Source organism: Heteronotia binoei, chromosome 1 (assembly GCF_032191835.1).
Source record: "Heteronotia binoei isolate CCM8104 ecotype False Entrance Well chromosome 1, APGP_CSIRO_Hbin_v1, whole genome shotgun sequence".
Classification (NCBI taxonomy): Eukaryota; Metazoa; Chordata; class Lepidosauria; order Squamata; family Gekkonidae; genus Heteronotia; species Heteronotia binoei.
In genome coordinates this window covers 32,438,700-32,544,360 of record NC_083223.1, presented here as the reverse complement: position 1 = coordinate 32,544,360, position 105,661 = coordinate 32,438,700, and the positions used below count along the sequence as shown (strand labels likewise).

The 105,661-nt window shown below is 42.8% G+C and overlaps 1 protein-coding gene across 1 annotated transcript; it reads left to right on the top strand.

Annotated features, from left to right (window-relative positions):
* The first annotated feature begins 12,018 nt into the window (after positions 1-12,018).
* On the top strand, positions 12,019-80,375 carry FOXO1 (forkhead box O1). The gene is made up of 3 exons (XM_060233262.1): positions 12,019-12,584; positions 74,563-75,918; positions 80,063-80,375. Exons 1-2 carry the CDS (start codon positions 12,033-12,035, stop codon positions 75,907-75,909), a joined length of 1,899 nt encoding a protein of 632 aa, XP_060089245.1. The 5' UTR covers positions 12,019-12,032; the 3' UTR covers positions 75,910-75,918; positions 80,063-80,375.
* The last annotated feature ends 25,286 nt before the right edge of the window (positions 80,376-105,661 follow it).

Sequence of the window (105,661 nt, the reverse complement as noted above, 5' to 3'; positions counted from 1 at the left end):
ATCGTCTTGTACGCTGCAATCTCCGTCTTCACTTTAAACCCACACCCAGGAGAGGAGGTATCCCTCGGAGGAAGTTTCAGGTTGGCAGTCTCCAGTCAGCCGAAGTTAAAGCTGCCTTCCAGGCAAAACTCCAGTCAAGAATTGAGGACCCCAGTTGCCCCACAGACCCTTCTCCAGAAGCACTCTGGGAACACCTAAAAACTACCGTCCTGCAGATCTCTGAAGAAGTCCTCGGGTTCTCCACAAGGAAGAACAAGGACTGGTTTGATGAGAACAATCAAGAGATCCAAGATTTACTGGCGAAAAAGAGATCTGCCTACCAAGCACATCTTGCTCAGCCCTCCTGTCCTGGGAAAAAAGCAACCTTTCGCGCTGTATGTAGCAACCTCCAGTGCAAGCTTCGAGACATTCAGAACGAGTGGTGGACCAAGCTTGCTGAGAGAACCCAACTGTGTGCAGACACTGGTGATTTAAGAGGGTTCTACGAAGCCCTGAAGGCAGTATATGGTCCATCATATCAGACTCAGAGTCCCTTGCATAGTGCAGACGGCCAAGTGCTCCTCACAGACAAGGCATCCATATTGAACCGGTGGTCGGAGTATTTTCAGGTTCTCTTCAGTGCCAACCGCGTAGTTCAAGATTCAGCAATTCACCTCACCCCACTTCAACCAGTGAAAACAGAGTTGGATGAGATCCCCACTCTAGAAGAGACTGTTAAAGCCATCAAGCAACTGAAAAGTGGCAAGGCAGCAGGAGTTGATGGAATTCCACCAGAGATCTGGAAGCATGGGGGCACAGTACTACATAGCTCACTTCACAAAGTACTTGTCACCTGCTGGGAACAAGGCAAATTACCACAGGACTTTCGCGATGCAATCATCATCACCCTATACAAGAACAAAGGGGAAAAGTCAGACTGCTCCAACTACCGGGGGATAACCCTGCTCTCCATCGCAGGCAAAAACCTTGCCAGAATACTCCTGAACAGACTGGTGCCCGCCATTGCAGAAGAACTCCTCCCAGAGAGCCAGTGCGGCTTCAGAGCTAACAGGAGCACCACCGACATGGTATTTGTTCTCAGGCAGCTCCAAGAGAAATGCAGGGAACAGAACAAGGCTCTGTATGTGACTTTTGTCGACCTTACCAAAGCTTTCGATACCGTTAGCAGGAAAGGCCTGTGGCAAATCTTGGAACGTTTAGGATGTCCCCCAAGGTTCCTCAGCATGATCATCCAGCTACACGAAGACCAGCGAGGCCAAGTCAGACACTGCAACGACCTCTCGGAGACCTTCCCAATAGGCACAGGTGTAAAGCAAGGCTGCATTCTCGCGCCAACTCTCTTTACGATCTTCTTTAGCATGATGCTTCAAAGAGCTGCAGTAGATCTAGATGATGACGATGGTGTCTACATCCGCTATCGCACCGATGGCAGCCTGTTCAACCTGAGGCGACTAAAGGCCCACTCCAAGACAATGGAAAAACTCATCCGAGAGCTACTGTTTGCTGATGATGCTGCACTCGTCTCCCACTCGGTATCAGCTCTGCAGCATATGATGTCCTGCTTTGCAGAGGCTGCCAAGCTATTCGGCCTAGAAGTTAGTCTGAAGAAGACAGAAGTTCTCCACCAGCCTGCACCCCAGGAAGATTATCACCCTCCCTGCATCACTGTGGGTGAATCAGTTCTGAAGACAGTCCAGCAGTTCAACTACCTGGGGTGCATCATCTCCTCAGATGCTATGATCGACAAGGAGATTGACAACAGGCTGGCAAAGGCAAACCGTGCATTTGGCCGACTGCATAAAAGAGTGTGGAGCAACAAGCATCTGAAAAAAGGCACAAAGATCAATGTTTACAAAGCGGTTGTGATGACAACCCTCATCTATGGCTCCGAATCGTGGGTTTTATACCGTCATCACCTGTGACTCCTTGAGCGCTTTCATCAGCGCTGCCTTCGCACCATCCTCAACATCCACTGGAGTGACTTTGTGACCAACACTGAAGCTCTCAAGCGGGCGGAGGTTACCAGCATCGAGGCACTGCTGTTGAAGACGCAGCTGCGCTGGGCAGGGCATATTTCTAGGATGGAAAACCACCGGCTTCCCAAGATTGCCCTGTATGGCGAACTCTCCACCGGCCATCGAAATAGAGGGGCACCAAAGAAGAGGTACAAGGACTCCTTGAAGAAATCCCTTGGCACCTGTCACATCAACCATCACCAGTGGTCTGACCTAGCCTCAGATCGCAAAGCATGGAGGCACACCATCCACCAGGCTGTCTCTTCCTTTGAGAACGCATGCATAGCTGGTCTTGAGGACAAAAGGAGATTGAGGAAGAATCGCACTGCTACAGCACCAACCCTAAATCAGACTTTTCCCTGCAGCCACTGTGGCCGGACATGCCTGTCCCGCATTGGTCTTGTCAGCCACCAGCGAGCCTGCAGCAGACGTGGACTATTGCACCCTTCCTAAATCTTCGTTCACGGAGCCAAGCCGAGAGAGAGAGAGTCTAGTTTGGAGACCATGGTGCATTGTATTTTGTTAGCTATTGCTAATATTCCAGCAGGGATTCTAGAGGGAAAGGATTAGATTAGAATTATCTCAGATTAGAATCTGAGATACCGATCCCAAGCCTTCAGAGAATCTTTTCTTTAATACCAAATAACCAGGTTAGAACAGAGCAAATCCAATGGATTTGGCATGCCAATCTGATTACAATTTGTTTTAAAAGATAGAAAGTATATGCAGACCAAATAGCTTTTCCCCATCAGCACAATTTAAATGAATACCAGGGCAATCCTTAGAACACTTTCCTGAGAGTAAGCATCATTGAACAGAGCTGAGTAGGATTATGAGTAGACCTGCTTAGGATGGCACTGTAAATGACAATGGATTATCTCCTCCTGCTGCTCAGATAAGTGTGGAGCCCTACTGCTGGCGGAAGTCTCCTTTCCCTCATAGGAACATTCCATGCTTAGAAGAGCAGAGCGGCTGTATCTAAAGTGAATTAATAAGGCAAGCAGGGCTTTTTTTGCAGAAAAAGCCCAGCAGGAACATATTTGCATATTAGGCCACACCCCAGATGCCAAGTCAACAGGAACTGCATTCCTGCTGAATAAAAGCCCCGGGAAGTATGTAATACAAGCTTCTCTCATTATAGTTCAGCGGACAGGATGGGACTTATACAAGTTTCAAGTTGCATTTTGGAAGTTCAAGTGTGCCATGAACTCACTGTGTGATTTTGGGGCAAGTCAGCATTTCTTGGCCTCCTCTCTCCTCCTATTAACTGATTTCAAGGGGTTTAGGCATGCCTAGCGGCATAGAATTGGCTGGCTGTAAAATTAGGTAATGTTATTTGAGTGCTGGATGTAATAGAGGCTATAAATCTCAATCAATATGAAGTTGCTGTGATTTAAGATTAGCCAACTGTGCCTCCATACCAATCTGATCCAGGTGACTGGGGGGGGGGGGGTGGGGAGAAGAAGTGTGGTTAACAGCAACTCTTTACCTCTTGTCCTCAGCCTGCTTCGGCGGGGAGGGTGGGATATAAATCAAATCAAATCAAATAAATCCCCATGGCCCAGGCCCCTTGCTGAGCTGCCAACACTGCAGCGCTGCTGGGCTCAGCTTGCTCCAGGGCTGTGAAGTGCAAACCCAAACACAGTTAGAAGGTAGGGTTGCCAGCTCTGGGTTGGTCAATACCTGGAGATTTGGGGGGTGGAGCCTGGACAGGGGAGGGGTTGGGGAGGGACCTCAGCAGGATATAATGCCTTAAAGTCCACCATTTTCTCCAGGGTAGTCTGGAGAAAATGGTGGTCTAGAGATCAGTTGTAATAGTGGGAGATCACCAAGTGCCACTTGGAGGTTCGTAGCCCTCTTTGGAGGGCATATATCCACTGAAGTAGCTTAGCTTAGAAGGTTGTAATTTGGTTTAGGGTTGCACTGCTGGAGAGCAATTCTAAGCAGGGGTGGTGGTGGTGGAAAGTACTACCAAGTTGCAATGCAAGGGATGTTCAGAGGTGGTTGGCCACTGCCTGGCTCTGCATCAGAAGCCTGGACTTTTTTGGTGGTCTCTCACTCAAATACTAGCAGAGCCACCCTACGTAGCTCCCAAGATCTGATGAAATTGGGCTAGCCTGATCATGTTTAAGTAGGTCTACTTAGAAAGAAGCTGTATTTTATTAAATGGGCTTTACTTCCAGGAAAGTGATCTTAGGAGTTCAGCCATAAATGTTCTAATCCACATCTGGGAAGTGCAGAGGTTTCTTGTAGTGACTCCATTTCTATAGAACAAAACTTCAACCACTGCACTAACTTTATTGCATGTATATCCCACTTTTCTCCCCAGCAGGGACCCAGTAATCTCCCTGTCTCCTTTCTATCATCACAACAGTCCTGGTCAGTTCGCTTTGACTGGCTGGCCCAGGGCTATACAACAAGCTTCTGTGGCAGGGTGGGGATTCAAACCCAGGTCTTCCAGATCCTAGTCTGACGCCTACTGCACAACACAGCATTGCCAAAGTATGAAGCCAGTCGTCTTCTGGAGGTAAAAGTTACGTTGTGGGTTTTGACAGCTGCAATTTAGCCACAGGAAGGCCATTATACTCACCACACACTTGTGTTTGTACATCTTGGCATATTTTAATGACATTGCTATTGTTTTTAGTCCTTTTGAAAATTAGTGGGATATATATGATGACTTTGTATTATTGGCTTTTTATCACAATTTGTTGAAAATGGGAAGAAAACATTAATGGAGAATTTTTAAAAAGGATCATATTGGATTACAGCTGCAACTCTCCTTTGTGAAATGTACACAAATAACTGCTGTTCTTCAAATAAATGGAAAAAATGACATATAATGTAACTTTCAAGGGCACTGTTCCTGCTTTGTTGTTTGAAGATGACTTTTCAAAATTTACAAAAGCTGGGCTCTTTCACCTTCCATCATGACCCCACAGAAAAACAAATGGTGGGCTGTGAAATGATGCCACAGTGGCTCACCTGAACAACAAAACAGCAACACGACACCTTGGAAAATGCATATGCTATTCATGTCGTGTTTATTCTCAGGCACAGTGGCCTTTGCAAAAGGGTGGACCACCTGATGCAACCAAGTATCTGAAACCCGATAAACTCTTTACCTCATGTGACTACATGAGGCACCTTTAAAGCAGATGAACCAGGTCTTCTAATTAAGTTTTATTTTATTCACAGATAAAATGTCATGCTGCTTTTTTATCAAAAGATAGCCCAAGCTTAAATCAAACACTTGTTGAAGAATTAATTGTTTAAAAAAACGTCCTCAAACAGTATTTTAGCAGCATTTTTAGACAGGTGTTTTTGGGTGTTTTGATACCGCGTCCAGATGGCAATGGCTTATATAGCATAGTTGACTCGATGGAGGGGAGGGGGGGGGAAATGCCCCTGTGACAAATAAAGATGTGCTATGAAACTCTGCAGTGAGGCTGTGAGCTGATGATTTTTATTAATTTAAATCTGTTAATGAATGAGGCAGCTGGTATTCAAACGTATTATTCAATGCAACGGATGTTGTGTGCTAGCTGTCATTGGGAGTCAAAGAAGTCATGTTACTAGCAATACTTTTCTCTGCTTTGGCAACTGCTTGAGCAGTTCTGCTGTGCCATGCTTGTATGTGCAAGTGCAAAAGCTACCTGAGGTACCAATGATGCCAACTTTAGAGACGAAGGCAGCAGTTGTTGCCAATCTCTGTACCGTATTTAAAACATCTTTTACCTTTTCCAGAATTCAAAGGGTAAAAAGGTGGAATTTAAAATGGGGGGGGGGTAGTAAAACTAACACAGGGTTGCCAACTTCCAGGATGAAATTTCCAGAGAGTTTTCAAAGAGAGCCTCATGAGGTCAAGAGTGTCACTTGCCAATTTTATTTCCAGGGTGTTACTTTCACTTCCCACTCAGCTAGCTCCTCTCTCTATGTAACAAACAAAGCATTCCTTCTGCCTGATCTCAGGGATTGCCAAGGCCATCTCTATCTGATTATGTATGCACCTGTGAGAGGCCTGTGAGTGGATTAATGGGGGGAGGGACAGCTTGCTTTGCACCTTGGGTTTGAATGTATAACGGTTAAGCACTGTGTATAAGGCCATTGGCCCACCAATGCCAGTTTTTGCAAGGACCATCTTGCTGCAGACCAGTGTTCCCTCTAAGCTGCAGAGTCTTGTGAGCAAAAATTCTACTTTGTGAGCTACTCATATTAAAGTTGTGAGCAACTGCACTCTGGGGCCAGTTTCTCTGAGCTACGACAAAAATGTGTGAGCTGGAGTCTAAAAATCTGTGAGCTAGCTCATGCTAACTCAGCTTAGAGGGAACACTGCTCCAGACCTGTCAGTATTTCAATAAAGTCTGTTCTCTGAATGGCCTGGTGTTGATCACTGAACTGTCGGGGACTTGACACATGCGAAGTAATTACAGTATTCTTATCGTGATCAGTGCATGGATCGCTGTGGCCCGATACTGACAGACTATGAAGCAGAGCCTGATTAGAAAAGGATGCTGTATAACTCAACAGACTGAAATTTTTATGTATGCTTAGACCTCCTGAAGCTTAACTGCATTTAGAAAGTAGCTTTTATTGAAAGAAAACAGCTATACCATTGCTCAAGTTTGCAAAAGATTCCTAATGTCATGCTCAGCAAGTGGGCACCAGCCTTCTCTTGTGAACGAGCTCTGAAGGCCTGTTGTGCACCCAGAGAGAGGCAAGGTGCAGGAACAAAGTACCATATTGCAATGTGGAAAATGACTGGCAGCACAATCCTAAATGGAGTCACACCCTTCTAAATCCACTGAAGTCACTATGCTCAAAAGGGTATAACTTACTGATAAAATCTCTGTTTGGATTTCACTTGACAAGCAGCCCTGGAGAAGGAACCGTTTTCCTCAGGCACATTTTCCTTATCTAAATTTCTCCTCCTGAAACTGCTATTAGTGCCGCAAGTGTGAGACCCATGTACACTTGTTCCCTGATCTATTGCACTCCAGTTCCTATTGCTCACCCTTTGTTTTCAGTCAATGTTGAAAAGATCCTCCTGTAAACATCAAAAAGATCCTCTTTGCATCATCAGCTCTACTTTCTGCCCTCAGTCTGGTGCAGTGGTTAAGTGTGCGGACTCTTATCTGGGAGAACCGGGTTTGATTCCCCACTCCTCCACTTGCACCTGCTGGCATGGCCTTGGGTCAGCCATAGTTCTGGCAGAGGTTGTCCTTGAAAGGGCAGCTGCTGTGAGAGCTCTCTCAGCCCCACCCACCTCACAGGGTGTCTGTTGTGGGGGAGGAAGGTAAAGGCGATTGTGAGCCGCTCTGAGTGGAGAGCGGAATATAAATCCAATGTCGTCTTCTTCATTGCCTTTCTTACATATTTCCATCTCCTCTTCAGTGTGGGGTGTCTCTGCCTCTAATGGGAGCCAACCATTCCCCTTGCTGTTCGTGGCATGAGTGGCTGTGGGCATGAAGAACAAGACTTAAACTGTGCTGACATGTCATCTATGGAATTGTGCACTGCCATTCATAGAGTATGTTCTTTGCTAAATTTTGGGCACCATGTCAACATGTTCTTATTCTTGTAGTTTTAGGCGATTAGTGTTTTGGGTTTTTCTAACATACCCATGGCTGGATAGCCTGATCTCATCAGATCTGAGAAGCAAAGCAAGGTAATCTTGGTTAGTATTTTGATGGGAGACTGCCAAGAAATACCAGCATTGTTATGCACAGGCAGGCAATGGCAAACCACCTCTGAACGTCTCTTGCCTTAAAAACCCTACAGGGTTGCCATAAGTCGGTTGCAACTTGGTGGGGGGAAAAGGCTGGCTAAACAAAAGCATCTGTTTTTTATCTGGATTGTTTTATGTGCTGTAAAATCAAACTTCTAAATCTTCTATCTGCTCTTTTTGTATGCTTGGAGTAGTTGTCTATTATTTTGGTTTTTTTAAAAAAATTACTGTTATGTTTGTGCATTGCCTTTACTTTCATGGCTTTGACGAGGTACATAACAGAACAATACTAAAAACACTTCCCTAAGAGTAAGCACTCTGAAAAGATCTGAGCAGAATTCTGAGTAGACCTATTTAGGATTATTTCCTTAAGAACTTAAATACATGGCCCCTCTGATTTCTTACATTCCATTCAAAGAATTCTCCAGATACCACACAAGGTACCAGTTGTGCCAACATCTCTGTAGTCCATTCTGAGAACTGATTTCATAGATCTTTGCCTAGATTCAGTATCATTATGCTTAATCACCAACAGCATCCTGACTTGATGGAGCTAAATTGCCTCCTTCTTTGTTCTCATGATCAAGCTGACTTGCCTATTTATCAAACATAACTTTGTAGGCCACAGCTCTAGCAAGGTTTTGAGAGAGAGAAAAAAATCTGAGTGCTAGGCTTTGAGAAGGCTGAGGCCTCAACCCCAGTCAATGAGTCAAGTTTCCTGTCTGGTACCAGCCATATGACTAGGAACAATTGCATCCAAGATGAATACTGCACAGGTGGCATAAAGGTCTGCTGAAGTAAATCACGGCATGCTCATCTACTTTGATTTTTCTCATAATGAAGAACTTTGGAAGAGATAAAGGATCTTGTTACAATGGATGCTATCCTTTCCCCATTTGTGATCTGGAGGAATTCCACTAGCATTTTAAATACCTGTTTATTTACAAGAAGCCCAAGAACCATTAGCATTCTTCTTACAAACAGGTGGCATGGAGTACTACACAAAGAATGCCATGATAATTTCAAAACTCTTTTAAATGTTAAAATGGGGGGGGGGTTAGTTTAGGAACAATTCTTGTGATTTTTTGTCTACATCTTGAATAGCTTGTAATAACAATCACTATAAAATAAGAGACTATCTAACCATTCGTTTTCTCAGAATACTTTTGCAGAAGACCAGTATTGTTCTACTAGCCACCCATAAGGTGCCCACCAGTTGTGTCGTGACCCCTGATGATTGTGGCTAGTCCAAAATAGTAATAAAGGTGACACAAGGAGATCAGTAAATATCACTACCTATAACAACTGTTTCAAATCCCACATGAAAAAATATTTCTTGTTTTTCTTTTGAGTCTAAGACTCGCACCTCTGGGGAAATTGATATCCTGATGCATCCCAAGAAGACAATGTCAGAAGCAAACTAATTTGCATTGTTGGCTTCTCAGCTATATGCATTCAATTCTAAAGCAAAAAGACTAACAAACAATTCAGCTCCCATCTTCCATATGCTTTCCCTTTAAAAGAAGAGATTAGAGCACGGGTGTCTAACTCATATGTTATGAGGGCTGGATCTGACATAAATGAGGCCTTGTTGGGCCAGACCGGGCTATGTCGGGCCAGGCCATGTGTGTACCTATTTAAGATTAGGTAGCAGAGATATAAACTTTTTGAAGAACACAGACAAACATGACTAAAGATTTTTTAACCACCCCCCCCCCCCCAAAAAAAAACATGCTTAAAACATTAGCACTTCTTGATTGTAAAGGTGCTTTCTATGTATTTCTCCCACGGATCCAGGGAACTGGGCAAAGGAAGCTCTGGCTCTTTCCCTCCCTCCCCAGGGGACCAGGAGGGGAGGAGCCTCAACCAATGGAAAAAATGGAGGTTTTGCTCTGTAGCTCCTCTGTGACTAAGCAAGCCTTGTAAAGCAAGCTGTGATGCAGAAGGAAGCAAGAGAGAGGGAGAAGAAAGCAGACAAGAGCCAGTTGCTCGGGGGCCTGATGGGAACCCTCCAGGGGCCTGATTCAGCCCCCAGGCCGCATGTATAACACCCCTGAATTAGAGCTTGCAAAGACCATGGGGGCTGATCTTCACTTTCCCCCAGTCTTCATCCTTGTGGACATTGGACTGGAAGTCAGCTTTCTGTTGACTGTTGTCTTCTCATAATGTGACCATATTCTGCACACAGATTGAAGAGATAGGGAGACACTTTGTCTGACAACTTTGCCAATTGGAAACCATTCTGTTTCTCCATATTCTGCCCTAACAGTGGCCTTTTGTCCAGAGTGCAGATTCCACATCAAAATAGTCAAATCCTGTGGAATACCAATTTCCTTTAAAGCCAACTGTAGCTTTTCATGATCCACACAATCAAAGTTTTGCTGTAATCTATGAAACACAAGCTGATTTTCTTCTGAAATTACCTTGTATGCTCCAACATAACCTCAACACAGGGCATTGCTCTGCTGATATCACACTTTTATCCCATTCTTTATCCAAGGATCTCAGGATGGCATCTATGGTTCTTGCCTTTTCCATTTTATGCTCACAACCACTTTAGAAAGAGAGGCTGGCCACCCAGGAAGCTTCACGGTAAGACTGGCGATCACAACCCAAGTGCTTGCCATTTAACACTCTATAAGAAGTCATGACCCTCAGTTTGTAAGACCCGAGAATGGCTGCTAACAATAGACGTTTTGGAGAAGACAAATTCACAGAGTCCCCATAAGTCAGAAGCAACTTGAGGGCACTTAACACAGACACAAGGACCAACCTGGCTCCCTGACTTCTGTTGTTGTTTGGATTAACTGTTATGGTTCCCATGATCCCATCCTATTCCAATGGTTTAAGTTTTCTGGCAGCACAACCTTCTGCATGTGTACCTCCCTCACCAAGTATGAATGCAGCAGCCTTACATTTCTAGGGCTGAATTCATTTAAAAAGCACGCATTTAGTTAATAAAAGGTTTAAAATATGTCCATCTAAGCTAGAAAAAACATACAACTAATAGAATAAAAAAAAGGTTCCTGCGGTCTGGCAAACCAGTGAGATTCAAGTAAGTGTCAAGCATGCGGTTTCAAAGAACGAGTCAAGTGGATACAAAACTACATTTATTGATAGACCGATATGCTCTCCTGGTACAGGTCCTTGAGAGTGATACTAGAAATACATTGACACAATTCTTTTAAGACATACTTCAGAGGATTCCCAAAGGAGGGATTGAGGGATGCTCTCTAACACACAAACTATCATAAATGTCTACATTCTTACAGTGTTATCAGTGTCTTGTCCTTGCTTTCCCCAGATGTCTCACACTCCCAGGCAGGAATGTATGGGAAGGTGTTGATTATTCTTTCTCTTACTAGTTTCGTTTCTCACTATTCTACTTCACAAGCAATAAAGCAAGAAGAGGGAGGGGGAAGGAATAACAGAGCCAAAATACTTGGGTCCTCCACCATGTTTCGCAGACCAGCTTTATGGAGGGCCCTAAAACAATTAATTACCATTGGAATTTTACCATGCTTGACAGTAAGCTCCTAACACCGATGCCTCTCAGAACACCCTCCACCAACAGCGCAGTCCTAAAGAGAGTTACACCCTTCTAAGTCAATTGAAGCCAATAGGCTTAAGAAGGGCGTGATTCTGCTTAGGACTGCACCATCAGCCTTTCTCGCCTCCCTGCCTGCCAGAACAACCACACCCTTCTCCGCGCCTCTTTTCACACATGCCCTTCAATACACGCAGGTCTTCTTTTCACACGAAGTTAGAAAAGTGGCACAAGCCAAGCCGGGAGGAAGCCCAGTGGCAGAAGCGCGTCCCGCCCTTTCCCGGGCAGAAAACAGCCTCTGCAGGGCCTGAACGACGCCCGAAGCCGCCTCGGCCCCTCCCGAGGGCACAGCCCGCTCTTTGCCGGGCTTCAGTACCGTGGCGGCTGCTTGTTCCTCCGGGCCAGGAAAGGGTCCGAAAGTGTGTTTTCCTCTCTCATTGCCGAGGGAGCGGGAGAGGCGGCCAGCGCAGTCACAAGCTCCGCCCGATCGGAGCGCCTCCAGGGGCGTTTCGGGGCGGCCATTGGGCCGCTTGCCTCGGCTCGTCCCTCAGCCTGGGGCGAAGGGGCGGCACCAGCAGCAGCAGCCCGCGCAGGAGACCTGTGGCACGAATGCCTGCCGGGCAGTGACTGAGGCAGGGAGGGAAGCCACGAGAGGAGGCCGGGCGGGCGGGCGGCGCTGCTTTCCCCGGGGCTCGCTCGCTCCACGGCACAGGAGGCCGCTGCTCCCCGCCCTCCGCCCGCCATGGCCGAAGCGCCCCAGCTCGTGGAGACCGACCCGGACTTCCAGCCGCTGCCCCGGCCCCGCTCTTGCACTTGGCCGCTGCCCCGGCCCGAGCTCGCCCCGTCCAGCCCGGGCCAGACGCCTGCTCCCACTCCGGCCAGGGCCGCCTCGCCGTCCCGTTGCGCGCGGGGGGCGGCCCTGTGCTCCTCTTCGCCCGGCGGGGACCTCCTGAGTCTGCTGGAAGGCGGCGGCGGCGAGGGCTTCGAGGCTGCTGGGGCCGGGGAGCTGGGCGCTCCGGGCGGCTGCCCCTGCGGCGACTTCCCCTGCCTCCAACACCCGCCGCACCAGCAGCAGCAGCCGGCGGCCGCGTTGGCTTCGGTGGCCGGGCCCCGCAAGAGCAGCTCGTCCCGCCGCAACGCCTGGGGGAACCTGTCCTACGCGGACCTCATCACCAAGGCCATCGAGAGCGCCCCGGAGAAGCGGCTCACCCTCTCCCAGATCTACGAGTGGATGGTCAAGAACGTGCCCTACTTCAAGGACAAGGGCGACAGCAACAGCTCCGCGGGATGGAAGGTCAGCAAGGGGTGGGGGGGGGGCGGAGGGAGAAAAAAGCTTTTCGTTCCCCACACTTGGCGAACATTGATTTAAAACTTCCAGAAAGCTGGGACTCAACTTGGTGCGTAGCAACAATCAATGCATTTAGGAGAAACACCCCCCCCCCCGTCAAAATAACCCGCAATACGCACTTAAACTTTAGGTAACAAAGTTTGCTTTAGCATGTCACAAAAAAAGGACCTGCCTTTGGAAAACTCGGACCCTAGGTGGGTAGCAACAACAAAACAAATGCATCGTATTAAAAAAACTAAGCAGCTGGCAATAGTACCTTTAAACAGAGTTAAAGTGGCAAAGTTTGCTTTGGCATATAGGGGTGGGGAGGAATGGAATGGCACAAATTCTGCCTTGTGCTCCATGATGTTTTGGCAAAGTAAGCACTGAAGGGAGGGGAAAATAAAAATGGAGGGATACTAGTAAATCAATGTATATAGGGTAAAAGGGGCAGGGAGTAATTGCTGCCTCTATCAGGCCACATTGCATTACTTTTCCACTTGCATGCTGACCCTCAGGCATGTGGGGCGTGTTTGGAGGGTTATGTGAGGCTTGTTCTCTTGTGTTTGCATTTCTGGCCTCTGGTGTTCAGAACTGAGATGCAGTGTCACAGGTGAAGGTTTAGAAGTTCAAGCAGGGGAATTAGTCAGTCCCCAGAGAGTTTTGGGTGTCTTCCTGTCTTTGTTGAAGTTGCTGAGGCTGGACGCGTAACTCAGTAGGCAGCTGGCTGCAAGTAGGAGTTGTGTCACTTCCTCTGGCAGGTCTGAGAGGCCTTTCAAAATGCAGGCGAATCGGCCCTGCTTAAGGCATTGAGATGGGAAGCCTCTTGCAGAGTTCAAGACCAGGTAGTCGCTTGCTTTGTGAGGTTTGTGGTGTTGATGGTGAACTGAGTCTGCCACAGGTTGTCTTTGATGCTGATGTGTGCTGTGTGGCTCTCATGCAACCTAGTTCCAAAATGGATTCCCTGCATGAGTAAGTCAGGAGAAAAATGCACAACATTTTCCAATTGCATTCTGTTGTAGGTTGCTGCCACTACACAAACTAGTTTAAGAGACAATCTGTTTATGTGCATTTAATTTTAAGAATGATGTTTCTCAAAGAATGTGTGCTTGCTGCTGGAATAGATATAATTGTTATGCACCTGTTTTCTGATAATGTAACTGCATCCAAATGCCCCTTCTATCCTGCAGGGTAGTTGTTGTGAGTATAAAACAGAGGACGAGAGAATGGGTTACTTTAACTTCATTTTTCCTTATGGTGGGTGTGAAATGTAGAAATGTGCATGATAGCTAATTTTAGGGCTTGATTGCTTTTGAGGGATTGTAAGCTACCTCTAGGCTTTATAGGAAGTATGGGATCCAGTATACAGTGGGGAAAATTCTTTTGACTGGGGACCCAATAAGTACCAATATTTCTGACATTTATTGACAAATGGGGAAGACTAAATTACTAACCTCACAAGGAAAACAGCTTCCCAGTGATATGGTCTGATTCTTTTTTATATACAATCGTTCTTCAGCTGTTAACCTATATGCTAAGACTTGATTAAATCCTGCCCTGTGTGTTTGTGCCCTGGGACCCTCTTGTTTTTCCTCTAGATGAGCAACAGGGGTATGGATGAGTTGCATCCTCAGCAGTAGGATTTGGCATCAAGCCATTTTTGGAAAGAGAAGATGAGGCTTTGGCCCAACTACCAGTGTTCTCTTTAAGCTGCGCTCATGAGCAGCCACTCATTAACACAGGAAGCTCTGCTCAGCAGCAGTCTGGAGCCACACAGGATCTTACACTGCCTATTGTCTGTTTTAAGATTACAGTAGTTATATTCTGCTCAGGATGCAAACTGCTCTGCTCAGGAGGGAGAAAAATTGGAGGGAACATTGCCTACCACCTACTCACCTCCTTATCAAAGCAATATTCCTGAAAAAACTAGTTGCTGACCAGGGTGCTGTTTATCTGGGTATCAGTGATGGAATTCTTGAGAGCCAAACTAAATGTGATCATGGAGTTCTGTGACTGGAACTCTGACTGTGTGTTTTAGCCCTGCTATGTGTCTTCTGCAGAGATGATATTGACTGAGTCTGCTCTGGTTTCTTACTCCCCCCCCCCCCCAATACTATGGCAATCCACAGGTCATCTTCATTTGAGAATATGGTACCAGAAGAAAAGTAAATCCCAAATCCCTCCCTTTCACATTGTTGCAATCCCAATTTATTTTAAAAATTGCTCTTAGGACCAAATAACATCATGAAAAATCTAGTGTTACCTGTGGTTTGGCCTTGATTGCATATTTAGCAATGTGTTAGCTAAGCAAACAAAGAAGGGAAGTTTTCAGATTCATACATTTTACATTTGTTTCTAATTCAGTATAAAAAACCCTAACCTGACTGCAGTTCATGTAGTCTGATTGGCCTGCAATTCCAGCATCTGAACTTAACAAACACCACGTCAAAGAATTTTCACTTTCATAGGGCTGTATCCTACCACTCCCTTTGCTGAATCTGTACAATTGTAAATTGAAACATGTAAATAAAACTGGACTAACTGTGCTCCTCATCAATATTCTGTGTACTGACGGAGAATTAAAATAGGAAGTGCTGATTGGTGCTCATTAGTGTTCACAAGGGCAAAAAAAAAACTGGTTTATCCTGAGTGATTTTCACTCTCAAATGTGAAATATGTTTTGGACAAATCATGGTAGCATGCTGACTTAGAAATAATAACCTATGAATTATAACTTTCTTCACCAAACATCTGTAGCTTTTGAGAAGAACTTCCTGACCGTTAGAGCAGTTCCTCAGTGGAACAGGCTTTCTCAAGAGGTGGTGGGCTCTCCTTCCTTGGAGGTTTTTAAACAGAGGCTAGATGGCCATCTGACAGCAATGAAGATCCTGTGAATTTAGGGGGAGGTGTCAATGACTAGATGATCCTAGAGGTCCATTCCAACTCTATGTTTCTATGAGAGCTTGATATAACTTAGTTTAACGAAAGTTGAAAGTTTTAGGAGACTGACAGCACAAACCTGTGCAGATACTCTAAACTGCACAGGATCATACTGAAACTTCTGGGGTGACAAACCAGTACTTTAAATATTGCTCATTCCTCTTAACTTCTTTGGTAGCCCACTGCAATGAAATACCAGGGGAGGAAAAAACCCAACTCAGCTGCACCCAAATGGTTTTTGATACTTGCAGCTAAACTCAGTATGAATTCTGCTCTGAGACAGGCAAAGAACTTCAATAGAGTACAAATTTCATTTTTTTAAAATTAGATTTCTATGCAGCCACAGAAACTTGAAACCATCACTGAGTTTGATTGCATGTGTTTAAAATCCTATAACATTCTCTTTTGGTTTTTTAACTGGTTGATGCCTTTCTAATGCAGGCATTTGACTAATGCAGAAGCTGCTCTAACCACTTCATCTGGAGCTAGAGCATATTCAGTTGTTTACCTGATTCTGCTCAGATACTTTTTGTAATAAGGCAAGTGCATTTATAATCCATCTTTACAGTATTTGCCCTACATCTTCACTATGTTAAATTGTTTTAAAAGTTCAAGTCTTAAGTTTGTGTGTGCTTGTAAATTGGTTACCCAGGATTCCTATACTTATTCTGGTCAACTTTTCAATGTGCTCATCAAACTGAGAGGGAGAAGGGAGCAAGAAGGCCCCTGAGTTAATGGGGAACATTTTTATGACACTGGTTCCTTCTGAGCATGGTTTCTTTTCAGTTCTGGTGGCTTTACCTTTAAGGTGGAGAAAAAATAAACATGTTTTTCTTCGGGGGGGGGATCCACGGAGTGGCTACAGATGAGTATCTGTGCAGACTCTCCCTCTGTTGTCACTATGAAGATGAGACAGAGCTAAGCTGTCCTTTCAAAATGGCATGTAGCGGTTCATCATCCCCATCCCAAGTCCTTTAAAAGTCCCCCCCCCTTCCCATGTCAAGCACCCCTATAGTGATATAGCACAGCTCAGTAAGGGCAGGGGGCAGGTCTGTCCTTTTGTGCATGTGTCACTGGAAAAAATGAGCAGGGTAGGTGGAAGCACATGAATATGTGTGTATGTGGACACCATTTCTCTGCTACTTTCTGTTGCTGTGGTATCTGCCACACTCCCATGTGGAAGCAGCCATGCATGTGTATCCAAGAAATGGCCAGTGAAAAAAACTAGTTGGAATTAGACTGTGGTTTAGAATAGACCCAAATTAGCTATGGTGAACAAGCTTTTATCAGACAGAATTCTTCATGAAGTGGCTCGGGCCCATGAAAACTTGTGCTGGAATAAATGTGTTGCTAAGTTGTAGCAAGTTTCCTTGTCTGCATTTAGATGTCTCAACAAGCTCTAGCAAACAGAGTTGTGCATGAACATGGCCTGCTGTTCATGGGGCTAAAGAAACCTCAGTATACTTGGGTGCCTGCATCCATATGTCCTGGGGAATCAGAGTTTGTTTCGAACTCAGAATCTTTAACCACATTCTAGGCAAGGAGGTGGGGGGAAGGAGGATTGAAGTGCAAGTATGTGATCATGCACAATCTCAGTTTAACTGAAACATGATGGCCAGGATGTCTTCATGTAACTTTCCCCCATTTTTTTGGTGCAATAGGCTGAGTTACTGCTCTGGAATTTGTCCCTAGAAGAACTGTTAGCTTCTATTTGTTCATAAAGCATCTGCATCAATCTTAGAATGATACAAAAAATAATTGGTGTGTTTAATGTGAGCAAACTGCATGTTTTTAAATTTTCATACCAATCTTGGGTCATCTTACTAAATGTAGTTCTAGAGGTAATCTGACATTTAGTGTACATTTTTTGGAAGAAATTAAAGAACTTTGTTTGGCCTTAGAGTGCCACAGTCAGTGTGTGTTGCTTTCTCTGAGATCCATAATGTTAGTTTCTCCAGCCAAACCTGTGATAGCAGTTACATTCATCAAGCACAGTTTTAGTAAGATGGGGAAAAGGTGGCTTGCCATAGTAGTGTTTGGTGATGAACCTCTAGAAATGGGATTTGGATCTGGATCAGTATTTTGGCTGCAGTGTGGCCACTTCAAGCACACAAAGTACACATTCTAAGACATATTTAAGTGGAACCTGGGTATAACGTTTTTCACAAATGCCTCTTGAATACTAGATGTATTTGTATAAATTCTGTTTAAGGAAATCCTCATCACCTAGCTTTACTTTATGGACTGAAAGAATGAGTCAGGATTTATAGCCAGTTGCCAAAACAGAGCAATGGCATATGAATGTGAGTTTGAGCTGATTTAAGATTTGGGGTGGGTTGAGGAGAAATTGTACAATAAAAGGATCAGGCCTCAGATTCAGTGGGAGCTCACAAGAACTCAGCTCCTGAACCTTTCTGAGAGTTCCACCTCCTTGTCCATTGAATAGTAGGTGCAGCTGCATTACAATCCCTGGATGAGCTCCACCACCTATTTTTCTACAAAATAACCCCTGAGAAGGATAATTGTTAATGTGCAGTTCTGTGGGACCCTGACATTTTGCCTTAAGGGAAATATCTTCTGCCCAGATATTGCTGTTATAACAACACTATAGCAGCGCTTTAAGCACTTTTTTTGTTGGGGTTTGTTAAAAAAATTTGACTCTTGTGTGGGGAAAATGTGATTTTTGTTACTATTATTTTTTAGTTTTTAAATATTGCTCTGCAGACATTTCCTGTGCCAGGTAGGATAAACTGTCTAATGTTGCTGTTTTCATATTGCAAGGGAGGAATGGAAGAGAGATTATGCTCATACAGCAGGTTAGGCATACCCATTGTTATTATATTGCAGGTAGGTTAGAACTGGGACTATAAAGAGAGTGATTTATAGCAACCCTGTAATGATCCTCAAATTGCAGCTTGAGATTGATACAATTCCAGAGGGGAGCTGGGGTTAATAATGGTGTATAACAGCTCTCTCCCCATGATGCCTTTGTTACCTGCTCAATCCTTATTAGTGAAAGACATCACAAATGTCAGCAGTCTCTGCAGTACCAGGCAATAGACATGTGTAATCAAGTTGCAGGTAGAAAGCAGAGACATTACAGAATAAAATATTTCATATTTTGCTGGGAATCCATGTGTTTACAGTGAAGTTCTAAGTGGAATTAACACCCCTCTGCATCCATTGAAGTCAATGGGCTTTGAAGGGTGTAACTCTGCTTATTAATCAGCTGAAGTGATATGAGTTCCTGGTGTGGGAGCAAGGCATAAGAACATAAGAGAAGCCATGTTGGATAAGGCCAGTGGCCCATCCAGTCCAACACTCTGTATCACACAGTGGCCAAAAATTTATTTATTTATATACATATACACACACACTGTGGCTAATAGCCACTGATGGACCTCTGCTCCATATTTTTATCTAACCCCCTCTTGAAGCTGGCTATGCTTGTAGCCGCCACCACCTCCTGTGGCAGTGGATTCCACATGTTAATCACCCTTTGGGTGAAGAAGTACCTCCTTTTATCTGTTCTAACCCAACTGCTCAGCAATTTCATTGAATGCCCACGAGTTCTTGTATTGTGAGAAAGGGAGAAAAGTACTTCTCCATCCCATGCATAATCTTGTAAACCTCTATCATGTCACCCCACAGTCGACGTTTCTCCAAGCTAAAGAGCCCCAAGCGTTTTAACCTTTCTTCATAGGGAAAGTGTTCCAAACCTGTAATCATTCTAGTTGCCCTTTTCTGCACTTTTTCCAATGCTATAATATCCTTTTTGAGGTGCGGTGACCAGAATTGCACACAGTATTCCAAATGAGACCGCAACATCGATTTATACAGTGGCATTATGATACTGGCTGATTTGTTTTCAGTTCCCTTCCTAATAATACCCAGCATGGCGTTGGCCTTTTTTATTGCAATCGCACACTGTCTTGACATTTTCAGTGAGTTATCTACCACGACCCCAAGATCTCTCTCTTGGTCAGTCTCTGCCAGTTCACCCCCCATCAACTTGTATTTGCAGCTGGGATTCTTGGCCCCAATGTTCATTACTTTGCACTTGGCCACATTGAACCTCATCTGCCACGTTGACGCCCAATCACCCAGCCTCAACAGATCCCTTTGGAGTTCCTCACAATCCTCTCTGGTTCTTACCACCCTGAACAATTTAGTATCATCCGCAAACTTGGCCACTTTACTGCTTACTCTCAACGCCAAATCATTTAAGAACATAAGAGAAGCCAGGTTGGATCAGGCCAATGGCCCATCCAGTCCAACACTCTGTGTCACACAGTGGCAAATTTTTTTATATATACACACACACTGTGGCTAATAGCCACTGATGGACCTCTGCTCCATATTTTTATCTAACCCCCTCTTGAAGGTGGCTATGCTTGTGGCTGCCACCACCTCCTGTGGCAGTGAATTCCACATGTTAATCACCCTTTGGGTGAAGAAGTACTTCCTTTTATCTGTTTTAAACTGCTCAGCAATTTCATCGAATGCCCACGAGTTCTTGTATTGTGAGAAAGGGAGAAAAGTACTTCTTTCTCTACTTTCTCCATCCCATGCATTATCTTGTAAACCTCTATCATGTCACCCCACAGTCTATGTTTCTCCAAGCTAAAGTCCCAAGCGTTTCAACCTTCCTTCATAGGGAAAGTGTTCCAGCCCTTTAATCATTCTAGTTGCCCTTTTCTGGACTTTCTCCAATGCTATAATATCCTTTTTGAGGTGCGGTGACCAGAACTGTACACAGTACTCCAAATGAGACTGCACCATCGATTTATACAGGGGCATTATGATACTGGCTGATTTGTTTTCAATTCCCTTCCTAATAATTCCCAGCATGGCATTGGCCTTTTTTTATTGCAAACGCACACTGTCTTGACATTTTCAGTGAGTTATCTACCACGACCCCAAGATCTCTCTCTTGGTCAGTCTCTGCCAGTTCACACCCCATCAACTTGTATTTGTAGCTGGGATTCTTGGCCCCAATGTGCATTACTTTGCACTTGGCCACATTGAACCGCATCTGCCACGTTGATGCCCACTCACCCAGCCTCAACAGATCCCTTTGGAGTTCCTCACAATCCTCTCTGGTTCTCACCACCCTGAACAATTTAGTGTCATCCGCAAACTTGGCCACTTCACTGCTTACTCCCAACTCTAAATCATTTATGAACAAGTTAAAGAGCATGGGACCCAGTACCGAGCCCTACAGCACCCCACTGCTTACCGTCCTCCACTGTGAAGACTGCCCATTTATACTCACTCTCTGCTTCCTATTACTCAGCCAGTTTTTGATCCACAAGAGGACCTGTCCTTTTACTCCATGACTCTCAAGTTTTCTAAGGAGCCTTTGATGAGGAACTTTATCAAAAGCTTTCTGGAAGTCAAGGTAAACAACATCTATCGGGTCTCCTTTGTCCACATGTTTGTTCACCCCCTCAAAGAAATGTAACAGGTTAGTGAGGCAAGATCTTCCCTTACAGAACCCATGCTGAGTCTTTCTCAATAACCCGTGTTCATCAATGTGCCTACTCATTCTGTCCTTGATAATGGTTTCTACCAACTTTCCCGGTATTGAAGTCAGACTGACTGGCCTGTAATTTCCCGGATCTCCTCTAGAACCCTTTTTAAAGATGGGGGTGACATTTGCTACCTTCCAGTCCTCAGGAATGGAGGCAAATTTCAATGAAAGATTACAGATTTTTGTTAGAAGATCCACAAGTTCAACTTGTATGCCATCCGGACCCGGTGACTTATTAGTATTTAAGTTGTCTATCCGTTGTAGGACCTCCTCTTTTGTCACCTCAATCTGACTCAGGTCTTTCAACACCCCTTCCAAAATTAGTGGTTCTGGGGCAGGCAAAAAGCTCTCATCTTCCACAGTGAAGACGGAGGCAAAAAATTCATTCAGCTTCTCAGCCATTTCCCTATCCTCCCTCAGTAATCCTTTGACCCCTTGGTCATCCAAGGGCCCCACTGCCTCCCTGGCTGGTTTCCTGCTTCTAATATATAAAGAAATTTTTATTGTTGGTCTTTATGTTTTTTGCAATATGCTCCTCATAGTCCCTTTTTGCCTGCCTGATCACAGTCTTGCATTTGATTTGGCATTGCCTGTGTTCCCTTTTATTAATCTCACTTGGACTAGCTTTCCACTGCTTAAAGGAGTCCTTCTTACCTTTTACAGCTTCCATTACTTTGTTTGTTTGTTGCATTGCTAAAGTATTCAAATAAATCTTAACAGGGAGTACAGCCAAAGAGATCATACACAAAATGAGCTTCTTGTGGCAACAAAGGTAATCGAGTTAAATTGCCACCTCTGTTAACCTTTTCTCCCCCCCTCAGCTCAATTTAATTGCATTTGTTTGTGGCTTTTATTTAAATCAAATTGAAAACACGTTTGTGGCTCTTATTCAAATCTAATTGAAAGCACATTACAGAGAGCTTGGTGAAGGATATGGGACTGGTTATTCTTATCCAGGTATGATTTTTGTGCTTCGAAGTCTAGCATGAGGATAGTGCTTCAGAGAAAATTCTGGTTTTGTTTTGGGTTTTTAGTGACCTAAAACCAAAATCTCAGTGAACTCAAGTGAATTGCTGAGCTCTGAATAAGCTTCTGTACAGAGGAAATTCTAGGGTGTGGTCTACTGATTGAAAGCCCACAGATGTGTGGTGTCAAACATACAGAGACTTCTGCAAGAAAAGTACTTGATACAGTCAGAGTCTCTTGTTCATGCTTGCAAGTAAACAAGTAGAGTCTTATTTCCCTTAAGCAGGTGGAATAGCTGCAGTTTTATCCAAAGGATTAGGGAGAATAAGTGATGTTTCAGTAGATATCCAGCTTCTTTCTACATATACAAAGGCAAAAGCATCTGAAAAATTAACTTGTAGAGCAGGGTTTCCCAAACTTTTCTTTCCTGTGGCCTGGTTATTTTTACAGTTCTCCTTTGTGGCCCACTAAAATTTGGAGGTGGAGCCAGGAGACTTTGGGGGTGGAGCTGGGAGACAGGAATTATGTCATTTCCTGTGGTGTCACTTCCAGGTCAAGGGCCAAGTGATGTCATTTCCAGGGCACACTGAACCAAAACTCCACCAAAACCAAAACTCCACCTTTTCCTGTGATATCACTTCCAGGGCACTCCCCCAAACCTGCATCTTCTGAAGTAACTTCGTTTTCAGAAAAATCTCTCTGAAACTCATGCTGAGCCAAAATGGGGGTGGAAAGTGGGTGGTCTGCAACTTTTTCATTCATTCCCAGTGTCCTCTTTTCACCCTCACACCTGCATGCACCAATCTGTTTGTGTGTTCTTCTCTAGCTTGCAAGCATTCCTAATGCCCATGTTCAATTGCCTGCACCATGTACACACCCCTTCCTCAACAGCACTGGCCAGTGTATGCAGTGGGAAGTGCTGTTGCCATTGCCATCAGGATTGCCAGTGCTGTGTACCACCCACACTGGGCCCTGGCAGCTGCTGTACCTCAAAATATGCTGATACATTTAGTAGGCCCATCCTTCAGCTGCTACTACTGGAACCCTTCCTCAAGCTACAACCAAGCTTGCTTGGTTTCAAGAAAATCTTTTGACAGCTATTTTTCATACTTTTCCTTGACTGAAACACTGGGAAATTGCTGTGAAAGGTAGCAGAGAATTGTACTGCAATTAATGAATTAATTTCAAGTTATATAAAGTTCATACAAGCTTTTCTGCAGTTATCCCAAAAAAGATATTTATGAGGAGCTTGCAGCTTTTTACTGGCTGTGTTTCCCATACCTTTAAAAGCAACCTATTGTCCAGATATTTAGCCAGTGAACTTCTTTCATCCCTTTTAATATCTACAGGAGGAGTTTAATTTTGGGGTCAGATAGCTGTTAAAAGCAGGACCAGTTCATAGTACCATCACTTCCAGTGCTGTTGAGATATATTGCAGTAAACTCCAATAATCTCTTTCTGCCCCACACCTCTCACTCTCACTCACTCATAAAGAAATCTCATAGAAAGGCCAGCTGGCTACAACTGGGGGTGCCATTTTTTCATTGGCAGAGCTCCTATGTCTGCAACAACAGTATGTTGAACAGAAAAGTTTCATCCAGTAAAAATGGAAGGAAAGAAAGAGAAAGGAAAAGAATTAAATGGAAGGAAAAGATATGGAAGGAAAGAACATAAGAGAAGCCATGTTGGATTAGGCCAGTGGACCATCCAGTCCAAAATTCTCTCATACAATGCCCAGAAAGCACCAGAATGTCCACCAGTGGGGCCAGGGCACTAGAAGCCCTCCCACTGTTGCTTCTCCCCACCGCCAGCACCAAGAATACAGACAGAGCATCACTTGCAGACGGAAAAAGAAAGAAGGGGGGATGAAGGGGAAAAAAAGCCTTGCTCACCATCAGATTACCCCAGCCAGCAACAATTCTGCCCAGGGGCCGTTTGGTAAAAAAAAAAAATAGCTACTGGAATGCCCACCCCTGCCCCTCCCAGCTGAACCCCCCCCCTTCTTTGCTGCCCAGGCCTCCCAGGAAATCTCCTCAAAAGAACATACTGCAAGGCACATGAAAGCTCATAGCTTGAAGAACACTTCATGGATCTAAAGTGCCAGTGGATGCCAGCTTTTCTCTCAAACACTGGGAGAGGGGGAGAAGGAAGGAGAGGCAGCCCAGCTCCTCTCTGCATAACACAGAGACGGGGGAAGGAAGGAAACCAAAAAGAGCTCAGGTTTTGCAGCCTGTGTCAGTCTTCAAGGCTAGCTTTTCTCTGCACAACAGAGAGATGGTGGAAGGAGGGAAACAGAGCAGAGGTCATGCTTTGCTGGGGGTGGGGCTAGCTTTGGCTTTTCTTGTGATCCGGTAGTGAGGCTTCCGTGGCCCGGTACCGGCTCCCGACCCTGCAAATAGAAAACAGTGTTGTAGAGAGTTTAATTGTGCACCAAACACGTAGAATATAGACTCTTTTGTGATGTTTATTTCTTATTTCATTCATATATTGTATTTCATTTTTTGATATAATATTGTGCGTTTAGTCCTGTTCGATTTCTTTATGACTATCTTACATGATTTTACATTTTTCCTGTCATTATGCATTTTCTTGCTTTGGTTTCTCCCCCCAACCCCCCGGATCCAGGAAGGAAGGGGGGAGGAGGCAGCGGTGGCAGTCTCTCTTTCAGCATCCTTCCTGCTGCTGCTGCCCCCTGAACCCTGCACTGATTGTGATCACGCAATTACTTCATCTGTCCCCCCTCTTCTCTCGGAAGGGAATGAAGACTAGTTTTCCAGTGTGCTCCCACCTTTTTTTACTTGTCACCTAACGGCGACACTGGAACACTCTGATGATGTTTCAGCTGACAAGAAGACGGAGGGTACATGCTGCACTGACAGCTGCAACAGTCTTTTCAGGTGGGGCCCCGACACTCCTGGCAGCGGTGCGGCAGCTGAGGATAATATCATGAAGAGGTGCTGCTTTAATGAAGATACTGCTGGTTCCTCAAGGCCTCTAGACACTGCTGGCAGCCATTTTGGAGGTGTGGAGCCTAGCTCCAATAGTCTCTTGCAGCCCAGAGAGTCCTTTGGAGGACTTGTAAGTGGCATGCAGAGCTGCAGTCACCACGGAACCCATCTTCAGAGTAGTAATGTATCCAATTATGGGGAATTCATTCACACTTCTGGGCTCATGGCAGAGCTAAAACAGGCTATGCGGGAGCAATTTTCTGCCCTTTATTCTAGTCTAGGCATTACTGCACAGGGCTGCAGTCATCCCTTGCTTATCTCCTCCCAGTCCTGTCCCTCATGGCCCACCAAGGCAGCTAAAAGAGCCTCCATCCACAGGAAAAGACCCAGGGAGTCAGGTGAGGACACAGCCTCTTCTGACAGAGCAGGATGGGCGTGAGGAAGGTGAATTCATTTCAGATGAGGAGACTGGTGAAGTCAAGGTATCAGAGCTGTCTAACAGATTTTTTAATTCTGGAGAGCCAGTTTGGTGTAGTGGTTAAGTGTGCGGACTCTTATCTGGGAGAACCGGGTTTGATTCCCCACTCCTCCACTTGCACCTGCTAGCATGGCCTTGGGTCAGCCATAGCTCTGGCAGAGGTTGTCCTTGAAAGGGCAGCTGCTGTGAGAGCCCTCTCCAGCCCCACCCACCTCACAGGGTGTCTGTTGTGGGGGAGGAAGGTAAAGGAGATTGTGAGCCGCTCTGAGACTCTTCGGAGTGGAGGGCGGGATATAAATCCAATATCTTCTTCTTCTTCTTCTTAATTCTGAAGACTACCATTTTTTGTTCTCTAAGACAGTAGCAGCTCTAGAGATTAATGACTCTCCATCTGATGAGGACAATGAGTCTAGAAAGGCTAGATGTAAGTTTAAATTTACAGGGAATTCAGAGTCCCCCCCCCCCCCACTGTGATGGTTGAGCATGTTTTTCACTTTCCTGAATATTTTGAAAGGTGGCTGTGCACTGAATGGGACATGCCAGTTGCAAATAAAGTTTCCAAATCTGGTTAAAAAGTTATATGCTTTACCTCATTATGTCAACGAGTTATTGCAGATACCTCCTGTAGATTGTCCAGTGACAGTACTCCAGTCTTCGGGCTTTCTTTCTGAAGATGGTCGTGGCAATATATGGGATGCTTTGGATAAGAAGATGGAAATAGTAATGAAGAGGCTCTATGAAGCTATTGCCAAGATGGTCAGAGCTGAAGCTACTGCTTCCATCTCATCATGGACACCCATCATTTGGATCTGCAAATTGATTCAGCTGTTACCTGAGAACAACTGTCATCTTTTAAATGGAGCCAGTTGCATCCTTAAGGCAGCATCTTTCTCTACTGATGCTACTTTGGACATTTTGACATCCAAAGCCATGGCTTCTCACACCATTGCTAGGCAGTTGCTCTGGTTTAGGGCTTGGTCTGTGGATATGCTATCTAAACCCCTTGTTTCTGCTTATCCTTTCCAGGGTGATCATTTGTTCGATAACTCCTTGTCTAAAATTTTAGTGGAAACTCATGGTAAGAAGAGGGCCATGCTCAGAAGCATCAAACAATCTGACAAGCAGGGTAACCAGTCCTTTTCACACACAGCCAAGGTTTCATTCCGATTCCAGGAAGTCAAACTGGAAGTCATCCAAGAACTTCAGGAAGGGTTTCTCCAGCCCCAGATTTAACAAGCAACACTTCGATAAGTCTGACCAGACCGACCGGGATACCAAGCCCAAGTAGGACTGATTATACTGTTCTTCCGGTGGGGGCTTGTCTATTTCACTTCCGTCCAGCCTGGGAGGTGTCTCAGGCGGATTCTTGGACTTTGGACATTGTATCCTAGGGTCACACAGTTGAATTTTTCAGTCTGCCACCAGAAAGATTCCTACAGTTTCCTCCAGCCAAAACCCCTTCCAAATATGTGATCATCAACCAAGCCATACAGTATCTCATTGGCATTCAAGCCATAGAGCCAATTCCTCCCTGTGAGTGGGGTCAGGGAGTCTATTCTGTTCTGTTCTACAGGGACTGGATGTCCATCTTGGATCTCAGATTCCTCAACAAATTCATTAAACTCTGTCATACTTGCATGGAGACATTGAGATCCATCACAGAGTCGCTTCAACCAGGTGACTTCATGACATCAATAGACTAGACAGAGGCCTGTTTGCATATCCCTATCCATCTGTCTCACTGGAGGTTCCTTCAGTTTGCAATGGACAACAGACACTTTCAATACAGAGCCTTTTGTTTGGTCTTTCCATGGCCCCCATGGTTTTTACAAAGATTCTGATAAATCCTGTTGTACATCTAAGGAACTAGGGCATTCATGTCCATCCATATCTGGATGATTTTGTCAGGTCAGTCAGCTGGTCCAAATCCATTTGGGACACCGAAGTCACCTTACACTGTCACCAGGAGCACAGCTTTTTTGGTGAACCTCTCCAAGAGTTCCCTCATCCCAATGCAGAGGACTGAACACTGGGAGCGATTATCGATTCAACCAGCAGTTCATTGTTTCTTCCTCTGTCCAAGGCCATGAGGGTTCAAGATGCAGCAGCTTCAGTGATCCAGAGAACTCACTCTTCCCTATCATCTCTGGCCAGGCTGATGGGCCTTTTGATTTCTTGTTTGGACACCATCCAGTGGGCACGTCTTCACTCCAGAGACCTACAGAAATTTCCTAGTCCATACCAGATGGCCATCATGGAGCACAGATAAAGAACAGTCTTAGCTGGTGGACGTTCTTGGACAACCATTGACATGGCAAGGTTTTTTATGCTCCTGCATTCAAGGAAATCTTCACAGATGCCAGCTTACAATGGTGAGGGGCAATCCTCAGTGAAGCCCCAGCTCAGGGTCGCTGGTCTCCACAAGAACATAATATTCCAATCAGTGTTCATAGCCATTCCATTCCAGCATCACTCTTATCATGTTCTGATTCGAGCAGACAATATATCAGCAAAAGCATACCTCAACATACAAGGGGGATCAAAATCCCAGCACCTTCATCAAGAGGCCATGCAGATTCTGTTATTGTCTCAGAGGAACATTCTTTCAATACGAGCAGAACACATCAAAGGGGAGATCAACGCTCAGGCAGACAGTCTCAACAGGGAGCGTGGATCAGCGAGGGGGAATGGTCTCTCAACCCAGACTTGTTTCAACTCACCTGCAGTCATCTTGGTCACCCCCTGGTGGATCTCTTTGCATCATCTCAGAATCACCAACTGCCTTGGTTTTTCTCAAGATACTGTCATCCTGCAGTGGAAGGAACCAATGCTCTGCCATCTCCATGGCCTCAGGGCCTCCTGTTTGCGTTTCCTCCCATTCTTCTCATTCCCAATACCATCCGTCGGGTACAGGAACAGAAAGCTGAGATCATTCTAGTGACCCCCCAGTAGGCATGGCAGCCCTGGTTTTTTACACTGAAGGAACTGGCAATCTTACCTCCCTTCCGTCTTCTAGTGTTGCCAGACGTGCTTCAGCAGGATCCTGTTTGGCACCCACATCTAGATTGGCTGTGTTTGACCACCTGGAAACTGAATGACAACATCTTTCCCAGCTAGGTTATTCTCCTGAGGTCTTAGACATCATGCTCTCTTCCAGATGACAATCTACCATCCACATTTATAATACTACATGGAAAGCAGTTGTCTGTTGGGGCAGATGCAAGAAGGTCAATCCACTGATCCATCCGTGGCTTCTGTACTTTCATTCTTACAGGATGGGTTGCATTCTGGTCTAAAGTCGCCAACCCTACACAGGCAAATAGCAGCACTTTCCACAGTCATTCCATCTAAAGGTGGATACAAGCTGTCTAAGCATCCACATGTCCTTAGAACCAATCCATCATTTTTGCCAAAAGCGTGTTCTCCCTTTCATCGGTCTCAGGAAGTCTATCTTCTGATCTTCTGCCTTCAACCAAGGCATCCCAAGGAAGTGGTGGTGTGGCATCCTCTAGATGTCCGATGATCACTGAAGATTTACATTTTGCGTATGGAGTCGATTCAAAAGATAGACCATATGTTTAGCAGCATCCCCCCACCCAAGGTGGGTGACAAAATGTCCACGGCTTCCATCTATTCAGCTATCAAATTGTGTATTGTGGAGGCTTATAAGACCTCTGGATTTGAGGTTCCAAGTGGCATCAGTGCACACTCTCTCTGCAGCGTGTCCACTAATGCAGCATTTCTCAACTGGGCTTCAGTGGAAGCAGTGTGTAGAGCAGCTACATGGTTGTCCATTTCCACCTTTATTCGTCGCTACAAACTGAACACACTGGCTTCATCTGATGCTGCTTTCAGAAGAAGAGATTTCCAGCATATTGTGACCACAATGATATCCCACCCATTTAGAGGACACTGCTCTGGGAGGTCCCAAGGAGATGTCTTCCACCTCAGAGGGAGAATGACCATTGGTACTTACCATGAGGGATCCTTCTCCTCTGAGGTCAGGAAGACATCTTGGCCCTCCCATCATCGTCAGTTACCTGATTCTGTTGCTGTCTCCTCTTCTTTCTGGCTTTTTTCAGGTTCTTATTGGAGATTCAAGTTTCTCTGTTCATGCTGTTCTCTGTTAGTATTTTTCAGTTTAGATAGTTAATAATTGTATTTTGCTGCTTTTGGAGTCCCAGAACTGAGGGGTGGGTCATTCCAAAGGCACCAACAGGAAGTGAGAGAAGTTTTTTTCCTGCCTCCCTAGTGGAACAATGGAATAACCCAAGGAGATGTTTTTCTGACCTCAGAGGAGAAGGACCCCTCACAGTACATACCAATGGTTCTGATTTTCCTTAGGATTAGAATATTGCATGCGAATATTAGTGGGGAGACAGAGGGGAATACTAAAAATCTTCATGTGCTTCTTGTTTCTGGCAGGTTGAATTTGTTGATGCTTAAGTTTTCAAGGAATTAGGAGGCTATTTATGATCTGAGTGAATTTTGTTCATGTGGGTATTGTGTGATTTCCTTTCTGAATTAGCTTTGGTGAATGGCATGACCTGTGCCATTTTCTTGAGGCTTCTCATTGGTTTGGGAATATGTCCAGAGCTTCTTTTTTAGAAAAAGCTCATCAGGAACTCATTTGCATATTAGGCCACACCCCCTGACATGACCATTGTTTCACACAGGGCTTTTTCTACAAAGCAGGAAACATTTACATATTAGGCCACACACCTTAATTCCAAACCAGCCAAAACTGCATTTCTGTGCATCCCTGCTCAAAAAAAGCCCTGCCTATGTCACTTTTCATAGGGTGGATGAGATAAGACAAATGCTTTGCATATTGGTCTGCCCTGTAAACTGAAAGCTTCTTTGTGCATGGGAGCTGAGTAGGGTTGTCAGCTCTGCATTGGGAAATACCTGGAGTTTTGGGGAGTGGAGCCTTAGGGGGCAGGGGTTGAAGAGGGGAGGGACCTCTGCAGCATATAATGCAATAGAATCCATCTTCCAGAGTGGTTGGTTTTCTCCAGGATAAATATCTCTGTTGCTTGTAGATCAGTTTAAATCCCAGGACATATCTAGCCACTACCTGGAGGCTGGCAACTCTAGCACAAAGTAGGGGAATTCCCCTCCACACACCCACATTTTGCTCATAGGTCCATAACTTATCTGCATGAATGTGGCATATTAATGTTGCTACATCTTGTCTCCACTGAACCCACGTCTAACCATTCACAGTATCTGAAAATCAACAATGTGCTGATAAAAACCTTTCAAATAATTTTTCAGAGACTGCTTGCCTGCCTCTGTTCTGTTGGTCAAATTCTCCCCCCTATCTCCAGCTTCTAAATTATGCTACTTTGTGTGCCTATTTCAGCTCTCTAATATATCTGTCAGGGTAATTTCACAGTGCTGTTTCTCATGTATGTGGCTGTAACACTGCACTGTATTTTTTGGCTAGAAAGAGCTAAGATAGGTGCCTGGGAAATTGCTAAGGTGTGGGAGGCAGAGGCAAGTGCAGCTGGGACCTTGGCTGCTTTCCTAGGGCAGTTACTGTGTGCTTCAGATGAGCAGCAACTTGCACAGCTGCTAAAATGAGTGCTCTTATTGAAGAAGGGCAAATTTTCTGCCTTCAGCTTGCACCACTAAGGAAATCCTGGCAGTCAGGGCCAAGCTAGTTGAGATGTGGGAGAAATGTTGCCATGGGACCAATTCATATTAAGGAAAGAGTTAGTCCTCTTTGTCCTTGCACCAAGCTTCTGATCCAAATTGGCCACCTGCAGCTCTTTTGAGAACTTCAAAGAGAGGAAAGATCTGATCCTGGATCTCCAACATCTCCTCTAGCTTGGCCTTGGGTAGCATGATTCTTTCTGCACAGAACCTGCTTTTCTTGCCCTTTGGCTTCTTTTCTTGCCCTTTGGCATCTTTTCTTCACTTCTGTGTTTATGTGGTTACCACATTCACTAGCTTGAACCTCAGTAGTCTGTGTGGTGACAAGTGGCATAATTAATGCAAAATATCACTAATTTGCAAGCCATGTTAAATTGTTATTTGTAAGTATGCAATTCTCAGCAGAGAATATTAAAAACACTGCTATCTATGAGGAAGAAACAGATCATGCTAACAAGTCCATACAGGCCACCCAGTGGTGTCTGGAGAGCTCAAGGTGAATAAACATAGGGTGCACATCTGATACAGGAATACCAAAAGGGGTAAATGACCAAATATAACAAATACAAACAAAATAAAATCAAAATAAAATATGCAGTTAAAGAATGAAAATATTGTTATGAACTGGAGTTAAGAATTCCATTTTTTGATTGCTGTGAATGGACTTATCCTCTGGCATGTAATAGATGGAAAGGATCTTAATGGGAATATGGCATCTATCAGAGTTTGGTAAATAAGCAAAACAACAGTTTTGAAATTGGAGTCAGAGGTGGGACTGCATGACATGACATCATGGAGAGCATCCCCTTATCTCCATAGTACTTATCAGGGGTTGTTTTGTAGAAAAAAAGGTGGTGGAGCTCATCCAGGGATTGTTATGCACCTGCACCTACTACTCAATGGACAAGGTGGGAAGGAGAAGGTGGAACTCTCAGAAAGGTTCAGGAGCTGTGCACCTGTGAGCTCCCGCTGAATCCGAGGCCTGGTACTTATTCTTTCTTATACAAATGTGAAATTTCAGTTCAGGTGACAGATTGAAGTACATATTGTTCTGTGCGTGCTCATTCCAAACAATTCACTTGCAAAATGTTACTCATGCTTTCCTGTTGAGGAAGTAGGAAAAATGTGAGTATAGATTAAGGAGATGAATATGCTTGTCTGCCCACCTGTTCCTGCCATAAGTGGTCTGCTTCTTAGACTACTGTAGTCTAGAGAAGGTAGAATGATTCATAGACAAATCTTGACTTGATTTTGGGAGTGGGGGAGTTGTAGGCTGTAGAAGCATGCTTCTAGAACTGGAGTGAATGCGTGTTTTCTTCTTAAGTATTCCCAAGATTCACCATAGATAATAGTAAAATATGCAGACAAAATTCTAAAAAGCTCTTCATCTAAAGAAGCATCTTAATTGGATGTTTTTCATAGTGCCAGTGTTATTCTTTCAGGGCATGCAATATCTGTAAGCCACAGAATGCCTCTGCTGGCTCCTACCACATTCAGCGGAAGGAGTTCTAAAACAGTTTTTATGAATTTTTCCTCGTAAGGTGCATGACTTCCATAGTTCAGTCTGACTGTAGTATTTCAAAACTTGGAGGGTTTTTGCAGTGGATGATAGAGGGCAAAAAGAAGGAAGGTGCTAAGAGGAGAGGTGTAAGAAGCTATGCATCTTACAGAGGCGCCATCTCTTCTAAAGGCTTTGTTTTGCTTTCTGGGTCTTACACAAAGTCTTGAAATGAGAAACAAAATCCAAGGCATTTATTATTTGCCCAGATCCCCACAAAGATTTCTCTACCTCTGTTTGGTGGAGGAAAGTAGGAGGGAGTGGAGTGATTGCTGTTGACTTTGCACTGGAGATGTTTCAAGATTCTCCTTCCCGTATTCTTCCTCTAGTTTATTCCCTGACAAAGTTCCTTTCTGCACACACAGTTCACTTCAGCTTACTCAAGAGAATCTGAGCAGTCAAGCCTTTAAGCTTGACTGTGAATTTCTGTTCCTGCCCTCTGCACCATTCTGTTTTCCTCTGATTTATTTATTGTTTATTCTGTGTATGCATTCTGCATCTACAATCAAAACCTGCATTTTATGCTTAATTGTGATTGTAATGTTACTTGTGACCTGTGGGGGGTGGCATCCAGTTGCCACTGACTTGGCTGAGTGCATGTGCAAGGGATAGGGCACAACGCACCTTCTTATTTTTCTCCTCTCCTTTCTGTTTTTCCAACCTCTTTGGCTCACAGCCTCTGGGCTACTCTGGGCATGGGCAACTCATAGAGGGATGCAAGCTTGGCAGCTGGCTGGTCTGATGGGAGGCGTGGCATCACAGGGGTTTATTTTTTTTAAAGGTGCTATTTTATCGCTAGGCTTCCGGAGACTGCAGAAATGTAAACACCCCCCCCCCCCCATTTTGTCCACTGAAGTATTACATGGAGAAATGTTTTCAAAGCTTTCCCATTACAGTGTCAATTTCATTCCATGCTGATAATCACCTCCCTTTTGTTTGTCCATCCCTGTTCCACTGCTGGCCTGCTATGCCCACTGCCTCCCACTGCTAACTCAGGAGGTTTCCAAGGAGCTGCCGCTATCCCATGCCCCACTCCTCTAAGGTGGCAGGAGGGAGGAAAGGTGAGGCAAGGTAGGGGTTGGGGGAGAGGTGACCCGAGGCCCCCCCACATCCTTCCCCCAAGTGCTGAGGTGGAGTCTAGTGGGCTGTGGCTTCCCCTCCTCCTCTCTGGGTCTGAAATTGACACGTGTAACCAGGTGACTGCCTTATTAATCACCTCCAAAAAGATCACCCTTATGTTGCCTCAGTTTTCCAGTATTCCCCTTCAGAAATAGCACTTTAAGAACGCTTAAACAGTTAAACAGTATTCAAATTTATTTGTTTATTTATTTGTTCCCCCCCACATCTTTATAAATGATTTGAATGAAGGAATAGAGGAAGTGCTTATTAAATGTGCAGATGATACTAAATTGGGAGGGGTCACAAATACAGTAGAAGACAGAGTCAGGATACAGGATGATCTTGACAGGCTGGAAAACAGGGCTAAAACCAATAAAATGAATTTTAACAGGGATAAATGTCAAGTTCTGCATTCAGGTAGGAAAAATCCACTGCATTGTAATAGGATGGGGGGAGGCTTGTCTAGGGGTCTTAGTGGACCATACACTGAACATGAGTCAACAGTGTGATGCGGAGGCTAAAAAGGCAAATTCAATTTTAGAATGTATCGACAGGAAGTATAGTGCCCAGATCATGTGAAGTGATGATATCGCTTTGCTCTGGTAAGACCTCACTTGGAGTACTGTGTTCAGATTTGGGCACCACATTTTAAGAAGGAGATAGACAAGATGGAATGTGTCTGGAGGAGGGTGATGAAGATGGTGAGGGTCTGGAGATCAAGTCCTGTGAGGAAAGGTTGAAGGAGCTTGGTATGTTTAGCCTGGAGAGGTGATGACTTAGAGGTGATATGATCAAGTACCATCTTCACGTACTTGAAGAGTTGTCATATAGAATGGTGCAGAGTTGTGTTCTGTTGCCCCGGAAGGTTGGACCAGAACCAGTGGGTTGAAATTAAATCAGATAGCCCATGAAAATGATAATGACAATTTTTTTTTTGTAGTAGCAGCTTTGCAGCTCCATCACTTAGCATTCAGTCATGGTGTATAGTTGATTAAGGTATGAATTATGATTTGTAAGAAGGTATTCAACCCTGGAAGTTATTTTGGGTGTAATGATTAGAGTGATGGACTAGGATCTGGGAGACTCAGGCTGGAATCCCCACTCTCCCATGGAAGCTCTCTGGGTGACCTTGGGCCAGTCATACACATTCAGCCTAGGCTACAATACTGGGTTCTTGTGAGGGGAAAGTGGAGAAGAAGAGAATTATGTAAGCCACTTTGAGTCCCCATTGGGGAGAAAGTCAGAGTATAAATAAAGTAAACAAATTCTTTATAGCCCACCTTTCTCACCAAGTCTTGTGGAAGATTAATAGGTAAAGGTAGTCCCCTGTGCAAGCACCAGCCATTTCTGCCTCTGGGGTGACGTTGCTTTCACAACATTTTCATGGCAGACTTTTTACGGGATGGTTTGCCATTGTCTTCCCCAGTCATCTACACTTTTCCCCCAGCAAGCTGGGTACTCATTTTACCGACCTCGGAAGGATTGAAGGCTGAGTCAACCTGAGCCGGCTACCTGAACCAGTTTCTGCTGGGATCGAACTCAGGTCGTGAGCAGAGAGTTCAGACTGCAGTACTGCAGCTTTACCACTCTGCGCCATGGGGCTCTCCTGTGGAGAATTACACAGTGTTAATTGGTGCTTTCAATAGGATGGCGTATCTAATAAGCAATGTAATAGGACTAGGATTACAGAAATCTCTAAACAAAGAAAAATGTTTGAACTTGTTGCATAAATGACACACAATAATAGGTTTTCCATCGGTGTTACAGCAGGCGAAGGGATAAAGAGGAGGAGACTGACCATCACAAGATCCAAGGTTCGACAGACTTGGAATGTTCAAAATATAATTCCTTGAATTCTTTTTCCTTTTTTTAAAGACAGCAGATGCTCATGCAAGTGAAACAGACCAATCAAAACCATGTTTTTGCATATTATCTGTAGATAAATTTACAACTTGTGATTTTCTTTCAGAGTTGTATTTGCTAGCCTTACCTGCTCATGCCTCTGCATTATGAGACTATGAAGTCTGTGGCAACTGTAGTACAGAGGCAGAATATTAGGAGATACTGATAAGTGCTGCTGGCCTTTTAAGGTGCTATTGAACTTGAATTTTGTTCTAGTTTTCATTTGTGGTGAAGCTTACAGCCAACTGTTCGCTGATACTGAGAAAAGTGAGCTTTCCTAATGGCTGATGTTTCCAATTCTCTCTCATCAACTTCTATCTTGTAGATAGGTGGCTGGAGTATAATCACCATACTTCCAGGAACCCTCAGATCTTCACAGAGGTGCTCCTTTTTCAAAAGTTCTTTGCAGCAGCATCAACAGTTCCCTCATGGTCAGATTTCTCTCCCTGCCCCCCCCCCCCCATTTCCAACATTCAGGATAGGATGTAGATGGAATATGGCATTAGACTCAAGGGAGCTCTAGCTGCCGAGGACAAGAGCTTTTGCAAATCAGAAACATCTGATTAACACAAACTGAACAAAATTTGAGTCCAGGGACACCTATAGGACCAGCAAAGTCTTACTCAAGTATAAGTATAAAATAAAAAGAAAAGAATTCAAGGAATTATATTTTGAACCTTCCATGTCTGTAGGTCCTTGGCTCTTGTGATGGTGAAGGCTGCCCACCTGAATCACACACAAAAAGTTATGCTGGAATAAATTTTCAGTCTTTAAGAGGCTACTAGATACCTGTTTTATTCCAGTGGAAGGCAGGCTTTTGGAGGTGGGTAGAGTAGTCCATTCAGTTTCAGACAGTGATTTGTCATCTTAGAGAATGAAATACTTTGAAAGCTTTGAGGCTTGTAAATCTGCTTGAATTCCAAGTTTATTTTTCAGATTTTAGTCCAGTATATGAAATAAGAGCATTTTCAACAGAAAATATGAGGATATTAAATGGAGCAGGTAAAATAACTATAAATGAATTGCTTCTGTACCCCCCCCCCCAGTTGTTGTTTTTTAGAAATTGTACCATTAATACTGCTGCACATGAATTCCTTGATAGAAACTAACATTTTCCTGGGTAGGTGATATGCCCTGAAGCCTATTCTTCTGTGTGATTGAATGCTAAGCGGCTACAATAATCTAATAGTGATTTCTTGCCTATTTGCCTCATAAGTGAGTACTTTTCAGTGGAGTCTGCAAACAAACTTACAATCAAGTGTTGTAGGTATTTGTGTTATGAGAATGGTTGTAGTGTTAAGAAGCAGTTGGCTCATAATAGCTGATTTATCCTGGTTTGGTAAACTTAAGTTTTCCCCAGTTTCTTCCTTTTAAAAATAACAGTTGTCATGGTAAAAATAACATGCCTCATGTTGGTTCCCTCCCGCCTTTAAACTACTGCTTCCCTTTGAATTCATCCAACATGTTTGAAAACATGCCATTTCTTTTCCTAATCTTAATTGTAGTAAGGGGCTTTGTTTGAATAAATGGAGCAAGGCAAACTGATTTGGTTATTTTTATACTTTCCTGTAAAAACAGCATCTGCGAATGTCCCACAATGGGTTGTGATGTATTTCCTCCACCAGGATGGAAAATAAGCCATTTATTATTTCAGCTCTGAGTTGCTATGAACCTTCTGACCCTTGGGTCTTTTACATCAAATTCATAATGGATAGTGGAACAGCAACTTGGGTGTAAAGCCAGGAGTTACCTGCTTGTTACAGTGAGCTACAAATGAGTTGCTTCTGATTTTTTAAAAGACTGTTCTAGCTGCAGGAAAAGTTTTCAATGCATTGTACCAAAAATAGTAAAGAGAAAGTGGTCATACTAGGGTTGGGTGGTTGCTAATGGAACTGATGACTCTTGAACAGGAAGAGATGAATTCCCAACACTAGAAGCTTTGCTGGCTTAGAGAAGTGATGGGTGAAATAAGATTCATTCTTAATTAGTAATCTATCTTATTAATAACTTTATGATTGTAAGGCAATAATTTAATCTTAATTTTGTTGATAAACACATTAAATGTGTTTTGTTGCTGGCTTTGTTCCCAGGCTAAACAGATTTCAGTATTTTCAATTTATGGCTGCTTCCACATAGTTTCCTCCCCCTCCCCCTTAGCTTCCAAACTGGCATTTCCCCTCCTCTTCACTGCACTTTCCCCCATATCTGTGTTACTCTAATCTTTTTGAAAAAGAAAGCAGTTCAAGCAAATTAAAACACCATCTGAAAAGAATGTACTTTTGAGAGCCAGTGTGGTGTAGTGGTTAAGAGCAGCAGATTCTAATCTGGAGAACTGGGTTCGATTCCCCACTCCTCCACATGAAAGAATGCCTTGCGCCAATCACAGTTGTCTCAGAACTCCCTCTGCCCCGCCTACTTCACAAGGTGACTGTTGTGGAGAGAGATTCAGGTGGGTAGCTGTATTGGTCTGGAGCAACAGAACAAAGTTTGAGTCCAGTATAAACTTTAATTCTGGGTATAAGCTTTCCTGTGCATGCATGCTTCTTCATACATCTGAATCTATCTGATATATCTGAAGAACTGTGCAATTGTAACCTGCTTTGAGACAAGGTAGAGAAAAGCGAAATGTAAAAAACAGCTCTTTTTTCCCTGTTTTGCAAAAGGCACCCACATGGATGCTATTTTCCCAGGTTTTTTTCTTGTCGTACTAAAAAAGGTAAAGGTAGTCCCCTGTGCAAAGCACCATTTGTTTCCGACTCTGGGGTGATGTTGCATCATGACGTTTTCATGGCAGACTTTTTTACGGGGTGGTTTGCCTTTGCCTTCCTGAGTCACATGCCATACTACTGGAATGCTTTTTGAGGGTCCTTTTAAAAAATCAATAATCTTCATACAGCTGCTATAGCATGTGCACAAAGAAAAGAACAAAAAGGGACAGAGAGTCAATGGCAGACATGACATGGTCCCAAAAACCATTAGACCTGGTGCTGATGTTTCCAGCACCCCAGGCCAAAATTTGCCCCCCCACCCCCTCCCTTTAAAAAAAAATTTCTGCGTGCATAGCGTGTGGCCCAACAACATCATGATGACATCATCATGCTGTGTGTGGGGTGGGAGACAGCCGGGCACCCCACCACCCCCACCCACCTTGCCAAGGCTTGCAAAGCCTCAGCAAGAGTGGCCGCCCTTCCCTTTGCGGTGCTGCTTTGTAGCGCCGCGCTCCGTCGCCCACCCACCCCAGGCTGATCTGTGTTGCTCTGTCACCCACCCGCCCTCCCTCCGCCATGGCCACACTCTCCCCCATCGCCGGTCCTTACCAGCGTCAATGGTTGTGCTGCGGCTTCTAAGCGTTTGATGGGCCCGCAGGAGGAGAGTTTGCTTCCCACTCTTTCCTGGAACCGGAAGTGAGGGGGAGCGAACTCTCCTCTCATGGGAACTTCAAATGCTTAGAAGCTGCGTTCAGCCATTGAGGCTGGTAAGGACCAGCCTAGGCTTGGGGAGGTGGGGCAAGCGGAGCACGGCACTGGAAGCCAGCGCCGCAAAGGGAGGGAGGTGGGCAGCAGGCGGGGCGGGCTGAGCGTGGCACTGGCTTCCAGTGCCGCGGAGGGAGGGAGGGAGGAGGGCAGCGGCGGAGGCGCCCCGTGGGAGCCAGTGCTCTAGGCCATTGCCTGATTTGCCGACTCCCACACGCCGGCCCTGATCAGAGTTACATGTGGAAGGAAAAATACAGGAAGGTTCACAGAACTCCTGTTTGTGAATATGTGCCTCTGTAGTCCCAGTGGTGATTAAAGCAATGCAGAAAGTTGTTGCCATGTGGAAGCAGTCTGTGTCTGAGGAAATGGAGCAGGATGCTTTCATTCAAATGGATAGGTAGCCTGTGGTCATCATCAGATTTCCTTTGATAGGCAAAAATAGCAGGAAATTTTTGGCTGAGTGCTTTTTAGGATTAAACTGAAGTTGCAAGCCACAGAAGGTTCATCTTTCCCCCCCTTGCTCATAAAATGTTTAATTAGATTTTCTTAGCAGCAGTTGCCACTTTCCATTTTGGATGCTTTTAGATACTGCACAGCAGTATTGTAATTCCTCCTTGTTATGAAGAATAACTAGCAAATAATTCTAAATAAAATAAATAATGAAAAGGTATTTCATTATTGTTCAGATTTTTACTGGGGACCAGTAGATGACTGTCTGCCGCTTTAGTTGTATTTAAGCATGGAGATATAAAAACCTGAATGGACCGAGAAAATTGTAGGGGGAAATTATTTCCAAGAACTTTCTTCCCAAGTTTTATAATGGAAAACTGTTAAATATTGGGGAGCAAAACGTTTTCTCTTTTGGAAAAAATGAAATGCTTTTAAAGACATGGTTTAGCACACTTGAAATGTGTAGTATGAAAGTTCAGTTTTGTATATGAATAGTTGCAGTGACAATGTCCCTGTGTGCAAAGGAGTGAGCATGTGTTAATTGGAATGTACTTCTTCCTTGTGCTTTGTCTTTTAAGGATTGTTGTCCATAACAGAGTATTGTAAAAAAGACAGTGAAAAGTTTGCAGTCTGTGACAGGGTGTGACAAATCTCATGTACTAGGTAGCCATGACACACAGAAATTTCACTGTGGTGTATAGTATTTTTAGCAATGATTTCACTGTGGTATCTCTCAATGAGAAGCTCAGAACTTGCCATTTCACATCAGAATATGTTTTGTTGTATAACATAAAATACATGTCCATGAAATTCTTAGCATTGCTTGTTTACACTTTGCACTGTCCAATAGCAGTGGGAAAATTTATTTCTTAACCAGTTGCTTTCTATACTGCCTGCCATATTCAATTACATGGAGCTTTTAAAGCAATAATGCAGGTATCTGAAACGTGACAATTTAGGTTAGGGTTAGGAGATAGGTTTTTGTTGTAGCAATGATAAACAAGGCTATCCCTATATTTTTTAATGTGCAACACTTTTGGCTTAGCTTTAATAAAATTACAAGAAACTGAAGCGGTTCGGATTAGGTTTTGTGGTTGGAATAATTAGAAAATATGGTAATTCATATGCAGAGCACTTACTATTGAAAAACAAGCATGAAACCTAAATTTGGGGGCAAGGTTCTAAAGCCAAAAAAGATTTCTCAAGGCCTGGTCTATGGATTCAGCTAAGATATGTGGCACTTCTGAAATATGTGGGGAACAAATTCTAAGGTGCCAAATTGGAACCATTCAAGCTGCAAGTTGAAAGAGCTTGTCTGAAAGAGATGTAGGACAGCCAAGAACAATTGCGGGTTGGGATGACCAAGGTTATGAAAGAAATAAAGTGATAGGATGCGGCAAATACATCAGGGCTAGAACTGGAAATCCAAAATTCACTTGCAGTATTAAACAAAATAATACTGCCGTCGTTGTGGGGCTGTATCTAGGATTGCGAAGGGTATGGTGGGCAGAGTTGACAGATCCAGGTTGGGAAATTTCTAGAGATTTGAGGATGGAACCTATGGAGGACAAGGACTTTGGTGGGATGTAATGTCAGAGTCCATGCTCCAAAGCATACATTTTCTCCCGAGGAATTGATCTCTGTAGCCTGGAGATGAGCTGTAGTTTCAGAGAATCCCCAGGTCCCACTTGGAGGCTGGCATTCCTGGCTGTATCAGTAAAAATAATACATACCACTTGCTTTGTGAATTCTCTGGGATGAACTGAACCATTTCATAGATTCAAAATACGTTGCGTTTGTAAAAATAAGCATCTTTTCCTGTAGCATTTTTTTTATTTCTGTGTGTGTTCTCTCAAATACACTAGTTAAAAAGGCCCTAGAAACCTTTCCCCAAAAGATAGATTTCTTCCTTGGGTCCTGGGTGCATTTTAAATGTGAAGAAATTAAAGGAATTCCTCTTAGGGCTTCTTCCCAAGTTTTATAATGGAAAACTGTTAAATAGAATAGTTTATAATGGAAAACTGCAGTCTAATTGCTAGTTTCTCTGCTTGAGATACCCTGTAGTTTCAATGGCATGGGTAAATCCAGAGTGAGGATAAACTGTCCTCCCTTTTGAGTGAAGTCATTGGTCTGGGTAATCTTCTGGTCTCCTCCACCTCTCTAATGAGTATCTCATTAATGTTAATTAACTGTTTTAATTTTACAAGACTTGAAGAATTGGTGAAGATCAGGCCCTTCATTTGGTTTCCAAAATCTTAGTTAAAAATGTGTGTCTCTGTATGCATTAGGTCATGTGAGGTATGCTTTCAGTTTTTAAAATTAATTTCCTACTGCCTCATTGAAGCTTTGGCTAACTGAGACCAATTTCTTCTTAGCATGTTAAGTGACCCTATGGAACTGTCTGAGGAACAAATTAATCCATAGCAATAAAAGAGTATAATTGATATTTTTGTGGACATTTTGTCTTGGCTTGTATTTGAGGAAATTCCACAGACAAGTATATTGATAGTTCTTCAGTGACAGAAATGGGAAAACTGGCCTAGAACATTTTCTTTTGCAAACTCTCGTTCTGCACACACAGCGGTAAGAACAAAGTCCACTTAGTAACTGTGAACTGGTCTGCAAGGACATGAGGTGTAAAGTACACATCATTTCTGCTGCTTAAGCAAAGCTCTGCATGTAGGACTACAATGAACATGGTAGGTAAATGCAGTGCATTTGGCCTTATTGCTTAAGTGGTTCCTTACAGCAGTGCTTTTCTCCTTCAGTGGGGGAATAATTAGAACTAGTAGCACATGCATTTTCTGGAGAGCCTTATGCTGTAGGAGGGGCTTGACCAACAAGTAGGGATGCCAGCTCTGGGTTGGGAAATACCTGGATATTTGTGGGTGGAGCCTAGAAAGGGGAGGGTTTGGGGAGGGGAGGGGAAGGATCTCAGCAGGGTATACTGCCGTCTATCCTTCAAAGCAGTCATTTTCTTCAGTGGAACTTACCTTGATTGTCTGGAGATCAATTATACTATCAGGAGATCTTCAAGGAAGGACCACACCTCTGATAATAAGGGGAGATGAGTACTACAGTGGCCTTCAGGTTTGGGTTTCAGACTTGTATAAAGGAGAAGGCCCTACCTTTTATACAAGGTAGGGCCTTGTATGAAGGAAAAGGCCCCAAAGGCCAGCAGCCATGGGAATAAGATGTTAAAGAGATCTCATTGTTGCTTTTCAAGTCACAGGACCAAGAAAGGGGGATGAACATAATTCAGTACAGATGGGGATTCCAAATGTCTGACTGATGTGGTTGGGATTTGGTGTGGTCATACTTTCTGTGAGTTTAGTCAATTATAATACTTTCTTAGGAGAGCCAGTTTGGTGTAGTGGTTAAGTGTGTGGACTCTTATCTGGGAGAACTGGGTTTGATTCCCCACTCCTCCATTTGCAACTGCTGGAATGGCCTTGGGTCAGCCATAGCTCTTGCAGAGGTTGTCCTCGAAAGGGCAGCTGCTGTGAGAGCTCTCTCAGCCCCACCAACCTCACAGAGTGTCTGTTGTCGGGGGAGAAGATATAGGAGATTGTAAGCCACTCTGAGTCTCTGATTCAGAGAGAAGGGTGGGGTATAAATCTGCAGTTCTTCTTCTTCTCAGTGATAACTGAATAGTATTGTTACAGAATTGAGGAAATTTTTTTCCAGCCTTTACATTTATTACCCATTCATTCTTACAAAGAAATATCTGTGGTAGTGGTAGTATTGATGGTACTTGAGACCATTCATTCTTACAAAGGAATATCTCTGGTAGTGGTAGTATTGATAGTACTTGAGACCAGGTTCTACAAGGAAAGGTTGAAGGAGTTGGGTATGTTTAGCCTGGAGCGGAGACAAATGAGAGGTGATATGAAAACTATCTTCAAGTACTTGAAGGGCTGTCATATAGAGGATGAGGAGTTTTCTGTTGCCCCAGAAAGTTGGACCAGAACCAGTGGGTTGAAATTAAATCAGAAGAGTTTTTGACTAGACATTAAGAAGAATTTCCTGACAGAGCAGTTTCTCAGTGGAACAGGCTTCCTTAAACAGAGGCAGGAGGGCAGGAAGGGTTGCATCAGTGTTTAGTTATTGTGGCCCTTTCTTACATGCCCAGGGAAAATGCTGATTGCCACTTTGGGATCAGTCAGCAGTTTTCCTCCAGGCCAGTTTGGCCTAGGATTCTGGAGGGTTTTTGCCATTTTCTGGGTGCGGAGTAGGTGTCACTGTGTGTGTGTGTGCGGGGGTGGGGGGGGGAGGTATTTATGAGTTTCCTGCATTGTGCAGGGGGTTGGACTAGATGACCCTGGAGGACTTCCAACTCTGTGATTCTATTATTCTATTTCAGAAGAGTGTTAGGGAGAGCAGGACCTGGTGGAAATGGCTTGGGTGGATTCATCTGGAGGTGGAACTTTAATTCCAGCACTCTCGAGGGGCACTAACGCCAGCAGATGCAGCAATGCTTAGGTGATGTGCAACTCCTGCCCAGTGCCAAAATAAACTTTATTATGTATGCAGTCTAATACAAACATTTATTGATATATTCTGTTGATTATTGTTTTAATAGAAATTGTTTTAATAAAAATAGGGAGAAAAGTTGATATTTGGCAAGGAGAAGATGATGAAGATATTGGATTTATATCCAGCCCTATACTCTGAACCTCAGAGTCTCAGAGCTGTCACAATCTCCTTTACCTTCTCTCCCCCCTACAACAGACACCCTGTGAGATGGGTGGGGCTGAGAGAGCTCTTACAGCAGCTGCCCTTTCAAGGACAACTCCTATGAGAGCTATGGCTGACCCAAGGCCATTCCAGAAGAGCCAAATCATTTACCACATCCAACCTGTAAGGCAGATGTCATAAACATCTGGATGCCAATGTGTGGCTGGGTATTCGGTGTCCCATTCCCCGCTGCTTGCAGGGAGGGTGGGATAGAAATTAAAAATAATAAATAAATGATAAATAAAACACAAGAGAAGCGTCTCTTTTAGTCACATATTGACACAATACATATTGAGGGGTATGGTTGTGTGCATGGAGTCATAGATGCATGTGAGTTTTTAAATATCTAAACCTCTTATTTTCTGATGGAGGACTTCTGGTGCTGGTGCCTTTTTAAAAAATCATGCTTTATCTCCTTTCCAAAAAAATGTTTGCTTCCTTATCAAAATATTACCATATGCCTAGTATTTAATGCCTGGCATTTGTGTTTGAACAACTGTTAAAGCCTGAATGAACAGCCAGATGACAGTATTTGCTAAAGCGGTGCAGTGTTACTGTCTGTCTACTTTTCTGGTCCCTCCTCCTCACCAAGGTTTTGAGGAAAACATGGAAGTAGGCTAATGACAATTATAAATTTTCAGTTGCCTCAGACTTTCAGGGAAAGAAGCATGTGATAAGTCCCACAGTTAATATCATATTCTAATAACGGTCAGGATATCTTTGGATACTTAAATCCTGTGACAGCAGCTGTGAATGGGCAAAACAGATCTTTCTACAAACCTTAAAAGGGTCCTAGGTTTGCAGAAAAATGTGAAGTCTTAAAAATACACTGGGGAGTTTTAAAAAATGCAAAAATGATAAAAGTAGTGCCTGCAGCTTTAAAAAACAGATTGCCTCAGTGGTTGTTGCTAGGCAACCACTATGTTCCAAACTTGGTTCTGTCAGTAAAGGGCAGAGAGTGGGGCAGAGCTCTTTCCAGGCCTAGTTTTGGCCTTTTAGGGTGGACTCATAGGGGCCAGACCTGAGAAGGGTTGCCCGCTCCAGGTCGGGAAATTCCTAGAGATTTTGGGACAGAGTCTGGGGAGGACAGGGTTTGGGATCTCCAGGGGGTCAGAGCTCTGTTGTCTGGAACTCCGTTGTAATTCTGGGATATTTCCAGCTGCCACTTGAAGGCTGGCAACTCTAGGCCTGGAATCAACCTCTAGGTAACTTGAGGCAAGCCAATTTGCATGACTCAACTAGGCCAGGCTGCTTGCTGCTGTTCAACAGCTGTCACCTAATGAAAGCCAGTGTGGTGCAGTGGTTGAGCTTCAGAGTAGGATCTGTGAGACTCAGGTTCTAATCCCCATCTTACTCTGGAAGCTCACTGGGTGATTTTGAACCAGTCACATACTTTCAGCCTAATCTACTTTACAAGGTTGTTGTGTGGATAAAAAGGAGTAGAAGAGAATAATGTGAGCTCTTTGGCTCCCACTATGGAAAAAGGTATGGTATAAATGAAGTAAATAAAAAAATAAATATAGCTAAAGATGAAAGGCAGATAAAAGGTAGGTTGGTGAATGGCTGAGAAGGAAAGAATGAAGGAATTCCAAGAGGAGGGAAAGAGGCTAGGAAGTTTCTAGAATTTTTTTTAGGGGGGGTGTCTGGGAGGGTTGCAGAGGGGAGGTACCTCACATGGGTATAATGCCATAGACTCTACCCTCCAAAGCAGCACTCTACCCATAGACGCTACCCTCCTCTGGGCACTAACATTGCCAACCTCCAGGTGGGAGCTGGAGATCACCCAGAATACAGCCTCTCTCCAGATGACAGAGATCACTTCCCTTGGAGAAAATGACTGCTTTAGAAGGTGGACTCTATGACATTGTACCTGATGAAGTTGCTTCCCTCCTCAGACCTCACTATCCCAAAGCTTCACCCCCAAATCTCCAGGGATTTCTCAGTCTGGCATCCCTAAAGAGAATCTCAGTCTGGCATCCCTAAAGGGAACTGATCTTTGTAGCTGGGAGATCTTTTGTGAGACCAGGAGATCTCCAGCCCCACCTGGAGGTTGGCAACCCTAGGAAGGAAAGAAGGAAGCAAGGAGGGAGGAGGGAGACTATGGGGACTTCCAGGAAGGGGAAAGAGGAAACAGTGGGAGTTGGGGAAGTGAGGTACCTCCTGCAAGTCCTTGCAGGTTCCCACTTGTGATTTCTAAATGCTGGTGACAGAATTCCATGGTTGAATATTTGCCCTTATAAAAAGATACCTTGCATGTAAGAAACTAGGAATGACAGGAGTAAAAGCCTAACCATGCAGAGTTAGAAAGAGGAATACATACCCCTGCTACCCCACCCCTCCCCCCCTTTCCTCATAACAGCGTTGCCCCTGTTTATTAGCGATGTGAAGCTGGATCCATTGCTTTGGGTCTGCAGCTCCAGTTCCACAATAGTTTTATCTTAAGAAGTTTCCTGGCATCTGCTCCATATCATGTTTTTCACAATAAATTCTGATGGTGGTTGCAAGCCACGCCCTCTCCAGAGAATGTTACCATTCCATCAGTGCACTGATTGGCTGCAGAGATTCCCGCTGTGATGGGGGCAGATTTCAAGTCATTTTAAAGAGGCTTGTTTGCCTTGGGGATTCTTCATTTTGAGCCTTTTATTGGATCCCCTGTATAGCCAGCATTTTGCAGTCTGCTACAACTATTTTGCTCTGTTCTTTAAACCACAACCGTTGGCTTGTCAAGCAACACAATAAAGACGGGGGGGGGGGGGGAGAAAGAGAGAATAAGTTGCCTTACATGGGGCGGGGGGAGGAACACCCCATCTGTGCAGACTGATTCACTTGCAGTACACAGGCAAGTTTATTTAAACAGAAATAGCATCGCTTCTGTGGGGCAGGAGGCAGTGCATCAGTCTAGTAACCAAAAGTTCAAGCTTCAAAAGAGTTCAAGCTTCAGAAGAGCCTCTTTTTCTGTTTTAAATGGGTATTTTTGAAAAAGCTTCAACCTTTGTGCCTGGTTTACATGATTTAGACCCACGTGGCTACTACAGCCTGTTATTTTAAAATAGGCAAGGATTATCTGCATGCAGCTCTGATCATGGGGAACATTTTATTTTGCGTACTAATCATGTCTCTATTCTCTGTTTAGAACTAGATATTTAAAGAGCCAAATGGGGGGGGGGGGGAGAAAAAGAAACCACCAAATACTGTAGCTGTTACTTTGGGAATAGTACATTTAAGTGACCATCCAAATGAAAAGATTGTTGAAGGGTATTTCTTATTTTTAAAAATGGTGGATTTGACCAGCAGAGGGGAGAAGAAGGAAGGGGAAGAGGGTGGTGGGCATGGAAAGTGTGACTAATGGAGGCATGACAGTAAGGTAGGATTGAATCCTGTGGAATTCCACACTTGGGAAATGCGAGGTAAGGAAAAGAAAAACTGCAAAAATACAGGACTGATAAAATGCAGGGTAAGAGGGAGGAACCTGCGGATCAAATCCTGGCATGCAGGATCTTGTGCAGAACCATTTGGGTGCTTCAAATGTTTGAGGCAAGTGTTTATGCGGAAAAGGCCTCTGTCTTTCCAGAGTGTTTCTGCTTTTTCACTGCCCAGTTAAGACTCATGCCTAACTTTTTCTGCTGGCTGTGTTTAACTGTAGACTTAGGAGAAAATAAGAAGCCACTGTATACAGTTGTTACAGAGACAGGGGCCCAGGGGCTGGCAGCTAGTTGGAATTCTGGATGGGGCATGGCTACCTATGTGCTTTGCTAAAACTTTGTGTTGACAAAAAGCCTGTGCTGCTCTTCCTTAAAGAAAAAATTTCTTAAACCAAATATTGCTTAAGGAGCAATATTTTGATAAGTCTGCATATTTGTTTGGTGATTTCATGATGCTGTGTTTGATGAACCAGAGCCACCTACTCAGAGAAGAGACCAAACTGCATGTTCTCTGCTGGATTATTGCCTACTATCTTACCAGAGTGCAGTTCCTAAGGAGCCATCAGCACTCAAAGTGGGGAGGCAGGCTGAGGGTGAGGTACGAGAACTAAATCCCCCAGACTCTGGACAAGCAAGGAGGCATTCCTTTCACAAGGAAGTTTCATACATAAAGACCTTTTCCTCTGGATATCTTTTTTGTTGATGGTGGTGGTCAAAAGAATTATTTTCCCTTAGAGAAGCTCTGTACGTGCTCAGAGGCATTCATCCACAAATGCCAGACACTTGTAAACAAAATACGACAACCCTGTGCAGGTCATGAAGCCTGATGCATTTGCTGTGAGGATAAAACCTTAGAATCATAGGATTGGAAGGGGCCATACAGGCCACCTAGTCCAACCCTCTGCTCAGTACAGGATCAGCCTAGAACATCCCTCACATTCGTTCATCCAGCCACTTTCAGTGAGGGGAAGCTCACCACCTCCCTCAGTAGCTGATCCCACTGTCAAACAACTCTTACTGTAAAAAAAGTTTTTGTAATAACCAGTCAATTCCTTCCCACCCTTAAATTAAACCCATTATTGTGAGTCCTCTCCTCTGCTGCCGACAGGAACAGCCCCCTGCCCTCCTCTAAGTGACAGCCCTTCCAATACTTCAAGAGATCAAACATGTCCCCCCTCAACCTCCTGCAGACTGAACATTCGCAAGTCCCTCAGACTTTCCTCATAGGACTTGGTCTGCAATATCACTTAATATGTCCAGTTCTGTAAAACTTTTGGGAGGCAGAGAAGGCAGCATGGTATAACCTAATCTTGTCAGATCTTGGAAGCCAAGTGGGGCCGATACTCGGCAGACCACCAAAGAAGACATTGCAGAGGAAGGCACCTCTGCTTCTCACTTGCCTTGAAAATCCCTTACTGAGGTCACTTTAAACCGGCTGCAACTTGACAACTCTTTATATACACACACAGAGGTTTTGGGAAGTACTGGATTCTGGAGTTTTCTAGAAAACACACTCTCTCTCTGTGTCCTAGTTAGTGTAAAATAATTTTGTTCAGTACATTTATGCTCTAAAAAATTAAAAACTCAACTAATGTGACATTATTTTGCCAGCGAAATGCTCATGTCTGCTATACTTTTTCCTACTTAAGCCCCCACTCCTTAAGTCCCCACTGGTTCACATGCTAGAGGTAATTGTCACATACAGAAAGGGGTGTATTCCTTATCTGAAGTCCAGCAATTTGTATTCTTTCTGCCATGAGTAATCTGATTAAAGTTGGCTTCTTATTTGCTTTCAGTACACACACAAGATCAGTATACATGGTTGACTGAGTAAAGTGAGCGTTAATTTTGTGAGATGTAACAGGAAGCAGATGGATGCTTATTAAGTGGCCTGTTTAAAGGGTGAATGAGTTTGGGACACCTGCCTTCCTAATTTTAAACTTATTTATTTAAATCTGCTTCATACAGATTGCCCCAGATTCATTGTTGCCTTAAAGCTGCAAGAAGTAGCATGGGGGAGGGGTAGCAAAGACTCCTTGCTGTGGAGAATTACTGGCTATGTTTTATCTGGATCAGATAATCAATAGGGTTAAGTAAACAAGCCTCAGAAATATATACAAATGAAAAGCAGAACTAAAAATGAGTTTTAATCATTCATTAGTTATAATAAAGTAATAACCAGTAGACAAACCATTAAAATTGTTCTACAGTAGTTTAAAATAGTTAAACTAATTCCTTCAGAGCAATCACCTGGTAACACATAATTCAGTTGGTCAAAGAATATGATAAAACAAACAAAACACCAAATGTGTTTTGGCTACTGCTGGCCTCAGTAGTGCAATATGTATCGCCAAATTTTTATCTGTTGTCTACAACATTCAATATTAGTACAGACAAGCAGAATAGGAGAAGAATCTCTGAAGGAAACTGTTCTTGGTGCTTGTATCTCTTGGTCCCCCCTGGGGTCTTGATCACATTACCTCATCAAGGCAGGCTCTCACTAAAATGTCCAGCCCCACATGGAGGAAAGGAGGGAAGTCTTGTGGTTGTTGTGGTGGAAAGTGTTGCCAGGTTGCAGCTGACTTATGGTGACCCTGTAGGGCCAGGGTCTCCAATGTGGTGCCCGTAGCTACATAGCACCGCTGACACCTCTCCTGGTGCCCATCAAATGTTTTAGAAGGTGGGTACAGCCAAGAGGGGCTTTTGCTGACCAAGCTTCTGATCGACCACTGGAGATTTGATTTGGCTGTGCATATTTTTAAAAATATCATTTTGACAGCAGCTGCCACCACAACACAAAAGTTTTCACTATGGCAGCCATTTGATGGATGGCTCCAGCTCTTGTGGCAGATATTTTGTGACAGCCATTTTGTGGCTACACCCACTACTCTGTGTCAGAATTCTAAAGGTACTATAGGGTCAAAAAGTTTGGGGATCCCTGCCATAATGTTTTCAAGGCAAGAGACTTGCAGGGGTGGTTTGCAATTGCTTGCCCTGGACTTCCTTGGTGGTTCCCATCCAAATACTAACCAGAGGTAACCCTGCTTAGCTTTCGAGATCATTATCTAATCTTAGAGCAATAAACAGAGATAGAGAGAGAGCTAACATGTCCTACCCTTAAACTGGTTATTATGCCAAGTAGTATTGCCAACTCTAGATTATCTGGGGTGAGCAGGGTTGCCAACTGCAGAGAGGAAAAGTGTCATGGCCCTTTAACAGAGGTTTAATGGGATCCTGTACTCAGATCACTTATATGATTGCGGGGGGTCTGGAACTGTAGAAAACTTGACAATCTGCTATTACATTGTCATCAGTGGTCAATTCCTAGATCAATTTCGATAACTCCTATTCTTATTGAACACCAATTACTAACTGAACTTTGGGTGGTCCCTTATATGCTGGCAGATACTAATCCTGAAACCACCTATTTTGTTACAAAATTTTTAACAATAATCTTATCTGTAAAATGACAAAAATCTGGGTTGATCTGCTGGTAATGGAATCTGGCATATATGTGGTTAAAATGACAGTTTTAGGTTTCCTAACTGTACAATAGGTTTTATTAGAAATTCCTGTTTTAACATTTTATTCATTTTTAGATTTGAATATTTTGACTAACATTTGAATTTTGTGAATATAGTTATGTTGTATATCCATGCATGTTTTGACAATTATTATATCCTGATTGAGCTTAAGACCTTTGGTCATAGAAGCTAATTAATAAAATGGAAAAATGGTTTAATGGGATGTTATTTACCAGGTTATGTTGTTTATCTCCAGGCCATGAAAAACTTCAGCTATCCATTTCCACACTTTCAGCCTCTATTATTTTATTTAAAACATTTCTATGGTGCCTTTCTACGCAAACATTAAAACATGTCAACATTAAAACAGCATTTAAAATAAAGTATCTATAAAACAATTCAGTAAACACATATATTAGAGGACCAATAACAGTTTCTGGGGGGGAGGTATGCCAAACAAACACAAAAAAGCCTTCACTTTCTGGCAGAAGACAACAATAGAGGCAGATCCAAGAAACTCTTTTGGGAGAGAATTCCAAACTTTTGGTGCCGCAGCCAACAAGGTCCTTTCTCAGGTTGCCACCCATCTAGCCTCCAATGGTGGGGACACCTGAAGCAGGGCCTCCGAAGATGGCCAGAGTGGATGGATAGGGTCACATGGGAGAAGGGGGAGGGGGAGAAGGTGGTTGTTAAGTATACCGTCCCAAAGCCAGATAGGCCTTGAATACCTTGAATTAGGCCTGGAAGCAAATGGGGACCCAGTGTGGATTGAACAAGACTGAGTTGATATAGTCTGTAGCTTTATGGTCTGAGGTGATATGGCCTCAAGTCAACATTCTGGCCACATCATTCTGTACCAGCTGTAGCTTCTGGGCAACTGAAAGGCAGCTTCATGTAGAGTGAATTTTAATCTAATCTTGCTGTCGCTAGGGCATATACAACAGTGTCAAGATCTTTCTTGCCCAGAAAGGGCTGCAACTGGCCAAAGCTGGTGAAAGGCACTCACATGCCAAGGCTGGTGAAGGGCATTCCAGCTGCAGCCTCTTTATCCAACAGGAGGCCCAGGTCCAGTAGCACCTCCAAAACATGAACTTGTGTGCCTAGGGGAAGTCCAACCTTACTTGGAACCAGAGATATCCCAATTTCTTGATCAAAACCTTTCCCCACCAGTAGCACTTCCATTGAGTTCAGATTAAGTTTCAGTTTGTTATCCCTCATCCATCCCAAATCTGCTTCTAGGCACCTGTTGTGGTTTCCATAGGCTCCCTGGGATCTACTGGAAGTGTGAGACAAGGTTTATCATCCACATATTAGTAGCAACTCAGCCCAAATCTTCAGATGACCTCTCCCAGTGGCTTTATGTAGACTGAAAAACATAAGGGGAAAGATAGGTCCTTGCAGGACTCTGTAGGCCAGGGGTTGATGGATACAGCAGCAGTCCTCCAGTGCTACACTTTGAAACCTACCTTGAAGGTAGGACCATTGCATAAGAACCACTGCACAACAGTGCCTCCCAATCCTTACCCAAAAAGGTGGTCCACAAGGATGCCATGATTGCTGATATCAGAAGACACTGAGAGATCCAGGAGAATTACAGGATTGCATTCCTTAGTTTAGCAATAGGATTGCTGATATTAACAATACAGGACATTTTTCTCCAGGCCTCTTAGCAGCCCTAATGCTAAGAATCATTGGAGATAGCAGGGACTTTAAAAGATGGTGTATGTCCAAACAACCCTATTTATTTTTTTTACTTCATATGCCACTAGCTAGCCTGCAGGCAAAAAAGCCATTTCTGGCTAGGAAGGTATTTTGTGCATGTCTTAATTATGTGTTGGAAAGTTTTAGAAAGTTTAATGTTGACTTGAGGAATGCCCTCCACAACTGTGTCTTAGGACCTCCTGTTTGGACTGTTTAACACTTTAGTGCACCGTACCTTTTAAGATATGCAAACAACCTCAGAAGTTAGGCAACTGTAGAGGAGTAGCATTGTTGTGGGTGAATATAAAACATTTATTTACTTGCCATGTGAGATAGCTAACGGGAACCTACAGGAATGGAGAAATTACTTTTATCCTCTACTGAAGATAAATGAAAATTTACTCACTAAAAATATTGCCCTCTGTAATGTTTGAATAGACAAATTGTCTTCTTAGCAAAATAGTAGTTGGGCAGGCTGACTTCAGTCTTACATAGTCACCTTTGTTTTTTCAAAATTATAATCTCTAATTTGTTAAAGCCAGGCAATAGAGATGTTGATAAACTGTGACTAGGAGACCCAGTAATTGTTCTCCAGCATCTCATGTTTCTGTAAGCCCTGACAATGGAAGAGATGCCTCAATAAGATACCAATAAAGTAGCTGATAAAAGTTTGAGTCCAACAAAGTTTTAAGAACCAAACATTTTTTTATTCAGGATGTTAGCTTTCATTTTCTGTTCTATGGGAAGGGTGGGCTAAAACTCAAATTAAATAAATAAATGAATGAATGAGTGTGCAAACACACTTCCTCAGATACAGTGAAACATGCACTTTATCTTAAAGGTGCCACTGGACTCAAACTTTGTTCTGCTGCTTCAAACCAACATGGCTATCCACCTGAATAGACTAGTTGTCTCTTTTTCAATAGTTACCAGAGCTAATAGCAGTTGGGGTGGGAAGAGTAATTTTCTGTAAGGGAATTCAAGAGATATTCTCCTGTCTTCCAAAGCCTTAATTCAAGTTCTCCACTCCACAGTTTATAGAAAGCCTTGTTGTCCCCTTTCCTTTCCCTACTGGGAAAACAGTGTGTGTTGGGGATGGTGGTGGAAGGGTTAAGCCTTTTGCTCTGTTACTTTGGTCACAGTATGGAAGTGCTGTCCTCTGTAGCTGCTTTTTAACATTTACAGGTCCCTAACATGATGTATAGTTTGACAAAGCACATTCTTCCCATTAAGGCATATAACTGTTCTGTGTCAAGTGATATTAGGGATCTCCTCACTGAGTACATGAAATGAAAGGCTGTCTACTTCCATATGTCTCTGTGTACCCACTGTGGCCCAGCAGCCATCTTTTGGTTATCCCATCGCTTCAGGTGGTCTGTCTTGCATCGACCAGAGCCTAGGCCTTTCCCATCATGACTGGCCCGTTCTACACTAGTCATTTGATCCTTTCTTTGTGTGCATGCCAAAGCTACTTTCTACATTACATACTGCCTTCAGTTCTGTCTTACTTCGTGGTTTCATTTGTCTTCTACATTGTTTTGTATGATTGTGTACTGACACCTCTTTCACCCTGTTGTTGCCCCAGGAGCTTTCTCCAGATCCAGATCTAAGGCTTAATTGTAGAACTTTTCCTTTGAGTTTTCAAACTCTTCCCCAAACCTCCATAGTTTACATTTAAATATAAGGTTGTTATGTTAATTTATATCTCAGTGTGTTCCATGGTGATCTAGCTTGTAAATTTAATTTGTATGGGGATCTCAGTTCAATGAAAGAATCTGTAGAGGTTTTCAATGAGTGAAAATAATTGTCACTTTTAAACTAAGGCAAAGTTAATTTTTTAAAACATATCGAACTTAAGGGGAATATTGCAGAGGCACCACCATCTAGTGCACACCCTGTGGAACCACAAAATGCTAGTTTTTAAAGAAACACATAGCCCAGAAGTGTGTTAAATATTGCAAATACAGAAGTAAAAATCTAGAGATAACACTGTTTCATTTGGAAAGATGCAAAGCAGGTTTTTAAAAGCAAAGTTTAGGTGATGTGGATCCATAGCAGGCAAATTGAGTGGTCACAAAATCTGGATCAACCCTGAGTGTAGAAAGGGCCAGAGGCTCTGTGGAATGGGCTTCCTCAAGAAGTGTAAGACCTCCCCCGCCCCACCCCGCCGCTGGTTCAGATTTTCAGGCTGCAAGACCTGCCTAAATTCCATGGCTTTTGAGGAGGGGGGGGGGGTTTGAATTTCAGGCATCTTTTTAAGGGAGAGATATTTGGAGATGTTTTTCACTATAATTGTAAGCTGCCTTCAGCTATGAGGAAAGTTGGGATATGAATGTTATAAATAAATGTGGATCAATTAGCGGTTCCAGTTTCACATCAGACCCAGGACTCAATCTAGAAACAAGGAAGGCTTTCATCCTTTTTTTTGGGGGGGGGGGCTTCCCTACCTTCCACCACTGGCCACTTTTGACAGAAACAAAAATCATTGGGTAGGGTTGCCAACATCAAGATCAGACCTGGAGATCACCAGGAATTACAAGTGATCTCCAGATGACAGAGATCAGTTCCCCTGATTAAAATGGCTACTTTGGCATTATACCCCACTGAGGTCCTTTCCCTCCCAAACGCTGCGCTTTCAGAGACTCTACCTCCAAATCCCCATGATTTCCCAGCCTATCGTAGGGGGATGCTGTTTGTTGTCTGCTGGGCAGGCATGTAGAGCTAGCAGTGAAACAAAGAGCCTCTTCACCCCTGCAGCCATCTTTCCCCCCCTGTCAAAGGCAGTCTAGGGTGGAAGGCAGGGAAGGCTGGAGCCTACATTACTGCCACAACATTCTCTGGAGCCAACCCTACCCCTCCATTTTTAAGTTGAGTCCCAGGTCACACACAAAAAAGAGTGCTAGGCCAGGTGGACTGTGCTCTTCCACAAAATGCACATCCAGGTCTCTTTACACGATATGTGAAATGCGAGTCAGGTTGGTTGATTCCCCCAGCCTGAATAATGTTTTTCAGGTTGGAGAAATCAAGCAACCTGACTCGCATTTAACATATATTGTAAGGAGACCTGAATGTGCATTTTGCTGAAAAGCACAGTCTGTCTGGTCTAGCATGCTTTTTTGTTAGGATATCAGGAAGTGTACAGATAACCACAGTCTACCTCCTGCTGACCTCTGCCCTAGTATACCTCAGTGGATAAACACTGATATTGCTTCCTTCCTTCTTGCTGCTTACAAGAGCTTCAGAAGTGGAAAACCTGGGGGGGGGGGGAAATGAACATTTTGCAACAATAAAACTATTACCTTCCAAACGCTTTTAAAAACAATGAAACAGGGTTTAGGGGTGCCAGTCTCCAGGTGGGCCCTGGGGATCCCCTGAAATTACAGCTCATTTCCAGTGTGCAGAAATCAGTTCCCCTGGAGAAAATGGGTGTTTTGGAGAGTGGCCTCTGTGGGATGGTACCCCACTGAGGTCCGTGTCCTTGCAAGTTTCCACTCAATGGCATAGACTTTCCAGTTTCCCGGGGAGGAGGCTGGGACTGGGCCAGAGGTGTTGCTATGCTATGTCCTTAAAAGAACTGGGGCCCAGTGACATCATTGGGAGAAGCTAGTGATATCACAGGGAGGGGCCTCCATTGCCACTATCTATGGAGGAGGAACCATGGGGGATTTAGGGATGGGCTCCTTAGAAATATAGGGGGGGCACCACCCCTAATAACACTCCTGGGCTGGGTCAAACCTAGGGAAGGTGGGAGTTGGCCAGTGGTTATAGTGGTATCTCAGCAATCTCCTGCTGTATCCTGTTTTTGAAATTCACTTTTAGGATAGTCACTTTAAGATCTGAAAATATGCATAATCATATGCACAGGACAAACTAATGGTCACAAACTTGACACTAAAAAGGCAACACAGAAATGCTTGTAGGGGGAAGATTTTTAAAGTTTTCCTGCACATATTCTGCCTTATTCATAAGGGTCACATGATACTGAAATTTACTATGGCATCACAGATGCTTGCATTTAGTAAATGCGTGGTTGAAGCTTCTAACCAGGGCAGAGTACAAAATAGTTGCTGTGCAGCCAATTGCTGAGCAGTGTACAGAGTAGTAGCAACCTTCTCACTTCAAACTCATATCCTATAATTTATAAGTGAGTGCAAGCACATTTTGAGGCAATTCAGAACAGTGTGCATAGCCTTGACCCCAAGGAAAACTTACAGTTATGCCACCTATGATTTTATATACCTTGCTTTCTTAGCACACTGCTTACAAACTCCACCTTTAAAACACAAACATTCAGAACAAATTGTTAATAAAATCACATAATTAAGTTTATGGGACATGACTGCATTCCTGTGCATAGTTAATTTCTACTCTTTAGGTTCAACTTGTAAAACACATTTGGCTTCAACAAGTGATCTTTAGACAGCTGAAATACAAAACTTTTAATTAACAATGCAGACTGTTTATTTTCACCTTTAAATTAGAATGAAATCAAATATTCTTCTAATCCCCTATTATCCCTTCGCCTGCTTCCACAAGCCTCCTCTCCTACCATATCCCACCTTATCCCCAGGTGGGTATGGGGGATCCCCCATTTTCATGGGCTCCTACCTACTGGAAGCCAGCTGGCTGGCAGGAAAAAATCCCCCCTCCAAAACAGCAATGTAGTACGCAATATGCTGATATCATCCAGAAGTTATGTAGGTGCTGTAGTGTATGGCGTTCGCAGAGCGCAACCAGTTCATAATGGCCACAACAGCAGAATGACATCAGTCCACCCCAGCCGCGGAGGTAACTGAGAAACATCCAGGTGCCTCCGCGCTGGGCGCAACGATCCGCCAATCACAGCTTGTGGCGGGAAATACGGCTGGTCGGCATTGGACCGGCCAGCAGGGAGAATAGTCCGGCAACGGTATATATGCGGGATCCGGACCGCGTGCTCGCTCTCTCCATCTTGTATTGTACCATGGAATAAACTATGTTGCCCTACGCTCGTCTCCAAGTCTGGTACTTTACAGTGGCGACGAAGGTGGGATCCTAGCCTCATCGGCTACGACAGAGACCTTGGGCAACGAACGACCGGACACGACCGCCGCCGCCACCATGGCCAACCAGGGCGGAATCACCGGCTACCTCGAGCCCTTCGACCCTGCAAATCCAGAGGGCTGGGAGTCCTACTCGGAACGGGTCGAGTTCTACCTCCGGGCCAACAAGATCACCGACGCCGGAGCAAAGAGGGATGTTCTCCTGAGCGTCTGCGGGCCAGCCACGTTCGAGATCGCCAAGGGTCTCTCGGCGCCCGCCCGCCTGGCGGAGAAATCCTACGAGGAGATCATCAGGCTCCTCACGGGCCACTTCTTGCCGCAGCCCTCACAGGTGGCTCGCAGATTCATGTTCCACAAAAGGGACCAAACCGCAGGAGAGTCAGCCGCGGACTACTTGGCAGCCCTCCGCAAACTCGCCGGGAACTGCAACTTTCCCCAGCTGGAGGAAACCCTGGCCGACCGATTCACGTGGGGCCTCCACGACGAAAGGCTCCAGCAGAAGCTCTTCGCCAAAGAAGAGCTCACCCTCCAGGGTGCCTTCAGCGAGGCGGTAGCGTGGGAGAGGACCGCCAGGACGTTCCCCTGGGCCAAGACCGAGACCGCCCACCACGAGGAGCTGGACCCCGAGCACCAGGATGAGGGAGAAGCCTTCCAGACGCGACGCGCCGCAGGACCCGCCGCCCGAGCTCCACAGCGCCCCGGCTACACGGTGGGAGACCACAAGGAAACCATGGTCCCGGCTCCACATTGATTTTGCCGGGCCGTTCCAGGGACAGATCTTCCTAATCATTGTAGATGCATACACAAAATGGTTAGAGGTCATCCCCGTAGGGTCTACCTCGTCAGCAGCAGCCATTAGAGCACTACGCAGGGTCCTGTGCACCCACGGTATTCCGGACACCATAGTCTCGGACAACGGGGCAGCATTCACCTCGGGGGACTTCCAGGCGTTCCTCCAGAGATACCTCATTAGACACATCCGGTCAGCTCCCTTCCACCCGGCCACCAACGGCCAGGCCGAGCGGATGGTCCGAACAACAAAAGAGGCCCTGGGCAGAATGGTGCAAGGCGATTGGGACCACCGGCTAGCCGCGTTCCTCTTCGACAACCGGGTCATTCCAAACCCAGTCACCGGGGTCAGCCCAGCCAAGCTCCTCATGGGACGAAAGCTCACCACTAGGCTAGATCGGCTAAACCCCGACAGAGCCCCCGACATGCGAGGGTCCCCGGAGGTCAGAGACGCGGCTAGGGGGTTCTTCGCGGGGGACCCAGTGTTCGCCCGCAACTACGCTTCAGGCCCAGAGTGGGTAGCCGGGCGGGTACTACGGGTCGTGGGTTCCCGCCACTACGAGGTATCCACCGAGGGGGGCCAGATCCTACACCGGCACATCGACCAGTTACGCCGCCGGACTCTCCCAGAGGTACCCACGGAAACGAGGGAGGTGGCAGGGTCCGAGGGGCACCCAACGACCCCTGCACCAGCACCACGGCCACACACAGCGGCAGAGGCGGACCAACCCTCGGACCCCGACCCACAACCCACCAACGCTCAACCCCCCGGGGAAACCCCAGATGCGGAAGTAGCCCCGGCACCACAAGCAACTCCTAGGCGTTCAACACGGGAGCGCCGGCCTCCCGCCTACCTCCAGGACTATGTCACTAACTAAGGGGGGAGGAGTGTAGTGTATGGCGTTCGCAGAGCGCAACCAGTTCATAATGGCCACAACAGCAGAATGACATCAGTCCACCCCAGCCGCGGAGGTAACTGAGAAACATCCAGGTGCCTCCGCGCTGGGCGCAACGATCCGCCAATCACAGCTTGTGGCGGGAAATACGGCTGGTCGGCATTGGACCGGCCAGCAGGGAGAATAGTCCGGCAACGGTATATATGCGGGATCCGGCCCGCATGCTCGCTCTCTCCATCTTGTATTGTACCATGGAATAAACTATGTTGCCCTACGCTCGTCTCCAAGTCTGGTACTTTACAGGTGCAGTGGTGATGTTGGTTGTGTGTGTATGACATTCTGGTTTTTGGGCAAAACTCTACAGTTTGAGGGAGATTTTACCATAGGGTTTTGCCCAAAAACCAGAACATCAGCACTAATGTCACCAGTGTGCCTACATCACTTCTGGATGACACATGTATGTCACATGATGTCCCCGCCCATTCCTGGAGCGCCCCCCCCCATTGCCCTGCCAGTGTGACGATGGAAGATGGGACCTGGCAAGCCTACATTTTTGGGAAGTTTGTCACCTTTGGGGGTTTTTCCACCTATTTTTTTAAAAATCTATTGCCCCATTCATGTCTCCAGAGATTGTTATCTTTCCGTCTTGAAAATCTAAAATTTTTCCTCTTGCATTGTTTGGGGCATGTATTGTTGCTAGTGTGTAAATCTTGGCTTCCAGGAACCTGATTTTCAAAATCACATATCATCCTTCAGAGTCTCATAATTCTTCTGTAACATTTATTTGTAAATTGTTTATATAAACAGTGACTTCTTTTAATTATAAGTTCTTAATAAACACATAAATACATACTAGCGAACAGGAACAAATTCCCAAAGAATCACAGAAATTGTAATCTGATACAACAGGAAGAGTGGGCAGTCCTGTGCTTTAGCTGCCATTGTAATTGAGTCCATTGTTTGAGTTTCCAGATATTACCTGGCACTGGCTGTGTGTGTGTGTGTGTGTGCTTGAGCTCCACAGCTCCCTGAAGTTTACATCTGTGACTTCACTCCCAAATCTATAGGAGTTTTCCCATTCTAGAGCTGGCAACCCTAACCCACCCCATACCCTACTGGCGACTGAGGGGGTGGGTCTGGGAACCATAATAATACTGGAAAATAGGACAAGCTTTTATTTAAATGAACAGGCTGTGAAGAGTTTAAGGAATTTAGAAGCCTTCCCGAGGATCTGAAGGTTTTTTTGGGGAGAGGGGTTCTGCAGTAAGCAACATAAAGTTACTAAGTGCTGCACTGCCAGTTAAGTGAAATAAATTTGGTGTGCAGAATAAACACATTGCTGTGGCATGTCGTTTTATAGCCTTGATAAATTCTTCCCAGCAGTTTCCTTTTTAAAAATATATCTGTAGCTGCCTATCCCATTCACATTCTTTGAGCTCATTCTTGTACTGCAGGAAGCTGGGGCCAAACTCCTTGGGGGATGGGTGGGTTATGAATGTAAGAGGCATTTGTCCTTTCCCCTTGCCATTTTGTATGGTATGTGCTTCCCTTCAGCGTTTGTAGTACAGTACTGGAATTTCTGAGCAAAAGCTCATCCTGGGGTGGGGGTGGAGAGTGTTGCAAGTTCTCTATCCAGTGTCATTTCCACCGTGCCTTGCCAGTTCTAGCGTGCCTCCATTGAAACAATGGAGGTTCTTGGCCCGCAGCCCATCAGAACAGACTGTTGCATTCCTTTAAAAAAAAAAAAAGTCCTACGGTTGCAGGAAATATAAAATAGGAACAAAGCCTGAGCTACGGTTGTTTAAGATGTTTTATTTATCAGCCTCAGAAGGTTTTTTAAAACAGACACACATGCTTTTAGTGTATAAACTGGCGCAGCGATGAGCTTCTGAGAACATTCAATGAGCAGTGTTGAGGTTTACCTCTGAGGTCCTTGTTGGCTTGGGTTGTACACAGGTTGAAGAAAGGGATATATCTAGTCTTAATTGTTGGGATCGGGGGTTAGTAATTGCTAGTCTGTTGCAAAATAAAACAGAAGTCCAATGGCACCTTAAAGACTAAAACAATTTTTATTTCAACATGAGTTTTTGTAAGTCAGAGCTTCACAAATAGCAATTTCACAAAGCTGACCAAGACTGTATACAAATGGCTTATTTGGGCCGACACAGGAACTCCCCACAGCCAGATTTGGAGAGCCAGTTTGGTGTAGTGGTTAAGTGTGCGGACTCTTATCTGGGAGAACCGGGTTTGATTCCCCACTCCTCCACTTGCACCTGCTGGAATGGCCTTGGCTCAGCCATAGCTCTGGCAGAGGTTGTCCTTGAAAGGGCAGCTGCTGTGAGAGCCCTCTCCAGCCCCACCCACCTCACAGGGTGTTTGTTGTGGGGGAGGAAGGTAAAGGAGATTGTGAGCCGCTCTGAGACTCTTCGGAGTGGAGGGCGGGATATAAATCCAATATCTTCTTCTTCTTCTTCAGATTTAAATTGCATGTTCAAATGCGCATATCTGGGTCCCGCCTCGCTCCCACCCTTATGTTGTCCTCTGGCGCCTCTCTGCCATCTTAACAAGCTACTAAGTGATAGCAAATCTCCGAAGCACTTCCCTGTCACCTTTCCCAGCTGTCAGAATGGCCCGGGAGTTCCAGGGAAGCACCTCCCATGCGCTTGAGCAGTCTAACCGCTCCTCTGGATCGTGCACAGCCCATCTCTCTTCGGCAGTATGGCACATGCTGTCTGACTACCCCGGGGCACCTCAGATTGTGCCAGCTTTTTTTCTAAGCTGGGAGGCTACCACCCCAAGCTGCCTGTCTGTACCCTGCCCAAGTATATAAAAAAGCACTTAAAGATATATTAGCATAAAACAAGGACAAAGTTGCTTCTTCAAGGTCCTGATCAGAGTCCCATTATCATAGAGTAGGGTTGCCAGGTCCTGCCCTAATCAATGGGGGATGGGGTTGCCAGCACCCGGTTGGGGAACTCCTGCAGATTGGGGAGGACATGGACCTTAGTAGGGTGCAATGCCATAGAAACTTGCAGTTTTCTGCAGGGGAACTGATTTCTGTAATCTGGAGATGAGCTGTAATTCTGGGGGATCACTAGGTCCCCTCTGAAGGCTGGCTTCCCTATCAAAAAGTAACCATAAACAAATTTACAGATAATGAGTTTATACATACACATGGGGGGGTTCTTGTAACCTCAATCACTCCTTCAAAGTAACATCTACAGAATGAAGTAGTTTAAGGAACTGCTAGCTCTTTAACTTCAGGGAGGTAGAGACTCCACAGTATAACACAGATATCAGCTCTGTGATTATTTCAGACACACTTGTTCTTATGGGATTTGTCACATAACAGTAATCAATATTTAGAATTAATCATTATATTTGGCAGAGAGCAGACATCAAATTCCTGATGCTGGTGTTGCACCTTCATGGAAATTTTATTTCTAACTGGCTTTCCTTCTAGCTGACCGTTAGAAAATTTGAATACTTGCAGAATTTGTTCGGTGGGTTATTTAGTCCCTTATCAGTGCCGTTCTAAGTAGATTTACACCTTTTGAAGATATAAACTTTGACCTACACTTACTTTTATTTACACCTATTGAAATAAAATCTCAGCACATCTTGGAAGCTAAGTAGGGTTGGTCTTGGCTAGTAAATGGATGGGAGATCTCTATGTAAGAGACAGTTTTGTGTAGTGGTTAAGTGCACAGACTTTAATTTGAGATAACTGGGTTTGATTTCCGACTCCTCCACATCTACCTCCTGGGTCAGTCACAGTTCTTGAAGAGCTTCTCTCTCTCTCTCTCCCTCCCTCCAAATTCACTGTAATAGAGACAAATTCACTAATTCCTACCAATTTCAGGTAGTGAATAAGGTTTTGGTGGTGTCTACACATGTGTATGTGCATTAAAGCTAGGTTCCAAGCTGAGGCTGGATGGCCATCTGACAGCAGTGCTGATTCTGTGAATTAGGCAGATCATCAGGAGGAGGACAGGAAGGGTTGCATCAGTGCTTAGTTCTTATGGCCCTTTCTTACAAACCCAGGGAAATGCTGATTGCCACTTTGGTATCAGTCAGCAGTTTTTCCCCAGTACAGTTTGGCCAGGGATCATGGAGGTTTTTGTCATCTTCTGGGCATGGAGCAGGGATCGCTGGGTGTGTGTGTGTGTGTGTGTGTGTGGGGGGGTATTTGTGAATTTCCTGCATTGTACAGGGGGTTGGACTAGATGACCCTGGAGGTGCCTTCCAATTCTGTGATTCTATGATTCAGGTATGACATTAAACTATAGTTTATTTTAGCTATGGTTAGTTTGTCTCCAAGCTGAATCCTGCTTTCAGAATAATAAAATACAGCCTTGGCAGATACTGGTTTTATCACATTTGCTCAGGCATTTTTGTTATAAGGACATCACTATGGAAAGAGCCAGGACATTCATATACATCTCCTGTTTAAGACTAACTGATAAACTCACTTCAAGCTGTAGTTTCAGATCTAGATTTGGCAGACTCTAACTTCCAGCTTTGGCAGTTAGTAGTCTGGGCTGTGTTCAAGAAGTGATACTAAGTGTGTTTAGTTAAAACTGTGGCTTCTTACTATATGCAAACTGAGCCATAGCATGCACATTCCATTCCAGCATGTGAGGATGTTAATGTATTTATTTAATTTCTATCTCTCCATTACAAATAAATTATAATCATCTATAACATTTAAAATAAAAAATTATAATGGTTAATTATAATTGGTAGGCTGATTACATGGGAATGCCTGTTTTACCTCTGCATTGTTGCTTTATAAATATAGTTGAATGCTACATAATCCCCACATGTGATGCTGCTTTCAGGGTTTAAGGATGCTCCGCTGGATCTCTTGATTCCCTTTTAGAGCTGCATTTCATGATTACAAAAGCGAATCCTAGGGCCAAATCACAAACATAGTATGTCAATTGAGGGTGGTACTTAAGAATGAAAATGGTTATAGAATGGTTAGGCTGATCAGTATATCCTTTGCCCGTGAGCCACATTATTCACTGTCAAGATTAATGTAATAATCCCAATGAAAGGTGTTCACTTTTCTTTGGATTTAACCAAATGCTCTCTGCTGTGTTTGAAGGTAAATATTGGAATATTCTTTGTGATTTATGCCTTTATTTCTGAGATAGTGAAGAAGTTGAGAATGCAGGGTTTCCAGGTCTGTCTCAGGAAATCTCTGGGGGCTTTTGGGGTGGAGCCAGGAGCAAGGTTACTACAAGTATAATTGAACTCCGATGGGAGCTCTGGCCATCACATGTAAAGGGACCATGGTCTTTTAAAATGCCTTCACTGGAAATCATGGAGGGTGGGGCACCTTCTTTTGGGGTTCATAGAATTGAACCCTCAAGTGACTAGTCCAACCTTTTAGTGTCTAGTCCAGTCTTTTTGAAATTTGGGGAGGGGATTTGAGGAGAGGCACCAGATGCTATGCAGAAAATTTGGTGCCTCTATCTAAAAAAACCCATCCCCCCAAGCCCCAGATACCCACTGATCGATTCTCCATTATACCGTATGGGGACCAGTCACCATAGGGTATAATGGATGCCCAATGGAATTCTGTCCCCATCCCCCAACCCCGTTTCTGATAACCCTAAAGTGAGGGGAAGGCTTCCAAACCAGGGGATCCCCTGCTCCGAACTGGAGATTGGCAACCCTATCAGAGAATGCTGAGTGTTGCTCATTTAGCTGCTTCATTTAGCTGCATGTTTACAGAACAAGCCTCTCTCTCAGATGTTGAAAGAGAATTGACTAGAATATTCTAACTACTGGAAAACTCCCATAGGACTAACATAAAACTATAATGAAAAGGCTACATAGAAATTTACATTATTTGTATATATATATGTTAATATACTGATGCATGTTCTGTGAATAAAATTAAGTAAACAAATTATATATGGTTATCAGTTTACAGTTGCGTTTTTTTTCATTCTTTATTTTTAAAGGTTATTTAGGAAGGTGCGTGGGTGGTTAGGTAGCATGACATGATTGACATGGAAGATGTGGTAGATGTAGCACTTAAAGCCTGGAGCAAAACGGAAATATGTGTCTAGGCATGCAAAAAAAAAAATTCCAGGCTGATACTTACAAAGTTAAAAGGCAAAATTAGATATGGTAGCATATGTTATGGACCAAAAGATATGTTATGGACCCAAGTTGCAATTAAGTATTGAAAGGAATTGGCAAGTAGAATCCACCCAGAAACTCTAATTCTGAAACTTTTAAAGCAGATCTGTTTTGAGAATAAATGTAAAATTTGGCATTTTCAGCATATTGCAAGCCCTGTCTGGGAATGCAGTACCTCTCAATGAAAGGCCTCTCACTATATTCTGCAACTACACTTGCTTACCCAGTTTCCAAGTTCCAGTGCTTGAAACTATGCCTATTATCAGGTCATGTCTGCATTTGGCAGAGCTTTGTAGACACAACATCATTAACAACGCTACATATTTTTTTTTGCAATATTTACCCCTCTCTCCACACTTTTTTCCAAGGTAGTAAATCATAGTCTCTTTAATCTTCTCCTGGCTGAGTAGAAAAACAGGAATTTATGTAACAGGCACTCTGCTGCAAACCTTTTCCTGTTTGGAACTTTTGTTGTTTTTGGCAAACTTTGGAGATGGCTTAGCTACTCCGAGTGACCTTGAATGTCCTTAATACAAGAATAAGAGATTGTAGCTTTCTGATGATTAAGCCAGTTCGTAGCTCCTGTATAATACTAAACACTTCCATGTGTAAATGGAATGAAAGTTAGTTCTTCATAGACTGTGGGTGTGTCAGAGAGAGTGAGACAAGAGGGGCAGGAAGAAGAACTTGTTTCCATCAAAACACTAAATCTGTGGCGTGGCAGGATAGATTATCTTTACAAAACATGACTCTAAAATATTACCAGTTTGTTTTGTTTTTTAATCAACAGATTTCACCTAATCTTTCTTGTGAAATTTTTCAGATAGTATTGGTCTCTGTATTGAGCACATAGCCGAGTGTTTTCTGAGTATTCCAGGCTGCACGGTGTTTCTATATGGAATGTTCTAAACCAACATTGATGCAAATTCAAACCAAAGGAACTCATAGCATCTGTCGGAGGTGGGGGGGGGGTTTGCTTTGACCAGCTAATGTTCATAGTGAAATACTGACGTTTTAAAATAGTGCAAAACTCTCCTTCGGGCTAATTTTTTTTAAAAAAATGTGTGAATGATACTTCTAAATGCGAAGTCCATGTGAAGTTCTTGTTGAGACTTATACTTCAAGAAGGGAACCCCTGACCTGGATAGCCCAGGCAAGCCTGATCTTGTCTGATCTCGGAAGCTGAGCAGGGTCGACTTGCCAAAGTAGTTGGATGGGAGACCTCCTTAAAATACAGCAGCCTTTATTCAGCCACATCTCTGAATTTCCTTCAGGCCCTCAGTAGGGGTCAGTCGCCAGATGTTGCTATGACTTCAGGTGCACACACACACATGCACATACAAATGCAAAAAAGAGGGGAGAATGAAAAAAGCTCCTCCATACTTAGAATCCAGCTGTTAAGTATTGTCTGCTGTGTTCCTTTGTGAAGCTGTGTGTGTGTGTGCGTGAAAGATAACACACATTCACACCCTCGCAAAAAAAAAAGAAAAATGCCTTACCTCTGTTGCTTTAGCATTTTTCTTCTCATCCCATATCTGATATGGGAACTGGAATGGAAAGAAAACTGCTTAAAGTAACATAGTGCAATAGCTCCCCTTATCCTAGAGTTGCTAGTTCTGGGTTGGGAAATACCTGGAAATTTGGGGTGTGGAGGCTGATGAGGGCAGGATTTGAGGAAAGAAGGGACTCCAGTGTCATAGAGTCCACTTTCCAAAGCAGCCATTTTCTCCAGGTGAACTGATCTCCATCTCCTAGAGGACAATTGTAATAGTGGGAGATCTCCAGCCACCACCTGGAGGTTATACAAAAAACAGAAACCACACAGTGTGGAAGTTAGGCAAAACACACAATACACCGTGTAATAATTATTACAAAAAAACTCACTATTGTGGCTTAAATATAGATTATATTCATACAACAACACTCTTGAATATATACAGCAGTTGGGAGGACAGGCAGTATAATAATATATTAGTCACTGTAACAATACCGCAGCTCCGCTTTTCCAACTGATGTTAAGAGTCCCTAAGCCAATAGCACTGTGGAATGAGCTGGTTATCCAGTCAAAGAACTTTCCTCTGGAGTGTGTTGTGACTGAAACAGACTTTAGATCCAGCCAGAAGAATTCTTTCACAGGCTTGTGCAGATAAAGTAGTGACAGCATGCACACAGAACTGCTGCTTACACTTCTCCTTTCGCAACCGCCTCACACTATGTTGGCAGCCCTTTCTTATCCACATTCTTCTCTTTTGTGTGTATGTGGGAAAGAAAATGGAATGCCTGGATTCTGCCTCCCTCTTGGTTATGGGTTCCATTTGCCCCATGCCTAGCTGTTGCTGTTCCTTATTATTACTGTTTTTATTTGGCTCACATGACTTGAAGTAGATTCTGGTGGGTAGCCATGGTTGTCTGAAGCATCAGAACAAAGTTTGAGTTCAATGGCACCTTTAAGACCAACAAAGTTTAATTCTGGGTATAAGCTTTTATATCTGAAGAAGTGTGCATGCACACAAAAGCTTATACCCATAATTAAACTTTGTTGGTCTTAAAGGTGCTACTGGGCTCAAACTTTGTTCTGCAGCTTGAAGTAGAAAGTGTACCTTTAGAGACACTGGATACTTACTTGCTTGCCTGGAATGGGAGGTACTGTCTGCTAGTTTAGGCCTAGAAAGGTTGTCTGTGACCAAATGCTGATGAGGGGTCCTTGAGTGTTGCTGTCATGGACTCTAGCAGCTCATTCACCTCCTCAAATTCTGCCTGCTTCCTGAGTGCATTTACCTTCCAGATGGTGGGTTTTTCCTAGCACTTATTTGGGGAGACAAGTGATGATATATCGCCATGTGCATGTATGTGCAAATGTGTGCATCTTGGAAGAGCCAGTGTTGTCCTCAGCCTGTGTGCCTATAAGGAGAAGTGCATTTGGCCAGTTGTATCTATGAGTGTTGTGCTTGTGTGCCCTTGCTGCCTGTGGTAGAGCCTTGTTTGTGTGTTATATACATCCTTTCCCTCCCCCCCCCATTGTATTTGGTGTTTACTTGACAATGTTTTAACAACCCTGTGGCACAGGGAGTTAAAGCTGCAGTCCTGCAGTCCTAAGCTCTGCTCACGATCTGAGTTCGATCCCCGGTGGAAGCTGGGTTTTCAGGTAGCCGTCTTGAGGTTGACTCAACCTTCCATCCTTCCGAGGTCGGTAAAATGAGTACCCAGCTTGCTAAGGGGGAAGTGTAGATGACTGGGGAAGGCAATGGCAAACCACCCCATAAAAAGTGTGCCATGAAAATGTTGTGAGTCGGAAACGACTGGTGCTTGCACAGGGGACCTTTTCTTTTCCTTTCCCTGACAATGTTTTTGTTCCTTGAGAAACCTGTTGGTGAAGTTTCAGTTCCTAATTGCTGAACAGGTAGTAAGCATCCAGAAACTCTCCATGTCTTCTTGCATACCCCAAAGGGCAGGTTGGTGGTGGGGGTTGGTTTTATCACTGGCAATCAGATATTTATTTGTTTTTATTTCCGTTAATTTGTACCCCACTCCTCCCGAAATCAGCTTGGAGCAGCTACCAGACAATATTAAATCATACACAATAAATAAAATAAAAGCCAATAAAACACATCATTAAAATCATAATATACCATAAAACAGGCATTGCATCCAGCAAATTACAGTCAATAATGGTGGCCAAGTAGCATATCGGTGTCAATAAGTTCTTATCAACAAAGAAGACGACGACATTGGATTTATATTCTGCCCTCCACTCCGAATCTCAGAGTCTCAAAGCGGCTCACAATCTCCATTATCTTCCTCCCCCACGACAGGCACCCCTGTGAGGTGGGTGGGACTGAGAGAGCTCTCACAGAAGCTGTCCAAGAGCATCCAATGTCATCGTCTTCTTTTCTGTTGATAAATCCTTATTCTTACCTGGATTGACCCTTCATCCTATTGCCCCTAAAGTCCTCTTCTTTAGATGTGTGTGGTGTTTACATTTTTGCATGCATGTTTGCTGCTCTCTAGTTCATCATAGGATAGCAGAAGACAGGAGGGCCTAGCGTGACTTTGTCCATGGGGTCACAAAGAGTCGGACTCAGCTGTGCAACTGAACAACAAGAACAACAAAGTGCTCTAGAGTTGGGTATTCCAGTTGTGGTCTATGACCAGAGGCATGATACCGAGTGGAACTCTAGGCAGTGGCCTTACATGGCTGCTTTACTGGCAGTTGAGTGGTAACTTTACCCTTGTACTTCTTATGTATTTGTTTGTTTTGGCTGTCAAGTCACAACTGACTTATAGTGATCCTGTAAGGTGTTCAAGGTAAAGGATGTTCAGAGGTGGTTTGTCATTGCCTGCCTTTGTGTAGCAATTCTGAGCTTCTTTGGTGGTCTCCTATCCAAATACTAACCAGGGCTGACCCTGCCTAGTTTCCAAGATCTGAGGAGATCAGGCTAGCCTGGGCTATCCAGGTGAGGTTATTCGTTATTTTACCATATTGTCCATTACCACTGCCTGTTTTCCTGTCTTGAGCACTCAGTATTTCATTGGTGGCTGATGCTACCTTGAGTTTTTCCTTGATGTTCTAGAAGTCAGTCATTGAACATTTAGAAAAGATGGCTGTGATTACTAAGAGCCAGCATGGGTTTCTCAAGCACAAGTCATGTCAGACTAACCTGATCTCCTTTTTTGAGAAAGTTACTCCCTTATTGGATCAGAGGAATGCTGTAGACATGCTTTACTTTCATTTCAGTAAAGCTTTTGATAAGGTTCCACATGCTATTCTTGTTGATAAGTTGGTAAAGTGTGGTTTGGATCCTATTACTGTTAGCTGAATCTGTAACTGGTTGACAAATCACTCCCAAAGAGTGCTTCTGAATGATTCCTCATCCTCTTGGAGAAGAGTGACAAGTGGAGTGTCTCAAGGATCTGTCCTGGAACTTGTTTTGTTCAACATCTTTATAAATTATTTGGATGGAGGAATAGAGGGAATGCTTATTAAATTTGCAGATGATACTAAATTGGGAGGGGTTGCAAATACAGTAGAAGGCAGAGTCAGGATACAAGATGATCTTGACAGGCTGGAAAACTGGGCTAAAACCAGTAAACTGAATTTTAAGAGGGATAAATGTAAAGTTCTGCATTTAGGTAGGAAAAATCCAATGCATAGTTATAGGATGGGGGAGTCTTGTTTCTGCCAGTAGTATGTGTAAGAAGGATCTAGACCCCTAGATCCTTTTTACACATACTACTACCGAAATAAGTGGACCATACACTGAACATAAGTCAGCAGCATGATGCAGTATCTAAAAGGGCAAATCCAATTTTAGGATGTGACAACAGGAATACAATGGCAAGATGGTATCACTTTGCTCTGCTCTAGTTAGACTTTACCTGGAGTATTGTGTTCAGTTTTGGGCACCACATTTTAAGAAGGAAATGGACAAGCTGGAAAGTGTCCAGAAAAGGTCGACAAAGATGGTGAGGGGTCTGGAGATAAAGTCCTGTGAGGAAAGCTTGAAGGAGCTGGGTATGTTTAGCCTGGAGAGGCAATGATGGCAAGGCTGAAGAAGATCAGAGGTGGTTTGCTGCTGCCTGCCTCTGTGTAGGAGTCCCGCCCCCCCCCCCCCCCGGAATTCCTGGGTAGTCTCCCATCCAAGGATTCACCAACCGCACTTCATTCTACCCTATTTTGCCATTGACTTCAATGGCCCATAGGATATAATGGGGCCGAATGGCCGCCGAATATCGGTGACAATTCGTGGCTGCAGTATACAGCTCCCAAATCAGATCAGAGAATCTAATTCAGCTCTATATGGCTTTAATACAGCTGAATCAGCTGTTTTTAAGGGGTGTATTCGGTTCAGCTGAACCGAATGCACACCCCTAGGATGTGAGAGATAATCACACCATCTTTGAGTACTTGAAGGGCTGTCATATAGAGAATGGTGCAGAGTTGTCTTCTGTTACCACAGAAAGTTGGACCAGAACCAATGGGTTGAAATTACATCAGATGAGTTTTCTACTAAACATTAGGAAGAACTTCTTGACAGAGTGGTTCCTCAGTGGGACAGGCTTCCTCAGGAGGTGGTGGGCTCTCCTTCTTTGGAGGTTTTGGAAGTAGAGGCTAGATGGCCATCTAATAACAATGCTGATTCTGAGATTATGAGGAAGAGGGTGGGAAGGGTTGCATCAATGCTTAGTTCTTCTGGCCCTTTCTTACATACCCAGGGAAATGCTGATTGGTATTTGTGAAGTTTCTGCATTGTGCAGGGGGTTGGACTAGATGACCCTGGAGGTCCCTTCCAACTCTATGATTCTGAGAACATAAGAGAAGCCATGTTGGATCAGGCCAAAGGCCCATCCAGTCCAACACGCTTTGTCACACAGTGGCCAAAAAACCCAGGTGCTATCAGGAGGTTCATCAGTGGGGCGAGGACACTAGAAGCCCTCCCACTGTGGCCCCCACAAGACCCAAGAATATAGAGCATCACTGTCCCAGACAGAGAGTTCCAACAATATGCTGACGGACCTTTGTTCCATATATTTATCCAATCTCTTCTTGAAGTTGTCTATGCTTGCAGCTGCCACCACCTCCTGTGGAAGTGAATTCCTTGTGTTAATCACCCTTTGGGATTCTATGATTTTAAGTGTGGGAGCAAAATAATATGATCTCCTGTGGTGCAACTATTTGTGAGTTATGCTTTGTTATATAACTAGTGTGCTTCTTATGCTATCTATCTACTGGGTAGGCACAACCTTTCTCTGTGTAAAGATAAGAGTTGTAGCCAGGGCTTGTAATCAAGTTGCTTCTCCAGTGTGCACTGCATCTTACGTTGAGATATCATCTCTTTCTCCCCCATAGTCAGCATTAGGGTTGTCAGGTCCCCCCTCCAGCCACTGGAGATTTTTTTGGGGGTGGGGGGTGGGGTGAGGGAGCCTGGGAAGGGCAGGGACCTCAGTTGGATACAATGTTATAGAGCAGGGGTGACCAATAGTAACTCTCCAGATGTTTTTGCCTACAACTCCCATCAGCCCCAGCCAGCATGGCCAATGGCTGGGGCTGATGGGAGTTGTAGGCAAAAAACATCTGGAGAGCTACCATTGGCCACCCCTGTTATAGAGACTACTCTCCAAAGATTTTTTTTTCTCTTGGGGAACTGATCTCTGTAGCCTGGAGATTAATTGTAATTCTGGGGGATCCCCAAGTCCCACTTGGAGGCTGGTATTCCTAAACGCTCAGCTGCAGCGTTTGGGGAATGTGTATATGACACAACTCATGTGATATGATTTGGGATTATGTACCTTTAGAATTTTTCTGAACTCCTGTGAGTTGCTGAAAAATCTGTTGGAAGAGGGTTCACAAGTCAGTCTTTCATAGCAACAATGGATCCCCAGAAGCAAAGCATTAAACAGCCCCTGTAAATTTAGTGCTTTCTCGCAACTGGAAAAACAAAGACAGACCCATGTATTTGAAGAATTGACTAACATACAGCCTCCCTCACATTATTGTCTTTGATTGGGCCTACATTTGAAACTTAGCATCTGACAGACAGAAATTAGTTGTCACAAAGCTTGTGTCATGTGAAGATATACTTTGGAGCTTTCTATAAAGACAGGAATTCTGTCCTGTTTGAATTCTAGCAGCTCATAGTGTCACTAAGGATGCTTTGGAAGGTGGGCTCTATGGTATTGTATCTCATTGAGGTTCCTGTCCCCCTCCCCAGGTTCCATCCCTAAATATCTAGGAGTTTCCAAACCTGGATTTGGCCACCCTACCCCGCCCCCCCCAGTGGTAGCTGTGGGGGGGACCTGGCAATCCTATAAGAGCGTTTGTAAAACCCATGAATCAATCTGAACAGGACTCTGAGTAGACCTGCTAAAGTTTTACCTCTGTAATTTAGTTCATGGGCATGATTTTAATTGGCAAAGAAAAAAGTTTAATCAGTGGCATTGCAAATTACGTAAGTAACTTTGACTCCTGTGTGTTACTGTAAAGGAGCATAAGAGAATTAAAGTTTTTTCCCCTTTTATCCCTGAGTTATAGTAGTGGCACTGAACTTTCTTACACTCGATTCAGTATTTCAGTCAGTTTTATGTACGTTTTGTAATACACAATTTCAATCATTAGTGAAGGCAAATTAATGAACTAATGTTATTTAATCAGTTTGACAGTGCTTCCAGAAAATAAACTGACTGCAATGGATGTTTTTAAAAAGTCAACTCAGATAAAACAGTGGTCATTTGTATTGTGCCATCTTTTCTGTTTATTTGCTCTTACCATTCAGCATTGGTTACTTTTATATTGTTGTGCTTCATTGGGAATCATGAAATGGAGAGATAGAAGTGATTTGGAACTGGGTTTCCCTTAAGAATAATATGAACAAGTAAAAAATAATGCCCCTTCTTCTGCTTCAAGGGTTTCATAGAAATTTTAAATATGTCTTGTAATTAGGCATTCAAGTCCTTAGGTGCAGAAACATCTAAGATTGCCTTAAAATTTGGAAACTTCACTACCATAGGAATGTAAGAATCTATTTAGATAAAATGGGGAGTTGTATATTTCAATGGGAATGGCAGTTATTTGTATAGAAATTCTATGGGATTACTCTTTCTGTTGAGGACAGAAATAGACTCAACACTTTTCTCACTCCCTGTTTTTTCTCCTCAGAATTCAATCCGCCATAACCTCTCATTGCACAGCAAGTTTATTAGAGTGCAGAATGAAGGAACAGGAAAAAGCTCATGGTGGATGCTCAACCCAGAAGGAGGCAAAAGTGGCAAGTCTCCCAGGAGAAGGGCTGCATCCATGGACAACAGCACCAAGTTCGCCAAAAGCAGAGGAAGAGCTGCAAAGAAAAAAGCCGCTCTTCAGACAGGTCAAGATGGAAATGGGGACAGTCCAGGCACACAATTCTCCAAATGGCCTGCAAGCCCCAGCTCTCATAGTAATGATGACTTTGATAATAACTGGAGTACATTTAGACCTAGAACCAGTTCCAATGCTAGTACAATTAGTGGGAGACTTTCTCCAATCATGCCAGAACAAGATGACCTTGGAGAAGAGGATGTGCACTCCATGGTCTACCCTCCATCAGCAACCAAAATGGCTTCGACTCTGCCTAGCCTTTCTGAGATGAGCAGTTCGGAAACCATGGAGAACCTGCTGGATAACCTCAACCTTTTATCCCCAAATACATCTTTGGCTGGATCAACCCAATCCCCACCCGCTACCATGATGCAGCAACCATCAGGTTATTCATATACTCCGTCCAACACAAATATAGGTTCACCAAATGCGGACTACAGGAAATATAGTTATGGTCAGACTAGCCTGAACACATTGTCCCAAATACCTATGCAAACCATTCAAGACAATAAATCGAGCTATGGAAACATCAGTCAGTATAATTGCCCTGTAGGACTGCTGAAGGAGTTGCTTACTTCTGATTCACCTCCACACAGTGATATCTTGACATCTGTAGACACTCATGTTTCCCAGTCCAGTGGCCGAGTGTTGGGACCAAATGTTTTAATGGCCACTAACTCAGCCATGACGCCATACAGCAGTCAACAGAATCATAACAAAATTGTTGCCCCCAGTACCCATCCACATCAAGGACATATCCAGCCAACATCAGTAGTTAACAGCCATACCTTGTCTCTCACTGTTAGCACTGTGTCTCATGCTTCAGGTGTACATCGTTCATCCGCAGTGAAAACCTCAATGCAAGTGCCTATGAGCCACCCAATGCAGATGAATAGCATCAATCCTTACACCACTGTGAACAGCTGTAATGGCTATGGAAGAGTGGGAATAGTATCTTTCCATCAGGAAAAACTCCCTAGTGACTTAGATGATATGTTGATTGAACGATTGGACTGCGATATGGAGTCAATAATTCGTAATGACCTCATGGATGGGGAAACATTAGATTTTAACTTTGACAATGTGTTGCCTAACCAAGGTTTGTCACATGGTGTAAAGACAACAACACACAGCTGGGTGCCGGGATAAGACTGGAAGGTTAGTTTCCTGCATTTTATTATTTCTGCATAAATTGCTACTTATTCCTCACACTAAGAGGGTGCTTCTATTGAGTGGTGTGGGACAAAATTTGTCAGAAATTACTTCTATTATAATATTGTAGCAAAAGGCAGTGTTGCATATATTAAGCTCTTCTTTGTTTGAGAGGTCTTAAGACACCTAAGTGCTTGTCAGATCCAGCTGTTGGAAATGTCAAACTTCAACAGGAATGTGAACTAAGGGAGAGAGAAGTAAGGTACTTCACAGTGAAGATCATAAGCAAGTACAATTTCTTATGTACTTATATTGCTTATATTAGAGAGGAATATTGTTAAGGCTGGCAGGGCAGGGAGGACTGGAATGGCAGCTTTGCTGTATAAGTTGGTTTCAAAGAAGGACTAAAAGATGAAAATGTTGGCTCTTGGCAGGTGGTTCTGTTAGCAGCTTCAAGACATAAGTACAGGGGGAGATTTGGGGAAGTTTATTTGAAATAGGAAACGTTTGCCCTTGTTTGGGATAATAATCTAGAACAGTGTAGTAGAATACGGGTTAGATGTTAAGCTAGAGCAAGACCACAAACAGACTTGACACAGACAAAGTAAAAAATGTGGTTGGGGAAGGAATGAGTAAAATGGGTGCATATTATGAAACACCCCTCCAAAATGGGCTGACTTGGTGTACCAGACCTTAAAATCTGTTATAAGGCTGCCCGATTTGTAAAGTTAATAACCCTTTGAAATCCATCAGAAAATGTGCACTGGGCACAAATAGAACAATCATACATAGGAACAGATATATGTGATGTTATTTGGAATGCATAAAAAGAATGACCAATCCAAATTGAACAGAATGAATATTTATTATTCTGTGAGTATAGGACAGGAAATCTCCAGGTTTCTCACCTATATCATCCTTTCTGGGGCAATCATGTTTTGAACCAGGAAGAAACTATTTTAACACTTGGAGAACACTTAAGACTAACAAGACTAATAGACATATCCAAACACAGACAAATAATTGAAAAGTCACAATTAGAAAAAGGCTTTGAAATCAAACTCCCCTGGTTTGAATATCTACAAGCCCAACACTTGACAGATAACCCAAGGGTTAAAATAGGCTAAGAAAGAGAGCTTACTAAATTTGAGCAACTAATAAATGCAGACTTTAAGAACCACAAAGGGCTAATATCCAAATCTATGCTATCTTAAATATCCTTGAAGAAAAGTCAACACCATTATTCAAGGCCGGATCTATGGGGGGGCAGAGGGAGGTGATTGCCCTGGGCGCCGACAGAGGGGGGGCGCCAAATTGGGTATGGAGTCCATTGTATTCTATGGGACCATAAGATAGAATGGCCCAGAAGGGGGCGTCATTTTTTAATTTTCCCCCGCCCCTCAAAAAACATGTAGATTCAGTCCTGCTATTATATCAGGAAAAGGGCATTCTTAACCTTACAAATTTGCTATGGAGGAAAATTTGGAACTCAAGACTATTTTATCAAACACAATTAACTTCAAAATATTGTTGTTTAAAAACATGACAAGATGGTATATGACCCCCCAAAATTAAATATCAATTCCGATATCCAACCTTTATGTTGGAAACACTGGTACAATAGGATCTTATATTTGCTGTTGGTGGGAGTATCCTTGGGAAAAAGGCCTTTCTTTTGGGGGTACAAATTAAAAATATTACTGGGTACTTAGTTCACCCATGCACCCAAAAACAGTTCTCCTGAAATTATGTGAGGATTTGGAAGTCCAATTTATAAGAAAATATTTAATTTTCATTTTACTGGCAGCAGCCAAAATCTTACTTGCCTCTAAGTGAAAAAATAAAGATGTACCACCGATTTCACAATGGCACAGGAAATTATTGTGTTTTTATTATGGAGAAAACTTCAGACCATTTATAGACAACCCTTCTACCAATCCACATTCCTGGAGCAATGGCTTCCATTTTTAGATTATATGATCAATAGAGCCAGTTTGGTGTAGTGGTTAAGTGTGCAGACTCTTATCTGGGAGAACTGGGTTTGATTCCCCTCTCCTCCACTTGCACCTGCTGGGATGGCCTTGGGTCAGCCATAGCTCTGGCAGAGGTGGTCCTTGAAAGGGCAGCTGCTGTGAGAGCCCTCTCCAGCCCCACCCACCTCACAGGGTGTCTGTTGTGGGGGAGGAAGGTAAAGGAGATTGTGAGCCGCTCTGAGACTCTTTGGAGTGGAGGGCGGGATATAAATCCAATATCATCATCATCTTCTTTTAAATTCGAATTAGGCGTTCCAACCACCTATAATTTCTTGGCATTGTTCTAATTATGTTACAGACATACTATATGGAAAGTAACAGCATATTGTTCAGCCTTGAAATGTTCTATCCATTTTGCATGTTGATTGAACCCATTTTACTGTTTGTTATATATAAATCTTCATTCTGTTAAATTTTCAAATATGGCTTGCTATATAATCCCTACTTCATTGAAATGTAGCCAAAGACTTGTTGCTCTAAATGTATTTGCTTAACAGATATTCAAAAAATAAACATAACAAGTTTTTTTTTTGTTTTTTGTTTTAAAGAAGTTTCCCACTTAGGGGGAGGGGAATCACAGTGGCACCTCTCTGACCTCCACCCCCACCTTAAGAAAGGAAATTTCTCCATTGCATCCCAGGGGCATGCATTTCAAAAGAACATAAGAGGAGCCATGTTGGATCGGGCCAATGACCCATCCAGTCCAACACTCTGTGTCACACAGTGGCCAATATATGTGTGTGTGTGTGTGTGTGTGTGTGTGTGTGTGTGTATGTATGTATGTATGTATGTATGTATGTATTTATTTATTTATTTATTTCAATCTGACACCCACTCTCTCTGACTGGATGAAGCAAGCTTGTTGTCATGTCCCTGGAGAAACTGGTTGCTGCATCCCTGTACAGAATGGGAGTTGTAATACAGACTCCTTGGGAGTCAGCATCCTAATCCCTCCTTCCCAGTGTCCCTGCAAGCAGTTGGGGAGGGGAGATGCAGACAGTAGTGTCAGAATGTTATTTCCCTACCTGGGGTTCACAGTGAACTTCACAACATGGGTTTACCAGCAGTAAGCAAAACAGGAGAAAAAGTTTATATAGTCATCTTGATTAGCAAATAGCATCTGTCCCTCTATGATTTAAAAAAAAAAAAGGTAAAGGTAGTCCCCTTTGCAAGCACCGCTTATTTCCAACTCTGGGATGACGTCGCATGCATCACGATGTTTTCACAGCAGTCATCTATGTAAAAAGAGCTCTTATTATAGGGCAGAGTCTCCCTCCCCTGGTCTGGATTAAATACTTGGATTTTAACGGTGCCATCTTTTATTGTCCTTCATTCTTATCTTTTAAAATACCCCCCCCCCCCCAGTTTTATGTGTGTTGTATAGAATTTTATGTGGTAAAACCATCTTCAAGTTCACTGTTGAGCATCTTGGATCAAGCCTACATAAAGAAAGCGCCCGGGGCAGCAGCTGTCTGGTTGCCAGGCCAAAACTGACAGTCCTTCAGAGGATATCAAACAGTCAACAAATTAAAAATAATTGTGTGGATCAATTTATATTTTTAAACCTTAGAATTTGCCCAGACAACTGTAGAAATCCGATGAAGTGAACTGCTTCAGTGATTTGTTAAAGATTCCAGTGTTTTTGTGGTAGATGTCACTAGTCCCAGGATGTTGTAATTAACATTTCCCTTTTCTATTATACTGTTGTATAAAATCCGCATTTGTGGACTAAAGAAAACGGGAAATCTTTGGGGGGGGCGGTCTTCACTTAAATCTGAGAGACAGTTAGGTATTTAGGATCCTGGTAAGACTAACAGCATCGTATGTAATAAATTAGCCACCTTGGGCTGTGGGCCTCCTTAACAATCCTGTAAAACTTTGAGAAACAATATACTCTTCAATGTTTATTTGCTTATATTTGTAATTAGCTTGAATGGGTAAAAAAATGGACCTTTCATTTTTTTTGTTCACTTCCATTGTAGCTGTAAGCAGAATTGCACCCTTCTTAAGTCCACTGAAGTCAATGAGCTTAGAAGGGTGTAACTCTGCTTAGCATTTTGCTGTTAGATATGTGGATATCCATTCTGAATATTTGTATTTTCCTTCTGTTGTCCTAGGCTACAGTTTAAAGTGCTTCAGAGACCTTTGACTGCAGGGACTGAGCAAGAGAGTCCAAAGATATCCTTCAGCCTTTGTATAGTCTTTGTAATTTTTTCCCTCTTGTCAGACTTGGCAGCAGATAGATTTTTTTCTTGCACCGGATGTATGCCAGATACTTGCGGGTCATTTGCTGCTGTAGGTAAGGTATGTGCCATTGGAAGTGTGTTTACTTGGATGTGCCAAACTCCCACTACAATGTCAAAGGAGAAGAAAATACCTTTTCATCATGTTTGGTGACTGTGAACAGTGTAAGCTGTTGAAGCAAAACTTTTTTTAAAAAAACTCTGAGAAAAAGTTAAAATTTAATACTTGTGGTAGTTTTAAACCTTAACTTGTCTCTGATCCAATTCCTTTTGGTTTTTGTCTGCTGAACTCATGGGGATCTGTGGACAGCTCATTTAACTGCCTTAAATGTATTAATATTGCCCTACATTTCTTATGAAAACATATCAATGTATGTGATCTGACCAAAGTCATTGGCCACTCAGACTCCCACATCCAAGAGCAGATTGAAGTCTTTATCATATTTCGTACTGATTATGTAGATTTATTGTGGGGGCTAACTTCCAGATCATTTAATTTTATTAATCAACTTGAATTTTTTGTAATATGCATATTGCTATTTTTCTTACATCTCTACTTTGTTATACAAGCTACTTAAAATTTTTAATTTAAAGATGCCTAGCAACATTCCTGACATTTTATATACAGTATTTTAACTGGAGTGAGGGGGGAGAAATTTAGCACCCTGAAGCATGTATACATCTAAAAGAAGGTAACATCTTTTAGCATTCTCTTGTTCCAACAGTTGTAAATTGCCCAGAGCCTCACGTCCTTGGGGAATAGACAGTTCATAAATTGAATAAATAAATAAACTTCTGTTACTGTGAATACTGACTACCACCAAGTGTTCATTGTTGCATGGATTTATGTCCCATGAGTTACATTAATATTTATTTCATGGAAGGTTCATAACATTTGATATCCCGAAGTGTTGAAACTTCTCAGTTTAATGTTTCCATAAATAACCTGTGTTAGTTTTGCTTGTTCTTAATTGGCTTGATGGGGTCTATTACATCTTTCTCCCCCCCCCCCCCATTACCTCCTGCTTAGTTTAAAGACATTCAAAGCAGTAGAACCTGCTTTATGGTGATGTGAACATACTTTGCAGTAACAAATCACAGTGACAAGCTGCAGATATATAATTATTTATATGATTGGCTTTAGTTGATCCTAACATCTTCAGAATCTTCATTATGAATTGTTCCAGTCTCTTGGAGAGGTTTATGATAGTAGGTTGTTAAAGTGTAGATGAATAATATAAAATGTAAATATTGTGTTGTGTACTTACGATGGCTCCTTAGAATGCTAGCTTCCTCGAGAACCCATCCCCCTGTACTGCCCATCTTTTCATACGCTGCATCCCTATTGTTAGCCTAATCATGATAGCAGAAAATCTCTCTTAATATATCAGATAATATTCTAATAATACTGTCCAGTAATTGTGGGGAAAGTGAAAGATTAATGAAGGTTATTATTCTTAACTGAAAATTGTGTAACTGCTATTGAAACATGCTTTCTGCATAGACCTTAATTTTTGTAGTACTTGAGTAAAAATTATTGTAAATGGTGGCTTTACGAAATGTGTAGATTGTTCTACATTGGTCTGTAATCTTTGTGAAAAGTGTGTGATACAATAGAACAGTTCCTATGCTTTACATTTTAATATATTATTTCTTCTGTAACATGTATTGTTAGTTGCGTTACTCAGACCTCTGTCTTGATAAACTGACAAGTTCCTTAAAATGATAAGCAAAAGTTGTGCTGATGAATGCTGACAGAGCAACAGAACGTTCCTTAAGGGAAGAGGAGAAAAGATAAAAGTGGACCAGCTCTTCTAACAGTCTTACGTTTGGACTTGTTCAACAACTGGATAAGTGTTGCTTTAAAAAAAAAAAATTAAACCCCACAATTTTAAGTTCCCGTTATGAAATTTTCAGGCTTGTTAATTTATAACTAATTTTAAATAAGATTATATCTTTCTCTCTTTTTTTTGTATTTTATAATTATTATAAAAAGTGTACGGTGGTTCTTGCAAGCAAAGAAATGTAACTGCATTAACTTTTATATGGACTTTTGTATGGAAGAGGTCGCTCTCCTCCTGCCTAACCAGCACTGTTGCTACACTGACATGGAAATAGGTCACGTTTCATTTGGATGAGCTGTAAGAATATGGTAGCATTTCACTGCTGTACCCTGCGGAATTATCTTTGGGATATGTGTAAAAAAATAAGTGCCTAATGTTTTTTCAAAGCTAAAATAAGCCTTTGTATAAAGCCATAAATGTACATACATTGCTTAATTGTGTTGTTTTTTAATATGGTGATTTATATGCTGATAAAGGATGCTTTTTTATTTGTTGAAATCATATAATACGGATAAATTTTTCAGGATCCTAATTTATCAAAATTCTGGGAGGTAGAGTACAATGTAATTTACGGTAACTTGGGCAAATTTTGTTGAGACAGTGACCAAAAAGATTTATAAATGAGTATTTCAGTTTTGTAAATAGTGGGACTTGGGGCTTAATAATGGGTGACTCTCCAAAAGCTAAAAACAAAATTAGTGTAATACCATTTTTTTAAAGGACCAGCCAAACTGACACAAAACATTGTCCGAGCGTTCAAGATCAGCCAGCACTTAATCAGTAAATCCATGAATGGACTGAGATTTCTGGCCACATCCCCCATAATGTACATGGAGCATTTTATGAGATTGTCCTTTTTCTTTCAGTGTTGTCTCCATTTGTTCCACTCCCACAACTAAGAATGGGAAGATCTAGCACTTACACCTTTCAGTGGACTTAGAAGGCTGTCATTTTGTTTGAGATTGCACTATAAAATGTAGACTTCTTAGAATCTTAGAATTCCAGATTGTACAGCTACCACAAAATTATGCTACTGCCTACTGTACATTAGCCTAACTGGCACTGAGTATTTGAAGCTTTGGAAAATAAATTCAGTAGCTTTCAGTTGTAATACAATAATTTAGTATAAATTGTCTGTAATTCTGAATTCTGTTCTTCACTGTCGTCCTATAACAATTGTCATATAGGAGTAGGGTTGCCAAGTCCAATTCAAGAAATATCTAGGGACTTTGGGGGTGGAGCCAGGAGGCTTTGGGGGTGGAGCCAGGAGACATTAGGGGTGGAGCCAAGATCAAGGCTGTGACAAGCATAATTGAACTCCAAAGGGAGTTCTGGCCATCACATTTAAAGGGACAGCACACTTTTTCAATGCCTTCCTTCCAAAGGAAATAATGAAGGATAGGGGCACCTTCTTTTGGGACTCATAGAATTGGACCCCCTAGTCCAATCTTTTTGAAACTTAGGGGGTATTTTGGGGAGAGGCACTAGATGCTATATTGAAAGTTTGGTGCCTCTACCTCAAAAAACAGCCCCCCCCCCTGAGCCCCAGATACCCACAGATTAATTCTCCATGATTTTCTATGGGAATAAATCTCCATATGGAATAACAGAGTTCCCAGCAGACATTTCTCTCCCCTCCCCCCGCTTTCTGACGACCCTGAAGCATGGGGAGGGCCTCCAAACCGAGAGATCTCCTGTCCTCACCTGGCGATTGGCAACCCTATGTGAAAGCAACGTCACCCCAGAGTTGGAAACGACTGGTGCTTGCACAGGGGACCTTTCCGTACCTAGAAATTAGCAGCAGAGCAAAGCATATGCAGAGAACATCTACTGAAGGGTTGCAAACTTGCTCATGCCAACACTGCCATCACAGCTCACTGCTCAGGTAAAGGCGTCTCTCTCCTCTTTGCAAACCAGGCAACCGGTGGCGGGCCAAGTGCACAAAGGGTTCACCACCTGTTGCATGCATGCACGTGGTCTGCTTTTTCCACGGGAGGGAGCGCGCAGAGCCCCGAGCTGGTGCTATCTGCTGGACGCTTTTTGTGCAGCAAGAGAGCTGCAAGCTGGGACTGGAGGTCCGGGCCAGGCAGTTCCCACATGCTCCTCCGCCTCTCATTGGCTGCCGGATTTCACCCCCAACTCCCCTTCCTGTGGGGGCGGGCAAGCAGACGCCTCTTTGCCCTGAGCCGGGCGGTTGCTGGACAGGTGCTTTTTGGCCGAGGGCACATGGCTTAGGTGCCAGCGCCCCCCTCCCGCCAGCCATGGCCTGCTGCCGTTCCCCCAAGGGCTGGCACCGTGGCAGCCCCTCCTGCTGGGGGTCTCCCCCCGGGGGGGCCGTCAAAGACCAGCCCAGGCGGCTCCTCCAGCAGCAGCAGAGGCCATTGGACCCGCTGGAGAGCCGCACGCAGGCCCACCCGGAGGAGATGGAGAGACTGCGGGACCCCTTGGTGGACGCCTCTCCCGGCCTCAGAAGCTGCCCGACGTGGCCCGAGCCGGCGGTAGCAGCGACAATGACGACGAGGAGCCTCTCTCACCTTCTCTCATTTTGCCTCAGAGGCAGAGCGGGCGGTGCCGCTGCACTGCCACCTTTTCTCCCCTTTAGCGTAGCTGCTCCTCCGAGATGGGCTCAGAAGGACCCAGATTCGCGGCTCACCACGCTCCTTGGCGCCGTTCCCTCCCTCCCCCCGCTTCCAGATTTTTGGAGAGCGGGGGAAGAGGCTGCAAATCCAGGGGTCCCCTGCCAGGGCGGGAGGGTTGGGAAGCCTATATAGGAGTCCTTAGAAAATAAAGCTATACGCCTGGAATATCTTTCTAAAACCTCTGTGATTCAAAGGCTTGCCAAACTCAGTATAGTTGAATGAAATGTAAAGTTCAGTGAAATACTTTTTTCTCCTTCCAGGCAACGGATGCTGTCTTTCATACCCACGTGACAAATACGAACTCAAGTCTGAGAAAACCTACATCAAAATGGGAAACACAGTTCTGGCTTTCCCTAATAGGCATCTTTCTTTAGAGTGCTGAGTCCGAAGAGAAGAGATTGGATTATGTAATGTGCTGAGTGACGAGACGTGTTGAAGGCAACATACTTTATTGGCGAGTACATCACAGGGCAGGGAAACGCGGGCCGGGTCCCAATTATATACATACCCCGGAACAACCCTCCATCTGTCCAGGTCCAATCCTGGCCAGTTAAACTTCCCGCCAGAGATCTTGATTGGCAGAGCGTATTAGCGAGCTACATCCAGGGACCAGCGGGCTTTCACTGGTTGCCGCCGTAGCGTTCGCTGTGTTGTAACATCACGACTGGAATGCAAGACATAACAGATTAATACCCCTCCCTTCACTCAGAGAGTCTCAGAGAGGTTTACAATCTCCTTCCCTTTTTCTCCCCGCACCTCTGAGGTAGGTGGGGCTGAGTGAGCTCTGAGAGAACTTGCCCAGGGTCACCCAGCAATTGCAAATGGAGGAGTGAGGCATCAAACCCAATTCTCCCAGATTAGAATCTGTGCACCTAACCACTACACCAAACTGGCTCAATTGATAGAGGGTTCCTTACAGTTCTGGCATATCCAGGGTTGCCAACCTCCAGGTGGCACCTGTAATCTATTATAATTGATCTTGAGTTTACTAAAATAATTTATCCTGAAGAAAATGGCTGCTTTGAAGGGTGGACGTTATGGCGTTATACCCTGCAGTGGTCCTTCTCCAGGCTCCCCCCCTCCCCCCAAAAAAACTTCCAGGTATTTTCCAACTAAGACTTGGCAACCCTAAGCATATCCCATTGTACCTACCATAAGGTAATCACAGCTAGGTCAGGGAAATGAAGCATTTATTCTATTCTGTGTCCCTTGCTATTCTACTTAATAGAAGCAGAGCTAAGTATCCCAGTATCAGCTTCACCTGAACACTCTGCTTAAAGCAATAAACCATTCTGTAATAAAGGCAAATGGCAGGGAGCTGATTTTAAGCCTCATGATGCTTGACCCGGGAGAGTTTTACTGTGCTTGCTGGAAAGGTTTAGCTAGTGCTAATTAATTTATCCTCAGTTCTGTAGATTTTGAAATATCTGAACACACATTCAACTCTTACAAGCTGGTTGGTATAAGCACTGTAAAAACTTCAATGAGGCTCTAATGAATGGAAATATGGCTGCTGTTTGTAGGTGAACTGTCTCTATTTCTTGGGATGGTAAGAGTGTTCCCCTATTGAAAGCTTCCTCATTTTATAACAGAGCTGACACAGAAGAACATATCCAAGGCCTCCCAGGAGTAGACGCTACCTTGTTTGTATTTGGGTGGACTGTAAAGAGCTTTTATGCAGTATACAATGCTCCCTCTGAGCTGTTAAGTCTTATGAGCAAAAATTCTACTTCGTGAGCTACTAGTGTTAAAGTCGTGAGTGAGCAATTTGGCTATTGCATAGTTTGCTCTGAGGCCATCCTCCTGAGCTAAGACCAAAGTGTGTGAGTATAAAAGGATGAAAACCTGTGAGCTAGCTCACACTAAATCAGCTTAGAGGGAACACTGGTAGTATAATGTGTGTTTGTGGGGAGGGGGGAGGGAAACAGCAGTATTACAACCTGAACCAATGATAGCTGTTGCCATGTTTTTTTCCTTCTCAGTCTTTTGCTAGCTATCTCTGTTACCAACTAGAGAAGCTAGCTACAGAGTTCATAGTTCACCGGTCCTAAACTGGTTTGTGAACTCACACAGCTATGACATAATCTGATGGCTAGCTTTGACTTTCTCCTGGCCTTTCAAAATGATTTTTTGAAACTAGGTTTACTTCTTGGCGCTAGCCTTGATGTGGTGCCACTGTGATGAGATATGACTCATCCATGTTAATGGTTTGGGAATGGGGTACAAAAGTGTTGCTATTGGAAATATTTACTTAAAAGACTTATAAACCCATCTTTCTCCCAAGCACTTTAGAACCTCAGTAACAACACTATTGAAACAATGTATTTTTAAAATTGCTTTTGATTTAAAACTTTTTAAAAAATAAAACACTTTATCATTATATAATAAGAATACAAATACAATGGATACAGAATATTTAAAAATAAAACATACACTACTCTCTCCCTGTTTTCATTTCCAAGGCAGTTTTAGTGGGACAAGGAATCAATACTCCCTTCCCCAACCCCCACCCCCAACATAGTGGATGCTCCTTCTACAAATGCCCACAGGTTACTTCTTAAAATATACTTTCAAGAGTATTTACATATAGGAAGATTCTCTTCCCAGTCTCTGTTCAATGGCAACTACAATTGGGAGTATACATTACTGAAATGAGAGTTATGTCTTCTAGCCGGCATTAACTGAAATTCTCTATGGCATGGCCAATGGCTGGGGCTGATGGGAGTTGTAGGCAAAAAACATTTGGAGAGCTACCGTTGGCCACCCCTGCTCTATTAATCCTAACATGGCTTCTGCCCCAGGACCTACTCTTGCTCTCCTAGACCCATGATATTGCTTGGTGTTGTTGCTTGAATAGGTAATTAGTGTGGGCAAGGGATTGGGAGCCTCAGCCTAGTGAAGCCAATACCTCCTAGGAGGAGAGTGGCAAAGACAAAAAGTGACTGAACTAGGGTACTTTACACTCCTACAAAATCCCAGCCCACACCCCACTGTCCTGCAGGAGTCATAAACTATCCTCCCCATCGGGTTTAGCTCTGTTTTCCCCAACAAAAAAAGGGAACATTTCTCAAACCCAACTCTGATCCAGGCTAAAAGAGGGATTATATATAGGGAACACCAGGGGTCATTTTGTAGAAAAATTGGTGGTGGAGCTCATCCAGGGATTGTTATGCAGCTGCACCTATTCAATGGACAAGGAGGTAGAACTCTCAGAAAGGTTCAGGAGCTGTGCTCCCGTGAGCTCCCACTGAATCTGATGTCAAGCATAGGTATTTCGAATAACCAAGCAATTGTTGGATACAAAGACTTGCTGCTCAAGGTGCAGTACCTTGAGAGTGATACAGAGTTGTTCATAGCATAGTGTTTTAAGGACTACATCAAAGGGTATAGAAAAGATAGCCTCAAGACATAACAAGCATGTGTGAATTGTTACAACTATGCAAAATTACTACTTGGGGTTGAAACTTCCCTCGGTCTCATACATTCTTGCTTCTGTTGATAAGCAATGAATGGGAACTGTTCGGGGGAGGCGCCTCCTTTCTCTTTATTATCAAAGTTAAAGCATTCCTACGTTTTCTACCCAGAGGTGGCCAAGAGAAAAGGGAGGTGAGAAAAGTAAGAGGGGGGTTTGGGCTTTGATATGCAGCTATGGGAAAGAACAGTTGTCCGAGCTAAAGAGAAAGGAGTTAGAATCCAATAAAAGTATTGATTTAATACACAGAAATAGCATGCTTGACATACTCCCCCCCCCTTAAGATTTCTTCCGGGGTTTATTTGGGTTCATTTGGTAGAATTTCTTTATTAGTCTGGCAGCCTTTACATTGGAAGCCTCCACCCACTCATCATGACTGGGTGGAAAGTGTTTCCATCTAATTAGAAAATACAGCACCCCTCTTTTAAATTTTGCATCTAGAATTTCCTGTACTTCATGATGACTCTGATTCCCAACTTGGATAGGTTGTGGAGCTGGTGGTCGAGGGTGCCAAGTCGTAGCTCCGGGATCTCAGTGTAATAGGCTGCAATGAAAGACAGGATGGATTTTACTAAACATGTTTGGTAGATCTAATTCCACGGTCACTTTATTGATGACTCTTTTTATTTTGAACGGACCCAGAAACTTGTAAGCTAATTTCTTAGACAGCTGAGGCATTGGCAAGTTCTTAGTTGATAAGAAAACTGTCTCTCCTACTTTGAAATCCCACACTGGAATATGATTCTTATCATAATGTTTTTTATAAGTGTCTTTGGCTGCCTCTAAATTTTCCTGTATTACTTTCCATTCTTTTCCTAAAGTTCCCCACCAATGTTCAAACGATGAGGGCAATCCTGTAGTTTCCCCTCCTGGTAATAATGGGAAAGGTTTCCCCTCGTAGCCATTCACTACTCTGAAAGGTGACGTTTTGGTGGAACTGTGGACACTTGTTATATCTGTATTCTGCAAAGGGTAGTAATTCCACCCAGTTGGATTGCTGGTGATTCACATAGCACCGTAAATACTGTTCTAGGAGCGCATTTACTCTTTCTGTCTGTCCGTCTGTCTGGGGATGGTACGCTGAGCTCAAACCTTGCTCCATGCCAGTTTGCAAAACTCCCGCCAGAAGTTGGCAATGAATTGTGGGCCCCTGTCGCTAATGACCTTATCAGGGAAGGAGTGTAATTTGACCACATGTTGGAAAAACAAATATGCTAGCTTCTTTGCATTGGGTAGTTCTGGGCATGGGATGAAATGAGCTTGCTTTGAAAAAGTGTCCACTATTACCAATATTACTGTTTTCCCTTGAGGCATGAGAAGTTCTACAATAAAGTTCATTGAGACTACTGACCACGGTCTTCCGGCGGTTTCTAAGGGTTGTAGCAAACTGGGGGGTTTCCCTCCCCTGTTCTTGGCCATGATGCATACCAGGCAGGTTGACGCATAACTCAAAATGTCCTTTTTCATATGCGTCCACCAAAATTGTCGATTGACCAAATGTAATGTTTTCACATAGCCAAAGTGCCCTGAAATTTTACTATTATGGCAAAATTGTAACACTTCTTTCCAGAGGCTTTCTGGTATGTAGAGTTTCCCTTCCCGGTACCAAAATCCTCCCTCCCCCTTTTTAACTCCTTCTGGTTTGGTATCTCCCTCTTTTTCTACCTCCGTGATTAGTTGTTCTTCTCCCCATTTTTCCTCTATGTTACCTTTTTTTGTTTTGGACCTAGTAGTGACTACCCCAACTAGGTGATCGGGTGATATGATAGAGTCAATAACTTCCTCCCTTTGACTGTTGTGTTAAGGAAGTCGAGATAGGGCATCAGCCAAGAAATTTTTTGATTCAGGGATATGCTTTAAGGTATAGTCAAATTTGGCAAAAAATCCCGCCCACTGAATTTGTTTTTCAGTTCGTTTCTGTCGTCCCGTAAGGGCTTCTAAGTTCTTGTGATCTGTCCAAATTTCGAATGGAACTTGGGTTCCCTCTAGCCAAGGCCTCCAGGTTTTTAATGCAAAAGTCACGGCAAAGGCCTCTTTGTCCCACATGGACCAATTCCGCTGTTCTTGGGAAATTTTTTTAGAGATGTATGCACAGGGCCGTAACCTCCCTTCATCATCTGCTTGCATTAATATTGCTCCCACCGCGACGTCGGAGGCGTTACATTGGACCACGAAAGGTCGCAATTCATCTGGGTGGCTAAGAATAGGTTCACTGGTGAACAGCCTTTTCAGTTTATTAAAAGCCTCCTGGCACTTGGCTGCCCATACTAGTTCGGTGCTTGGTATTTTTGCTTCCGGACCCTTTTCTTTCATTTTAAGGAGGTCCGTTAATGGCAACATGGTGTGTGCAAAGCCCTGAATGAAATTATGGTAAAAATTCACGAATCCGAGGAAAGATTGGAGCTGTCTACGTGTCCTCGGGGGTTCCCAATCTAATACTGCTTGTATCTTTGCAGGGTCCATTGTCAGTCCCTTTCCAGACACTCTGTATCCCAAATAATCCAGTTCTGTTTTGTGGAACTCGCACTTGGACAATTTAGCGTATAGTTTGTGTTCGTACAGAGTGCTGAGCACTTCCCGCACTAATTTCACATGAGACTTTAAATCTTTTGAATAAATAATTATATCATCCAGGTACACCATGACCCCTTTATATAAACACTCCCTTAGTACTTCATTGATGAAATTCATGAAAACTCCAGGAGCCCCTTGTAATCCAAACGGCATGACTAGGTAGTCAAATTCACCCATGGGAGTATTGAAGGCGGTTTTCCACTCGTCCCCTTCCTTTATGCGTACTCTAAAGTAAGCATCCCTTAAGTCCAACTTTGTGAAGATTTTCCCTTCCGAAACCATACTCAACAGGTCCTTAATCAATGGTATGGGATAGGCATTTGAGGTGGAAATCCCATTGATCCCTCAAAAATCTGTGCAAAGTCTAAGCCCCCCATCCTTCTTCTTTCTAAACAGTACTGAGGCGGCATGTGGGGCTGTTGCTGGTCTGATAAATCCTCTCTTTAGATTTTTATCTAAGAATTTCCTTAGTTCTGCCTTCTCTGTCCACCCCATGGAGTATAGTTTTGCTTTGGGGAGTTCCTGCCCTGGGATTAGCTCTGTGGCACAGTCGGTATTTCGAAGGAGGGGAAGTTCATTTGCCTCCTCTTCGCTAAATACCCCTCTTGTATTCTTTGGGAATGGAGCGCACCTCTTCTACTGTTAAGCATAGTCTTTCATTCCTAGGGGGAGGTTCCATACCCCAAGCCTCATCCTATTGGTGACCATCGCACTTACTGGCAGTGAAGTCTATGATTTGGTCTCCCCATTTAATGTCTGGCTCGTGTTTCGCCAGCCAACCTACTCCTAAAACCACGTCGAAAGATGCGGAAGGAGCAATCACAAAAAGTCCGGTATTCCAATGATTTTCTATGCCTACTGGCACAGCTTGAGTCTGTTCCATGCAGGGTTCCCCTTATATTACTGTCCCGTCCATCTATTCAAACTGTATGGGCTGGGGCAAGAGAACTTTGGGGAGACCCAGAGTATCCACTAATTTGGGGGTAATTATTTCTCTAGTGCATCCTGAAACAATCAGGGCCCGCACATGCACAAATCTCTTTAGTTTTGAATTTAATAAAGTCAATGGGACAAAAAATAAAGATCCAGTTATTCTCACCCTCAATGGTGCCGTTAATTCCACGACCTGCTGCTCGGCACCTCTCAGTGCAGGTCGCTCCCGTGTCTCACTGGCTCATCCTCCCAGGACATCTCACTCAGCTCATCGATGATGATTGTTTCTTCATCCATGGAAGTAGTTGCTATGGTGCTCCCCTTTGCCGATTCTTGAAGTCTTCTTAGGTGCTGATGCGCGCTGGGCTTTGGAGTAAGGGGGGGGGGGGCTTCGAGGTCGTTCTGGGCAGTTGGCCGCTAAGTGATTTAGATCCCCACATTGGAAACATCTGCGGGGAGTAGTCGGCTTGGTGGCTCCTCCCGCCGAAGTAGCCTTTTTCCCTTCAGATTTTGCCCCCCCGGAGGTTCACATTCCCCCTTTCCCCCTTGCTGCTGTTGCTGTTGTAGGGCCACTCTTTTCATTTTCGTCTCTACTTCACCTGCTAATTGCACCCATCCCACCATTGTGGTGGGATGAGCTTATTGCAGAGCTCTATCTACCACGCTTGCGTTCAGGCCCTTCTGGAACTGTTCTATCTTCATGAGTTCATTCCAATCCCGAACCTTAGTGGAATTTGCTCTAAATTTGGCCGCATACTCACGCACCGATTTCAACCCCTGCTGCATGTCTTGGAGGGCGGTCAGCGCTTGAGTTTCCTGTAGCAGGTCTTCGTACTGCATGAGTAGAGCTTGCAGGAAGGTGGCTACTGTATCCAATTTGGGGCTCCTGGTCTTGTACAAATTCACGTGCCATCGTTTGGCTGCCCCTTTCAGCTTCGACCCCAGGTAGACCAACCGGCTGAATTCGTCAGGAAAGGGGTTTCCCCAGTAGCGCATGTAACTATTGGCTTGGATGGAGAAGTACTCCACTTCTTCGGGGTCCCCATCAAATGTAGAATCTTGCTCTCTTCTTCTACCGTAATCTCGATGAACTGGTAGTGGTGCCATTGGTTGTGACATCGGGGCTGGTATCGGTGGCAGCGCCAGTTGTTTTCCCAGAGGGGATATTGGTATTCCCCTCTGGTCGGCGGGTCTCAACACTTGGTCGAGTTGCCTTCTAATTTCTTGCGCCATAAAAGTGGCATTGGCTTGGATCTCATCCCTCAGACCCCTTGCCATGTCGGCCATCTCATTTCTCACTGTATTCCTCGCTCGTCCGGTCTGACCTCTTCTTCTTTGTCAGGGCCAGGTAACTCTGGACCCTCACCTTTCTTGGGTTGGGGTTCTTCCCACTCCTCGCCACTGATGGGTCGGGCACTCTCACTCGTGCTTCCCAGGCCATTCTCCCCGATCATCACCCTCACTCGGCGGGAGTGTCGGGTCAGGACTAGGGTCATCTAGTCCAACCCCCTGCACAATGCAGGAAACTCACAAACACCTCCCCTAAATTCACAGGATCTTCATTGCTGTCAGATGGCCATCTAGCCTCTGTTTAAAAACCTCCACGGAAGGAGAGCCCACCACCTCCCGAGGAAGCCTGTTCCACTGAGGAATCGCTCTAATGGTCAGGAAGTTCTTCTTAATGTTGAGCTGGAAACTCTTTTGATTTAATTTCAACTCATTGGTTCTGGTCCTACCTTCCGGGGCCACAGAAAACAATTCCACATCATCCTCTATATGACAGCCCTTCAAGTACTTGAAGATGGTGATCATATCACCTCTCAGATGCCTCCTCTTCAGGTTAAACATCCCCAGCACCTTCAACCTTTCCTCATAAGACTTGGTCTCCAGACCCCTCACCATCTTCGTCACCCTCCTCTGGGCCCGTTCCAGCTTGTCTATATCCTTCTTATAATGTGGTGCTCAAAACTGAACACAATACTCCAGGTGAGGTCTTACCAAAGTAGAGTAAAGAGGTACCATCACTTCACGTGATCTGGACACTATACTTCTGTTGATACAACCCAAAATTGCATTTGCCTTTTTAGCCACTGCATCATACTGTTGACTCACGTTCAGCGTATGATCCAATAAGACCCCTAGATCCTTTTCTCACATACTACTGCTAAAACAAGTCTCCCCCATCCTATAACCATGCATTGGATTTTTCTTACCTAAATGCAGAATTTTACATTTCTCCCTGTTAAAATCCATTTCCATCCTATAACCATGCATTGGATTTTTCTTACCTAAATGCAGAACTTTACATTTCTCCCTGTTAAAATCCATTTTATTGGGTTTAGCGCAGTTTTAGCCTGCCAAGGTCATCCTGTATCCTGTTTCTGTCTTCTACTGTATTTGCAAGCCTTCCCAATTTAGTATCACCTGCAAATTTAATAAGCCACATTCCCTCTATTCCTTCATCCAAATCATTGATAAAGATGTTGAAGAAAACAGGTCCCAGGACAGATCCTTGAGGCACTCCACTTGTCACTCTCCAAGAGGATGAGGAACCATTCACAAACATCCTTTGGGTGCAACCTGTCAGCCAGTTACGGATCCATCTAACGGTAACAGGATCCAACCCACATTTTACCAACTTGTCAACAAGGATAGTATGTGGAACCTTATCAACGTGTATTTACATTTAGAATTTTTGGCCCCAATGTATATTAGTATGCATTGGATATTTCCTACCTAAATTCAGAGCTTTACATTTCCCGATGTTAAAATTTGTTTTATTTGTTTCAGCCCAGTTTTCCAGCCTGTCAAGATCGTCCTGTATCCTGTTTCTGTCTTCTACTGTATTTGCAACCCTTCCCAATTTAGTATCACCTGCAAATTTAATAAACCACATTCCCTCTATTCTTTCATCCAAATGATTGATAAAGTCAGTAATTGAACTGAGGATGAGGAACCATTCACAAACATCCTTTGGGTGTAATCAGTTAGCCAGTTACAGATCCACCTAACGGTAACAGGATCCAAACCACATTTTGCCAACTTGTCAACAAGGATAGTATGTGGAACCTTATCAAAAACCTTACTGAAATCAAGATAAACGATGTCTACAGCATTCCCCTGATCCAGCAAGGTCGTCACTTTCTCAAAAATAGAGATCTGGTTAGTCTGACATGACTTGTTCTTGAGAAACCCATGCTGGCTCTTAGTAATGAAATCCATTCTTTCTAATTAAAAGAATTTTATTGGTAACATATGGTAATAAATCTATTTCTTACATCTTTAATAACTTCTTTTATATATCCCATATATTATTTTCTACCAACCCCTCCCCCCGTTACTTGACCCCCGCCAGTGTTATTTACTTAAAATGCTAAAATTTAAAGGTACCCTTAACTATTAAAACAAAAATTTATATTCTTCGTTCTAAAACGTAATCATTATCAAAAATTGTCCAATGTCCTTTTATTTTCCACTCTTTTTCTACATATCTTCTAAACTTTTTCCACTCCGTCTTAAAAACTTCTAAATCATAGTCTCTTAATATTCTTGTTGATTTGTCCATTTCACTCCATGTCATAACTTTTAAAATCCAATCCCATTTCTCTGGTATTTTTTCTTGCTTCCACAACTGTGCATATAATGTCCTAGCAGCTGAAAGCAAGTACCAAATTACAGTTATATCTTCTTTTGGAAATTTTTCCATTTGTAATCCCAACATAAAAGTCTCTGCAACTTTCTTAAATTCATATCCCAAGATCTTAGAAATTTCTTGCTGAATCATCTGCCAATACTTTTTTGCTCTTTCACAAGTCCACCACATATGGTAGAAAGAACCTTCATGTTTTTTACATTTCCAACATCTGTCTGGCATCTTTTTGTTCATCTTTGCCAATTTTTAGGAGTCATATACCATCTATACATCATTTTAAAACAGCTCTCTTTAATACTATGACACGTCGAAAACTTCATAGAATTCTTCCACAAGTATTCCATCTGTATTTCTTTATTTACATTAATTGCCCACTTGATCATTTGAGATTTCACTACTTCATCCTCCGTAGACCATTTTAAAAGTAATTTATATATTTTTGAAATTAATTTTTCATTATCTCCAAGCAGAACTTTTTCCATTTCTGTTTGTTCTTTTCTTATTCCTTCAGTTTTGATATCATTAATCACCAAACTCTTTATTTGTTGCATTTGGAACCAATCATATTTATTATTCAACTCTTCAACAGTTTTCAATTCTATTTTGCCACTTTGTATTTTTAATAATTGATTATATGACAACCACTTTTCTTCACCTATCTCAGCTGTTATTTTTATTATTTCAGCTGGCACTATCCGTAACGGTCTCCTCTCATCTCCATATTTCTTATATTTCATCCATGTATTTAGCAAATTATTTCTTATATAATGGTGAGAGAAAAAAACGTCCATCTTCTTTTTTCCATAATACAAATACGCGTGCCAGCCAAATTTATTTCCGTGACCTTCTAGCACTAAGAGTTTTTTGTTTAACAGCGTTATCCATTCTTTTATCCACACTAAACAAACTGCTTCCTGATATAATTTTAAATTCAGTAGTTGAAATCCACCTCTCTCTTTTGCATCTGTCAAAATTTTCATTTTGATCCCTGGTTTCTTCCCAGCCCACACAAATTCTGAAATTTTTCTTCGCCATTTATCAAATTGTTTACTATCTTTCACAGTGGGAATAGTTTGAAACAAATACATTATTCTTGGTATAATATTCATTTTAATTGCAGCTATTCTACCCAGCAATGACAAATTAAGTTTATTCCATTTTAACATAACTTCATCCATTTTACGCCATAGCTTCTCATAATTATTTTTAAACAGATCAATATTCTTCATTGTTATCTCCACACCCAAATATTTTACTTTGGACTCTGCAATTCTTGTTGCTTATTTATTTGCATATTTTTACATTGATTTTTCTTTATTAATACATAGTCTCGCCAACTCCCCATATTCTTGTACTTTGGCTAACAACAAAGGTGTGACTTGTATGGGGTTTTCATTTATAAACATTATATCAACTGCAAATGCTCTGTATTTGTAAGTAAATCCTTTTATTTTTAATCCTTCTATTTCTTTATCTTGTTGGATCTGCATCAGTAATATTTCAAGAGTCATTATAAACAACAGTGGAGAAAGTGGACAACCTTGTCTTGTACCTTTACTAATTATCATGTCTTCTGTAAGATCAGCATTTATACATAAGTTTGCACGTTGCTCAGTATATATTGCTTTTATCATTCTTATAAAGCTTTCTCCCAGCTCCATTTTTTCCATTACTGCAAACATAAAATCCCAATTTAAATTGTCAAATGCTTTCTCTGCGTCCGCAAAGAATAATGCTACTTCCTTTTCTGGATGTCTTTCATAATATTCTACAATATTTACAACAGTTCTGATATTGTCTCTTATTTGCCTTTTGGGAAGAAACCCCGCTTGATCTTCCTTTATAAAATTTATCAAATGTTGTTTAAGCCGTTCTGCCAAGATTCTTGTATATATTTTGTAGTCATTGTTTAATAGCAAAATCGGTCTGTAATTTTTTACATTCATGACATAAGAACATAAGAGAAGCCATGTTAGATCAGGCCAATGGCCCATCCAGTCCAACACTCTGTGTCACACAGTGGCCAAAAAACCCAAACATTATATATATATATATACACACACACATACACACACACACGCACACACACACACACACACTGTGGCTAACAGCCACTGATGGACCTCTGCTCCATATTTTTATCTAAACCCCTCTTGAAGGTGGCTGTGCTTGTGGCCGCCACCATTTCCTGTGGCAGTGAATTCCACATGTTAATCACCCTTTGGGTGAAGAAGTACTTCCTTTTATCTGTTTTAACCTGTCTGCTCAGCAATTTCATCGAATGCCCACGAGTTCATGTATTGTGAGAAAGGGAGAAAGTACTTCTTTCTCTACTTTCTCCATCCCATGCATTATCTTGTAAACCTCTATCATGTCACCCCGCAGTGACATGATAGAGGTTTACAAGATAAGATATATTTTATAGTCATTGTTTAATAACAAAATTGGTCTGTAATTTTTTACATTCATGACATAAGAACATAAGAACAAAAAAATTATACATAATTTATACATATCTCTATCTTTCTTTAGTATCAACGAAATAACACCTTCCTTCCCTTTTATTCTTATCATGTTCATCAACTTCTGCAATTTCAGTATTATCTCATCTTTAAAAGTTTTAAAATATTTAGCTGTATATCCATCTGGCCCAGGTGCCTTTCCATTTTTCATTGCATTAATTGCTGCTTCAATTTCTATTTTTTCAATTGGATCATTCAAAACTTTTCGCATATTTTCTGTTAAGGGTTCTATTTTTATCTTTTGTAAATACTCATCCGTCTTTTCTTTCTTTATTTTAACACCTTTAAACAACTTGGCATAATACTTTAAAATTCTCTTTTTATTCCCTCTTGGTTAACCACCTCTCTTCCATCTACCACAATTTTATTAATAATTTTATTTTCTCTCTTTTTCTTCAGTTGCCAAGCCAAATACTTTCCAGGTTTATTTGCTCCCTCAAAAGATTTCTGCTACAGTCTTTTCAAATTCCATTCCAATTCTATTTATTTATTTATTTATCTGAGATTTATATCCCGCCCTTCCCACTAGGTGGCTCAATTCTTTATTTAACAAATGTTTCATTTGCGTTTGTAATATTGTAATTTCCCTTATAATTTTCTTTTTCCCTGGCCTTTTTCTCAACTCCCCTTCTTTTTTCTTTATTTCATTTCGAATGTCCAACAGCTGTTTTTCTTTTGCTCTCTTATCTTTATTATTCAAAGAGATTAATATTCCTCTCATTACTGCTTTATAGGCATCCCAGACCATCTGAAATTCTATATCCTCTTTGTCATTCATTTGAAAGAAAGCTTCAGTTTCATTTTCTAGGTATGTCACTATTTCTTTATTCTGTAGTAAATCTTCATTCAATCTCCATCTTCTCAACTTCTTAGACAATTTTGTCATCCGCATTATTGGGTTATGGTCTGCCCCAATTTTAGGTAAAATCTCTATTTTAGGTTATAAGACCTAAATCTTTAGTGCCCCACAACATGTCAATTCTGGAAAAAGTTTTACGTCTTGCTGAAAAAAAGGTATAGTCCCGCACTTCAGGATTAAATTTCCTCCATATGTCCTCCAAATTTTCTTGTTTGACCAATTCAAAAAAAGACTTTGGCAATTTTCCTTCTTAGTTATTATTTTTCCCCCCAGACCTATCCAGTGAGTTCTTAATTGTTCCATTAAAGTCTCCCATTATCAAAACTTGGTCATGTCAGTTAATCAAATTGTTGTATAATGTCTTTTAAAAAACATTCTTTGCACCATTAGGTGCATACAGTCCCTATAACAACTTTTTTTTTTGCATTTTATATTATTTCTACTGCTATAAATCTTCCATCTTTATCTTTAAACACTAATTTTGGCTCTAATTCTTGTTTGGTATAAAAAATCACTCCCCTTTTCTTCAGCCAATGAAAAAAATTCTAACTCCAATTGTTTATTCCATAAAAATTTGTAATCCTTTTGTTTAATGTGCACTTCTTGTAAAAAAACTATATTACAATTTTGTTTTTTAATCCAATGAAACGTTGCCCTTTTTTGTGGTGAATTTAGTTCATTTACATTCCAAGACAATAATTTGTAAGCCATCATGGTGCAAATTCTTTATGTTCTTCATAAAATGTACGCAGTTCCTGTGCATTTGTAATTGTGATTCTTTTCCCCTGAAGTGCAAAACTCAAACCTTCAGGTATTATCCATCTAAACCTCATTTCATTGTCCCGTAATTTTTCTGTCAGTTTTTTACATGTTCTTCTATCATTTATCACTTGCCTTGGCAACTCCTTCATAATTCTTACTCTGCTGCCTCCCACTATCAATGTCTTTTCAAAATTTTTATTCATTATCTTTCCCACCATTTCTTTTGTCATGTATTTTATGACAACATCTCTTGGTAAATTATTTTTCTTGGCATAGAGTGAGTTCACTCTATACATATAGTCATACATATTTTTAGTCTCTTCAGGATCTTCCTCTAAAAATTCTGCAATTATTTTCATTATATATTCTTTCAAGTCACCGTCTTCCTTTTCAGGTATTCCCCTCAGACGTATCTGAGTCTCCACCAATTTGCAGTCACGGATTGTCAAGGTGGAGTCATGTACTTTCATTCCTCCCTTCTACCTCCTTGCACTTTCTTAGATGTTTCCTCTGTCTCCTTTCTGAGATCTTCCATATCTTTTTTAATCTCTTCTATAATTTTTTTGATGCAGTTATCATCTCTTTCATGCCTTTCATCATTCTGGCCTCCATTGCCTCTAATTGATCTTGCATTTTCTCCAATAAAGTAGCCCTTGTACGGGTTTTCTTGTGTTCTGACATTTAAAAACACCGAAAATTTTGCTCTCACCAATTTCAAATTTGACTATCAGGTTCAAAAGATTACAGCTTGCTTTTTACAACAAGCCTAATTTCGCCATCCTCAGAGCTTCCCAGACCGAGATATTAATTTTTTACATTTTTAAATCCTTCAAAATGGTGGTTGCAACTTTTTGCTTCTCTCTGAAATTTTTTTCCCTTTTTCTTTTAAAGGCTTCTAAAGTCCATTATAAACAATATGTCCAATAGTATTTATCTTCTTATCATCATCTCAATTAATTCCAACAATTTTTAATATCCCAAACACTTTAAAAACATTATTTTAATTTTGACCTCCTTGCAATGGCCGCCGATGTTTCTCAATGGTATTATAATTCTAGAGTAGGCTTTTCATCCGCTACTTCCTGCTTTACTTGCCACCAAATCTCATTTTCACTGGTAAAGAGATCTCACAATAATTGACGTACTTCCTATGTTGATTGTATATGCTGCAGGTCTGTGACAATGGTGCTCTTTTTTCAAAACCGCAAGTAGACCAAACAATAAATTTCTTTCCACTTTTTAGCACTGTCCTTTAAATGTACAAAGTCCAAATTTCACCTCTTCCTCCCTTCTTCTTCCAAGCTTTCTAAATTTCCATTTCCCACCTTCTGAATTTATTCTGTTTAGCTGTAAATAGTCCCGGAATGAAAGATAGTAATCTGTACCTTTTCTGCCAATTATCCAGATCCACACTGGTCTTGTGTAGCTTTAGATGTTTAACAAAGTCCAAGAAGGTTAGGATTCTGTCGAGCTTATGTCAAATAAATGACTCTGAGAACTTCTACAGATGATGAAAATGCAACTCTTCTCCGGAGACCCCTCAAAGGAGCCCCTCCCCTGGGACTCCCCTTTAGCCAAGGTAAATCTCCTCAAAGTTTCCTGTGCATATCTTAGACTAATCTCTAACTGAGAAAAGTAGGCAGTCGGCATTAATTTGCCTTCCACTACCCCGAACAGAAGTTCCAGCCTGCTCCCGTTATGAGAAGCAGCTCAGCTCGACATTTTCCTCACCCGGAAGTCGACATCCATTCTTTCTAAATGTTCCAGGACCGATTGTTTGATGATTTGTTCTAAAACTTTTCCAGGTATAGACATCAAGCTGATAGGTCAGTAGTTACCAAGATCTTCTTTTTTCCCCTTCTTGAAGATGGGGACAACATTTGCCCACCTCTAGTCTTCCAGCAGCTCTGCTGTTCTCTAAGAATTCATTTAAAACATTTAAAATTATAAAATAATTCAATAAAAACATGGACACATGTATAATGGCAGATGCCTGAGGCTGAGGCTCCCAATCCCTTGCCCAATCTAACTATTCAAGCAACAACACCAAAAACTAACTATGAGAAAGCTGGGGGGAGGAAAAATACCCCCCCCCTTCACTGACTTCTTGAACAATCAAATCTGTCAGGGCTCATGACAAAATCATTTTACCCAGCTGAAGACCAGAAAAGCACCTTGAATTTGATTTCCAGTAAGAGCTACCAGATGGCGGTACCCACTCAAAATGATGCACAGCTAACTAAACAGGATTTCCGAGATGGGGTCAGTAGGCTCACTCATTGATGATAAAATGAAGTAGTACTTAGACCCTAGAGACAAGTAAATTAAAGAGATCAAAGACTCTCTGGCTGCAGTCTCACAGTGGACAGAACCCTAAAATTAGGATTAACTCTGCAAGAAAAACTAAATAGCATTTTGACGCTTGGTGTTCAGAGTACTTTGACAACAATTTGACAACAGATTTCAATCTAACAATTTAAAATTAATTGAATTTGATGGCAAAGCAGAAAATTAACTGATCTGGTGGTTTTCTTCATGGCTCGCAGTCCTAAAGCTAGAAGATGAAGTTACTCCAATTATTGTTCAAGCATATCGAGTGGGTCCTCTAGCTTTGTCACATCCTAGGTTTTTGCAAGACATCCTTGTGTGCCTTCTTGATTACTGAACAAAAGAAAAATACTGCAAGAAGCAAGAAACCATGGGCACTTGCCTTTTCAGAACTGACAAATTCAATCTTTCAGGAACTCTCAACAGAAACTTTAAGGCGATGGAGGGAACTGAAACCCATAACAACAAACTTAACTAAATCCAATGTAAGATATTTCATCTAAACTATCAGTTTTGCATGTTGGATCTGCGCTGCAAGCCAAAGATCTAGAGCAAGGCAAGGAGCTCTTGAAGTTGCTTAATTTGGAATTTCCTTTGAATTCTCCAATTACAGCTCAACCCAAAGCTCCAAAGAAATCACAACCATTTTGGAAGTGGAACAAAATCCCTATCAAAAATTGATTAATTCCTATCTCTCAAGCATTTTCTTTCTAGTTTTTTCTTTTTATACTCTTAAAAGACAGCTTCATTTATGCATTGTGTAAGCTTAGATGGTTGGTGGAGGGATGGCAAGGACTTGGCAACCTCAAATATTCCTCCAGAATTACTGAGTTTCCTGGGTTTAGAGTGAACAGTTTACCTTAATTTCTAGATTGGTTTCCAGACACCTGCGTACTTGCCTCAGACACAAGTCTCCGGCTAGAATTTAGTTTTCTTTGGTTACATTTTGGGTGGGGTATAGAAAGGGGGGGGACGCTTGTTATCTTATCTTATTCCTTTTTCTTCTTTATTCCTAATGGAATTTGTTCAATTCCACCTCCCACAATTTTTAAAAATTATAACAAGAGTTGAATGTTAGGTTCTTTTAACTTGTAATGATAGTTGTGTTGCCAGCTTTGAAGGCAATTAGATTGTTACATCCCTGACATGATGTACTGACTAAGAGCACTTTAAAGACACTATCAGGATTTGTAATTTTTTACTGTAATTGATTATATATATATTACTGTTGCACATCGCCCTGAGCCTGGTGCTGGCCAGGATAGGGTGATTCATTAAATGTAAATAATAATAGTAATAATAATAATAAAATACCCAATTTAATTTATTTTAGCAATTTAATTTTTTTTTTGCAGTGCACAATATTCTAACTTTATTCAGACTGCTTCTGGCACTATAATAGTTTCAGAAACTGCAGGTGCCTGAATAATAAAATAATATTAAACAGGCATTATCACAAATTTTCAAATCTTGTTGGATCACAAAATAATTTCATGTCCCTGGCTCTTCTAAATTGAGGGGTGTTGTGATTCTAATTTCAAACAATGTCTGATTTACTTTTAAAGCTAGGGAGATTGAGTCACTGTAATGATATATTTTTAAAGGGATTGTTAGATGACAAGATAATAACTGATCTCAGTTTATGTCTCCAACCAAAATCAGTTTAATTTCTTGAGGAAGTTTTGAAAACATTAGATTCATTTTATGAAGGAGAGTTTATTTTAGGGAGTGATTTGGATTATATTGCAGTTTTAAGTTCAGACTGTAAGGTTCTGCCAGTTATTGACCCAAACAATCAGTAAACCTTTTACTCTCAAAAGAAGAAGAAGATGATATTGGATTTATATCCCGCCCTCCACTCCGGAGAGTCTCAGAGCGGCTCACAATCTCCTTTACTTTCCTCCCCCACAACAAACACCCTGTGAGGTGGGTGGGGCTGGAGAGGGCTCTCACAGCAGCTGCCCTTTCAAGGACAACTTCTGCCAGAGCTATGGCTGACCCAAGGCCATTCCAGCAGGTGCAAGTGGAGGAGAGGGGAATCAAACCCGGTTCTCCCAGATAAGAGTCCGCACACTTAACCACTACACCAAAAGGTTTATTGGAATCATATACAGAGCATATCCTTGTACTGTAGACAGCCAAAGCCAGGAATGACAAAAGCAATATGGTTACATAAGAGTATAGTCAAAAAAGCATGTATGAAGATTCTTCCATCAACCAAGCACTTGTTCCCACAGAAGGTGGTACCTAGAGTTATTTAGAGTATCAAAGTCAACAGGCAAGTCCTGCTCCGTTGCCAGAGCAATGTGATAGCTAGCTAGCCATGTCTCAAACATAATCAACTACAAAGCATACTTTCTCCCCCTCCCTCCTGCACATCATAGTGGTTAGACAGATGTGTCTTCAAGCAACTATAGGAAATGAAAGTCATAGAATTCAGAGTTCAGCCTAAGCAATGTTACCCAAGTTCATGTCTCTTAGAAAACACAGTCAGACACAGGCCTGACACAGACTGGTCAATACAAAAATGTGTTTATTCAAGAGTCAACAAATCTGATTTGGTGAACCTTTTTGAAAAATAAGGTTTATGTGGTATCTAGCATTATCAACATCAAAGCAAACAAGATCATACACATTACTTTTCCAGATATAATGTCTACACCAGAATTGATTACGTCTTAATATCAATGAAGTTCTTAATATCAAAGAAGTTGATCAATCAGGCTTCCTCCAATAGGCTTCAAACTCCGGACTGATCATTCATAGTTAGAAGTATTTGATCACACAAAAAAACTGACAATAGGAATTTGGGATGAGTTTTAAACAAATGACTTTTATTAAATAATGCCATTAATTCAGAAATCATTCTAGAGAAAAAAATATTTTAAAGACAATGTGAACTGTGGAGTGTCCTAAGCTATGATCTGGGATGCGTTGAAGGCAGTGTTATGAGGCAAATTCATTTAAATCACTTCTTACTACAAAAAAAGAGAACAGTTTACAGAGGATATTATTACTATAATTAGTCATTTAGAAAATAAAAACATAATAACATCAAAAAGATAATAAAAACATATAAGTAATTATTAGCTGTAAGAAGGGCTTTAGAAACTTTAGGAACATCACAAAGTCAAAAAAATCTACTCTACCTTACACAAAATCCCAAAATCATTAAGATTATTGTACTAGAAAATTAAGGGGGGAAATCATCTAAATATATACATTTTATTAATGATCCTCAAAATACTATCCTTGTGGTTTCAAAACAAATAGTCAATTCATTTACTAAATATAGCTCTATAGCAGTAGTGAACCAAATTGTGATTTGATAATTAAATATCTATCTATGAATAATTTAATCGACAAAGTCTCACCTGATTGCAAGTCAGCCATGGAAAAGCCTATTTTGGCTGAAGTAATATTGGATATTATTAAATCTTTATAAAAGATAAAGTCCCAGGCAGGGTTCTCCTGACAAATTTTATTTAGAAAACACTAATTTGTTAGCTGGCCCATGTATGGGTCTATGCCACATACATGGGCTGTATCTAACATTATAGTAATTTCTAAGGACAAAGATCTTGCATGTACTGCATCTTAATGTCTCTTTTAAATCAAGATGCTAAAATATTTTCAGCAATATTAGTGAACAGATTAAACAAATTTATCATGCCCTATATAAATCCAAATCAAACTGGATTTGGCCTTGTAGGAATTTAATTGATAACATCCATATAAATCCATATAAATCCAAATCAAACTGGATTTGGCCTTGTGGGAATTTAATTGATAACATCCATAAAACCCTAAACACTATTATAGCAAAATCAACACTCTAAATGTGGGGTGTCAAATGTCCAGCCTGCAGGCCAGAACCAGCCTGCCCAG

Coding starts and splice junctions, on each gene's coding strand:
- FOXO1 (XM_060233262.1), top strand. CDS start 12,033: ATGGCCGAAGCGCCCCAGCTCGTGGAGACCGACCCGGACTTCCAGCCG. Junction 12,585..74,562: donor ACAGCTCCGCGGGATGGAAG/GTCAGCAAGGGG, acceptor TTTTCTCCTCAG/AATTCAATCCGCCATAACCT.